Source organism: Amblyomma americanum, chromosome 1, assembly GCF_052857255.1.
Source record: "Amblyomma americanum isolate KBUSLIRL-KWMA chromosome 1, ASM5285725v1, whole genome shotgun sequence".
NCBI classification, from domain to species: Eukaryota; Metazoa; Arthropoda; class Arachnida; order Ixodida; family Ixodidae; genus Amblyomma; species Amblyomma americanum.
In genome coordinates this window covers 356,052,591-356,181,108 of record NC_135497.1, presented here as the reverse complement: position 1 = coordinate 356,181,108, position 128,518 = coordinate 356,052,591, and the positions used below count along the sequence as shown (strand labels likewise).

The window sequence follows — 128,518 nt, the reverse complement described above, 5'->3', positions numbered from 1 at the left end:
GGAAAAGGTATGATCCAAACTACCAAACTTTGAGAAATGTAACTGCTGAATGAGGTACAAAGACATTTATCGACAATTTCACTTCATAAAAAATCAATTCATAGCACAGAATCTGAACAAATCCATTTCTAGTGCTCGCAGAATTCAGCCCACGCTCGTGCTCTATTAAGCGGGGAAGTAACTTCGTAACGCATCTGGTCCGTCGACGGCAATGACGAAAGTAACCAAAATATTCTTGTCGTTTTTAGATGCTTCGCCTCTTTGCAAATAAATACTGCGGAGAAGCCACCGCGGCGGCTGATTGTTGTAGAGTTTCTAAGCGCATCACTGTAGTTAGTAGATGCTTCGTCCCCTTGCCCTTACGCAGCCGCGAAGAAACCTCGGCGTTCTCTTCATGTCACATCCCCGCAAGAACGGCTGTCTCGAATGGTAGCGCGCCGTTTTTATTTTTGTTGGTGGTGGCGGTGGTAGTGGTGGTGGTGGTTGTGCTTCGCCACCTTGCACTTAAGAATAGCAGGGAAGCCATTACTGCGGGTGACTGCCGCTGCATTTCAGCTTTTCATGTCGCATGCCCTCATGTTCGGCCCACTTGTATCTTTTTAACATGGGCATTTGGTCGATAAACGTATTATACGACCACAATTTGTCAAAATTTTAAACGCAGTAGCCGGAAAACTGTGTTATCCGGGAATGTATTAACCAGGAGAAATAGTCACTATATGGGACATTTTAAAGGTTTGTGATTTTGAGCGTGCGAACCGCGAAAACATGTGAACTGGGAAAGTATCAAGGAGGTTTTACTGTATTTCCTTTTCTTGATGAGTTTTTCAAGCCACTCTTCTAGTTATTTTTCTAGCCATTTTTTACAGTTCTAACCTTAACAAAAGTTATAAGCAGTATGCACGATTCATGTCAAAGTATTTTTCCAATTACTAGTTACAGTATTTGCTTCTTTTGTTGGATGAGGTTCAATAAAAAGTTGTGATAGCAACTCAAACTGATGAACTTCAATTATTTTGCGGGTGGACACCATTTTAAGTCATGCTTCAGCGCTGCCATGTTGTGCATGAAATTGTTTACAGTCGGCATTTTAGGATTAAAATTTTAAAAGCAGCGGGGCCTCTATCTTAACTTGCACTCATTTGCAAAACAATCCTTTCAGCTGATCAGGTGTAACCAAAAGGGACATTTTCAAATGGGATGCAAGTTGCTGTACAAGCTCTAACTTGTGTGCTTTATAAAGAGCTTCCAAGATGAAAACATACAGCAGAAACCATGAGTGTTGCCAATATGGGTAGTTGTCAGCTACTGGCCATTGTTATGGCCTTCAGGGTCAAATGAAAATGCGGGTCCTTGCCTAGAGTCAGCTACAGGATATATAGCCAGTGAGCATCTTTTGGCTTAGACTCGATGTCTAATAAAGGTTCACGAACATAGTCCATGGTATACAAGCCAGATTGCAGTTCTGGATGAGCTTTTGATAATCTATACTGCACATTGATACAGTGTCAGCCAGACATATCTGGCAATCCACTATAGTTATTAGTGCGTCTGGTGGTACAGAGCGCAAATGGATTCAACCGTTTTGTATTAAGTTTTGCTACCTGATTATGACGCCTAGTCCGCGGACCAATGGTGCGTCATGTAAAAGTGGCGTCACATCATGAGCATCTTTGTTTTGTTTTTGCTGCCTTTAAGCAAGTTATTAGTTTTTTTGGTGGTACAAAATGCCGATGGGGTCAACAGTCGTGTTGTGTCAAGTTTTGCTGCCTAATATAATGTTTTAAGTTTTATCCCCTGCAACAACTACGGTGGAACACGGGCATTTCCTTCAATACTTGACTGTAGTACGGTCTGTCCATACGTTTCTTTCAAAACAGATATGGTTCAGTTTCTAAAACGTACAAAGTGTATGTTTTAGGTACGGAAATTTTTTACAGTGTACGCTGGCCGATAGATGTGACTACGGGGAGATAAAAAAAGCGGATTATTCTTGATCGACCGTTTCGTAGTTGGACTACGAGACGCAAAGTTGCCCGAAGCTTATCGAATGGATGCGATGCTGGGACAGGCTGGTTGCTCACTGGTGCAGTCAGTTTATTTTTCCGAACTCGACGCGAACTCTGGTTTCAACCAAGTGAGGTTAGCAAGGAACTGTGAACTGCTCACAACATTCAATACTCTTTTTGGCCGTTATTGCTGTGAGAGGCTGCCATTTGGCGTAACTTTGGCTCCGGAGTATTTTCAAAGACAAATGTGTGATATTCTTGATGGAATTCCGGGGGTCATGAACTTAAAGGGCAAGTGAACAGGTTTAAGAATTCGATGAGTTTTAACCAGCCGAATGTTTGGAACTTGTAGGTAAAGCATGCGAAATCTTTTTCCGCCAGCATTTGAAACGGAGCGTAACCGCCGACTAAAGTGGCGTCAGTGTTCAGACTTCTCTGCCGTGCACAGCGACAGGCAGAGGCCGCAGTGGTCACGTCACGTATAGCGGCAATATGTTCCCAGCGAAGAAACGGTTGTTTCAAGGAAGAAAACGAATGCCGTCGAAGGTGAAGCTCACGAAGCGTTGTGCATCGGAAGACGCAGGGCATCATGCAGACAAATGCAGCGCACATCTGGTTTCTCCAGCAATGACGTCACCATGAGTTTCCCCGCGCGCCTTCATCGCACAAAGGAGAAGCCTGAGCACCATCTAGGTTAGAATGAACTAGATGATAGTTCACCGTAGTTGAGGCTTTAATTGGTCAGTACGTCACAATTTTAAATGCTAGCGCAAAACTACTTCGTATGCTTTACCACGGCCGGTCTCGAGGGGAGCGCGCGCTTCTCCTTACGGCCTTCGCAATGGGGTCTGTTTCCGCCTCCCGCCGCACCTCGGTGGGGTCGCCACTGCCCCACCGCTCCGCCACTGAGACTGCCGTTCACAAGGAAGGAGAATAACGCGCGCTCGCTCCCAGTTCGGCCTGCGTCAGTGGTAACCGTCAAGCCTTTATATTTTTACCTCTTTACGCAAAGGCCGCGTAGTCAGCCCCTTTGCCACGGGAGAAATTTGAAACAACGGATTAACGATTGCGCGCTCTCTCCTTTAGCCCGACTGTGTATGGTCGAACGCATTGCTTCGAGCACGGACGTCAACACGTTCTACCCTTATATTTGGCTAAAAAGCAAGGCTATCGGCTTACATAGTTCGTCTTCCTGCAGGTTCTTTATGAGCGTGTAGTATGATTTGCGGCATGTAATACTTGGATGGCAAGTTTCAAAGAGTAAAAGGTTCTGCAGCGTACTGATAGCTCCTGAAATTTCAAGTGCAGCTGCTTTAATTTTGCACAACAGCGGCGTTAGCAAGAATTCATGGTGCTCCCCAGGAAAGCGCATCATGCCATTTGCGAAAGGAACGGGTATAGACGGAACCCAACCCTGGGCCGCAGGAGCAGAGCACGTTGCACACACGCGATGTCCAAGACCTCCTCTTGGAACAGCATTTTGAAGTTTGGCGCAAAAATTAAGTCAGTAGTTGACAGTAACTGCAAGAATGAACTAACTGCCAGCAAAGCAAAATTAGTTCGGAACTGCGTTCTGTCAATAAAATCGGCCTTTACGAGTGAACAGACTTATCTGAGAGGCGATGATTATAAAAGATTTGCATATTCTCCGGCATTTTTGTAGCCTCGTCATCGCTTTCGATAAAACTCCCGAGTGCACGAACTTTCCTCACGTCATTCAGGAAACAAAGTAGCACCCCAAAAAGAAGTTTTCAGCAACCTAACGAAGCTCCACTAAAACTCACAGCAATGCGCTTTATACCAGGTTACTTAGCTTACAATGTAAGGAAATAAAAATTAACATTTGCGATGCTTACATCTTAATAAAAGTCCCCGAAAATAAGAGAATAAAGTGCACTGGGCATTCAACTGCATGATCTGAGATCTTTCGCAAAGATATTTAAACCAATTTTTTTGGCAGCTTAAGGACACGCCGCAGTTTGAATATACGTGGGCAACAAAAAATGGCGCTCTTTATGGTAAATGAAGTCAATCACTGGACATACATACTCTCTGAAATTGATATACTCAGTACGTGTCAATATCTGTGGCAGCATACGCAGCTTGTACTGGTTGCTTCTGCTACGTTCTGGTAGCGTTAGTCAGGCCAGAATGACGACAAGGAATCTTGCGTTCAAGTCGAAAATTGGTTATTGGGCGAACTCGTGTCCTCAAACAGGCGGCGCGGCGATAAAACAAAATTTAAAGGTGACAAGGAACTTGAAACATTAGACGCCTAATGCGCTTACAATTTTGAACATAAAGAGAGACTTGTGCGCAGCTACAGTCATTCCAAAGAAATCTTGTGGCCTCTCGTTTTACAACAAAAGCCAAAACGCCGCGTGCCATTGGCTTCGAGCACGGAACAGTGCAATACAGTTCTTCTTGAGACTTGCTCGCACATTAGTAATTAGCATTCTTTTGAGCTATCGATACAGGCCTCTCGTTCAAGGAAGTTGTGACGTATATGAGGGTGAAAATAAGTACATTCAGGACGTGCGAAAAGCGATATCGGCCAAATCGAGTACTATATACATCTCCCAGCAATCAGTTTATCTGACAGCTCAACGTTGGTGTACATGAGCCTGACTTTCAACCTCACAGGTATCGTCTCAAGCCACCAGCTACGGCGCTCTCGGATTTACGACTCACGCGTCGTAGAGAATATTTTCCTCGATATAGTACATTTTTATGGGACGAGCGCAACACTTCCCTTCTCCAAGATTTCATTCTTCTCCCCTTAGCATTAACTTGTAATTTAATCAGGGACCATGAGATATACACGAGGAAGTGATCAGAGTATTTCCTTCTGTATTTAAAACCACAAATGCCTGACATAGTTGTGGGAAATGTGAGAGTGATTCCTTATTTTAAATGTTTTCATCGAGCAAAGTTTGTGACGAAGAATCTGTGCACAAGTGGACTGTATTGAAGATACGCAGCTTAAGCACCTGCATTTTGCTTTCTTTTATTTCGGTGCTGCGCCCACCGTGAACCAACGGGCTGCAGCGCGAAACCAGGCAAAAACCATTCGCCGCCGCAGATGCAGGCGTGGAGCCAGCGGTAGGGCCGTCGCGCCTCTAGCGGAGGCGGGCGGCGTAACTCTCGGAGAAAAATTCGCATTGCTTCCGCGGCGAATGCGAAGGCCGTATGAAAGAGCGCGCGCGCCCCCCTCGAGACCGGCCGTGGCTTTACCTAGAAGCTTCATAATTCGAATTCTTGAATAGCCGGCAATTCTCAGAAAACCATTTTATCTTCCCTTTCACAAACGATGTCCTTACCCAAGTGAAAATTTTCTGCTGGTTTGCTGCTAAAATCCTACTGGTTCCAGTAGTACTGGTTTATTAGCACATTTCCAGCAGCTACTGGAACAAGCAGCTGATGGAACCAGTAGGCTATGGAATCAGTAGGTGTTGGAGACATTACCGTCCATATAGCATCGAAACATTACATTTAATTCAGTTTAGATAAATCATTCGTAGGATATATCTTTTAATTTTTGAACATCTCTGAACCATAATAAACAAATTTTAACTTCCTAAACACTAAGCACGCGAAAAAAACACTTGAAACCTGCAGTAAATTGGTAAACTCATCCTGCAGGACCATGCAAACCTGCCCGTAGTAGGAACTCAAGTACAGCTTCAAACCCCGTCTTGAAAAGCAGCAACTAGCAACACTAAAACCCTAAAATATACATACAACTTCCATGTGTGACTTGTGCTCACATTCTAATACCACATGGGTTCTTGCTTATATATACCGCCAAGATGGGTGTCCCACAGGTGTTAGTGGTGAATAGTTAATAGCAAAGTTATCTCATTAAATTTCTGACTTTTTATTCAATTTCTCACGCTCCTAGTCGAATAGGTTTATATTCTGATATTACTTAAGTCTGCAGTGAAGTGCCGCCCAAATTCACCACCGCCGCACAGATTTCCTCCACGACAAAAAAGTAGACCGTTGTTAAAACTTTTCTTGTTCCCTAAGCAACAAACTAATTGCAAGAAAAAAATTATTGGAGTTACAATTTTAATGCCTTGCTTGTTTAATATAGTCAAACATTAAAATGTTTATTTCGTTTACTATAGCGATGGGCCAGCGGAGTAATACAGTACGCTGCGGATCATGGCCCAGTGTTCGCACCTGCTGTTTTTTTTAAGTTGTATTCTACTATAGCTGTAAAGTTCTGTTATGTGAAGGATATATTATTAACAAAAAAAAACAAAAAAGTTCTCCGAACAGAACAACATAAAATCCTTATGCTGGAATCAGAACGACCAGCAGAAAACAAGTATAAGCACCGGGCTGAAACCGGAACAACAAACAGGAAACCAGGAGGTTTCCTGCTGGTTCCAGCAGAACCAGTACAAACCAGTCGGCTCCCATACACAAATTTTCAAATGGTAATCTTTGGCAGTACTCATAAGGAACACGACGAACGGTTGTTTCGCGTCTTGGAACGCTTGGCCTTAAGCGGCATGACCCTAAACGAAAAAAAAATATCAAGTTTAGTGTAAAAGAGCTTTGTGCTGGTGTGCCGCGTGAGCCAATATTGCATACGCCCGGATACAACGAAGTTTCGCGCAACTAAACATTTAAAGCCGCCATCGAACGTTTGCAGAAATGAGCAGATTTTTAGATCTTGTTAATCATTACTCACCATTCATTTCAGAGTTGGCTGAACAAACGACACCTTTGGGTCAACTGCAGCAAGAGGGCACTGAGTGGGTCTGCGCAGCGCTTCAGCCGAGTAAAAAAAAATCGGCCGGATGTTTTTATGTCAAGGTCAATGAGAGCAACTGAGATGCGCTATGCGCAAACTGAAAAGGTGACGTTAGCTATAACATGATCCGCAAAACGCCTCGAAAGCTATGTGCGTGGACTGCACATTACTCTAGAAGCGCATCACGAACCATTGGTTTCTTTGCTAGGAAAGACTCCACTTTATCTGGATCCACCTCTCATTCCAAGGTTCAGAATGCGGCTAATGGAGATTAGTTTCGAGGTGCAATATGTCCCGGGCAAAAATCTGTAAATAGCTGATGCACTCTCCAGACCAGACCTAAGCTCTCAACTTGCGGTATTCAATGCCAACTGCCACGCGTGTTCCCAATTTCGCCTCCAGCCTTGCGAGCCGATGATTCCGACCGAGACGCCTTTTCGGCAATGCTGAAGGGTTGCAGCGGATATCTAATAATAATAATAATTGGTTTTTGTGGAAAGGAAAATGGCGCAGTATCTGTCCCATATATCGTTGGACAACTGAACTGCGCCGTAAGGGAAGGGGTAAGGGAGGGAGTTAAGAAATGAAGAAGGAGGTGCCGTAGTGGAGGGCTCCGGAATAATTTCGACCACCTGGGGATCTTTAACGTGCACTGACATCGCACAGCACACGAACGCCTTAGTGTTTTTCCTCCATTAAAACGCAGCCGCTGCGGTCGGGTTCGAACCCGGGAACTCCGGATCAGTAGTCGAGCGCCCTAACCACTGAGCCACCGCGGCGGGTAGCGGATATCTGCCATGTGAAATTCTGTGACTACTTGCTCATGGTGGATTACTTTTCTTCATTTCCGGTATTGTGTCCGCTGACCTCCTAGCAGCACTGAAGGTATTTATCATATAAAAGCAGTGTTTTCTACGCACGGCATACCGGAAACGCTGGTATCAGATAACGTAGGTCTATTTGGGGGCCAGGAGTTCAAACAGTTCGCGCAGGTTGATGGATTCATAATAGTGACGTGTGGCCCTAGGTACCAGCAGGCAAACGGGTAGGTACAAAGAATGGTGAAAACCGTCAAAGAGCTGTTGCAAAATTCTGGTGACCTACATCTCGCTTTGCTAGAGTACAGGGACACGCCAGGACCCCTACGCAAAACGACAGCAGAGCTACTCAAGAGGCGGCGGCTCCGCACTACCTTGCCTCTACAACCAAAGGAGTAGACAGCCAAGACGCCCAATCTGAAAGAAGCGCAGGACAAAGACGCAGCTTTCAGGGAGTATAGCGGCAAAACTATGATCACAGGCATGCTGCCCGTCAGCTTTTTATGCCAGGTGATTCTGTTCGGGTCAAGTACTCAGAGTCTCTCTCTCTCTCTCTCTATATATATATATATATATATATATATATATATATATATATATATATATATATATATATATATATATATATATATACACTTTTTTGGCGCTTGGCGATGGCCTGGGTGGGGGGGGGGGGGGGGGGGGTGCGAGGCACGAGTCTTCATCGAGATGTCGTCCTACGCAGCATCACAATACTAGGCCGCAGAAGCCATACCTTTACCAACCAAAAAGCCTATTTTTGAAAATTTTTTAAACCCTCCCTGAAACATTTGGTGTATGAGGAGGGAGTCCCCTAAACAGCTTTGAAGCGTACTCCTTGGACTGTATATTTTTCACGGGGGCTGTACCGGGGGAGGGGGGGGGGGCGGATCTTCGATTAGCGCGTGCGTCCGATACATTATCTGTATCACATAACGGGAGGAAGGTGAGATAGAAATAGTAGAGGCGCAAGCCGTCTGCAACCGCCTGATTTAAATTTGAATATAACCAAGCGGCGAATTTGAATGAACTGATTGACAGGTCCCTGAAAGAATTATAAGAACGTGTATGTGAGATGCTGTAAATAGAACGTCGGCCAGCAGTCACACGTGAAAGTTGCATTTACGGCATCTGAAAGATTGCTGAGCTTGCATGTACAGTTTAGCATCAATAATGAAAGAATAATCGTATTTCTCTTTAGCCTCGTCTTCGGAGAGCGGTCCCGTCTGCTACAAGTAGACTGACCGATAGGCGCATCCACCAGTCCGGTTTACGCGCAAAGTGATTGCAGAAAAAATGTGCAAACTTGTTGAAAACACGTTTTTAATGATCGTTATTGCTCAGTTTGAAAAAAAATATAGTACAGCTGTTTATAAGCTTTAGTTATATTATTATGCCGCGAGGCGGCGTGAGCAGTAGACAAGTTCCAATACATGGGCATGCAGACGGATTCTTAGACGTCACACTAGACGTCTTGTTAGGTGTCCAGAGTATTGGAACGCAGCCACTGTGACGACAAAGCTTCGCCCTCACTCTCCCCTGAGCACGCCACACGGCTGATAAATGTCAAGTGCGGCGTTCGGCTGTTTCGCGGCTGACTGTCAGTATGAAGGGGCGCGTCTCCGCTTTGCGCCGTTTGCCAGACGCGTAATGAAGGGGATTGCGCGCGGTTCGCCGTTGCCACCTCGATACTGCTTCGCTCTCGTATGTCCCGCGCGCCCATGCGTGGTGAGCCTTGGAGCACGGGCATTACGGTGCTCAAGAAATAGGGCAGAACAAGATATTTTTGCGTCAGGACCCAGGTCTGTGAACTCGGTGAAGCCCTGTTTTGTTTCTGGTAGTTTGTTACTCGTAATTTCGTTGCAGCAGGAACGTGCTTTGATTTTTTTTAGCTTTAAATTAATGATTTTAAAGCAGCGAGCTCCAGCTAGTAATTAGGGTTAACTCGACCAAGCGCCGGGCACTGGAGCGCGGCGTATACGGACGCGAGGCGCGCGTAACTATGGAATGCGAACCGAACTCGGACGCTTCGCAGGCAGACGCACTTAGTCGAACTGCCGAACGCACGCCTGCCGTAGCCGATCTGTGCATAATGAAGACGAGATATTCGAGTAGGCGCTGAAAGTCACACGCAGCACGCATCGCAGACCCCTCTTTCGTACTGACCGTCAGCCGCGAAACGGCTGAACGCTGCACTTGACATTCATGAGCCGTGTGGCGTGCTGAGGGGAGAGTGAGGGCGAAGCTTTGTCGTCACTCTGTGGACCCTCGCTGCGAGCGCCCGACGCAGGTAGCAGCGCCGCGGTGCGGCCCCGCAGCCGCTCCTTGCGCCGTAGCCGTGGGCCACGTATTTTTGACCGCAGCTGTACTTTGTCGTTTACGTGAGTTTAACGTTCCAAAATGACTCAGGCTTTGAGGGACGCCGTAGTGAAGGGCTCCGGAAATTTCGACCACCTGGGGTCCTTTAACGTGCACTGACAATGCACAGTACACGGGCCTCGAAAAGTTTGCCTCCATCTAAAAACGACCGCCGCGGCCGGGATCGAACCCGCGTCTTTCGGGGCAGCAACCGAACACGATGACCACTAAGCCACCGCAACAGCTAGGGGACAGTGGGCTTAGGGGACGTACTGGGAAGCGGTACTTTGAACGTGTCGTTGCAACGTCTGTCCGTCCCTGCGCGCTCTTCCGTGGTTGATGGTTTCATTCTCGCTGCTCAGTAATGCTCGCGTAAACGAACAACCGTAACGTCCGTAGCGGGATGTGGACGCGCCAGTTTTGACATATAAATTGCTAGTTAAATTTATTGCGAAGGAATTACACAGTTAAAGCCAGATTTAATGATGTGTAGAGCAGCCACGAGTTATTTCGATAAAAATGGAAATTCGTAATATTGTTGTAAGACATTTTTCCACCCTTCGAAATCTGACATTGCATCGTGGTGTCAGCGCACGTTAAAGATCCCCAGCTGGTCGAAATTATTCCGATGTCCTCCACTACGGCAGCACTCTCTTCCTTCCCTTCTCTCAGTTCCTCCTTTATCCGTTCCCTTACGGCGCTGTTAAGGTGTCCGCCGATATGTGAGACACACTGCGCCATTCCCAGACTCTGTCGGGACTCCTGTACCGAATCCGCTTACCACATATGCAGGCATTACAACACATCTGCGCCTCAGTAGGCAGGCGTTCCCAGAGCCAGCCAGGGCATGGATAGAGCTGAGGAACGACACCGCAGATGGCTGCAAACGGGGTCGTTTCTAAGCCGTGCGATTCTAAAACACATAGCCCAACTTTTTCGGTGTACTGTAAATTTTGTGAGATGTGGGGAGACGCATATCATATGGTATGGGCCTGCCTGAAAAATCCGCAGATAAAGAGAGTAAATCAGCCAACGAGGCAGGTCTGGAAGGCGACCTTGTCCGGCTTCTTGGACCTGGAGTCTCAGAGGGCTCTGGTCGAAAGAGAGCGGGCAGCCGCTACCACCAATGTTGTCCCGGAATGAGGACTACCACTCAGGCAAGGGAGTGGTGAAACCCTCCACTCTCCTCTAAAACCCACCCCAGGGCATCCAATAAGATTTTACTACCACCATCACCACAAAAATCGAATTTTAAATTTTTCTGTACCCGCCGCGGTTGCTCAGTGGTTAGGGCGCTCGACTACTGATCCGGAGTACCCGGGTTCGAACCCGACCGCGGCGGCTGCGTTTTTATGGAGGAAAAACGCTAAGGCACCCGTATACTGTGCGATGTCAGTGCACGTTAAAGATCCCCAGGCGGTCGAAATTATTCCGGAGCCCTCCACTACGGCATCTCTTCCTTTCTTCTTTCACTCCCTTCTTTATCCCTTCTCTTACGGCGCGGTTCAGGTGTCCAACGATATATGAGACAGATACTGCGCCATTTCCTTTCCCCCAAAACCAATTATTATTATTTTCTGCGGCTGCATTTTTATGGAGGAAAAACGCTACGGCGCCCGTGTGCTTTGCGATGTCCCTGCACGTTAAAGATCCCAGGTGGTCGAATTTATTCCGGAGCCCTCCACTACGGCACCTCTTTCTTCTTTCACTCCCTCCTTTATGCCTTCCAGTATACGGCGTGGTTCAGGTATCCAACGGTATATGACAGATACTGCGCCATTTCCTTTCCCCCCAAAAAATTATTAGATTTTCGGCTTCAGGTGCCAATACAGGCGCATGCTGGCTGGTACCTATTCTAATATGTGCCCCGCTCCGTGATCTGCCTTTTCCTTCTTCTTCTAGCTGACTTTTTAAACATCCTTCTTTTGTTTCCCCCTTTTTCTGTACTTGCACGTGCTTACACATACACTTAGTTGTGTAGCAGCGCCAGCGTTGTCTGCCAGCATCTTTTTATCCCGTTGTTTTCGTACGCACCAAAGAGCCAGTTTCCGCTGCTTTGTCGCACTCTCCCGTTGCTTCCTTTGATGCATGGCTATACCCGCCTGCGTGCAATACTACGCGGGTTGGCTTGTGGAAATATCTGGGGGAACAGCCTTCCACCCCGCCCCGCACTCCCACTCCGCGGATGCAGCGTTCCCGCTCGCTAACCTCGGAGGGGTTCGTGCTCGAGGGAAACAAAAGGAGGGGACGACAACGCGTTAACACTCATATGCTATTTATTACAGTTGCAATTAATACTCAGAGCGGGCCAGCTAGCTACAAACCATCAACGAGGCATCCTCGGAAGTAGAAGGCAACGTAAGAAGGACTTCCGACTTACCGGCTGGGGCAGGGGCGCGACTTCGGAAGTATCGGCGGCGAACATTTGTATGCGCCGACAATGGCGGCCGGGTTTTCCCGTGCGCGCCGCATGCTTGAGGCAAAACAATTCCCTAGCATTTGCTGGGGAATGCGACCAGAGCGCGCGTTTGATGCACTCGCTTCGCTGCCTGGAACCAGAAGTCCAGCGGCAAGGCACAATGGATCCCCGTGTGCTTGCCGCGGAAGGTGACGAGAGCGTGCGGCTCCAACCGCTCGTAACGCTGGCCGGATCCCGAAGAGACTGTGTCCGGTCCCGCAGAATTCCGCGTAACCTACGAGGTGGCGCTCCCGTCGCCGTTCCCTTTCCCCCATGAGGGAAACTTCCCTCCTGGCCCAGCCGGTGCTGCCCGTCCCGACGGCCGACGATGAAGATGGGCCGCATCGAAATGGAGGGGGGAAACAGGTTTCCACAGGCTTGACCTTCATCAGCTAACCGTGCTGAGCGCATTAATGCAGTGACCTTTAGTAGCGCATGATCTTTGTCTGAACAGACGTGATGCGCCATAAAACTTACGAGATGAGCTACCTTGGCACGGTGACGAAAGCTAGAGTTCGACATGACGTAGAATATAGCGCAAATAAACACGAAAGACAGCTTGACGCAGACTAGCGCTTGTCTGCGTCGTCATTTCTGTCTGTCGTGTTTTCTTTGCGCTTCATTTTAATCATGAAAGTTCACCAACTCGGCTAACTTTCGGCTTAACTTAGACTTTACAATCGCTTACTTTCGAAGTATCGAGCTTGTTTATTCCTCGCTGAGGGCAACTGACTGTGCACTCTCGGTTGCACTCAGCTGTCAGTCCTCGAATCTCACCAAGTACTCACTTCAGTCCATTCTGAATTGTAATGTGTTGAAAGCAAATGCTGTAGTGATGAGGCATGCGCGTGCCACCCAACAGACAATGTATTTTCATTCCTAGTAAAAAACAAACAAAAAGAAAGCTACAAGTTTCTGCCGGCTGATGAGGGGGTTGTTCGCTGAAGTCGCCTTCTGTCTCGTCCACCGTAATGTCGTGCACCATCTACGGGTCTCCTAGCGCGAACTCTCCGATGTTCTCGCCAGATTCCAAGTCGTGCAGTGTCTGCAGCATCTTCATCATGGCGATGCTTCGGTCGCGGGGCGGTAGTCCCCTAAGGTGCGCCGCCAGGCAGAGGCAGAAGATCTCCTCGGGGTCCGAGGAGAGCTCCTGCGCCGCCGCGCCCCCCGCCGCCAGGCGATGCGGCATCACGGCAGCCGGCCGCATGGCCAGAGGTGGTGCTGCCGCCGCAGCCACCGCTGCCTCGCGCATTTCGGCGTCTTCGCCGGGCTGCTCCTGTTTGACTTCCACATCGGCCGGGGCCGCCGCGTTCAGCGTCGAGCGTCTCCTGCGAGGGAAAAGGGAAAGAGGCGTGACAGCTAGGGTGTATGAGACACTCAAACTCGAGCTGACAGAGTGCGGTGTTATAGTGGCTTTTACCCCGTAACCGCTAACTTCCGAGTTCGCCCGTTGGCCAATCTAATTTCCTTCTGCCAGCCGCCCACAGCTCATGCTCATTTACGGCGGTTCTGTGCACTGTGCTGAGACGCCTCGTGAAAAGCCTGAGACGCCTCGTGAATTATTATTATTAATTTTCCCAGACACAGACCCCCTGGGTCCGCGAAATGGACATGCCGTACGCAGTGGGTTGCGTGCCACCCAGCATCGCGGCGATCTAATGCGAGTCGCGCAGCTTTGTGCGGACGGTAAAGCATGGCAAAACCGGGCGCTCGCTTAAGTAGCCGCTGGGCCACGTCGCAGTCACGCGAGGTAGTGCTTGTGACGCGAAGGCGGGCAGGTGTCTTCCTGTATTAATAATAATGATAATAATTGGTTTTGGCAGAAAAGAAATGAATCAGTATCTGTCTCATATATCGCTGCACGCCTGAACCGCGCCGTAAGGGACGGGATAAAGGAGGGAGTGAAAGTCCGGCCCCAGTAGAGTATCTGTTACGGGTCCAATTGAACTTCTTTTTGGAAATGTGGCGGAGAGTTTGAAGGATGCTTCACTCCCGCCATCGGTTGGCCCGGTATTGCACTGCCTCCGGGATCGGCATTGTCTTTAGCGCGTCTTTACTATCCTGTCTTCCTATCCCATCTTTCAACTCCCCTACTATCTGCACGAGGTAGCGATTGTGGCTCGGCTAGAGTCAGTGAGCAGGCCTGTGCACTTTCCTTTTCTTTCTAACTGGCAACAACAGACAGACAGGGAGTGAAAGAAGAAAGGAAGAAAGAGGTGTCGTAGTGAAGGGCTCTGGAATAATTTCGACCGGAGCCCTCCACTACGGCACCTATTTCCTCCTTTCTTCTTTCACGCTCTGTACACAACACTCACGTTCGCGGCCTCAGGAAGTCATCGAGGAAGCCGAGATCACGCTCCAGCACGTTCCACTGCCCGTTGGCGCCGGCGCGCCGGCGCTTCTTGCGCTTGAGGTACGTGTCCCGGAGGGTGCGCCACCGGGTCTGGCACTCCTCCACTGCGCCAGGGAACGCGCGGTTTGCGGTCAAAACAACCATGCCTTTGTCGCGGTTAGGGGCACCCCACAATTAGTATACAGCTTTCGTGAAAACAAAAACCGCTCTTCCAGCGCCCTGTTGCTCTTGGTATAACTGACAGTGCCTCGTCGTGAGGGGTATGTACAGTCTCATCAAACTTCTCCGCAGTGAAGCTCCGCCCACATTTACGACCGGTGAAAAGAATTCCTCCACGACAAAACCGTAGTCCGTTAACACTTCTCACATAAACAAGAAGCTAATCGCAAAAAAAAAGTTATAAGCTCTAGAATTTTCATACCTGGCTTGTTTAATAAAGTCAAACATAAAAAACTGATTCATTTGTGGCTGGCAAGTGGTACTCCGAGATATGTGATACAGGCGTATTTTCCTTTCCTTGAAACCATTTTTTTTCATTTCATTTTCTTTCGCTTACGGGCGCCGTTCGGGTGTCCACCGAAATATGTGAGAAAATTATTAATAGTACTACTACTGCTAGTGATAATAATAATATTTAGATTTTGGGGAAAGTATATGGCGCAATATCTGGAAGAAAGAGGTGCCGTATTGGAGGGCTTCGGAATAATTTCGACCACCTGGGGATCTTTAATGTGCACTGACAACGCACAGCACACGGGCGTCTTAGCCTTCTGCCTCCATAAAAACGCAGCCGCCGCGGTCGGGTCCGAATTCGGGGACTCCGGATCAGGAGATGAGCGTTCTAACCACTGAGCCACTGCGGCGGGTGAGAAAATTGGGTAATTATTTTTTGGGAAAAGCAAATGATACAGTATCTCTCTCACATATTGGCGGACCCCTAAACCGCGCCGTAAGGGAAAGGATAAAGGAGGGACTAAGAGAATGAAGGAAAAAAGGTTCCGTAGTGGAGGGCTCGGGAATTTCTGCCATATTCAACGAAACGCGGCCGCCGCACCGAGGTTCGATCCTGCGTTCTGGTGTTAAGCACACTAACGCCGTAACCGGGTATTTGGTTATGGCATATTGGGAGGCCGACGGCGAAATCGGTGCCTTTTAAGAGGGTGCTGCCTCACATATCTATAGCTGTAAGAAAATCGAACGCAAATGAAAGAAAATAACGAACGTTACGTTATCCTGAGAGTAAGTAGCCTAGGCCCGGCACGTAGCCAGTAATTTTTTCGGGAGGGCCCAAGGGACTTCTTACAGGGCCCTGCCTCAAGAACGGAAAGGAGGGGGTGGAGGTGCTTGACATTGAGGAGTTGCTCGGGCCCCCCAACCCCCACGGACACGTGCCTGGCCTAGGCCTTTTAGTACCCCAGCCACCGTCGGCTGATTAATTGCGACGACGGGCAGTCGTGAGAGGAAAGGCTTCCGGCACAGTACTGGACGCGGCAGCAAAATACTAATATCGCTTCGAGAGAGCCAGCAGTCTTCGAGGTACAGACCTGACGTGGCAGCAGAAGGTTTAGACCAGATACAGCAGATCGTGGATCTAAGGCACCGTCAACTAGGACGCCTGTCGACAACGGACCAGAGACCATGCAATTCCACGCGGCAGCTTGTCGCGAAGACACTCCGGCTATGAGCCCGCAATCATCGGTACGACACTCGTTCCCGGCACAGCATTCTCATTGACGAGAACAGGTGAAACGCGCGCTCATCCAAAAGACACGTCCTTCTATAGGCACCATCAGCTGTGCCATCAGCACGCCAAAGGAGCCTAGGGAAGCTGAAAAAGGCTCACGGCAATACGTAAAAGGAGGCCGATTCCGCATCGTACGGTGCCAGCGACTCCGTATAAGACGCGGTCCACACCAAGTGTCTGCGACGAAGCCAGCTGCGAGGTTGCAGTGCACCTCCGCGGACACGTACGCGTTCGAGACCGGAGCGCGAGGCCGGCGGTGTGTGCGGGCAACGCAACGTGCAAAGAGGCCGCGTCTCACCGGTCACATCCAGTGCTGCGGCGATTTCCATCCAGGCGGCCTCCCGGTAGCCGGCCTCCTTGTGCAGCTTGGACTGCTGGTCCCAGAGCTGCGTGTGCTTCTTCACCTCCTGGACGAGCTTCTCGTTGAAGGAGGCCATTGCGCGGACCCGATGGAACGGAGCACTGATCGTCGTCGTCGGGATCGGGCTTCGGAGCCGCGTGCCACCGTCTTCCTCGTCTTTCCGGCGGTGACTGACAGAGCGCTCTGCCCACCACAGCGCCACCACGAGCTGCCGCGGGAACCGCACGTGCACAGGCACCGCCAGCATGCGCTCGCAGCGCCGCCATGCTGACTTCTTTCTCTGCGATGTTCGTTGCTGCGGGTCGTGCGGAAGGCCCAATCCAAGTTTGTTTTTTTTTTCTCTGTACTGCGGACATGTAAATTATCGTTTATAGGAGTTTAACTAGAGTTCCCGGGTTCGAGCCCGACCGCGGCGGCTGCGTTTTTATGGAGGCAAAAAGCTAAGGCGCCCATGTGCTGTGCGATGTCAGTGCACGTTAAAGATCCGCAGGTGGTCGAAATTATTCCGGAGCCCTCCACTGCTGCACCTCATTTTTCCTTACTTCGTTCACTCCCTCCTTTATCCCGTCACTTACGGCGTGGTTCAGGTGTCCAACGATTGATGACACTGCGCCCTTTCCTTTCCAAAAAACAATTTATTATTATTGCTCCTTGCTGAGGGAAACTGACTGTGCACGCTCGGTTGCACTCCACTATCAGTCCTGTAAGTCACCAAGTAGTAGTAGTAGTAGAAAACATTTATTCCAAAAAGGTAGGATAGACAGGCGAAAATACAGATTTTGGGTGGAGTCCTTATTTCAGGACCCCAATGTCCACCGCAGTTGCTCTTGCTTGGGATATCAGCTTTCGCTGCGTCGCCAAGTCAGAGCTGAGCAGGGCAGACTCCCACTGTTCCTCGGAGTGATGTTTGTCTAGTTCGGGGGCTTGGGATCGGAGCAGCCCCATGTTACATATGTTGTTGGAATTTCGCCACACCAGGGGCAGATGCTGTCATATCTGTCTGGAAAGATGATGTGGTACTTGTGTAGGTTAGGAAAGGTGTAGCACACTTCAGTCGTTACTGGCTTAGAGTGTGTTGAAAGCAAATGCTATATTGATGAGACATGCGCGTGCCACCCAACAGACAATGTATTTTCATTCCTAGTAAAAAAAACAAAAAGAAAGCTACAAGTTTCTGCCGGCTGATGATGGGGGTGCTCGCTGAAGCCACCTTCTTTCTTGTCCTCCGCAAAACAGTGCGCCGTCTACGGTTCTCCGAGCGCGGCCTCTCCGATGTTCTCGCCAAACTCCAAGTCGTGAAGTGTCTGCAGCATCTTCATCCTGGCCATGTGTCGTTCGCGGGGCAGGAGTCGCTTGAGGTCCGCCGCTAAGCTGAGGCAAAAGAGTTCCTCGGGGTCCGAAGAGCACTCCTGCGCCGCCGCGCCCCCCGCCGCCAGGTGGTGCGGCAGAACGGCAGCCGGCCGCATGGCCACAGGGCAGGGTTGAGCTGGTGCTGCTGGCGCCACCGCCACAGCCGCTGCCTCAGCCGCCGCAGCCTCACGCAATTCGTCGTCTTCGTCAGGCTGCTCGCGTTCGACTGCGACCTCGGCCGGAGAAACCGCCCGGGCCGCCCCGTTCAGCGCCCAGCGCCTCCTGCGAGGAAGAGACGTGGCAGCGAGGATGTAGCAGGCACTCAAACTCGGGCTGGCAGAGTGCGGTGTTAAAGCGGCTTTTACCCCTTAACTGCTACCTTCCGAGTTCGCCCGCTGGCCGATCTAACTTCTTCCGCTACTAGCTCGCCGCCCATGCGCATTTACGGCCGTTCTGCGCACTGTGCTAAGACGGCTCGTGAAAAGCAGTCCACGTTCAGAACCCGACCGCGGCGGCTGCGTTTTTATGGAGGAAAAACGCTAAGGCGCCCATGTGCTGTGCGATGTCAGTGCACGTTAAAGATCCCCAGGTGGTCGAAATTATTGCGGAGCCCTCCACTGCGGCACCTCTTCTTCCTTTCATCTTTCACTCCCTCCTTTATCCCTTCTCTTACGGCGCGGTTCAGGTGTCCAACGATATATGAGACAGATACTGCGCCATTTCCTTTCCCCCCCCAAAAAACCAATTATTATTATTATTATTCAGAATGGTTTGGAAAAAAGTGAACTCCCGAGATCACTTATGGCCTTCTGTATGCTCGTTGGCCGCATGGCGAGCGAATGTTTTTTTTCTTTAGTTATGGTTTTCGTTTTTCGATTTTACGCGCCGATGGTAATGACTCCTCCACTTCGTCGTCACCACCACCTTAATCGGCGCAGACCTGTCCACTGCAAGGTAAAGACGTCTTCCATTCATCTGCAATCAACCGTGCAGCCCCGCTATGTCCCCTACAGTTCCTGACCTCGTCTGCCCACCCGACTACTCCTCGCCGCCCCTTGTTTACTTCCTCCCGTAATCAACTCTGTTGTCTGTGCTCCCCGTTACATCGTGAACACGTCCAGTTCCCTTGCAAGAATGACGGAGGACTGCATTTATTCACACAGCGGTGGTGCGTGAGCGGGAGCTGACAGTTCGCGGCCTGATGTTAGCGGAATCTAAGAGGAAACCCTCTCACAGTGTCGTTTCCATAAAAAAGGCTCCCATTCGAATCCTATAGTACATCCAAGCTACCCCGAACATCAACCGCACAACAGGAAACATCCCCCCAGTATGATGCACAGGGACTTCGCTCTGCAACTCAAAGAAGAAAAGTCTCCAATTGCCGCCTGCCCACAGTGCAATAACATGACTCACAGCCTTAACCTCCTTCCTCCCCCACGCCTTTCACATCACAGCTTTCGTTCTTTTGATCTCCTCCCCTCCATTCATCCTTAAAGACGCCAGCTAGTGCCCCCAGCCACCCCCAATGAAGGAGCCGAGCCGGCTTCGAAATGTTGGGTTTCAAATTAGTTTTTGGTTGAAGATGTGCAGACTTTATTATAAGCCGTTTCCATTTAGCATGTGGCCCACTTAGCGTCAAAAGAAAGGATAAAAAATATTCCACCTCAAAATGTGCTGCCGTATACGATGGTCGCGAGAGACGCAAGACATTGCTGGTTGGAAATGAAAGGGAGCTAATGACGACGTGTACTATCGTGTACACAAGTGTCCACCGCACGCCAGCGCCGGCTCAAGTGGGCATTGGTACTGCGTCACCTCGAGACACTGGTGTCGACACCGCACATGATGCGTCCATTTGTGGTGCAAAGAATGGTTGCCCTTGATCCCGAAGCACGAAACGTTACTTATGTGATGGTATACGCTCTTTGTGAAGCCTTAGCAGAATAGACGGACGGTGTGGTGCAGGCTGGCTTGTCGACTACTCTTCGTCAGCATCGCTTTTCGGACCAGGCGAAAGGAAAACAGCGCGACTGCTCCCAGACGCAGACGCCCTCGGTCCGCAAAATGGACATGGCGTACGCAGTCGGTTGTGTGCCACCCAGCAACGCGGCGATCTAGTGCGAGTCTGAGCGAGTCGCGCTTCGTGCAGCTTTGTGCGGACAGTAAAGCCTGGTAAAACCGGGCGCTCGCTTAAATGGCCGCTGAGACACGTCGCAGTCGCGCGAGGTTGTGCTTGTGACGCGAAGGCGGGCAGGTGTCGTCCTGTCTTATTATTATTATTTAATAATAATATTGTCACGGTGTTGGTGACAAGAGAGGACCTGTTAGAAGGCAGGGCTCGGCAGCACGTCCTTCAGTTGGCGAGACGGCGAACTTCAACGTCTTTCAAAACGAGAGCACCACGAGCGTCGTCTTCTTTCCGAGCGCCACGAACGCCACCTGGCATTCCTCCCCTCTTAAAAAAAAACACGCGCAGAAGAGCGCACGAACACAAGCACACACACAAGCACACACAAGAGAGGCACGAAGATTCTGGGTGGGTCACCGTGCCAAATACGGCTTCAGGCGCAAAACATGGACGATCTCTGGACGGGGCTTTCGACGGGTTCTCTGCTGGGAAAGTTCAGCGTCCGGTTCTACCTCGTAATTAACGTCGCTGACGCGCCGCAAGACTTTGTAGGGACCGAAATAGCGGCAAATGAGTTTTTCGGACAAGCCGCGTCGTCGAACAGGTATCCATACCCAAACCTGGTCGCCGGGATGGTAGGAGACTTGTCTGTGCCGGAGGTTGTATCGCCGCGAGTCTTTGTCTTGTTGCTGGGTGATGTGAATACGGGCTAGCTGACGAGCCTGCTCGGCTTCGTGGGTAAACTCCTCAGCGTCAGCAGAAAGATGGTCATCGGTTGCGCAAGGGAGCATTGCGTCGAGCATCGTCTGAACCTCCCTGCCGTAGAGGAGGCGGAACGGTGTGAAACGGGTCGTCTCTTGAACTGCTGTGTTGTAGGCGAATGTCACGTACGGTATGATCGTATCCCAATTCCTGTGTTGTACATCGACGTACATCGCCAGCATGTCCGCCATAGTCTTATTAAGCCGCTCTGTCAGCCCATTTGCCTGCGGGTGGTAAGCAGTAGTTTTCCGGTGGGTCGTCCCGCTTAGCTGAAAAATTTCGGCCATCATCTGGGAAGTAAATGAGGTTCCTCGGTTGGTAATGACGTAGGTCGGGGCGCCGTGCCGAAGTACGATCTGATGCACGAAGAAATCCGCAACCTCGGACGCTGTGCCACGGGGTAAGGCTTTGGCCTCGGCGTATCGAGTGAGGTAGTCTGTGGCAATGATAATGTACCGGTTGCCACCCGAGGACAAAGGGAACGGACCGAGAAGGTCAATGCCGACCTGATCGAATGGGGCGCGTGGTGGTGCAATAGGTTGGAGGAGTCCCGGAGGCTTGGCGGTCGGGGCCTTACGGCGCTGACATTGCCGACAGCTCTGCACATAGCGTTTGACAACAGTGGCGAGTTTGGGCCAGTAGAACAGCTGGCGGATTCTGGAAAGCGTGCGAGAGTATCCTAAATGGCCAGAGGTTGGTTCGTCATGGCACGCAGAAAGTATTTCCTCCTGAAGTGTTGTCGGCACGACGAGGAGATACGCGCGCGAACTGGAACCAGGGTTCTTCTTATAGAGCACGCCTCGTTGCAGGGAAAACGACGACAGGTGTCGAGAAAAACATTTAGGAACGGTGGCTGGCTGGCCTTCCAAATAATCGATGAGGGGTCGTAGCACTGGATCGGCGCGTTGTTGGGTTGAGAAATCAGAAGAATTGATAGCCCCAAGGAAACTGATGTCGTCGTCCGTGTCGGGGGTTGCGAGTTCGACAGGCGCACGAGAGAGGGTGTCGGCGTCTTCATGCTTATGTCCGGACTTATAAACAATGGTGAGGTCAAACTCCTGCAGGCGAAGGCTCCATCGCGCCAGGCGTCCAGACGGGTCACGCAGGTTGGTCAACCAACACAAGGAGTGGTGGTCAGTGACCACTTTGAAAGGGCGTCCATAAAGATAGGGGCGAAATTTCGCAGCAGCCCAAATAATGGCGAGGCATTCTTTTTCTGTCGTCGAATAGTTCATCTCTGCGCGTGACAGAGCGCGGCTTGCATAAGCGATGACTCGTTCAACGCCATCCTGGCGTTGCACGAGAACCGCGCCGAGGCCGATGTTGCTGGCGTCGGTGTGTATCTCAGTGTCACCTCGCTCATCAAAATGGGCAAGAACGGGCGGCGTTTGAAGTCGCAGGCGGAGCTCGGCGAAAGCCATTTCTTGCTCGTGGGACCAAACAAAAGGTGTGGTGTCACGGGTGAGGCGAGTCAGCGGTTCTGCGAGGTCAGCGAAATTTTCGATAAAACGCCGATAGTAACTGCAGAGCCCTAGGAAGCGCCGAACAGCTTTCTTGTCACGTGGCAGTGGAAATTCCGCAACCGCGGCCAGCTTGTCGGGGTCGGGCTTCACGCCGGCGGCGCTGACGACATGGCCGAGAAATTTCAGCTCCTGGTAACCGAAGTGGCATTTTTGGGGCTTCAATGTCAGGTTAGCTGAACGAAGGGCTTCGAGGACCGTCCGCAGGCGATCAAGGTGTTGACTAAATGAGTCGGCGAAAACCACCACGTCGTCGAGATAGACTAGGCAACACTGCCATTTAAGACCAGAAAGGACAGTGTCCATCATCCGCTGAAATGTGGCAGGCGCAGAACAAAGACCGAAAGGTAGAACTTTAAATTCATAAAGGCCGTCGGGAGTGACAAAGGCCGTCTTCTCACGATCCCGCTCATCGACCTCAATTTGCCAGTAGCCACTTTTTAGGTCGATGGACGAAAAATAACGAGCGCGCCGAAGGCGGTCGAGAGAGTCGTCAATACGTGGCAATGGGTAAACGTCCTTCTTCGTGACTGCATTCAGCTTCCGGTAATCGACGCAGAAACGGAGGGTGCCGTCTTTCTTTTTAACGAGGACGACCGGCGAGGACCATGGGCTGTTGGAAGGCTGAATAACGTCATCTTCGAGCATCTCCTTAACTTGTGACTTAATGACTTCGCGCTCTGTAGACGATACCCGATAGGGGTGTTGACGGATCGGGTGTACGTCATCGTACGTCACGATGTGGTGCTTGGCTATGGTAGTTTGACGCACTTTCGACGAGGAGGCGAAACACTGTCTGAATTCGAGCAATAGTGCACACAGCTGCTCCCGTTGGCTGGTTGACAGCGCGGAGTTGACATCGAGGCTCTCGAGGGGAAAAGGAGGCTGCACTGGTTCTGAGGAGAAGCACTCGGAAACATCGGAGATGCGTTCGATAAAGGCTACGGAAGTGCCGCGAAAAAGATGCCGATGCTCGTGCGAAAAATTGGTAGCAAGTACCTGTGACTGGCCACTGTGAAGATGGATCAGACTGCGGGCCACGCACACGCCTTGCGTCAACAGTAATGACAGGTTGGTTTCGGCGATGGCGTCACCGTCTTGAAATGATTCGCACTCAACCGTAATGAAGGCGCTGGTTCGAGGCGGCAGGGTGACTGTGTCCGTAGAAACTCGAAGTGTCTGGCTTGGTCGCGGCGCGTTGGGGAGGGCGACAGCACTCTCAGTTGAAAACGTGACCTTGTTATCGCGTAGGTCAATAATCGCCCCATATTCACGCAGAAAGTCGACACCTAAGATGAGGTCGCGCGAACAGTTATTCAGAACAAGACAGCAGACGACAAATGTGGACTCCCGGATTTGAACTCGGGCGGTGCACATGCCGAGAGGTGCAATCAAATGACCGCCCGCAGTGCGAACGTGTGTGCCAGCCCATGGCGTGAGAACCTTTTTGAGGACGGCGGCGAGCTGGCTGCTTAAAATCGAATAATCAGCACCAGTATCTAATAACGCTCGAACGTGGCGACCATCCAGCATCACAGGTATGTCTAAGGAAAGCCGCTCACGAGATGCAGGCTCCGGAGAGGATGATCGGGCACAGGCGTCGTTGTCTGCAGGCTGTGCCACCGGTAGTTCGTCGGCGTGGCGTGTGCTTTCTAATGGGGTCAGTGCGTCGGAAGTATCGGAGAATGCGGGCGTCTGAATCGGTGAGGCGCCGTCATGTGTCAGTGTCGATGTGTCGAAGCGAACGGGTACTGCGGACCTCGGAACCGTCGAAGCGTCGTTATGTCGAGGGAGTGTCGCTGTGTCGGAGTGAATGGTGACCGCGGACTTCGGAACCCGCGAGGCGTCGGCATGTCGTGCCCGCGGCGATGGGGGGTCCCCCTCAGAACGACGTCCAGCGAGCCCACCCCCTAAGGTCGCTGGTTGCAGTTTTCCCGCCGTGGGCTGGGCGACCGGCCTTGCGCCGCCCGGGAAAAACTCGCGGTAGAAGGTGAAGGACGACTCCCGGGCGATGGGGATCGAGCCCGCTGGCGACGAGACTGTTGCCAACGTTGGTCTTCAAGAAAATCCGCGACGGCCCTGGGTCGTTCGCCATAGCGGGGTCGAGGAGAATCGGGGGGAAACCCTTCGAGGCCCAGACGGCGGTAGGGGCAGTGCCGATACATGTGACCTGGTTCCCCGCAGTGAAAGCATAGGGGGCGTCTGTCGGATGTGCGCCACACGTCGGCTTTGCGCGCGGACGGTCGGGGAGCTTCCACGGACTGCAGCACGGGTGCAGGCGGCCCCGGCACTTCAGCAGGAGCCCGAACGAAGGACGCCGGTGCAGGAGCAGGGGACTGCAGGGCTTCGGCGTAGGTGAGACGACGGTCAGGCGCGAAAGGAGGAGGGGATGGACGAGCCTCACCGGCAGGTAAGGACGGCCGGAGCACTTGCTGCACCTCCTCGCGGACAAAGGTCGCCATGGAGCTTTGAGCTGTGGTAGGGGCCCCGTACAGCTGCCGGATTTCTTCGTGCACAATCGACCGTATGAGATCGCGTATCCGGGAGGCATCGGTGCCGTGGAACGGTAACTCGCTGGAAACGGAGGCGGCGGATACGGGTCGATCGTACGCGGATGCTCTTTGCTGAAGAACCCTCTCGATCGTGGAAGACTCAGTGAGGAACTCGGCGACAGTCTTCGGAGGGCTGCGGACAAGGCCGGCAAAAAATTGCTCCTTGACGCCACGCATGAGATGGCGCAGTTTTTTGTCCTCGGGCATTGCAGGGTCCGCGCGTCTGAAAAGGCGCGTCATGTCCTCGACATATGCTGCAACATTTTCATTGGGCAGCTGAACGCGAGATTGCAGAGCGCGTTCTGCCCGTTCGCGACGATCCGAGCTGCCGTATGTGTCTAGGAGCCGACGCCGGAACTCACTCCAAGAGACCAGCTGATCTTCGCGGTTCTCGAACCAAATCCGAGCGCCGTCCTCCAGGCTAAAGTAGACGTTCCGGAGCTGGGCGGCGTCATCCCACTGGTTGAATGCGGCAACGCGCTCGTAGTGCTGCAACCAGTCTTCCACGTCTTCAAAGATGTCGCCGTGGAAGGACTTCGGGATGCGGGGGTTCTGGAGCGTGAAGTAGGGTGTCGACGCCCCAGGCATTGGGATGCTCAAGGCAGGTTGCTCCGTGGACATACCGGATGGAACAGGCTCGGGGGGTAAGCCTCGAATCCGGCGGCGAGTACGGTGAACAGGCGTCGTGACGGGAATTGGAGTGGAGCTCCGACTAACGGTTGGGGTACGGGACATGAGATCGATCCGACCTCCACCAGATTTGTCACGGTGTTGGTGACAAGAGAGGACCTGTTAGAAGGCAGGGCTCGGCAGCACGTCCTTCAGTTGGCGAGACGGCGAACTTCAACGTCTTTCAAAACGAGAGCACCACGAGCGTCGTCTTCTTTCCGAGCGCCACGAACGCCACCTGGCAATATTAATAGTAATAATAATAATAATTGGTTTTGGCGGAAAGGAAATGAATCAGTATCTGTCTCATATATCGCTGCACGCCTGAACCGCGCCGTAAGGCAAGGGATAAAGGAGGAAGTGAAAGAAGAAAGGAAGAGGTGCCGTAGTGAAGGGCTCCGTAATAATTTCGACCGGAGCCCTCCACTACGGCACCTATTTTCTCCTTTTTCTTTGACGCCCTGTACACAACACCCACGTTCGCGGCCTCAGGAAGTGATCGAGGAAGCCGAGCTCCCGGTCCAGTACGCTCCACTGCCCCTTGGGGTCGATGCGTCGGCGCTTCTTGCGCTTGAGGTAAGCGTCCCGGATGGTGCGCCACCGGGTCTGGCACTCCTCCACAGCGCCAGGGAACGCACGGTTTGCGGTCAAAACAACCGTGCCTTTGTCGCGGTTAGGGGCACCCCACGGTTAGTACATCCCTTTTGTGACAACAGAAACCGCTCTTCCAGCGCGTCGTCACTCTTGGTATAAGTATAAATGACAGTGCATCGTCGTGAGCGGTATGTATAGTCTCATCAAACTTCTCCGCAGTGAAGCTCCGCCCACATTTACAACCGGTGCACAGAATTCCTCCACGACAAAAACGTAGTCCGTTGTTAACACTTCTCTTGTCGCGTAAGCGAGAAGCTAATCACGCGAAAAAAAAGTTATAACCTTTAGAATTTTCCTACCTGGCTTTGATGAAGCCAAACATTAAAAATCTGTTTTCGTTTACTTTTGTGCCTGGCTTGTGGAGTAATACAGTACTCCGAGATACTGGCGTAATTTCCTTTCCTTGCATGGCCAGATTCTGGTTCATCCGCTCCTAGTTCACAACGCCGCCACCACGGGCCGTATGAAGTTGAGCTCCTCCTCCTTCTCTTACATTCTTCCTCCCGGTTTGAGAGAGAGACGCTAGTAAGCTTCGCCCATTGTCCGCTTTGTGTGTCCTCCCCTCAAGCCAAGCTCCTCGGGAGGGGGGCACCCTTCGCGTTTCTGTTTTTTTTTCCACCCAGCGTGTTCGAAACGGGCTGACTGTGCGGCTCCCCTAGTCTGTTCCTTTACTGCGGTGCAAGAAAAGAAAGAAGTCGGGTTGGCGTTGAAGCGGTGTACACGCCCCGTCTTTGTCCGACTTTGAGGGGCCATTTGTCAAAAACTACTGGCGGTATATATGCACATCACACAAGATATGGCTAAACGTTCCAGAATTGTGCCAAGGCCCAGCTATCACTCAGTGAGTCCAGAGCATAATGCGTGGAATAGAATTTTTTTAGCGCTGCACCCAACTTTTCCCCGTGGGACGGTCTGTGTCTTCATGGTAAATGGTGTTTTGCTGTACAGAAAATCTGATGACTGGTGACAGAACAGAACGAGCGGCCGTATAAGCGTCAGTAAGAACCTTGTGTTGCGCATTTGTTTACACGTCAGTGTTTTTATTTTTTCGAAAGAGGTTGCAGTTATAACCTGACTCACCATAATTGTCAAGGTTTTTCGCAACGGGGAAAAAAATTACGGACAACAATTAAGTCTACTGACGAGCTGTGAAGGAGAAAGCTTGCAGCGTGGTGTTCGGCTGCGGCGATGGCGTGCTGCTCTAATGCAATGGCCAGCCAAGCTGATCAGTTCACGCCGCCCGAATGGAAGTTGATGAAGGCGACGATACCCAAACCCAGCTCGAGCCCCTGTGCTTCCTTTTTTCGAGTTGAGTTGAGTTGTCGACAGAAGGACGAAAGGAAAAGCACGGGCTTGCTTACTGGCTCAACGCGGAGCCACGCCCAGCTGCCAGCGTGCTGATAGTAGGAGGTGAAAGATGGGAGCAAAGAGACAGAAGAAAAGCGCGCGCAATAGCCCGTAGGCCACGGGCCAATCCCGGAGGCAGTGCAATACCGGGCTGACCTGTGCCAGAGTGCGTTACGCCAAGCACTCCGCCATACTTTCAAAAATATGCGTAACACCCAAGCCTCAAGGGCCCATATGAGATATTAAGCCAGGTATGTGAATGGCATCCCCCTTCGAAAGCGGACCGGGGATTGAGCCACACCCGAATACTCGATCCTGTGCTTCCTTGCTATCGCTCCCCTTTATATTTCTCCTCGATATCATTTCCCTTTCTCCTCCGCCGGCTGCAGCTCGGGTGGTTAAGATATTAGATAGCAATTGCCACGGCCGGCAACATTATTTTCCTTCACTTTTGATGCGAAAGCTTTACTATGCTACCTCGTAACGATTTCGCGGTGCTTACGGTTTTGACCTTCAAGTGGGCCAGAGGTCAGTCCTCTCACGGCGTGGTTCGAGCGTCCACCGATATATGCGAGACAGTTGCTGCGCCATTTCCTTTCCTCAAAACCAATTTTAGAAACTAACCTTGAAAGTAAAAATTGAAATTTGGTTTTTTGAGAAAGGAAATGGCGCAATATCTGTCTTTCATATCGGCTGACACCTGAACCGCGCCGTAAAGGGAAAATGGAGGGAGTGAAAAAAAGAAGAAAAAGGTGCCGTAGTGGAGGGTTCTGGAATAATTTAGACCACTTGGGGATGTTTAGCGTGCACTGACATCGCGCCCTATCCACTGAGCCAATGCGGCGGGTTCCCTTCGTGGGTGCGGAACCCACTTCGGAAAGTATTTATTTACGAAACTTAATTTTTCTTTTTCTGATTACGTCACGTGGTTTTTCCAAACCTCTGGGGAGGACAACGCCTGATTTTCCTCCTTATGAGCTGCTATGCTTTCGCAAAAATGAAAATATGCTGCCTTCTACTTACGAACGGCGCTGATCATTTTACCTAGGCTGCTTGCACACAACATGTGTTTCCTGCATTTATACACAAGTATGGTGACAGGTCGCTCAGCGTACAAATTATTGAATAATACCATTTAAACGTGTAACCATTTTCGGGATGCGCTTGTATAGGAATTGTACCTGCATGCACGTGACTTTCTGGCGCCCTAGTTCACTGCCTTTTTCTGCATGTGTGTGTGTGTGTGTGTTGGGCTGAGTGTGTGGGTGTGCGCGCGCGCGCCACGGTAGAGTCCATTGCATGCAGTGGCGCAAAAACGCGGAGCTCCCACTTGGCTTGTCGCAAGTTTGGCTTGGTTAGGAGGGCGAGGGCCGGCTCAGGATGTGAAGCTTTTAAGTTCCATGGCTGATCACCGGCCTGTCTTATGACGTAGGGATAATGTAAACAGGAAATTCGAGAATGTAACATGCAACCAGATCCCTCGGATTTTTTTTTCATCACATTACTCCGCTTGAACATGTCCAGATATCGAGAACCACACGCTCGAGACAACACAGGCTTTTTGCGCGCGTGGTTTTCTTCCACCGGCCTTGAGGAAACGCGCGCGCCCATTTTCATACGACAGTAATTCATGTCCCCATAAAAAAAAGACATGCTATGCTTGATGAATCGTTTATCTTCAAGACAGTCACGTTTCCATGCCCGCCCCCCAAGTCGCCACGTGCTCGTCGGCCATGGCGGCCTCGTCGACGGCGACGTGCGCAAGCAGTCATATCGGAAAAGAGCGGGCTTTCTGCGCACCTATTCGCTCGCGTCAGCCGCCGCCTCATCAACCGTCGCCGGACGACGTGCGAAAATTATCTGGTAGGTCCACATTGGTGGCGGCGCTCACCATCGGGTGAAAATCGCCGGCCTCACGCCGTAAAAACGCCTCATGCATCCCGGCATTAAACGCTGTGGCTGAGCGGGGTTAAGATACTAGATTACGATACCTGGTGACATGACCAAGCGCCGTCACATGTCCGAGATGGGAGGTGCACTAGCGGGTGGCTGTTGGCTGGTTATACGGTCGAGTGCTCATTGCTCGCCGGGCTAAATGTTACGTCATGAGACCATGCGAAATAGCCTGAAATTTCGAATACAAAATATGCAGGACACCAAGCCGCAGAAAAGACCTGTTAATGCTATAGCATCATACCAACAAGGCGGAGCTAAGTGTTCCCCAAATTTCTTAATTTCAGCGCGATTTCTTTTCTTTGTTCAAAAGTACTGCTCATAGTGCTGCCACAATGAGGAGTTGTGTAGTCAAGTCATCAATGTTGTACTTTGCGATCGTTATGGAGCGCTTGGATTTTGATGTAGGCGAAATGCTAGTGGTCCGTGTACTGTTCGATTTCAGTGCATGTTAAAGAACCTCAGCTGGTCGAAATTATTCCGGAGCCCTCCCCTACGGCACCTCTTTCTTCCTTTCTTTTTTCACTCCCCCCTTTATCCCTTCCCTTACGGCGCGGTTCAGGTGTCCGCCGATATGCGAGACAGATACTGCGCCATTTCCTTTCCCCAAAACACCAAAGCGTGCTTGTGGCCTCGAGCGCGTTTGGTTCGCAACCTAGTGGTTGTGTCGAATTCTGCTAAGCCTCTTATCTTCTTTAATCGAAACGATGACCCCACACTGAATTTCCGTGACAATCCTTCCACACAAACCAAATTCACAGTGATTGCACACGCATGTAAGCTCTACGCTTGTCATGCTGTAGGAATTAAAAAAAAGTTACCAACAAGCTCTACAGACCGCCCTGAATTGTGTAATCAGGACATGCAAACAAACACAAAACGTAACATGGACCGAGGTGCTTAAAGAAATGGCTTGGGAAGGTTGTTACCGTTTTGGCAATGACTCTCTCGACCAGGTGGTACATCAAAACTTCAGCAGAAGAAAGTCAATGGACGCAGGGAACTGGCTAACCAGATGCAGCTGATGACAGACAGTAGCGAGACAGCCAGGTCCTGAGGAGCTTAAAGGATGCGGGAGACGAGGGCAAGGTGTATGGGGGGCGATGGCGGTTACATGGAACTGGCTAAGGGAAAATCTTCCTTCATTGGCACCGCCGAAGATGCAAGGGATCTAAATCTAGCTCAGAACGATCTCCCATGGCTCCGGACCCTGGTTTTAAAGACCTAGAAACCCGGCCCACCTCTTGCATCGCCCAATCAACAGCAAACTAACCCATCATTGGTTTACAAACTTCATGGCACGCCCTCCAATTTCGGCAAGGTTCAAACCCTCTCCTTGAAATACACAGCACATCTAAATTGCTATAAGAAAATGTAATTCCGGGAATGAACCCTCGAAATGCTTGGGCCAACAGGTTTACGTGCCACGCCCCATTCTTCCACAGTATTACTCAAACTCTCTCCCTTAAAAGGTAAAAAGAGAAACATATGAAAAACATCAAAACATTCCCATGCGGCTCCCAGCTTTACGCCAATTACCGATATTCAACCGATCGCTACCGCTGCGAGTAGTAGACTACTCGTCTTCGGGACGACTGTTGACAGGCGTCCCCGCAAAATCTGGAAAGAGGCGCCAGCCTGTCGTTGCTGCCTCTGAACACGCTTCAGCGTTTCGTTAAGCAGGCCCGCTTCTCGGGACCCGTTGGTATGCCCCATCCTCTGACTTCGACGCCATCGCGGCTTGGACGCGGGGTCTGCTTGCCGCGTCCGCGCTGACCATGCGCTATGCTACGCTATCACTGCGGTGGTTTCCTTAGACGGGCGAAGGGGGGCGGGCGGTTTCGGGAAAACGTCTTGGCTCCTTTCCTCTGGCTCGGTCTTTGCCTTCGCCGGTCTACGCCCGCTTGCCTCGCCATGCACGCTTCCTGCTGACGGGGATTAACAGGGAAATCGCCGCATCTCGGCGCCGGGTTGTCGACAAACCCTCGGATGGTTCGAACCTCGGCTTTTTAAGCCCTCGTGTTGAAGACATCCGGGTCAGTGGCTGCAAACCATGGATGTAAGAAGCGGGAAGTGTCCCCAGGGAGCGATTAACATTCTTACCTGTCTGTTGGATGTGCCATGACTCAAGTAGAAGCCTCCTGTGCGGGTTAGCTTCGGTTTCCAGTACATTAGTGCCGGCAACGTCCATTCGGTGGTCGCATGCCTCGCAGTGTTCGGCCGCAGCGCTGCGGTCACGGTTCATTTGTCGGACGTCCGCTTTGTGTTGCCTCATTATTTCGGCGAAGTTCTTCGTTTCCCCTATGTACGATTCCGGGAAGACCGAGCAGGACATTTGGTATACAACCTCTTGGGCCCTTTCTTTTGGGTGACGGCCGTTTGGGGGGGGGGGAGAGAAGGCGTCCGATGGTGGTAGTCGTAAAGCCACTCAATAGACTGTGCGTTGTTAGCACCCTTCTTTACCGAGAATGCGTGCCAGCGTCTCGCTCACGCCTTTCACGTATGGAATGCAAAACGTTTCCACTTCTGGCGTGTGTTTCTTCCATGCACATGCACATGTGTTCGCCCCGGCTAAACCATTCTTATTTTCTGAGAATTGAAAATTGTCCACCCACCCCTTCCACCAATGCAGACACCTTTGCTGCGCCTTCGAAGCTGATTTCCCGGACTTGGCCGAATCACCTTTGACTAGGGAACAGTAACACCGTTAGTGCGTGCCTTTCAGTGTCACTTTGTACAGCGCCCAGAAAAAAGCCTAAGCCTGTCCTAGCACAGAAATCCTTCAGTGGTTTTGAAAGCCGCAGTCGTGATAACGTTTGCCGTAAATGAGAGGTTTTTTTTTAGTTTTAAATGTCTTTCATTGTGCCGCAGCCAAATTTGCGTTGGTTTTTGTCTTTTGCTAACCGATAGTATGTCTGTGTATTTTCAAACAACTATATTGACGGGATCATAGCATGCAGCGTGCCCTTGCCATCCGCACTTTCGTACGCGCTGTTTTTGTGAAGATGTTTAGAATCACCAAATAATTCTACACATGCTGGAAATATATCTTCCAGTCCTACAGCATCGCCATCGTGGAGAGACATGCTGCAGCGAAGACTACACCACACACATGCAGCACCAACTTCCTTTTATTACAAGAGTGCCGTATAGACATTAGGCTTTTCCATAAAAATCATGGGAGTCATGGACGATTAACAGAAAATCAACAGCTCAGCAGATACAAATCAACATAAAGACAAACTTTCGGTTAAAGTTATGCACACATGAGAAGACCCGTAACCGTCACAGCTAAGTACACTTAGCCTGTGAATATGCAGCATTAATAAGACAAAAAGAAATAGTTACGAACAATAAACGACTCAAACAAAGCATGCTCCTAGCAAACGCCCGGGAAGATGCCCGGCGCGCCAAAGAAAAGCGCGGTGATAAAGTAGAAGCTTCAAGGCACAGCCGTGCCATAAGACTAAGAGAAACGCGCAATAACAAATACCAAGCCCAAATAATGCATAAAATAGAACCGAAGCGGAAAACGTAAGAACCAAAAAACGTTACTGGTTACATGTCTTTCTGGTCGGTGCTTACGGTTTAGTATACGCGTACATTCCTACTAAATCTGAAAGAAGCGAAAAACGCTTTCTTTTATTGGTTTCCTTCCCACTACCCACCTGTGATCAAAACGGTTACTATGAACTATTTCAATATATTTAAATGGCTTGCTTGCTGATGCTAACTGGAGATGTAATTCTTCCCCAAGGGCCTACCACCCGCTCCGAGTCTTCACTCTTACAGATGAAATCATTTCAACTGCAACAGGTAATTTTAGTCGGCTCTTGATCGAATAAAATTCACGTCGTGATAACATAGTTTTCCTTGACTCTCTTAGTCGAAACATTCCTGCAAGAAACTCAAATATACTTAAAGCTCTAATAATTTGTTTTTCCCTTTTTCCGCTGAACACATTCAGGTTGTCAGGGCTCAGATGCAACCACGTCCTAATGAACTACGCTCAGTAATAGGTAATTTATAGAACTTTAAAATAAGAAAAATGTCACCGCTACGTCAGCAGTTCATTTCGATAGCATCATACGTGACAACTCATCCGCGAATCGTTCAGCTCGAAAAGAAACTAACTTCGCTTGCTTCGTTTTCAGCCTCGTCAAAACTAGATTTACAACAAGCCTCGTTACACCTAGCCTCGTTACAACTAGGAATACAGCATATATATCTATCGTTCATAAGGATCAGGGAATTAAGGTACGTTGTTAGGAGAGCGTGAGGGGCGATGGCCGCTCAGACCATCCGCTTCTTTTTTTTTCACCACCGCCAGCAGCATGCTCTATCAATGCAGCTCTAATCATTCATGCTATAGATACGTTCTCACCTCAAGTCGTAGCCATGCCCGGTACGCGAATTTCTACAAATGCTTTCTTTGAGCTGTCCTTCGGGCTGTCTAAAATTATTCCATCGGCAGCTATAAGTGCGCAAGCACTAATCCGGAGGTTGAGAGCCTAGAAAAATTATCTCTTGCCTATGTATGTCCACTCCGTCCCGAGCATAGAAAAAAAGAGGCAGAAATGGCAATCACAAATATCCACGAATGGGAGTCGAACCCGCGGAGACGCGAACAAAGGCATTTTTTATTGCAGCACTGAGGCTTCAATTTTGGATTTCGACGTGGCCTCTTTGTATGTCTGAAATTTACTTGACCTGAAATAAAATAATCGAAAATGTTTTACGGCCGCGAGTGAGTTCCGAACCCGAGGCGGCGAGAACGCATACGTTTTGCTGGTTACTGCGTTAAGCGTGGCCCGCATGGAGCGTTTTTCCGGGCGATTCGCTGGCGTCGGCGGCAGCGGAGCGCTTTTTTGCCGCCGTCGACTGCCACACCGCCGCAGCCGAACATTCTGCGTCATAAAATACCAGTCTCTTGCGCTGTATTTTGGATATCGTCGTCTTCATCAGCTGCATCTATGCGCAACGGAACCGAACACTGAAACAGCACTGAAAACCGAAGTGCTAGCACTCCTAGTTGCAACTGGCGTAACCAGGCTAACTCGTCCGAAATTGATTTTGGTGGCACTGTCTACCTGTGCCATGCGCTGTGCTTTTAACCAGGCTGGTGGAATTCCTTAGTTTGGCGGAAGGCAGTAAAGAATCTTCTGCAGAAATTCTGATGTCTTTTTTGGGAAATTTTTGTCACCGAGAGGAGAAACCCTTTGCCATGACTGACACATTAGCGGTTGTAAGTTTTTTTTTGTGACAGCCTGGAGGCAAGAGTGCGTCCATGACCTTTCCGGGCCGTTTTCGCAGAGGCGCCGACTATGTCGTGCAGCTCGTGCTTCGCACCATAGGGAACAGAAACATAGCGCATCCAAAAAGCAACCATGGACTGCGCTCCACGATTCGAGGAAAAGTAAAAGGAGAAAAAACAAGAAAGGCAGGCAAAGGCACAGCAGGAGATCCCTCCCCACTGTCCTTTTCTTCCACCCTGTTACCACCCTGCTACCGGCTGCCCGTGTAGCTCTTGAAAAAGAATTTCTCCGTACCTATGCACCTGCTCAAATCATCCTTGGCCCTTTCCGTTACCGCCTCTCCACGTTCTTCATCCGTTTGATGCTGCGTGTTGTGCGTCTTGTTCCCGTAGCCTTTTTGGGAGGAACAGTGCTGAAAATTGTGCCCTAAGGGTAGGGTGGAATTCAAGCAAGTTTTGGTTAAGACGATTCCCAATTCTTGCATATTTGTTTTAAAATCAGCGACAATAGCAATGACACATCGCTTTGAGCATGCGGCTCGAGGACGGTGTGTGATTCGTTCCGCAGTGTCGCCGTGTACCCACTGATTTCCAATGGGTAGAAGTTTTCTCGAAGCCTAGCGCTTGGTTTCTTTGGGTTGAAGTGCTCGGAAAATGGTCTTCCACCTAACATTGTGTTGAAGAAAACACTTCAACCCATTGCGCTTGGTGCGAGGTTGCCTGTGCGCCATTAAAACTCATCATCAGCAAAAGAAAACATTTCTAGGCAATGGATACCCAAGATTCTTCACTCGATGTATCATCTAAAACTGAAAAGGATGCAACGAAAACAACTCGATATGCTTATGCTAAGGACACGCTGGTGGCAAAAACGCGTATGCAGTTAGTACGTAAAGGGTGTCTGCGAAACCTTGGCCAGTGTTCTCAGAAAGGAAGGGATGCAAACTACACACAAGCCGGACATCATTATCGGAGGCCTCCTGTGCCACTTCAAAGACAGTCATTCCACCCCAAAAAAGGCCTAGAGGCGCCAACTCGAATGGCCCTTCCTGGGCGTACGCGCTCAGCGTCCGCGCTCTTAGCGTAAGCCGAAACCGGTCTGCGCATGCGCACTGCAGGAGACGCCAGCAAGCCTAGGTGAGGCGTCCGTGCTAGATGTCGGCATCAGCGCGCGGGCGCTCGTGTACGCGTTGGAAGGGGGGTCCGGTTTATAACAATGGAAGGATCGCCGGGCTCTCGGTGGCTCTTTTCTTCATGGCTTGAAGCTATTTCAGGTTCCCCGAACTTTTCTTCGCGTTTAAGTTGTTCTTTCATCGCCCCCCAACCCCTTCTCTCCACGGCTTGAAATTCTCTCCGTCCGCTCGACAGGGGAAGGGAGCCAGCACCAGGAACATGGAGATGCATGGCACATTTAAAAGTCGCGGGATCGTTCCGTGGAAACGGCTCCCTCTTCTGACTCCCGCGGTTTGTGCGCTTAAAAAGCCGCGCTAACTCCCCGGGAGTCACACATCCAAGAAGTAGTAGTTTGCCAACAGCTTCAGAGGCAACAACAACTGACGAGAATACAAAAAGGAAGCTAAAAATGTTGCCGGCCCAGCGATTGCTATCTAATCCCTCAAGCACTGGAACTGCAACCGGTGGAATTAAAAGCAAAGAGAGAGGATAGCGAAAAGTAGATAGGAGAGCGGCAGAAACAAAAAACGAGGGTAGGTTGGAACTTATGCAAAAAAAAAATATATGTTCGCGCCACTCGTGCGAAAGTGCTTATGGGTATTGTTGCACATATTCGCAACACGGTAAATTCACTGCATATTCAGGGCCGCGAGCATGTAGCGTCCTGTCGCTAATGAATCGCGCTAGCGGCGCATTGCACAAACGGGTTGGGTGGAGCGCCGAGTCACCGTAATGGAGAAAACCAGTAATCTTTTAAACATCGTGTTATCCGACAATAACTTCTGCTCATTTCTTAGCAGATTTAAATTATAATCAAGAACATTTAACTAGAGTTTGACTCTTGATTGCTGCTCTGGGTAACGGCGTAGTTACTGGCTTGCCGAACTGATGGCACACTCTTCAGAATAGTTCCCAGCATACCACTCTATGAAGTCTTCGTTAGCGGTTCATCCTTCACGTACATCTTTGACAGAATTGCCGAAACTAGCATCGATTACAGCAATGGTAAACCCCTTCTCGACGGCGAACGATCGAATCGTGAGAAGCACTTTACCAACCTAGACAAAAATGTGAACTACCACACTACTAATTGTTACATTGGACAAATAACCTACTGGCATAAAACGCAGCATCAGGTTTGCCGCCTCTTATGTGCAACACATGCAACATTCACTTCAACGCATCCTTGCTACACTTGCACCACATCGACAAAAGATTGGAAGAGCTTTCTGCTATTGAGGCTAATAACATGAGTGTTGAAATGTAGACATTAAGACACGATTTTACAATTTTGAATGCACAGTGCAAGAACCATATACAAGTATCGGTGAGTGAGCTCTAAGTATGAGCGTCCGGGAATTACAAATTTCACTGCTTGAACGAAAGTACCTAGAAGCTTCATTGCTTTGCACTGTTATTGCGTACGCAATTCCACTATCACCTATGCCGGTGTGGTCACTGTACGCGCTTAATGAAAAATGTACCTGTCAAGCAAAAGAGTCTTCTTATAATTTCATCTATATACCTCATAGAAGGCACACGCTTTCTTGTAGCATTTTATGTAGCAGCCCATGGCCATAGCCTCCCTCCGATGGGGGCACTTTTGATAAAACTGCGCATTCGTACGGCAGGCTCAACCTCCCAAAGCAACCTACCAAAGCAGGGACACTGTAGCAGGGCACGGCCGGAATCGAGCCGCCTCCGCTACTCGAGCCCGGCCGCGAGCAGGGACGTGTGCCTTTCCAACGCACCGAGAGAGGGCGCCACACGTTTCATGAAAAAGCTGATGATGCATGATCAATAGTGAAATAGCGCAGGAAGACTTTTACGCCATTGAAATGTAAAATACCTTATACTTCCTTAAAGGTAGGACATTACCCTACGTGAACCTGCTAGAGCTTGTCGATATATTTTAAAATAGGGCTGTAGTGAGCGATAAATTGAAGTCAAGTGGGGTATTTTTCAGGACCTCGCCATAGGCTCCATGCTGTCATAGATCATTGCTCATGGCAAACGCAATATGTAAGCTACATCGATGAAACTCGACTAAATGAAACTTTAAGATGCATTTACCTTCTAGGCGAGAGAGCTAATTTCTAACTGTTATGCGCGACGAAATATCAATTTTTATTTTTCGTCGCCATTGAGTTACGCGCCGCCGCGCCGCCGGCTGTCGCGAGATGGCGCGACCGGTTTTTCGAGGCGCATGGTCCAGAATCCTGGGGATGTGAGCCCTTGTTTTATTTGCTCAGACTATTGTTGAAGCTCCAGTTTCACAGCACCAAAGGCGAATCTTCAAATTTCTTCATGTCGTGCAGAAACTGCCGGTTCTTTTTAACTCTTTACCGTCACATAACCAACTAATCTGTTCTGACTCATCTTTCCTTCTGCACTAGCCGCACAAATACTGTTGTGCCTCAGTTAGCTCATGCCACTGCATTTCAAGATTGATTTTTGTTTTTGCCAGTAAAGGCTGGAATGGCCTTCCACCTCACAAGGCTTACTAGCCTCTTGTCCTTTTAGCTGGTCACTGCAGAAATCCACCCAGTAAATGATGATGTTCTTCCACTGATCAAAGTGATTTCCCCAAGGTAGAGAATATTTGCAATAAGGGAGTAAATACTCATTAATGTCCACCCAAGTGCAGTCATAAGGTCACAAAGAAGAGGTACAAAGCTTTTCTTTGTAGCTGTATGGCTGTGCTTGGATGCTAATGGTTGATTACTTCTACACACAGCTGACCACTCATGTATTGTCATTTAGTACTATTTAGGTATAATAAATGCTAAAATAAATTGTTCTAATGAAGTGCTTAGTCGCTTGCTCAGCTTGGCAAGCCAATGCAATGTTCTCTTACGTGTAAGAATTTTCCTCACAATCTATTTCAAGTAATATTGGGGCACATTTACACAATACTTTTGTCGGATGGCATACAGTTGCATTTACGCTAACTTGCACACTGTGCACAAGCTATAGTTCTAGCCAACTGAACCTGTGCACTCAAAAGCTAAGCATGCATTATTGTGCCTATCTGTGTCAGATTTCTCTTGTTTTCTCTCTTATCGTCTCTTCAGCTAAGCAACACACCGCCTTCATAACATGGCTCAGTGAGAATGCTACGAATGCATGTTTATGCATGTGACTTTTATATATTCAGGATATTGTTAACAAGGCTGTTGGTTCATCTTGAACACAAAAGCCGTCAACTTCAATTTGCAGCAAGGAAACACCAGTAAAGACAGAAGTCATCACTGCTTTTCTGTTTTTTTTTCGGCTTTCTTCGGCCTAGCTTCAAATTGGTCTTTTCCAAGTTTCTGATGCCTATCCATGCCTCAATTAATTTTTTTCTTTGAAAACCAGACTGGCAGTGAAATAGGTATATTTTGCTGAAAATGTTGACAGTCGGCAACTAATAGCACACTCTTTTTAAAATTCAACACATGTTGAGTTGTATAAGCATCAGTTAACAGTAAGCAATGCTCACTTTTGCTAGCTAGATTGTGAACTGATCACCTTTACATTCAATCAGTCTACATTTTACTAATGAGTGAAAATTACTCTTAAACATTGCTTTAAAGTTGTATCAGAGAACATACGCATATATGCCTGTCACATACTTAAATGGCTCAATTTTTATTTCATTTTATTGTGCAACATCATAGACCTCATACTGGAAACCCAAGTTTACAAATTCTTCTTGAGATGTTGGTGTTTGCTCGAGATAAGCAGATTATAGGGTCATTGTATCCTGTTTCCCTGACTGTACAAAGTATTCTTTCCCAGCCTAAGCCAGGAGCCATTGCAATGTAACCCTCCAAATTGGTTCTTGCATTTCCTCTACCTGTAATCCACTTTACTGGCTCCCACATCTCATTATGTTTATAGTAATAGAAAGACATGTGTAGACTTTTATGCAATACAAAGGCACCGACATTGTTCTCCACTCACAGCGACATTTGAGAATGCTTTGGAGTTGAACAGAGTATATGCCAGCTTATTTTGTACATGGCAACAATGACATGGCCTTCAGCAGAACTTCCCATACTTGTTTTGAATGCTGTAGTCTGACTTGTGCAACGGCAATATCACCTCATGAAGGTATGCTAAAGGACTACCTGATGGCCCGCTGTCTCTGTGGAGAACAAAGCGCCTTGCACTACAACCAAGTGATGCATGTCTAAGCCCCTTTGCAGCCGCACAGTGCTATTCCTATTTTGGCTTTAATAATAGACTGATAAACAACAAAAATAAGTCACTATTGTTACATTGCCACTGTTCTGTAAAATGTAGAACTGCTTTAATTAGAACTGATTTTACCTGTTCCAAACAACTGGAAAAGTAATAATTTCTCATGTGCATTTGCATTTGTGTTTGACAGCTGTGTGCTAAAATGTGAATTTTTAATGCATACACAATTCAGACACACACACAACTTATATATTGAGTAGATAAGCATGTCTTTTGCATTAGCAGTCAGCTGGCTGTAGGTAGTTGGGGGTGGGGGTTACATATTAAAATGACAACAACTGTGCAAAAGACAGGCCAACAGTCGGCCGATTCGGTCTGCCAAAACCATGTCATCGTGATGTCTGGCTCTATGTCACACTGCGTCGACGAAAACAGTCGGCCGACTGCCGGCGTCGGCGCCACGTCTCCCACAAGGCGGCAGTTTCCGATGGTTCGCCAACCCCCTTGTCACACTAGCGAGACGTGTGAGACCTCCCGCCGACTTGGCCCTTTCTCGTCCTCACTCTTCTTTTGTCATTTCCTGCTATGCGAAATTCATGGGCCGGGTCGCTTCATTTTTAACTCTATTAAATAAATCCCACCATAGTAAAACAAACTATTAACACTCATGATTATATGAACCTATATTGAGTGCAGCCCAGTACTGAGCGGCACTTATTGCTGGGTCAGAAAGGCATGGCTCGAAAAATAAATCCAGTCGCTCGCGGGTAAACAAGACGGGAGAGTTTATTTAAAACTAAAATAAGAAAAAAGAAAAATTCGCTACCACGCGGATTCGAACTAGGAACCTCTGCAATGCGAAGCTACTGCTATACCCACGACACCATGGAGAACAGAGCACTTCGTTGTTTTCAGAGGTGCTGATAAGAAACACTGAGCAGTGTGACGCGACAGACGTAAAAAGCAGGCGACCCATGTGCGAAAACTCGGCCGGCGCGCTGCACCGGTCGCTGCTTGCGAATTGCAGCCCCACTGCAAGCAGGGACACACAGAGCAGCAACCATCGCTGCGCCGCTCGACTCAAGCACTCGAGCTCAAAGCGTACGCTTTGCCACTCACTCGCAGCGGTATGATTACTGCTTGGCTTGGTGTTTGAAGTTCTCACCATAAAAGACAAAATAGAAATATTATCAGAAAGACCGCCTGCTATATACGAGCAGCGACAAAGCATGCTTGCGCTAGTAGCGAGATTTCGGCAACGGCACCGCCTGCGGTCGCGCCAGGCGACGAACTGCGCTGCTGCCTGGCGCAGCACACGACGCTTCGCGAGTAGCTTGCGCTCTAATATCTCTTAATATCGCTTTGCTGTTAACAGTATAATCTTACCATAAACTAAAATTATGGTCAATTTCCGCGACACCTTCGACACAGCCGGCGGACCGCTGCGGGCGACAGGCGAGCCGGACCGCAACGGCGGGCCAGCGGCAGCTTGCGAGGTGATTCTGGCGAGAAATTTTGCTCGTATCAGAGTTGTTGCTTTTACCAGCAACTCGGTGTTGATCAACGATCCTCAGGAATGATACATTTGGCACATTTCTCTGTCTCAGCGTTTATTGCTTACGTCAAAAACAATCTTAAGTTGATTTTTATTACGGCGGCGGACGGGATCCACACTGTAAAAAAATTCCGTACCTATAACGTAGACTATGTACGTTTTAAATACAGAACCACTTCTGCTTTCAATGAAACGTAGGGAATGACCGTATATTCAGTCCAGTATTGAAGGAAACGTCCGTGTTCCTCTGTAGTCGTTGCAGGGAAAAATACTAAACATTCAATTTAAGTGATCAAAACTTAACACGACAGGACGGTTGACCCCATCGACTATGTGCTGCACCAACCGCACTAATAACTTGCTTAAAGGCAGCAAAAACAGAAGATGCTTATGATGTGACGCCACTTTTACACGATGAACTGCTGGCCCGCGGACTATAGGCATCACATGACGTCCGATTTTTTATTTGTCTGGTTTACTCTTAGCCAACAATGTCCGCAAACTAGCATGGCGAACGACCGTGAGCATGTCTAATGTGATTAACACAATGAAGAGCCGAGGAAGGGTGATAACGCATTACGTTGCTTCAAGGTTGAGTGATTGGTACAAATTGTGAGCAACGTTAAATAACAAAGGCCTTAATTTGCTATAATGTTAAAAGCTGACTTGATGAAAAAATTTTTCGCTACATTGCTAGCCACATGATAGAGTAAAATTTAATAAAAATGTTACTGCAACATTTGCTTTCTGTGAGAAATGCTGCGTAATGAGGTCAACTGTTAGAAAACATTTAGACACAGACAATGGTTGGACAACTTCTCCAAAGTGAAACTGAACACCAGCTGAAAGTACATTGCAAACATGATGAAAGTGCACAAGTTGAAAGCTGAATTTCCATCTGGCATTTGGTAAGGAAATAAAAAACTGAGTAAACCAAAAGCATGGGCAAACAAATCTGTGAATGCAGTGCAATGTAGCAGTTACATCTTTGCTACACAACCATTAATCAAAAACACCAACTCCTTCATGGATAACAAAAGCACCAACACAACAACATATTGTTCAATGCAATGTTTAATTTAGTAGGTACCTATTGCCGCCCATTCATGCCTGCTCTTCCTGCAGATAAATGAAACGCCACCGAAAAGCAGCGAGCAGCCATAATTGCTGCAGTGACAAGGAGGATGTGCACCATCGATGCTGTTCCCCCATCCTGAGTAGGAAATAATAGCAGTTTTTTCTGGAAATACTCTGAAAGCACGAATTTTCTATCCATCGTTTACTTAGCTTCCACTGACACGACCCATTGTGTACTCGGTACCTTTGACAAACAAGGGGCCAGCCGATAGGCACACAAGACTGTAGAACCTTGCTAACTTGCAAAAAATCAATGCACAGAAAGAAAAAGCTGACAAAAAAATGAGGAATTCCTTATTTGCACTTTTTATACAATACTAAGAATGTGGCTAAGATATGGCATGAACATTGTTTTTTTCTGTTCACTTACAAACTTTCCAGCCTGTGCTAGCATATTACTGTGATGTAAATAATGAAGCATGCCAGCACTGTACAATATGCTGTAACACTTATGAAATACTCCCCTTCAAGGCTACCGCATGCCTCTTACATGGGGTAAAGTTTAAATCTGCCAAACTAGCTAGTCTGCAAGATGAGACGCCAAGCCTCTGACATCTGGCGATGTGTACCTCCCATGTAATAGAGTGGTTGGAAATGCTCCTTTTTGATGGCATTTCAGTTGCTGGGTGTGGAAGGACCAGATATGAAGGGCAACAACTAGACACCAACTTTTTAAGCAACATCACAATAAGCAATGTGCCTTAGCTTTCCTTCTGTCCAAAAAAGAGTTTCATTTTCTATGTTCTGTGTTCACATAACTGCTTGCATTTGCACATTTTGGCTTGCTGAGAGGTGCTTTCCTCTGTTAAACTACAGTTTTAACTCTGGCCTCAGTCTTCTGCGCCTTCTTAATTTTTTGCTAGCGTTCACCTTAAGTCGCGTACAAACTCACGCAGATCTCCACTTTTCTACGTTTCCAGCTGTCACATCTTCTCTGCCTTCGTCATGTCCACCACTGCATCCAATGCCTTCAAGTCTGCTGTGTATAATCATTTTAATTAATCTGCCTACACATGTATTTATGTTAGTCGCTCTCCTCTCTTCGATGCCAATTGGCCCTGAGAGTAAATAAGTGAAATGGTAGTCTAATCTAGGAGTGAGCAATCACGCATTATGTTGAGTTTATTTTACCACGTTGGCCAGTAGAGAGTGGAAGGAAAAAAAGCTGCTAAGTGGAGCTCGACATGCCTCTCGACCCCTACACTGGAAAGCAGCAGACACCAAGGCATACGTAATCACTAACGACAACAGAACATGACAAGTGTGAAGTAATTCAGTAACGTTCATCGCATTTACCACAGTGCATACTCGCTGCTCAGTAATTTATTACCTCATTAGACATTCTTCAAAGAGAGTGTACAATTATGTGTTTTGTTTGAACATGGCACCACAGTACAATGACAATCATTAACCTTGTGCCAACACAACATAAAATAAACTTCTGCCCAGTAAATGCATTGCTTACAGTGCCACCACGGCACCTGTTTAGAAATAAGCTCAAAATATTAGTGACATTAAATTTCAGCAGACGGTAATTCCCCCACCCCCTCCCTAAAAGAAATGAAAAAGGGTGCTCTTCCAACGGCACGTTTGTACGCTGTAATATTTGCGAGTCCAACTACGTGTGAAATTCCGATATAAATAATTAACGCCAAAGCATTCGGTTGAATGCGAGGCGCCAGGGCGCAGGCAAACAGTAATCGTCTTCGGGTATCCACTGGTGCCACGCCCTGAGGACCACTGCTCGGCGAATACCATTCATGGCCACGTTCACATCCAACAAGCTTGTCACAAACATCACACAGGTGATGATGCAGCAGCAGTTCATTGCTGTTGGCCAGTGCTGAATTTTTTGGCGTGGTAAACGGAATCATCCACCGAAACGCGCGTCGACTGTTACTCGCCAGATTCTTGCAGTCCCACGAGAGAGAGCAGCTTTTCCGTTGACTTCAAGTCCCCTCTTTCGTGCAGGGCCACTGGCATTGTAACGCACATTCTGCATGATCGTTTTACTACGCACCGATGCCGCACGGGACAGCGAGCTGTTGTATGTACACTCCAATGCAGCGTTCCGGCCACACACATACACACACACATACTAAAGACACACAACGCGCAGGACGCACGCAGCGAACACGGAAGAACAAAAACCCATTCCAAAGCGCCTGTTCATTCAACTCCACACTGCGCTAACTGCGCACATGTTTCCGACTGCGGGCTCGGCTATAGCGCTTCGACTTCGCCATGGCTAGCCATGGCCAAGCTGCACTGCCCCAGGTGGTAATAACGTTCATGCAACGAATAGAAAAAACAATATATCAAACGATTCAGGTTGTCAGCTAAATAAGCTGCCCTAAAATTAAATACATCTTATATGTTTTTGCCGTTCTGCGCCTTTGCGACATCAGCGACGTGAGCTTGAGCGCGAATACGCGAATGGCGCTATGAATTTCCCGTGTAACTCCGTAAATTGCAAATGGCGTGGCTGCGCCGCTAACTTTTAGACATGCTTGCAGAGGTAGTCGGTGAGAACAGGTGGAAGTTCAATCGACTGGAATTGCTCAAGGAAAGTAAGCGGCACTGCATTTTTATTGTTTCTGTGCATTGCGAGTGACTTTGGCGGCAGCCACTCGGCAACGTCTCCGGTTTGGCGAACTTGTGAGAAGGTGAGCCTTTTGTTCTCAAATTTTGAAAGCGGTTTTTTGTTTGTATTGTAACCTTGCGTCTCGTCGCATGTTATGTTCACGATAACATCAGTACAACGTGCATGCGCTTTCTGTCTCTATTTAGAGTAACATTGGTCGATCACCGTAAACTTTTGGATTCGATTAAGCACGAACTGTCCATGTTGGTACTGCGTGTCGAATGTGCTTTGAGATGATTCTGAGCGGGAGATGGTGTTCTGATAATTTGTGTACTACCAGATATAGTCTAGAGATTTGAAACCATTTATCACACTGAAACAAAGTTGGAAAACTGTTTTGTGTTCATGCATCTGCTGTCCTTAAACTTGACTTTTCGGCAATCATTCGCATGGCTCCTTTGGATCTGGAAAATTGACTACTGTTGCTAGGGGTGCCTGGTAGCAGAGCTCCTGGGGACGCCCAGTGGGTCATTTGTTTGTCCAAGTGCCCAGTACCAAAGGTACCATTCCTGACATTTTTTCCCAGTCCGTTAACCTCATATTCCTTGCAAAGATTACAGTATGTAATCAGGTAGTAAAAAAATTGGTAACTTCTGCATATTTCAGAACAGTTCAGAGAAATGCACATGCAGCATCAGTATTCTCTCGGTAGAATTTCTGAGACCTGGATTAATTTCTTCTAGGACTGTGGCAAGCAGTAGGTCAACTGTACAAAAATTTATTTTCCTCTGGTGCAAAGTAAAGAGTGCAAACGTCATAAGACAAGTCTAGTCTGTTTCATCCTCACTGCATTTGGCCAAAGCATAATATGAAATGCTGTATGTTCTATGCCCTAGTTTCCTTTACTTTGAGCAGTAGATATTGACAGTGAATAGCAAGGCAACTCCACTCGCTGACGGTTTTGCCTTCGGCAGCAAAACAGGGAATACCTTACCCCATGTGTTATCTCGACAGACTCAAAACTGCGATGGACAGCTGCGTCCACAGCTGCTATCACCTCCCAAGTGCATGCGCTCGTAAGACACATAACTCTGGATTGCCATTAACATAGCCTTGCTCATTGCAGTTGCCGATAAACACCTCGTAAGTGGTACTATTATGCACTCTTTTCTTTGGCACTATGTATGAGCTTCTGTTCTCGCACTTTCTAGAAATAATGCATGCAGTTTTGAAGTGCGAAAAGGGAATTTACGTGTAACTATATTGTCATGTCAGTATGTTACAGCCAAATTGTACATTGATGTCAGTGCTGGTGGTTTCTTTTCATTATTTTAAGAGAATGTTATAATTTTACCTATATCAAATAATAGCCCTCACTAATTAGCTGATTTTGTCATGTCCAGTATTTTGATATGCTAAGCCACCAAAGCATAATTCAGAATGTTGTCAGAACTAAAGGCACTGAGTCTTTCGTGTCAGTAAAAAATGTGCTTTATACCCCTGTCACATGGCATTCCTCGAAGGCCTTTCCAGCAAAGGCACCATTTTTCACCAAAGAAGCGAAAGCTTAAAGGAGCAGCGATGCAGCTACACGGTGCAGCCCAAAGGTGAAAGTCGTTCAGGCTGAGCACCCGCTGCTATACTCGAGGTGGCTGAAGTGAGTGTTCTAAAATTAAAGTGGTGTATTCTGTTCATTCGTTGAGCTTTGAGAATTTTTTTATTCTGATTGCTTCCTTAAAAGTACTGCAACAGCTACTCTCATCAGCAGGAGCAGGTTTTGTACGTGTATTGCCTTGGCCACCATGGGCGCTCGGTGTTGCCGCAACACTTTCACTATCTTGAAATTTGAACATAAAACATAAACACCCGTACAAAAACCAAAGCCAGACACACCTTTCGTATTTGAAAAAAATGTTTTCAAACATTATTAGCTTATCTATTTTTTTTATTGCTTTTACTTTTTGACTTTGGATGGTACTGCGATCACAGCTTCTCCAATGCTGTGTCTTCGGGCTCCGAAGGTCTCGGTTGAGCGCCTTCGCCTCCAAGGCCCTCAGCGACAAAGGCGCAACATTTGTACCGGGTGGCTGCACTCCTTACGCCTTTGGATATGATTCTCCAAGGCCTTTGCGGTGCCCGTGTGACAGGGTATTAGTGTGGTATGGCTGCTTGAACACCTGTCCCTGGTATCTCACAAACTGAATAAGGAAGGGAAAAGCCTCAGGGTGCTTGCCGACGTTTCGACAAGAGTACTTGTCTTTGTCTGGCAAAGTGTTCATCATTGGTGGGGTTTAAATAAGGTTTTCACTTCGAGGCGAAAAGCCTGTTGTGTGGAACGAGGGTGCGATATGGGAAGGGCGTTACGATGGGTAGCGTGAACCTTGACCAGGCATGATAGCTGCTAAAGAAGATTAACCGGTTGACCTGCAAAACTGTGAAAACAAAAAAGCCCAATTCAGTAGAAACGAATCTCGGGGTATGGAGTGTGCAGAGTGGGCTTGAATGGCTTTATGTCCAGCCGCAACAGGTGGCTTGGTATGGCTGGATGCCTTTTCCTGAAAAACTAGGATAAAGAAATTAAGCAGCATGGCAGAATAAAATACCAGGGGGGGGGCAAAATAATTTGAAGGAAAAAGAGAAAATGAGGGCAAATTCGGAGAAAAGGCAAAAAGAAGGGGGAGGGGGAGGAGTATGGCAGCCAAGGTTCCGAGAAGTGATGTCAGGAGGTGCAGGGCGTAAGGTTAAAGTATAACGATAAATTAAAGAAAGCAGGAAAGGAGGTCGAAATTATGGGTTGGGACACCTCTGACCATGTGCAAGGCCTTTTCAAATAATTATGCCAATTCCGGAATGTACAGAGCTGGACACATTTATTGCAAACATGTGAGCGCATGGCCGCACTTTTTAGAGGTCCACTGTGTGCGGCGCAGCCACTCATCGCTGCAAAATGGCGCAAGAGGAGATGCACCTGGATGTGGTGCTTCGTGTCATGTTACACTTCGATGTGTGGCAATGTCAGACACAGTGGCCCAAAGAGCACAGCCATGTGCTCGCGTGTTCGCACTAAGAGTGGACAACCCTGTACTTGATTCTAAGTTTCCTCTGTATATGTTGACCCCAGACGAAAACAAGTTGTCGAAACGGCAAGCACCCTGAGATTTTTCCTTCCCTTGTTCACTTTTTGAGTGTCAAGAAACCATCTGCCTACTGTCTCTGTACCATGCACTCCACATCTTGTACGGTTATCTTTGTATGTATACACCAGTAATAAATCATGAAGGAAATCAAGGGATTTGTATTTGTATTGCTTAACACTTACTTTAAAGCTATATCATGAGGGTATAGTTGAAAATGTGCTACGGGGGCTTGGTTGTGTGTCGTGACTGGTTTCTCTTTATCAGGGCTACTTGACAGCCACCATGAAACGCAGGCTTTTGAAAAGTCGTTCCTCAAATAAAAGAGCGTTTCCACTGTTACAATGGAAATGTTATTTGCTAAAAACTTCAATCATTGCAGTTCAGGGATTGATATTTTTCAAATAACTAACCTGAAGTTCAAAACCTGCAGAAGGAACTATGTAACTTCTTTCCTGCCTTAAAAACCCAGTACTTATTTGCCAGTTTCAGCAAGCAGAGGTCTGTTTCATGGCACATACTTTCCACTACCTTGCATGAAAATTGTGCAGTACAGGCCCACCATAAAACTAGGGGCATAGTATACTGCTTGTATGGAACTACTTTGGCGTTATAGCATGCATAGCATGGTCTTAAAGTTATTCTTTTCATTTGCAACTGGTTCCTTAAAGGCCTATTCTGGCAAAAGGCATTTAGCAAAATTATCTTCCTCTGAATGCTTCTAAGGATAACTTTAGTTCATTCAGGAAAATATATATTGACAATATCTCTTAAAGGCACGATTGTCCATATTAGCTCTTGTTACAGTATTTAGTTTTGTGCCTCCAGCATCACTGACTTGCATCATATGTTAAATAGAGTAGTAAAAAGCTCGCTGTTAGTTTAAACCACAACTCATGATGGGGCTGTGCACTTTTTGTTGTGTTACATGAAATATACTTATGTATGAAACAATTTCTTTCAGCTGCACCTCACATGATTCAAATTCCACCAGAAGAAAGGCTGCAGCACAACATTGCTCACCATCTGTTGCTTTCCCAGCACATAACATGCCATAACAGCACATAGCAGGTAAGATGTGAACAAAAACAGTGCACTTATATGTTCCATACATGCATTTTGTGTACTACCAACACTATGATATGATTAACAATGTCATGCAAGAGAGAGCACACAAATCATTTTTTGTATATATTGCAGCATGGTTATTTCAAGTTTTAAACTGGCCATTGAAACGACCCATTGTATCACCGCTGGTTACCCGGTGGCACTAGGGATCGAACTCCGCACCTCCTGCTTGCGAGGCAGATGCTCGGACCACTAGGCCACTCCTGCGGTCCCCCCACTGATGTTGCTTACACCAGGTGCTGTTAAAGCCCCGGTATGTATGTTAAATGCATTTTAGAAAACCATTCACTTCCAAAGTACCATTTCATCTTTATAGCAAAACCACAGTTCGTCTAGCTAGACAAACCTGCTGCATACAAGCCAGCAGAAGGGTTGCACGTACATGCTTCGTTAGGAAAACATAAAAATCAAGCAGAGCCTGCCCTTCATGGTGCATTATACCCTGATTTTGAGCAATGATCAAGATAGGCACATGGTCATTTCATTGAACATTTGCATGATACATTCGTAGAATCGAAAAGACAAGTACTATTGCAAAATCTTCAAACAGTGTTTATTCTCTGAGAAAACATCATGAAAAATGTGTTGGATTAGTTATGGTGCACATTGTATGGGGAAAGGGGCTCCCACTTTGTGAAAGGCTTAAGGGCACAGGGTAAGCCCTATACTTCCCATGCATTTTAGGCCATGTTGAGGTACATGTTTCTCACTAACTAATAACAGTAGCCTAATAATGCATATATCATTGTTTGCCAAATTTTGTGCTCTTTTTACTGAAGTAGAATATTTGAAATGTGTTGAAAATTCGATTTTTAATAAAATTTTTTCCGGTAGTACACAAACCTGGCCTTTCTTTGCGCATTTCAAAATTCATAACAGAATAACTGCTCAGTGAAATTGCTTAATTCTAGTTCAGTAGTTGGCAACACTTATGTAGATGATTGCAAAAAAAATCAGCCGTCTGTCTTGAAAGGCATTGGAAATAATGGTACCTTTGTAAGAAAAAACACTGTTTTGAGATAATAGAGCGTAAAGAGAAAAAAGATGTGAAAAACCATTTTTTATTCGCAGAAACGCCTTCATAGTAATTGGTTTAATAGCCCCCTGCTTCGTAGTCACTGTCGCCGTCATTTTTTCGCTTTTCGGCTTGTCGTTCTGACTGTCGGGCCTCTTTTGTAAGCTGTCGTGTTGCTCGGCCCGCAAAGTACATGCGCTTATGGTCAGCTTCCCTCAGCCACTTGATGGTGTTGCTCCCTGGGTTCAATCCACACGCCTTCAAAACGTTGGCCCGTGCGATGCTACCATCATTAAATGAAAGAACAGCATCCATTGTTGCCATCCGTAGGGTCCGAAGCCTAACAAACACATTCTTTGGCGCGCGTTCCCAAACAACATGGTTGAACGACTCATTTGCATTTTGAGTTCGCCCATGCAGGCACTTCTCTAGGAGCTCAGCCTTCGATAGCTCCCTATAAATGGGTTTGATAGCCTCCAAGACAGATGCAGGCAGACTCTCCTTGTGGAAAAATGGCTTGCCCTCTGACTGACTTCTGTTGAAGGCACACCACGTATCAGGTCCCTTTGGGCAAAGTCCATGGCATGGGTCATCGTCTGTGGCCGATAAGTGGAAGAAGGTTGCCCAAACGGCCTTTCGCATTTCATCCAGGTTTCCTACATTTCTTCTGATGGCCAAACCATAGTACGTCTGGAGCTTGTCTATTACTGCATCAGTCAGTCGGCCTCGGCCCGAGAGGCTCTTTCCATCAGAGAGTTTTCCTGCTTTGTTTCCTTTTTTTAGCCTTCGTAACCTTGTGCCCATCCTTTTTTGCACGTGCCCTATGCACTCAACCTTGGATATTTCAACGGAATCACCATATGGCATTTGTGCCTTCACAGCCATAAAAGCCTTGCTGTCACCATCCCCAAGGTATTTGACGTATCGAACGCCGTGAAGCTCCTCACTCCTGCCGAAAATTTTCACTGCTCCTGCGACTTCCATTTCACCGCTGGTGCCTTGGTAGTTGCTTTGGCACACCTCTCTATGAAGGGGTTCACTGTTTATACCCTTGATGCTGCACTTTGGACAACGTTTAGACAAAACCTCCACATCCAGCACTTTCCCAGAGTCTACACTGGTCGCAGAGACTATGCCGTTATTGGAAGTATGGCCTCGCTTCTGCCAGCTTCCATCAAGAGCAACTGCGATGTCTTTATCCCCCTCATTCAGCTGCACAGCTTCGTCAGCTGCCCTTTTCATCGACTCCTGAGCAGCAGCTTCGATGTGACCTAGAAGCTCTTGATTGTATTTCGCAAACTTTGTCGGCGGCTTAGGAAGGTTTAGCATAGCACAGAGTATATTTCCTGCAGCCATTCCCTTACCAATGAACCTCAAGCCATACACTAACCTGAGGTTGGCTTCATAGAGGCCAGAAGTAGTTTTCTTCTGCGTCTCAAATCGTTGTGCGGCACTACACACTTCACAGTTCAAACTGTAAACGCTTGCAACGCCTACCCGTTTTGTCAATATTTCGATGAGCTCAACACTTCCACCGCACTCTCTGCACACACAAATTTGTGTAATTGCGGCACAAATGCCGTCCATGTCCATTAAGGCATATTGGCTGCTGCTCTGTAGCACATCCTCTTCCTGGAAGCACAGAGAAAATCTTGAAAGCTTCGATGTCGAGGAGCTGACGCGTTCAGCGTTCGGGATCTCATTCGGTCGTGGACATCCTTTTGCTTTTTCACGATGAGCGTAGCGGTTGCCGTGAAATTCACGCCTGACGAAGGCCTTCTTTGCCCTGGGCATCTCAACTTATCAGCAGCAACCAACACCGGCACAATTTACAATACTGATCGAAAGGGATAGCACTCGGACGCAGCTGCATGAAGGTTGCAGAAACGTGGAAAAAACGTGCAAAGCGTCTCAGGACTGTCTTGGCTAAAAAAGAGGAGCTGTACAATAGTTGCCAGACAATTTTTATATGTAGCTGATTTTAGACAAGTTTTGAAATCAGGTGGTGGACTTTTTGGTTGAAAAAATTGACGTTAATCCTGAAAGGGGGCGTGGCCGCTCACTACTTGGTTTCGGAAAAAGCGTTTTTCAGCCGTAAATATGGCTTTCTGAGGAAAGTGCGATCATGGAACATGTGTAGAAAGAATTGAACTTCTAAAATTCCAAAACAAAAAAAAACGATTTTTTTTCTAATTTTACCTTACCCTGTGCCCTTAATTTTGGAATAACGACAGCGTTTAGGCTAGTTGGGTTACCATGTTTAGATAGCGGATGTGCTCAAAAAGACACTGGAAGTAAGTGCACTGTGTGGAAATCTCTTTCTGTATCCTTGTCTTTTTGAGCGCTTTCACGATCTAAACTTAATTTTGCAAGAGAGCAAGGAAAATGAAATATTTAAATTCTGATAATTAAGGATAAAAGATCATGTTTCATTGTGTTGCTTAAAGTGTACATTGTATCGCTATTGCTGTATTGCAGCACTTCTGTAGTGGCCTTGCATTGCAGCCTCGACTTTTGTTTATATAATAGGCAGTCCTTTTTTTCATTCGATTGCATCACTTTAGGAGTTACTACAGAGTTGCGTGGTAGCGAACTCTAAGATTAACGGTTTGCATTATTACGCCAGCATAACTTGCTAAGTGTTTCACTGCAGTCTTGTTACTAGAACAGCCTCTTGAAAGTATTCAGCCTGGTGGTCATTGAGGGTTACTGTTCACATATCAAAATACCGGATCAGCTGTATACTCTTTACAGCTACCAGAACTATGGTGCATTTCATGACATGCGGGCTGAAGAGTGCTGGAGCACCAGACTGGGGATTTGGATGAAACAATTTTCAAATGTGTGCTCGGTATCACGCTGTTTTGTTCCAGTTGTGGAGAGGTTTTCTTTTCATATTTGTTCTGTCAAACATTTAAATTTTGGGCAATATGTTGTTGCCTTTATCTTGTGTTCTCTTTGTTGTTGAGGTTTAGTATTTTTGGCACAAGCACTCCACTCTATTACTTTTCAGTATAATTTAAATTTTGTAGGGCACGTCATGAAGAATAAAACTTCTACTTGAATAATCTGCATGTGTTTATGTTCTCATTGTTGATATAAAAACTTAGTTGAGACAGCTTGTATTTTAGCTATGGCTAGAATTTTTAAGAGAGCCTCAGTAACATAATCACATGACCAACACAAACTCGGTATTATTGTTTTTGCAATGAAAAACAGTTTTAAAATAGTTATTAACAGCTGTCAGTGTAGGACTGGCCTAAAATGTTTTGTGCTCTATGTAGCTCTTCTCTGAGGCAGGATTAATTCATCTGCACCTGCAGCCTGATACCGCCAAGATACCAATTCTTGGGTGAACTTATGATTTTTTTTCACTGAGCAAACTTGCATCATCTTGAAGCATGGAACTTGAGCTGATTCTTAACAGCTGTAGTGTAGCGAATTTCATTATCCTCATTGCTTAGTTTACATTCACCTCAGGACAATGGCCTTTTCCAGTTTAATTATCTGTGTCTTGCACCAGCTACATGCCACACTATCAGAAATCACCTAATCTTATCTAGTGAGCTTATAATCAGCTATCTCCTGCTATATTTTCCTTATCGTGAAATTCATTTTCTTGCAATGCACAAGCTGTTTCCTGGCGTGGTGCTCAGCTTATCTGGAATGAAATGCTTGGGAAATGGGTCTCTGATTTCACCTTGAGTAGACGAAATTAACTTGTTCTAAGGCACTTTTTGGCCACAGATGCCCTTGTGCCATTAAAATCCATCAAATTCATTCTGTTGCCCTAAGATACCATTGGTGATTCATTTTCTGCATTGTATGCCCTGGCCAGATCCATTTTCTCGAGTCCAGGATCCAGATTCCGAATGAGCCCGTCCGCAGTTACGTCGAGGAGATGAAGCGCCTATTTCGCCGCACCGATCCCGGGATGACCGAGGAAAAGAAAGTTCAGTTTTTAATGCGCGGCGTAAAAGAACAACTCTTTGCAAGCCTCGTCCGCCAGCCGCCAAAAACAGTCGAGGAGTTCATGCAAGAAGCCTGCACGATTGAGAAGACCCTCGACGTCCGAGCTCGGCAGTACAATCGTCCTTCCTCTGCCTGTGCAATCCGTTCGGACGCGCCGGCCACCACCAGCGACAGCTTGCGGGAAGTTATCCGCGAAATCGTCCGAGAGGAGCTACGCCGATTACTGCCATCTTCCCCACAGCCACAAGCAGCGACTCTGATGGATGTGGTACGGGAAGAAGTGCAACAGGCACTTGACACCACGACGGCCACAGAACCCCAGGCCATGACCTACGCCGCTGCAGTAAGGACTGCTCAGCCCCAGCGACAACCCCCACGTCCTCCCCGAGGTGAGCCAATTGTTCCACAACGCCGCCTCCCAGCCCCCGCCCGCCCAGCCTATGACCGACGCTCAAGCCCCAGGAAATGCGACGCCTGGAGGACTTCCGACAACCGGCCATTGTGCTTCCATTGCGGTGAGGCCGGCCATATTCTTCGTCACTGCCCGTACCGACGTATCGGTCTTCGAGGATTTTCCGTTAACGCCCCACGACCACGCTTCGGACAACGTCCGCAGGAAATCGACGAGTACCTGCGTCGAGAAGAGCCCACGCCGTACCGCTTTTCGCGCTCACCATCGCCGTCAACCTCGTGCTTTGCGTCGCCACGCCGCAGCTACGCAGCAGCGGTACGAGGAAGGTCTCCCAGCCCCCGTAGGGGAAACTAAAGGCAGCAACCTCTGGAGGTGAGGTTGCTCACGAGCTAAACGCCGAAGATCCTCCACCGACCACGCCCCACGAAGACGCTGCACCCGCGACGCCGCATGAAGAACTGACACTCGCTGCACCGACGCCGCACACAATGAGAACCTCGACCACGACGCAAGCTACCTTGAAATCGACGCCACCACCCAGAGGAGCTTCGACCACACGCCCAACCCGTGACTCGCATACGCGACGAAGCCGTGACCCGACGCCGAGAGCGACATGCAATGCAAGAGCCAGGACCTCCGACCTAGAAGTGACTATCGACGGCCGGAAAGTTACCGCTCTAGTCGACACAGGAGCCGATTACTCCGTGATGAATGGAACATTCGCTGCGCATCTGAAAAAAGTCACAACGGCTTGGGACGGCCCACAAATTCGCAACGCAGATGGCCACCTCATTACGCCATCAGGACGATGTACAGTGCAAGTGACTGTCAAAGGACATACCTATCCTGCGACCTTTGTTGTGCTACCGCAATGCTCCCGAGAAGTGATCTTGGGTATGGATTTCCTTGATGAGCATCAAGCGATCATCGACCTGCGATCCAAGCTGATCACGCTTTCGACGGAAGAAGCCATCGCTTCGATGAAAACTCGGGAAAATCTCGTTGCCCTAAGTGTCCTGGAGGAAGAAGTGAGCGTCCCACCCCGTTCAAGTGTTATCGTGACCATAGGCGCCACGAAAGCCATTAACGCTGAAGCCATCATCGAGGGGAACATGCAGTTGCTTCTAGACCGAGGAATCAGCATCGCAAGAGGCATCGCACATTTCCGCAATGGCCAGGCCGAAGTACTGCTGACTAACTTCAGCGAAGAATACCGGCATATTAACAGAGGAACGACGATTGCTTTCTTCGACGAAATATCTGACGTACGAGACTCCTTCGCCCTCTCCGACCCCTCCGCAGAAGATTCACCTGACCAGGAGAACTCGCCCACTTTCGACATCAACCCAGCCCTGCACCAGAACAGACAAGACCAGATACGCAATCTGCTTCAAAGCTACAGTGAGTGTTTTTCGACATCGCCGAAGGTGCGACAGACGCCAATTGCCAAGCATTGCATTATAACGGATCAACACGTCCGACCTCTCCGTCAAAGCCCCTACCGTGTGTCACCGCGAGAACGAAAAGCCATCCGGGACCAAGTCGAAGAAATGCTTCGCGACGACGTCATCCAGCCTTCAAACAGCCCATGGGCGGCACCGGTTGTTCTAGTGAGAAAGAAAGACGGCGCACTTCGATTCTGCGTGAATTACCGCCGCTTGAACAACATAACAAAGATGGACGTCTACCCCCTCCCCCGCATCGACGACACACTGGACCGCCTCTGCAACGCCAAATATTTCTCATCGATGGACCTCAAGAGTGGCTACTGGCAAATTGAAGTCGACGAAAGAGATCGCGAGAAGACAGCATTCATAACTCCGGATGGGCTGTTTGAGTTCAAGGTGATGCCATTAGGTCTCTGTTCTGCACCGGCGACGTTTCAGCGAGTAATGGATACAGTGCTGGCAGGCCTGAAGTGGCAAATTTGTCTGGTATATTTAGATGATGTCGTTGTCTTCGCCTCGAACTTTGAAGAGCACCTCAAAAGACTTCGAACAGTACTAGACGCCATCAAGTCGTCTGGCCTAACCTTGAAGGCAGAGAAGTGCCACTTTGCCTACGAAGAGCTACTGTTTCTAGGCCACATCGTTAGCAAGGAGGGAGTACGCCCGGACCCGCAGAAAACAGCTGCTATTGAACAGTTTCCACCGCCGGCCGATAAGAAAGCAGTGCGCAGATTTCTCGGACTGTGCGCATATTACCGACGATTTGTGAAAAACTTTTCGCGCATCGCCGAGCCCCTGACCCAACTGACGAAAACAGACGTGCCATTTAAATGGGAAGCGCCGCAGGCAGAAGCCTTCAAGGAACTTCAGCGTTGTTTACAGTCCCCACCGATCCTCACGCATTTTGATGAAAACGCCGATACTGAAGTTCATACCGACGCAAGCAGCGTGGGCCTAGGTGCCGTTCTCGTTCAAAAAAGTGACAGGCTGGAGGTCATTGCATACGCTAGCCGTTCCCTTTCCAAGGCCGAGGCTAACTATTCGACAACTGAGAAGGAGTGCCTTGCCATCATCCGGGCTACGTCGAAATTCCGCCCCTACCTCTATGGACGGCCGTTCGCTGACCACCACGTGCTCTGCTGGCTTGCCAATTTGAAGGATCCCTCTGGCCGACTCGCTCGATGGAGTCTGCGTCTCCAGTATTTTGACGTCACCGTCGTTTACAAGTCCGGACGCAAGCACTCTGACGCCGATTGCCTCTCACGAGCCCCTGTAGATGCAACGCCGCCGGACGACGATGAGGACGCCTTCCTGGGACCCTTCAGCGCAAGCTCTTTTGCTCAGCAGCAACGCTCGGACCCCAACCTAAAAGGCCTCATCGAGTACCTGGAAGGCAAAGTTTCTTCACCCCCCGCTTCATTCAAGCGAGGACCGTCTTCCTTCTGTGTGCAGAATGAGGTCCTTGTGAAGAAGAACTTTACAGCGAACAAAACAGCCTACCTCCTTGTTGTACCTACTTGTCTCCGCGAAGAAGTTCTACAGGCTTCACACGACGAGCTGACAGCTGGACATCTCGGGTTTACTCGCACCTTCCGCCGCATTCAAGACAAGTATTACTGGCCCCGACTGTCTGCCGATGTCGCACACTATGTGAAAACATGCCGAAATTGTCAGCGACGAAAGACTCCTCCCACACGACCAGCAGGATTTCTGAACCCCATTGAACCTCCCTCAAGGCCCTTTCAGCAGATTGGCATGGACTTGCTTGGCCCTTTTCCAACGTCAACATCTGGAAATAAGTGGATCATCATAGCGACCGACTACCTGACCCGCTACGCCGAGGCGAACGCCCTACCGAACGGAACAGCAGCAGAAGTCGCCAAATTTTTCGTGGAGTGCGTTCTTCTTCGACACGGTGCCCCCGATGTGCTCATCACGGACAGAGGAACAGCATTTACGGCGGAACTAACGCAAGCCATCCTGCGCTACAGCCAAACCAGCCACCGGAAGACAACTGCATACCATCCGCAGACCAACGGACTGAACGAGCGCCTGAACAAAACCATCGCCGATATGCTCGCTATGTATGTCGATGCCGAATATAAAACCTGGGATGTCATCCTGCCTTACGTCGTCTTCGCCTACAACACCGCAGTGCAGGAGACCACCCAGATGACGCCTTTTAGGCTCGTCCATGGCAGGGAGGCCACGACCACGCTAGACGCCATGCTGCCCAACGTTACAGAAGAAGAGAACGTCGACATTGCCGCCTACCTTCAACGCGCAGAAGAAGCTCGAAGGCTTGCCCGATTACGGATCAAAGATCAGCAGCGGACCGACGCCAGACGCTACAACCTACGAAGACGCAACGCGGAATACAAGCCAGGAGACCAAATCTGGGTGTGGATGCCCATTTGCCGCCGTGGATTGAGTGAAAAGCTTTTGCGCCGCTATTTCGGCCCGTACAAGGTTCTTCGTCGGCTGGGTGAACTGGATTATGAAGTCATCCCTGACGCAATGAATGCATCCCAGCGACGCCGCGTACGACCAGAAGTTGTCCATGTAGTCCGTCTGAAGCCGTATTATGAGCGCTAAAGGCCACTGCATTTCCATGGTCTATTTTCGCAAGATCCGTTTGTTTTCCTTACTAGTCGCATTATTTGTTTTAATGCATCCGGTCGATGCTTCTTTGAAAGAGGAGTAATGCCGCGAATATTTGCAGTGTGTTCGTTTTTCAAATCTGCCGCCACATCGCTTTATCGCTTCGTTTGCGACGCAAGACGCGACTAGATTTATCTCGATGGATCGCAGCCAGGCAGAGCTGATTCTACGTTGTTCCGGAATGTTCTAGTAACTTTGCACTCTTTATCTCGAAAGTTCGCTATCAGCTTTAAATTGAGCACGGCCGACAGCGGCGGGCATTCTGTTCGATGACCGCCGAGCACGCTTGTCGCTTCGCCACCGCCGAGTGATTCAGTCCATTTTGGGTGCAAGTCAGCCCAATAAACAGTTTTCTTTTAGAAGACCCTTTCGTCCGTCTTCATCGCTGCTTCGACTGCCATCACCACTACGTGACATCATACTACCAGAGTTTCCTATACTTTTACACAGGATTTTTACGGCCATAGTCTGTGTGTTCAATACAGGCGATAATTCGAAATAGTATGCAGGCTCGGTATATCTGGGCTCAAGTGAGTACTCTTCCCCGAGGAGGAACCATGAAAGCATTACACATTTGCAGCAATGACAAACCGAAGGTACCTGCATTCCTTGTCCCTGAAGAAGGCACCGTAAACCGTATATTTCCTACCATTCATTGGCATAAGAAGCCCTAAGCAGCAACATCATGCAGCCATTTCCTAATTCAAGCGCTCAAATAATTTGTATTAAGGTGTGTCAGGGTTAAACTATTCAATGTTCACAGTGTTTAGCCCACGGTAAGCGTTTGGCATTCGCACACAGCAAATAAGCCATCTGTACAAGCTTTCAGCAGTTAGGCACAGTCACACCTCTTTGTATGGAGCAGTTAGATGTGGAAATTGAAAAGTAAAGAAAAAAAGAAGAAAAGGCGTTGACTATCGATTTATTATCCCCTTTGTTTCATAACCAAGCATTGTTTCTTGAACTGCTCCCCAGCAAGAAATGCTAGCCCTAATCTTGTCCTGCAGCTTCCAGGTTGGCATCAGTGAAAATGCAGTGTGAACTTTCCCATTTCAATCCAACCAAATATCCAGTTACTACCATATTTCCTTGCATTACTAACCCACTTTTTTTCCAGAAAAGTTGACATCACTTTGGGGGGAGGGTTCAATACGTGAGGAAAAGAATTTGACAGATATTTTTGCAAGAGTAGAAATTTCACATCATACACCTGCCTGCCCGGCCACCCACCAGCTCACCCATCTGTCCATCCAGCAATCATGAACAAAGCACGCAGTAGGCCATGCTCATGTTGCCGGTGTTAAGCACTGTTCACTTAGAAAGCTGTTTGCTGCATCATGACGCGATGCAACGATTTTGTGATAGTCGGCGCAGTGAAATAAAAAGTGCACATACTGAACACTGGCCCTGAAGGTCAGATGTGCGTTTTTTACACAAGGTTAAAAAACTTGCGGGACGGTTACGAGAGTGTAATGCAAATGTATAAGTGTTAGCTGTAGTGTGAGAGGAGTTAGACATTTTCGCTCATGATTTCGAGCTTGCCAAATCGCTTCAGGGTCTGAAGGTTCTGCTTCCTCCATAGCATTTCAGTGTAGAGGATGTTTTATAGCATTATGGCTTAAACCGCTATGTTCCCTCTAATGCTCGAGCATTAGCCGACTTTCTAACCATACACCGGAGCAGCCAGGAGCACAATAGTGCGCCGAGCAAGCCACCACCACTGGCGCTCCTGACAAGAGCACACAGCGTCTTGGCGCTCTGCCATGTTATCCAAGTGGGTCATCTCCACAGGAGCTGTCATCAAAAGATAAACACGCTGTGATGTTATTGGCGCGCATCACCTGGAGCGCTGTCAAGGTCTGCACTACGGATGGCATGAAACCGTGGATTGCACTAGGAAAAGGTGACGCTTAAAGAAAAAAGAAAATTCTCAACGACAAAATTGGTGGGTGAGCTTATTATGCGAGTGGATTCATTACACAAGTAAATACGGTAACTGCACTATTATCTGGTTATGCCACTCACACCAGCTTACTAATCATAGCAACTAGTTCTTTCAACCTATCAATATGGCCCATGTCCAGAAAAAATAACAGGCTGCCGCAACATCTCATTTTAACAGCTTTCCGAGCACGCGTGTGCGCACCCACACGCACACACACAACTCTATGTGAAATTAAAGGGACTCTGAAATGATTTTGATGGCCATATTCTAAAGCAACAAATTTTACAGGTGGTCTTTGTGAACATTCAAGTCAAATTTAAAAGCTGCTCATAATTGATTAGGGCAACACCACACTGTGCTTGCTTAGCTGCCCCAACCCCAATGACGTGAATGGTCAATCTGGCCAAGCCTTCTCATAGGATGTGCCCAAATGGTGCTTGGCTGGGTGCAGTCCCGACCTGTTCTTTATCTTTTTTTTTCTGGCACATCATCATGTATGATTTCAGGGGGAGAGGAGGAGCCCCATTTCTAATCACCAATATCTTCGGTGTTAAAGAAGCTAGCTTAAAACTTTTTATGGTGCGCTGATGAGCGATGGAACACCAATTCCTCATGCGCTATTCCTAACTTAGTAAATACCATTTCATGGCCCCTTTGAAGAAAAAAAAAACGAACATTACGGAACTTCAGTACAAAAGCCATTCCGTACTAAGAACAAAAACTAAATTTAAAACCAAACAGAAAAAGGGTTGGCTAGAGCAGGATTATGAGTGTTTATTGCCAGTGCTTGTGTGCAACAAGTACAACAAACTTTCATGGCCCCTAGACAAGCAGCACATCACAGCTTTCTAAAAATTTGAAATACACCACCATTTACAAACCTGCTGCTGCTGCTGGGTATGATCCAGAAGTCGATGCACAGGGCTCTCAACCTCATTTCTTAGACTTGTGTACTTGGCTGTCCGTGATGAGTTGAACAGTTCCTGCAGGCACATAGCATACTATCAGTTAAACACTGCCACAGACATGCAAAATATTGTACCCTTGTCACACAGGAATCTTCAATTCACAATGAACTTCCCCTGCATCAAACTCTTCAAGTGCAAATGAAGCAAGCTGCCACCATACATGTTCAATTCTATGCTAACAGACGTGTTTACTACTTACCCAGCCATGTAGTGCAACCCGTATTCAAAGCAGTATGCCGCAGCTTACAGATATATTTTTGTACAGACAAGAAAGGAAGCAGAACTAGGGAGGGTCTGGGCGGGCCAGAGTTCTTTACATTTTCTTATGGTGGGTTCAAACCGTGTACATGGGCATGTACATTAAAAAAAGGTGCAAATGGGACAGGAAGTGGAGTGCATAAAGGTACTTAGTCGCTCAATGGGCCCAAGGCATCTAACAGCAGCCCTCAATCAGGCTTGAAAGTATAAATCGCAATCTGCCTTTCGCATATGCCTGTGCTCCCACCAGCTGGCATTCACGAGAAAGACAACAGATGGCAGTGTAGCTGATGACAAAGGGTGCATCATGCAAGACGTGATACCAGAGTCCAGGCAGAAAGAAAAAGCTAGGCAGAGAGAACGACTAAAGGTGCTCACTGGCAGCTGGATGTTTGATACGGGTACACGATGAAACTACCTTGGAAACAGAATGAAGACCCAAATACAAATAATGACTAACAATGAAAGTCAGGCGAGCAACATGAAAAGTTACCCATGTCCACAATGTGACTGCCTTGTCAGAACCCTAGACCTCTCAATGACAAGGAGATAGAAAAAGGGAGTAAATTGCTGCTAATATCACACTTTTCACTCTTTCTGAAATGAGAACATTTTAGGGCTCTCCCCTGGACATACAATACAGAGAAATCAAGGCACACTGACTTATAGTGCCTTCGTTCACTGATAACGCAGGCAGTATTTCACAGCCCACATTCTGTATCTGTACATTACAGGAAAACTAAGAAATACAACCAACATCCTGTTCACCAATGCTTATTGTACAGTGCATGGCTGCTCAATCCATAATATAATGCTGCATTTAAACAGTTGATGCAAAGTTGGTCACAGCATTAGCTTGCTCATTTATTAGTGACTCTATGTAGCAACTTCCATTATAAAAGGCTGTTCACTTTTTCAGAGCACTGAAGCGCTGAATGGCAACAATGAACAGTACACCTTGCTGTCGACCTGGTGTCATGTCTGCTACCCTAGTAGCATTGCCAACATGGAAGTGGCTCCCTCAGCAACAGGGATACTGCTCGCAACAGCATTTTCCTGCCATGTCACACCTCATCATATTGCTGTAATTGCTGCTCCCATGTTAGCCATTTTGAACTGCACATGAGTACGCACCGGCAACGACCCCACTTTCATGGCTTTCCACGCACTAACTATGCAAGCAGTGCAACACAGCACCACACAGACTGTTTCCATCAATTACTGCTAAGGTGTTCCACAGTTAAGAGTTGGTAAAATGTTTAGGGGAACCACCAAGGTGGAGTAGATTTGTAATAAGGGAGTGATTACTCACTGGCATCCACCCAAGCCAAATGTTGGGTGGCATCCACCCAATGTTTGACCAACACTGTTCCCGCTTCGAGTTTTTGATCGATTCGCTCTCCCCCTACCATAAGCTTGCCGTCCCGGCTAGCTCAGTTGGTAGAGCGACTGCTCTGGTAAAGCGCTGGTCCCGGGTTCAAACCCCGACCAGGACGAATTTTTCTTTAACTACAAAGTTTCTGAGGAAGCTGTAAAGCTTTCCTTGTAGCCGTATGGCTGTGCTTGGGTGTATGCCAATGAGTAATTAATCCCTTATTATAGATAAGAGCTGAGCATGCTAGAAAATGTCTTTGTAGCAATGCACACCACGCAATATCTGATCAACCTGCATCGCCTCAAGCAGAATTGAGAGCACCTGTGTGACAGATGTACTGGCAGGCCTATGCACAACATCAAGTTCTTAAATTTGTTGCCTGGCTGTTCTACTGCACTGTAAAATGAATTCCCATACCTGAATTTTTTAACAAATTAAGTCATTACTCACAGACCTTTGAGGAAGTTAACTTTGTTTCCTGCTCACTGCCGTGGCCCCTTCCCTGACAGTCACCCTTGCCCACACACTTTGCTTCTGCAGGCATTTGAGTGGTTTCAGGCTGTATTGAAGCACCATGTCATGGTAGCACCTCACTGTTTTTTTGTTCTACTTTGCAGCAAACCTACACTATCAGCAGCCAATGTTTTATTCCGTACGTACCATGTTTTCCGGTCTATAAATCGCACCATTCAGCAAGCACTATAAAAACCCGGTGAGGATCTCTATGTCAGATAGAAGACGAAAATACTCAGTTGTGGCAGCTGCTGAGCATAGATGACTCACAAGCTCTGACCACCATACCATCTTTCTGTGGCCTGCCTTTTTTGTTGGCTTCATCGACTGGAGTGCTTTTGTGGCTTTGCACAAGTTCCAGATAATTTTTTCACTCACATTGAACTGTCTACTTGCTGCCTGGTTCCCAATCTCCAGTACATATTCAATGGCATGCAATCTGAATTTTGAATCATAGCTCCTTCGCCTCGCAAGTGGTGTCACGTTGAGCAAGAACACACTATGTGCACTAAGCCAAACCATAGCCAAACGGATACGCAGCTGAAATCGTAACTGTCAATCAAGAATATGGCTGGACCAGCTAAACTTGATGCGATGGCGACAGCATGCAGAGTGCACCGCCACAATCAATTTGGTTGTGAGATTATGCAATTCTATTCACAAGACAACATTTAAAAAGTAACTTCATTTTTTTCTCTTTCACGCATTGATTTTCTTTAAAACATAGTTACTGGGCGCAGCAAAAGAAATTGCGCAGTGGTGCGTCATTTTTGTCATATATAAGCTGCAACACTGAATAAGACACACACGACGAAAAATTCAGAAAGAAAAGCACGACTTAAACACCAGAAAATACGGTACTCATAGGAATAAATAGCTTTCTCAGTCCCTCACAGCCAGTAACAGAGCACTTTCAAGAATTGTATCGCAGCAAATCCATGTTGTTACAGGCAGCAGAAAGGAAAATAAACACCAAATGAGCCCACAATATTTTACGAAAACAGTTCAATTTCCTGCAAAGCACAGAGCTGTAAAACTTCATTCCAATGAAAATGGTCATGTGCAGATCACAATTCGAACTTGTTCACTCATGGTGTCAAAGCTTCTTCACAACCCCTTTAATAAGGCTGTCGGCCATGCTGCACAAAATGCTGAGTGAATATCGAGAAAAAAAAAGGAAAAAGGAGGGGGAACGGCACAAACCAACCCCACAGAATATCTACTGCTTTTGCTCACTCATGGCGCTGGATACATCAAGCTGCTCCAAGCAACTCCTCCCCTAACTCTCCATATGTACAATAAGCAAAATGAGGTGAAAGAAAAAGTTATTACATGGCTTGTTAAGGCACACAACATCATAAAAGCCTTTGCAGGATGCAAACGCGAAGTGATAAGAAAGGTTTCTTACCATACTGGATGGTCTCATCCTCTTATTTTTTGCCTTGCTTTCAAGGATTGCTTCTTTCATACACTGCACAAATGAAAATAACAGGTGAGCTCCAATCTCAAATAATAAATTCTTAACTTAATTGCAATGCTTAATTTTTAGTTTAAGTTTTATTTCTGCATTACTTTTTAATGGCAAACGATGCACAAAGCAGGATACAAGCTTCATACACAGTCATCTGCGTACCACAATAAGCACAAGACTTGCTGTAACTTGCATGGTGAGGTCAGAACCATGAAAGCTAACAGCATCGTTTGGCCCCCAAAGCAGTAACTTCAGATATTTCAGCTGTAATTTCGGCATAGGTATTGTGTGGGGGCAGAGACTATATTCTTTGCAAGGCATGCTAAGTGGCTTACGCTTGGAGAAAGCATGGCACCACCCCCTAAAGCAAAAGCCAGCTGCTTGCAGCCAAAAACTGCCTCAGATTATAGAACTGTTAACTAATGCATCATTGAACAAATAATTCCAATGGAAGCTTTCACCTCATTCTCAAATAACCTGCCAAACAAATAGCTTCACGATTTTCTGCACATACGAGCTCAGCAAAAGATGCAACTCTCCTGATTTCAAGGCAACTGGTAGAACAAGTCCACAACACACAAGAGCCTGTGCCCAGGTTTAGTGTCGACAGGCTCAGTATTTAGTAACCTTTATTTGGCATCCCACAGTTTCCAGTTTGCATTATAAATATGCCAATATATTCCCTTGAAATCACAGTAAAATGCACTCTATGTAGCAGTCACTTCATATTGCCTACCTGACCACGCATAAAAGTATGTTAAGCTTGCCTTTCTAACGATGCATGTGGCTATCCCTCTCTTGCACATGCACGCAGACACAAAAAAGAAATGAGACTGAAGGAATAGAAAAGAATTTCCTTTGCAAACCAAATGAGGATCAAAGTGACAGCTCGGCTTGCTTCTGACCCTCTTCGCCCACCACAGAAGCGAAGAGTATGTGCATCTCAAAACCTGCAAGTGCTTTCATGAGACAGCGGAGCTGTGCAAGAAGCATCTGGCTAATGCCAAGACACACATGCATTAGCCACTGGCCCTGGCTACAATTCAAAACAAACTAGCAAGTCATACTGGTTCCACCAATGTTTGATTTGTCTGAACTTCACCGAGTTACCGTAAAAACCGGAATATAGGTTGACCCCCCAACTAACCAATTCTAAAAATGAACAAAAATCTTTTTCAATGAAAAAAGTACCGAAAGACACCCTTACCTTGAAACAAGTGCGACTCAACAGGTTGCACAATGGTGACAGTATTTATTAAATTATTTTCATTTAAATGCTGCCCGTATGTACAACCAACCAATTTTTTAACAGTATCGCACGCCCATCGACCCGCGTGTTTGTTTTTGGCACACAGAAGTACAGCGCCGTAGAGCAAAGCCCTTCCAATTCTGGATACGCTGCGGTCCGCATCTCTACCGCTTTCACGCGGATGCATTCAGCAGTCACAGGCAGCCATCTTGCATGCAGCACGACCTTTCCTTCCAATTCTGGACACGCTGCGGTCCGCCCACAAATTGATGTTTTTTTCTGGTTGCTGCAAGTTGTAATACGCAGCTTCTCCCTCCGCTAGTACTGAATGCTCTTTTCGGATACACCGAATTCGCGCTGTGCCGCCAGGTTGCCATGAGCTTCTGCATACTCAATCGCGTTTTTCTTGAAGGCGACGGTGAATTACCGTCAGCTTCCGCTCATTTTGAAACAAAATGTGAAAAAGCAGCCTTTAACCAAAACAGCTTTGCAACTAAGGAAACGCAAAATGGCGGCACTGCTGCTGATGGCGATGGTGATAGAGGCACACTGTTGACTTCAGCTGCCCATTGTTGCAAGACTTCCGTAGTTCTTCCGCAAATGACCAGTATATAAGACAGGGGTCAACTTTCCACCATGGTTTTTCGAAAAAAGTCCGACCTATATCCCGGTTTTTACGGTAGATACAAAGCGCTACGGAACAACACGTGCCAAAGCCTCAGATTAGTTACCATTGCTGCCTGAACAAAGGAAAAATTGAGCACACAACCATTAAAAAAAATAATTCACCAGAACTATCACAAGCCAAAAATGTGAACAGGGCCTTTATGATGTGATCAGATTAAACCTAAACCTGTCGCCCAACAAACCACCCACACAAAGATCATCGGAGATTTCAGAGCTGCACAAAAAGCCACAATACGATTACAAGGCACGAAAACTGCAGACTTGCACATACCACACTTAGGGACTGTCAAATGCATGCACAAGTTGGGCTCTTTAGGTTCAAGATATTTAAAATTTTGGGAGCAAAAATTTAGTGTTCTTTCTTTTGAGCTGCTGGCTAGAAAGAAATCAAGTTTTCGTTGCAACATTTCAACACTAAGGTATCTTTAATTTCACCAACCAAAGCAGTTAAAAAGAAACACTCACCCCTTCTAGAGCATCTATGTGCGTTTTTTTCTCAGTTCTTCCTGACATGTCGTATATTACCATCTGCATTCGAAGCACTGCCACATACATACTAAACCTGCCAGGCCTTTGCACAGTTAACTCAGAGAACATTCTTGCATTACAAATGCAACACGGAATGCACAACAGCAACAAGGCAGCCTCTGTCTAGTGCATAGTAGTGTGTGGCACAATTAAGCCAAGATAACATTGGGCCAATATCCCAGGTATTCCAGCTAACTTAAGCTAAGGTCTAGAAATATAACGCAGTGCAATAGGTGGACGCAACTTCAGCCATGTTGTTGACCATTATATATAATAATAAGTCAGAGTACATATATTTAAATTTTGTTGAATTGAGCAATTTAATAAATTGAAAAAAATTAACTTTTAAGATATTAAGATCCTGGGAGGCAAAATTTCTAATGCCAAATTGTAGAGGATCCCCAGAAAACCTCTAATTTATCAGTTTTTATTTTGATATGCGCTTCTTTAGATTAGTTTTTTTCCACGTCCAAGAGAAAGTCCTCGAAATATGAAGAAAAGAAAAAAAGCATGCGGCAATCTGCTTGCAAAGTGCCACCAGAGTGCTCTCAAACGTGGGACTCGTGAATGTAGCCGTGTGAGATGGTGCTGCAAATATGACAGGGCAAAAACTGACGTGAGCACTGGTGGCCAAATTGAAAGTAAAAGCCGCAACCTGGCCGTGTTCAGTGTGAAAAATAGCTGGCACGGTGGTTTACTTAGCGGTGCTTTACGTTAGCGGCCGAAGCACTAAGCCACATTCCTAGCCATCGGCCAGCATTTCGCATCTGGCATATTTACATCTTGAGGTCATGCTTTGCTAAAGAAGTTGGTGATTTCCATGCAATTCCAACAGGAGAGATGCCCGGCCAATGGCTAGGAACACTACCTAGTATATTGGCCCACATATTGGTACCACAAACCACTGCACCTGCTGTTTTCGGCACGAACACCGCCAGGTAGGTAGCAGGTGTCACTTTCAATTTTGCAAAGCACTGTCGTTGCTTTTGTTTTATTCGTAGCACCACTATGCGCAGCTAAGCTGATGGCTTCCACGTTTGAAAGCACTGGTATAATGGCACACAAGCCGAATGTCCCGTCGGTTTTTTTTCCTTATTTGATGGGCTTCCTTTTCAATGTAAAAAAAACTGATCTGAAGCATATATAAAAATAAAAGCTGATGAAATAGAGGTATTTCTAGGATACTCCACAATTCAGTACTGAAATTTTCGACTGAAAAGCAATAGCTAAAAAGTTAGTTTTGCCAATTTATTTCATTACTCATCTGAACAAAATATTAAAACACTCGCCATATACAGTAGTCAACAAAATGGTAGAAGTTGCATTCACCTATTGTGCCCTGGTATATTTTTAATCTTTGGCCAAAGTTACCTGCGACACTGGTATGTGCGCTAAGCTCACTACTAACATTTGCCGATCAAGCTTACAGAGATGAGAAGCCATGCTTAGAGTTCTGAATGTGAACAGAAGTTCGCAATCACAAGGGCGTCCTGAAATGGTTTTGGTACAGCATCAGATTTCCACTGACATTTGCAACTCTGGTACTTGATTACTGCATTTTCAGGAAGGTGACATTGCAGGGAGAGATTGGCTAATTTTCATAGAAATTCTTCTTTTCGATATGAAAAAAAAAAAATTACATTTTACCAAAAAAGGGTGAGGGGGGTCTCTTATACGTAACTTCACTCTGCCCCATTACAAGTGCACACTTTAGCAGAGTGCATTCCTCCAGTGCATTTAAAAATGCCCTTAACAAGTGCATTTCACGTGACTGCCTACAAAATGACTCACTTTCATAACTGTGCATTCAAAGAGTGCCATGCGCTTTGCTACACTGCTCAAGAGGGCAATATGAATCTAATCTCAAGCAGATTACAAAATGTCATGATAATGTAAGGCATTTACATGCAATCTGCAATTGATAACGACAGCAGGAATAAATGCATAAAGCAAAACTGAAACGCTGCATCAAAACTCCATGCCACCACACAGCTGTTAAAGGTATTATTTTCGGCATTTTCACTTGTCTATTGTCTATTGTGGAATGTGGAACTTCTAGGTTAACCTTCTCACAAAAGAAAGCAGGATTTCAGAAATGAACGTTCGTAAATACTATGTAATTTTCTTTACAGCTTGTTGGTTTACCCATGCATCATACCAAGCTGGGTTGCCAGATACCTGGAATCAACATGGATCCAACGTTGGATCCATCCAGATTCCTGGATCCGTGCATGCAGAAAAGGTGTCATGAACAATGAAACAAAACTGCACAACCAACCTTTACTTCATTCCTGGATTGCTCAATGAATGCTTTCCGGCTTTTGATTTCCTTTTCATCAATCTTGAACTTCTTTGGATTTTTTTCAACAATAGCTGGAAGCACAGCAGTTAAGGATGTATGGCAAAAGGTAGAAAAAAAAAGTGAGCACCCAGCTTCAAATCCTCACTGTTTTTTTATTGTGCAGCAGCTGCCAGCCCTGAATCTTCTTTTAACAGACTGACTGTAGCAGCAATGCTGAAGCAGCTGTGTGTCCATGCTACCTAACACAATATGCCTGAAGTACTGTGAAAAACTACAGGAAAATAAAAATAACCACATTTACACATACAGAAGTAACTGCCCCCACTGACGTCATGAGCAGAAAAACACTGCCCTACATTCCACCCACTAGCTGAAAAAGATTTGGTATCAAGAACCATATACAATCGTGCCCCAATAATACAGATGACCTGAAATTTTTCTGGACATGTAACTTTTTCAATACACTTGCGCCTTGTTGATATTGAAGCTTTTTTTACTGTATAGAAAATCGGCACGGTGAGAACGCACAGTGCATACAGAGGCCTATGTATTTTTGTAGTGCTAATACCGACGGCTATGTGAACAAGACCTCGACTTCTCAATCAGATATTTCTTTTTCTGTTTTTTTTGTTTTTTTTGCAATGAACAAGTGCCAAGACAGGTAAGAGCTGAAAAGCCTTAGTGATGACTTTTTTTTTGTGAGTTCATTCTTTACCCTTCAACTGCCCAGTCAAAAACCCTTTTCATTTGCTGTGAGGTATTGTATGAACGCCGGTGAAGAGAGGTCATTCATCACCTTCTGCTACTTCAATGCATCCAACACCTCCAGTCTGTCTGGGAAGAGATATGTGCTAGTCATTTGTAAGTAGTACACAGTCTTAGTAACAGAGACTCCGTCACATGTGTCATGGCCCGCAAGGTGCTTCAAAGTGCATTTTTTAAAAATAAAGGTAACCAGGATTATGGACTTCAAGTTCTCAGGATTTTGCCCAATTTTTAACTTCATTGCATACAGCTGTGCAAAGAAGCAGACTTAATGACAAATTTTTTTCCTAATAAATAATTCGTTCCTCTTCACTATTTGTTTTGTGGCCGACTTGTCTTACAGCGAATTTCAGTCGGACACCATGTCCATTTTAATGAGGCACCACTGTACTTCCATGTCATGATCTTGCTTTAGCAAATATTTAAATAATTATTGACACCTAGCTTATTAGTATGCCAACTGATGTGAAAATGGCATGCAGAATGCAGCTCTTTGGTAACGCATGACTCTTTCACACAGTGGGGTTGCACTAAGAAGTGCAGCTTACAATACAAAGTGAGCACAACACACCAATGCTCAGAATACTCAGTTGACGGAAGAACAGCAGATGCATCACGGTCATCGCCAACTAGCCCCAGCCACTTCGGAGTTCTCTACAGCCCTTCCAGTGAGCTCACACACTGCATGCATTGCAAAGGCATACAAAGCATCTAGTGCTCCCGAACACCTAAACCATGGGCTGCTTGCATGAAATCAAGAAGCAGGAAAATCTGCACATGAATGAAGGAAAGGAAAAAGCACAAGCAAGAAAGCAGGAGAAATCCAGAACCAGCACCATCCTGTGTGCTTTCTCTCATGTTCATCCTTCGCGATTCGGGCGAACTGTGCGCCTTGCACAAAAGCGACACATTTCAGTTCAATTTTGCAACTTTATTCCAAGAAAACTACTTTATTGTACCATATAGTCTGATACTATATCTGGCACCTAGCAGCAGATACCTTTAAGTTTCTTCTTTGTTATTGCTGTCTCCACTGCACAGACACAGCTCTTCAACCTTCATGTAAATGAAGTCATGGTCGGTTACATCAATTACATCCACTTATAACTTTTAACAACTATGTCCATGCACATCACACTCCATAAATTCATGCATTCAAAATCCATGTGCAGACGAGCTTAAGTGGTGCTTTTCTTAGAGACTCAGTCAGCATCACTTCATGGTTGACCGTTACCATCCACTCCTGAGTACAGGTGCCTGAATTTTGCTTTAAATAGCACAGACCTGCACGGCAGTGCATGCTAGAAGATGACAATAATGATATCAGTGGGCAGCTCTTGTCATTTAACACCTCTTTGGCTGCCACACAAGGAAATGTATACATGTGAAATGCAGCAGCTCTTTGCCATTCATATTTTCAAATTATTGGCTCCCAAGTTGGGGGAGCAGCCCACGCACGAGCGCAGCCCTTAGTCAAGTGTATATGGCAGTTGGTATTAGTATGTAGGGTTTAATGTCACGAAGTGACACATGTATGCTATGAGGGACACCGTACCGGAGGGCTCTGGACTCATTTCAGACCACATGGGGTTCTTTAATGTCCGCTGACATCACACAGCACATAGGCGTGTTGCATTTCGCCTCCATTAAAGTGCGACCACTGGGGCAGGGTTCAATCCAGAGACCTTGGGATCAGGATCTGAATGCCAAAGCAACTGAGTCATCACGGTGGGTAAATAACCGAGAATAAACGAGCAATCAACTTTCGCCTCCCCAACAGACAAATGACCGTACTCCGTCTGACTTAGACCATGAAGAGTTCAGAAAGGTAGAGCCTGTGGTAATTAATTATGGACAGAGCAAACAAAGCTAAATGACCAAAGAAACAACTTGTCATTGGCATTCACTTCTGAATATTGCACCACTGCCCAATAATAGACCAGTTCCCCCTGCACCAGTCATTCAACAGCTGTTCTAAACTGCAAGCGGCATCATATACCATGCTCCAAACTAGCCAATACCAGCATCAGCTTTCAGAATGCTGCAAGGTATTAGTGCACTTTTGCAAAGCAAAAAGTGCCACAAACAATTATTAGCATTCTTTCTTCGCATCATTCAGCCATAATCTTGTCATTAGAATCAAGTATGAAATCAACAAAACTACTTGAATACTCACAATTAATGCTACTGCTCACCTACTTAAACTTAATGAGCAGTTAACAGTGTTGCCACCAGTGGAAATTGCAAAAATAGAATTTGCCAGCATCAAGTGATCAATAACGATATTACATAGAAACACAGGGAACCATGGTACATATCAGGGCTGGAAGAGCATAGAAGACATGACAAAACAGAAGTGAAGACAACGGTGCCTATATGTTTCATCCTATTAGTTGCAATGGTAATTTCCAAGGGATCATGCATTAAAATTGAAAACTGAGAAACTTCTCACAATTTCATGCTATTATATTGGTGCCATATTTTAAAAGTTGACATCATATTCAGATGCTCAGAAATTGTTTTAAAACTAATTTAGCAACTTCTAACTTGCAGTAATTTTAAAACAAAAGTCAACACATTATATGACTTAAGAAGATAGCTAATCTGACTGCTCATAATAATGACTCCATGATTGGCATTATTACCTGTAAGTTTTGAAGAAGGCGAGATATTCAAACAGTTCATTTTGACAGATTTAACATCTCAAATAACATGTCACAGAAATGTGAACTTGCCACTCCCAGGAACTGCTCGGTCATGAATGTTGCAATGCTAATAAGTGGCTGAGACAAATACATGCAATGCATTGCACCCTTTCTGCACCTCTCACAAAGAGCTCATAACAAAAACCAAACTGGCACTATTGGTGCTGCATTGTCAAGAGCTATTTACTGTAAAGCCCTTCTTGCAAGCACATGTTAAAAAATTGGCAGTATTAGTAAATAATAAAATTAAGACACTGCAGCACTGAATTCTCCAGAATATGTAATTATTCATTGACAATTCCTACAATTTCCTACCAACTATGACAAGTTACAGGAAAATTTACATCAACATCACCATCACTAATAAAATAAGCATACCAAGCAATGCCATAAAAATCAGTGCTGAACAAGGCAGCCTATGTTTGGAGCTATGTTTCAGTTGTGGGAACAAAACCCATTTCGGCAACTAAGGTGCTCTAAAGCAAAGCTCTTATTACAGGTTTCATCCTGGCAATGGAAGCCATGCTACAATAAAAGCAGAACGCAAAGCCACCTGGTAACAAGATTTTGGTGCACCTTAAAGAGCCCCAGATAGCCAATATCAATTTAGATCCCAATGCTACATCATGCCTCACAATCCGGGTGTACCTTCTGGCCTGCAGAGATTACAAATTTTGTAACTAGCATAAATAAGTGCATCACAACAAATTTGCAAAACATGCCTGGCATGAGCCATGCAATCTATGACTAATATATGCAAACTCAGCCCACCTGACAATGCTTTTTCAGCTTTTAAGCATTACATTGAAATAAAAACACATGCCATAAACATACACAATACTTTAATACAGGCATGTGTACACAAAACATGAACAACACACAAATAAGGGAAGCCAACAGTAACCTAAATGACTACTTTGCTTTAGCACATCATGTGGAATGCCATAATAAAATAAAAGGATACCAACAGTCTCCTCAAGATCTTCTAGGTCCCATTCTATGCTGCGTAGTCCTTTCCGGAGCTCACTTGTGGTCCAGTCAATATCTTCTTTACTTGGTAAGCTCGATGGGTCTTGGTATTGGTTCCACCTCTCAAACACTGTTTTGTTGTTGGCTATGGCCTTGACGATTTCACTGAAGACAAGGTGTAACATGCATCAGAGCAAGTACCACAACCACACTTAAGATTTGCAATGCATTTTGCTGTTGCCTAAAAAAAAAAACTGAAAATATAGTCATACATACACTTCAGGAATCAAGCATGAAAGTGTAGTAAGGTGACACATGTATAGCTCCTACATCGATATACTTACAAAAGTCAATCAAAATAACAGTAAAACTATCCTCGGCATGAAAGCCACTTAAGTAACGCTAACAATACTAGTTCACCATACACAAGTGGCCAGCTGCAACAAATGTTTAGTTTCCTCTATTAGACAAACATTCAAACCTTCAAGTGGCATTTGTATTCGTCCAACAAGCAAAAGTCGGACAACGCCTGACGAAAGCAGGGCGCACGGTTACAGCAGTGGAAACAAGCGCTGCCTAATCTCACGCCCCATAGAATGCCTTTGTGGGCCTTTCCCAGTTATCGCACCTTCTTGAAACACAGGTGCTCGAAAACAAAAGCTGAACGATAACAGTATAGACTCCTCCTAGCTTATTTCCACGTTGAAACATGGCAGTGAACAGGCCTCCCTACCCGCAAAAATAGCGGCACTGAAAGTTCAGACCTGTAGCAGACAATTTTCAGTGCTGAAATCAAATGCTTCCTGCTTTTGATTTTTTGCTTTCTCGAGTCGATATCACGTACTGAGACATCCTTGCTCGCGGCACACAATGCGAATCACAGCAGCTGCAGCGCTCCGCGATGAATCAAGAATAAAGCATCGCTAGACGACAAGAAACATAAAACAGCCTGCGCAGCAGATGTACGGAACGGAATTCCTTTGCACCGAAAATTTGCTGTCGGATTACTTCCCAATCCTAACCGTCCGGTTCACACGCAAGGTGGCTAGAAATCAAAAATAAATGTGATCGAAATACAGCAGGCCGGCTAACCTCCCTTCATAATACATGAAACATGAAAGTCACATCAAATTCAATCGGCAAAATGTTAGAGGTAGTGAGCATACAGGGAACTTACTCTTTAACGACAAAAAATGGATCCTCAAGACTCATGGCCTTTGCGATCCACTCATAACAGTCGTGGCGTCCGTAGTGGCATGTGGGGCTCTTGTGACAAGCTCGGTGCTATCGAAAGAACAACAGATACCGCACCGTGGGAGCGGCGCACGCAGTTATCAACCTCCAGCTCAGATTCCTCGGCAATACGCGATGAACGCTATGACGTCCGCGCTGAAGCAAAAAAACAAATCATATGACGCGAATCGCAGTGTTGCCTACCGTCGCTAAGGCATTGTTGCTAGTTCAATCCTCTAAACGTTGCAAAAGCTCTAAAGCTCTGAAAATAAGAAATGGCGCAGTATCTGTCTCGCATTTTCGCGACATCTCAACCGCACCGCAAGGGAAGGGATAAACGATGGAGTGAAAGAAGAAAGGCAGAAAGAGATGCCGTTGTGAAGGAATCCGGAATAATTTCGACCACCAGGAGATCTTTAACGCGCACTGACATCACAAAGCCAACGGACGCCTTAGGGTTTCGCCTCCATCAAAACGCAGTCGCGCGGTCGGGTTCAAACACGGGAACTCCGGATCAGTAGCCAGCCGCCCTAACCATTGAGCCACCGCGGCGGGTCGCCAAAGCTCTGCCGCAGCCGATGGCAACCGCTCTGTTTTGTATTGAAGCGAAAAGCTTCACTACGCCAGCTTTTCGAGCCGTCAGCGGGCCGCAAGTTTGACTTTGAATGTAAGTAGAGGTCAGTGTGGCCGCAAGTTTCACCTTGAACGTAGGTAGAGGTCAAACCATGAGAAATGACGCCTGTCTAATAATAATAATAATAATTGGTTTTGGGGGAAAGGAAATGGCGCAGTATCTGTCTCATATATCGTTGGACACCTGAACCGCGCCGTAAGGGAAGGGATGAAGGAGGGAGTGAAAGGAGAAATGAAGAGGTGCCGTAGTGGAGGGCTCCGAAATAATTTCCACCACCTGGGGATCTTTAACGTGCACTGACATCGCACAGCACACGGGCGCCTTAGCGTTTCTCCTCCATAAAAACGCAGCCGCCGCGGTCGGGTTCGAACCCGGGAACTCCGGATCAGTAGTCGAGCGCCCTAACCACTGAGCCACCGCGGCGGGGGTGACGCCTGTCTCGCATATCTCTGTTAACACCCGAACCGCGCCCGTAAGGGAAGGAAAATGAAATGAAAATTGATTTTAAGGAAAGGAAATTAAGCCTGTCTCACACATCTCGGTGGAAAACCGAATCGCGCTGTCTGCGGCGGCGGCTGCGTTTTGATGGAGGCAAAACGCTAAGGCGCCCGTGTGCTGTGCGATGTCAATGCACTTTAAAGATCCCCACGTGGTCGAAATTATTCCGGAGCCCTCCACTACGGCACCTCTTTCTTCCTTTCTTCTTTCACTCCCTCCTTTATCCCTTCCCTTACGGCGCGGTTCAGGTGTCCAACGATATATGAGACAGATACTGCGCCATTTCCTTTCCCCAAAAACCAATTAAAAAGGGAAGGAAATTGAAATAAATTTGGTTTTAAGGAAAGGAAATGACGCCTGTCTCACAGGTGGTCGAAATTATTCCGGTGCCCTCCACCACGGCGCCTCTTTCTTCCTTTTTTCTTTCACTCCCTTCTTTATCCCTTCCTTTACGGAGTGGCTCAGGTGTCCGCCGAGGTGATCCGGAGTTGACGGGTTCGAACCCGACCGCGGAGGCTGCGTTTTTATGGAGGCAAAACGCTAAGGCGCCCGTGTGCTGTACGATGTCAGTGCACGTTAAAGATCCCCACGTGGTCGAAATTATTCCGGAGCCCTCCACTACGGCACCTCTCTGTTCCTTTCTTCTCTCACTCCCTCTATCTCTTTCCTTACGGCGCGGTTGAGGTGTCCAACAATATATGTCTTGTGTGAGCGCCTTTAATGTCGTTTCGAAGAAAGCAAGATGTTTAACAAATAAAAAAATCCCTACCAATGGGTGTGTGTCAGTATATCTATGGAAACCGCCAGTCGCTCGACCACAAACGTACCCAGGGAGATGCAGCTTTTCGCTTTCGACCAGGGTTAAACAGAGCTAAACCACCAGCAATTTTTGTTGTTTTTTTTCATATGAGAAAGCAGCTGGTGTTTGCTCCGATCGAGCTCTCTTCCCAACAGAACGCCTCGGCCTGCGTGCTACGCGCAGAACATAACCGTAATGTACTCATTACGGTCGAACTGATTAGCGGTACTTAGAAAAAGTAAGTAATTAACAGACGACCAATTGCAATGTGATTAATGCCAAGGGGCATTTGCATTGCGACTCCGATTGTGTGACCGATTTATGTTGACGAACTGAATTACCTCACACCAACGACAATTAAAGTTTTGATCTTACAATTCATTATTTAGTCGAGCCCGGATATATCGAACCCTGATTGTAGCGCAGTATCCGCGCTCCTGCAATGGCGCTTTTCCTTACGGCCCTCTTCGATCACTATACGCGCGCAGATCGAGACGGGTCGGCTGCGCGGCCTTGGTCATCTGCTGTCAGCGCTAGCGCTGTGACACCTTGTGTCGAGGTAACGTGGGGTGTGCATGAAGGGTGGTCGTCGATCTCTTGCACCCACGCCACAGAGCTGTCATGCGGTGTAGCCAACCTAACTATAAAGCCGGTATATAGCGGCGGCGTTTACCGGACGTGTTTCGCTGACGAGGAAGAAGTTGCAAAAACCAACTGCACCTTAATTCATGTGAATTATTATTGTAATTACGGCATACTGGTAGCAGGAGTAAACATTTTGTGATGGGCAGTGGCTATTGTTGCAAAGAACAGGCCGCTGCGGCTTCGATGCACTAGTGTGGGTGCAGAGTATTCTTGCTTCTAGGCTACAGAGTGGCTTATCTATTGCCATTTTTATGTACTGATGTATCATACTGTTTCGCGATCTTTTTCGAGCTAGATATATCCAGGTTCGATTGGAGCTCAGATCAGATATCCCTAGCCATTAATTTTCCTCCTCGGTGGTGGTTTTGAGCTTTTCACACTCTTACATCGGGTCTACAAACCACCAACGACACCGGGTTTTGACCATTATGAACCTAGTAATGCCAGCGCGTTAAAGCTCTACCCTCCTCTCCACGGCGCGCTTGATGTCTCCACCGAGAAATGAGATCACCATTGTTCCTTTCCTTTGCTAAAAACCGATTTTCATTTTCTCTTCCGTACGTCATTCCCACTTTTATCCCTTCCACTTTTAACGCTCACACAGTGTTGGGATTTTAAGGCGCGGGCTCCTTTCCCAAGCCATGCACCCTCCCTTCCCTAATGGCGCAGTTTAGGCGTACACCGAGAAGGGGGACAGTCACTGCTCCTTTCCTTTCCTTCTCACCACTCTGATCCCGAGGCTTCAAACTGACACCAATATCGACAGCCACTTTTTGCGAGGATGGCAATACTAATGCTATAATGCATTAAAAAAAATACAGGGCGAAACCTTGTTTAAGAAATTGCCTGCGAGCCACCGTGGGGTTCGGCTGTTGAGAACGAGTTCATGGGTTGGTCAGCTCGTCGGCTGTATTTCAGTGGAGGCAAACTGAAAACCGTACTTAGATCCCAGTGTACGTTAAATAACCCGAGGTGGTCGAAATTAATCTGGAGCTTATCATTACGTGCACGGCGCCCCCGAAGTTGTTTTAGTACATGGAAATGCACTGACGAAACTGCCTGCGATAAAAATGCGCCTTTTGCTTCCAAGCTGCGCAAGCTGGCCCCGCTTAGTGCAAGCTGCCATTGTCGGTGCTCCTTTCTTTCCGTCTTGTGTGCTTTCTGTCATTTTCTCACGCCTTTGTTTATTTCATTCTTGCAACCAGTAACAACGTATCAGGCACCAAAACATACTAGAGTGCCTTTCACGTACTTTCTCTCTCCCATAACCTCGCTTCTCGATTCTTCAACTTGCTAATCATTGAGTCCCTCCCGTTTACAACAACCTTGTATGGTATGGTATGGCATGATATGGTATGGTATGGCATGGGCCGGGAATTTAACGTTCCGATGATATATATGCTGTGAGGAACGCCTTAATGGACGGTTCAGGATTAATTTCTACCTCCTGGGGATTTTAATGCACCTGACGTCGAACAGCACACGGGCGTTTTTGCATTTCGCTTCCATCAAAGTGCGGCCGCCACGACCATGATTCGATCCCTCGGCCTTCGCCTTATCAGCCGAACTCTAAAGCCATCGAGCCACTGCAGCGGGTGGTTCATAACAGTCTCATATATCTCTCTCGAAATAGAGACTATTCCGATTTCGTTCGCTCATGGGATAACAGTTCAAAAAAATTTCTGCTTGAAAAAAAAATCTGTGCATTGGACGCGGCATGCTCGCCAGAACTGGTAGCAAGTGCCGTACAATATCGTTCGCCTGAAAATCTACTTCTTCCAAACGGATATGTCCACCTTAAAACAAAATGCAATAATTTAAACGTCTACTGCGGAGTGAAGAAGAGCTCTGCTTTGTTGTGTCGTCCTTTTGCCCCGTGGTCTTCCTAATAGCGCTACCTTCACTTTCGAAGACGTCACCAACCAGCTCAGCGCTAAGTTTTATCTACAGCGGTGGGAGTCGGAAATAGCAATGCTTATTTTCGCCAACTGCGTACGTCAGAAGCGGCGCAGGCAATGTGCCGCTGCGCGCTCCAGCAGGAACGCGGTTTTCACTTCCAAAACACATCTCTGTAGCTCAAGCATGCGGGACCGAACAAGGGGAGCGCAGAGAGGGCATATTTTCCGGTGACCCTAACATTTCCAATTCAGCTAGGGCCGTTTCGATGCTGTTGTAACGTAACACAGGCCAGTATTGTGCAGCCTGTCAGAAACACTGCCTTATAAAGACCGGCCTCTCACAAGTTCGAAGTGGAAACTTGGATTCCGTCATGAAGAAACGCAGCCAGCTTCTGCATTTTTTTTACTATCTTGCTATTTATTCGCCTACCCTAACGCCAATGGCGACATATACATACGTGGTGCAGGTTCTCCTTACACTGCTTTCTCCCCAGCGAGTCGCTTGCTGGTCAGTGCTGTTGAACACGTTTCTTACTGTTTAATGAACCGCAAAAAAATGAACAAAAAAATTCGTGGTGTCGCAGTAATTAAGAGGCCTTATTCAGGTTTTCCTGGTGCACTTGAGCAGCAATTCCTCTCCATATGCCAAGGTTCTGCGACGGCTTCCTGCTCTATAAAATAACTTTAATGTGCGGGAAGCCGCTCCTTTACTTGAATTCCTTTCGGGAGAGGCGCCACGCAGCTTCGACTTCAATCCTAGTCGATGCTAACGCCTCTCGTGGCTGGTTCTGTCCATATATAAAACTTGGAGTGAAATTTCGTGACCTGCAAAATAGTCTTTCAGTCATGCTTTCAGAGGACCTCGGTAGAGAGCTTATCAGAAATTATTTCAAACTGTAAGCTATTTTATTTTTCGCCAATGCGCGAAGCATGCTTCGCATGGAAACGCAGAGCAGGTCCCTCGGCCTTCGTGCATGATACTAAAGTGTCCGTAACAGTATCTCTAAGGACCCTGCACGTCTAGTCGCTGTAGACTGGAACACCGTGAAGCAGCAGCGCTACACTCTGAACACGAGCTCTAGTAGGCCTATATGTGGAAGTAAACAGGGAGTAAGCTGCCCTATAGCGCACTCACTTAAAAAAAAAGGTGTGCTGTAGAGGACAGTTTAGTCTCTTTTTACTCATTTATGTCTAGGTTTGTTTTAAGGGTGTCTGCCGCCCCAAAGCGACTCATGCTATGAGGGTGCCTGGGGAGGACTCCGGATAATTTCGACCAGCTGGTGTTCTCCAACGAGCACTAATATGGCACAGTACACGGACCTCTAGCATTTCGCCTCCATCAAAATGCGACCGCCGCGGCTGGGATCGAACCCGCGTCTTTCGGGTCAGCAGCCGAGCGCCATAACCGCTGAGCCAGTGCGGCGGCTACATTTATGTTTCGAGTGTACCCACAGATCTTCGGCGCCGCATCTGTGATCTCAGCCGCAGAGGAAGCGGGAAGCGTAAAGCCCACCAGTGGTGGTGGTGAAAAACATTTATTCATGATTGTTTACAAGAGAGAGTGGTAACTGGCCTTAAGGGCCAGCCACTTACAAATAATAGGAGGGGTCCCTAGTCCGGGACCACTGTGGCCTCTGCGGCAGCTCGGGCCCTAGCGACGAGAGCTCTTTGGTTGCATAACGTAGAGCTGCCGAGCAGGGCAGCCTCCCAGATCTCTCGAGTAGGTGAGGGTAAAGGGGGGTAAGCAGGGTTAGGGGGACATGCCCACACCATGCGGCACGTGTCCGATAACGCGCAAACACAATGCGGGCACTCCCCGTTAAAAACCGGATTAAAATATTGCAGCACTGCCGGGCACATTACCGTTTTGTTGTATACGCGAAGGAGAAAACGCTTCTTGCTTTTGATGCTTTTGCCCTTTCTCGGGGGGGATGAAAGCGGCTATGCTGTGTTCGATATCACTGAGTGGACAGAGCGCAAACAGAGAAAGCGAATTTATTTTTCGACAGCGCGGGTCACCAGCTCGGGGACAGCGTGAGACTGGATGGACCGCGCTGCGATTGTGATCGGTGCTCATGACCGCTTATGCACTATTAAATAGGCTTCGTCTGCATCAAACGCATGTGCATTAACATTCGTGAGCTTCAACAAACGGCTCGTGCTTCACATTTCCAAAGCGATGGCGCCGGCAGTATCATATCGCAAGGCTTGTCCACAGTGCAGTGCAGGCGCGTAAGATCAGATGCCTAAGTGGATCAACATTTTTGGGGGGCTAGGCTGTTTCTGTTGAACAGGTAAACGCGGCGCAGAAGAGACACTACGAAGCACACACACCTGAATATGGATATCAGACTGCGCTTTTACCTGGAAGAGAGTTAGAAAATAACAAGCATATACAATTAAGCAAAAGAAAAATAAGGATTCCAACAAAACTTAAAGCCAAGCAGCTTTGTTTGCGGATAAATGTTTGTAATCACCTTGTTTCACGCTGCCTACTTTTCTGATCAGTGGCTTGTTGTTTTATTTGATTATAATTGCTAGTTTCGCCTCGTATTTTTAACTTTTTTTCTGCTGTTGCAGGTGTAACAGCCGTTTATCTTTTTTTTCTCGACGTCGTCTCGGTATTAATGCTTGTTGCTGTGTTGTGTATACATTGTATTTTTTTCCCCTTTCACCGATCCATTTGTCTCAATAATCAGTGCGCTGTCCCTTACCATGGTCGCGATTCTGCACCCGTATAGTTGGCGTGTCAGTTTCGTCGCTCATTCAATGAAGGTTTAGCCAGAATTTCACCGCCTCTCCGCTCGCGTGTGTTTCGTGCCGCCTCCTTTTGCCCTGCGTTCACCTATACATCGTGTTCGTGAAACATCTTCCGAGAAGTTTTTCGTCGCTCCAAGTCCTGAACGTGACTATATTAACGTGATAACGCATAAGCAATGGTAGAAGCCTTACCTGCGCGTGGTAAAAACCGAATTCCATAGTGACCAGGACAGAAATAAATCCTTGTTCATAAAGGTCCCTGACTAACGTTAAAACTTTTGAATCCTTATTAGCAACATATGATCAGGGCTTAAAGGCAGGGGGTCTCGAGGGTATCGGACTCCCCCCCCACCCCCCCCCCCACCCACCCCACACCAGTATTGACAAGAGATCTGAAATCCCCGTGTTAGAATGTATAGGGACTGCATGAAACCGAAGCAGGCAAGCATTTTTTATTCTTTCAGTGATGGTCGGAAAATTTCTTCTCTATCGTTTCGAAAATTTTCCTGTGATTTTTAATAAGAACCAGTAACATGTTTTCTGAAACCTGAAACGGAGAAAAAGAAAAGGTGTGCAGCACTATACAAACCCTGGAATAGAAAGGAAACCCATGCCCTCACATCGCGACTCAGTCCAGAGCAAGCCACTCATCTCTAATGCTGTGCGCAACAACACACAACAACAACGAGCACGCTTTTAAACTACCTAGAAGAAATAGTAAATATTTAGTAATAAAAGTAGTAAAATGCTGTGAGAGTTAGTAACTGCTGCACTTGCTCCTTTTTACAACCATTGTTTTTTTAAGAGTGATGGCAGAGCGTGGGGATCGTTTGTTTCAGGTCTGTGTCATAAAATGAGGAAACAACAACCTTTAAAAATGATTTCTCCCCTTTGTATAAAGCTATATGTGTAAAACAGGCCGCAAGCCGCTTTCTCTCTCGCTCTTTCTGTCTCCATTTCCCTCTCCAACTGCGCTTGAATAACTAGAGACCACCTTTCGTGGAGTCAGACTTTAAGTACTGCATGTGGAGCAGTGCGCTTATTAGCTATTGTCGTTAGCGAAAACGGATGGGTTCCAGAACACCGCATTAGAGCGCATGTGCACATGGCCAGCTTTTGTGCTAATATAATATGCCACGCATCACTATCCGTGCAAAGGTGGCAGTCAATGTAGGTAGTGGGCACGCGCAGCATAAACTGAAAGCGGGACAAGTCAGCACTCTACCACCGCAGGGCAGTGCTCGAGGAAATTGTGCCGGCTCTTCAGCAGTTCCTGCTGCTCGTGGTGTTTGCCCACTTGCAGCGGCCAGTGAGGATACGCGCATTATGCGACGCAGGAAACAAAAAAAAAGAGAGGACATATGTTAAGTGGAAGCACACAAGGCCGATGGGACCCCCCCCCCCCGCACCTGTTACCAGGAGCGGTCATGCCCGAGGGGGAATCGAGGAATGTACGTCGAGGCGTGACGCCCGCGCTTAGGGTGAAAGGCGGCACTAATCCTTTCTGTCCCGACGCGTGGCAACCGGTGCATCGAATGCGCATGCAGCTAGCTGCGCATTCCACTGGGCTCGCGACAGCCCACGGGGACAATTCCCCCCCCCGCACCTGCTACCAGGAGCGATCATGCCTGGGGCGGGCCCTGGGCTCCGCCCACTAGTACATACGATGCAATTGCTTTGCTATTGGTCTAAATTGGGCGAGAGCTAGATTACTCAAACTCCGCCCATTTATCGAAGGGGTTAAAACCCGCGGAAAACGACGACTTGGACGAGCGCGCCGAGTCTCAAGCTCGGCCGTTTTTAACAGCCTTTTTTTAACAGCCTTTTTTTAAACTGCCCTTTTTTTAAACTGCCTTTTACTCACCTGTCTTTTTATGTCAGTGCCGTCTTTAATAAATAAGTTTTGCTTTGAGAAGCTGGAATTGCTGCCCCAACCGGCAACGTGTCGCCGGACGAAGACCTGAAGTACTCTTCGTACTGCTAACTGCCGTTCCCATCGGTAGGAGGGCAGAGGATAGTTTAACTGGTGCCGTGACCAGGATCGTCTGAGCGGCTTCCTGCAGAGCGGTTGGAGGCAGTACCTTCCTGAAGGTTGACGGGCACAAAATCTTGGTGAGAAGCCCCGGGGACCAAGGTCCAAGTGAGGCGATACCCTTGCGCGAGGCCTCGGAGTCAAGGCTCCATGTCAGCGCTGACAGCGAGGAAGCGGACCGACGGAGCGCCTGCGGCTGGCGACTTCTGCGGCACCCGCGGCTGGCGACTTTGAAGGCCGGGAGGACGTGAAGTGCCTGCTTCAAGCTACAGATTCCGGCCAGACTTCTGCGCCTCAGGACGTGACTTGCTGCTGCAACGAAACAAGTACCATGACCGACCGCCCGACAACGGAGTGAGTTTCCCCATTCTCACTTTACTTGCCTCGGGAGTGCTTGAGCCGCAGGGTTAGACTTAAACAAGGCATAATGGCTACAATAGGCTGGGTAGATGGGTATGAGTATGGCGCTCAGCGCGCAGAAATGTCAGAGGCTGAGCGAGCCAGAGAAAAGGAGCGGGGCGACGCTATTATTCAAGAACTCAAGCGCCAGTTGGCGGTAGCCGAAGAGAAGCTTCGGCAGGAGAGGAAGAAAATTGAGGAGGAGCAGCGCTCGCGGAGAGCGGCGCAAGTATCGTCGGAGCCGACACGGACAAAGCCATACTCGATTAGCGCGAATGACGCTGTTGAAGCGCTGGTCGAGGTAGGAAATAACGAGGATAACTGCGGAGGAACTCAGTCGGCTCCTATTGAAGACAGACAGCAGGAATCCCAGGTTCTTGCGAACGATACAGCTGTCGATAGCGCCGAGGAGCCGCGAGTTGTCGAGTCGACCAAGAATGTTGACACAGACCAGCAGTCCTTTATTCCCAACGTGGAGGCGAGTTCCACGGACATGGCTGTTCAAAATTCGAACAGTGATCATACCCTGATGGTCGAGTGTTGCGAGGCAGCCGAGCAAGTTATTGGCGGTGCTAATGGCACTGATGAGCGCAACGACATGAACTGCTCGGTCGGCCCGATTGCCCCGAATGACCAGTTGTTGTTCACTGAAGCACCAGCATGCCAGGCAGAGAAATGTGAAAGCGGCATGTGCGTTCAACCAGCATGCGCCGCACTCACAGCGGCGTCGAAGAAGCCAGCACCACAGATGGGTAGGCGAGGTTGTTCGGAGCCGGAAAACTCAGACTCGTTCAAAGCCGCAATAAGCTTGGCTCTAGATGAGGGGAATCAGAGCAGTGACGACGGGGGATTCACCCCATGTCCTGGAAGGAGCGAAGTTACACTACCGCTGATAGAAGCGAAGCGCGACCTATGCTGCGATTTCCTTGCGGGTCTGGGCGACAGGCGAATCGCAAACATAGAGGTCTCTGATGACAAATTCATTGAGCTGACCATGCCACGTTCTAAGAGGCTCTCTAGACACGAGCAGTTAAAGCCTTTCGCGGAGGCTTGCACCCCATATGCGCAGACGGTCGACGTCTCCTTCGAGGAAGACGAGAGACACAACCGGAGAGCAGGACGAATGCGAGAATGCTGCACGCTGCAGAACGTATTGTTCACTTTGATGCCACCGGGCAACGGGCTCGATCCTGGTGGATAGCGACAAATGCATAATGAACACACAGCCTTAACCCACTCTGCCACTGCCAGGTTGCGATAGTCATAAAAATTCCTTGTGGCTCGAGCACACGATGAGGCAGTGAGTGAGAGTGGGGAACGCAAAGAGTTCACAGCTAAGAGACTCTGAAAGTGATCGGACAGTCTCATGCCAGTGTGCTAATTATGTTCTGTGTGAACTGTTTTCCGTTGCGGCGTATATGCCACTTCATGAGAACTGGAGTTGTATGTTTTCTTCATTCGATATTTAGTTCCAGTGTTGTTGCATGTATACTTTTTCTGATTTTAGCAGAGGGTTTCATTTGTGCTTGTCATCCTACAAATGAAATGTGTAAACTATGCTTGCGTCTGCATGCCTGAAGGTATCTTCCCTAGCATGTTTTTTTTTCCTTGTTAGTAGGATGCAGAAGGCTATTTTTTTTTTGTGCTGGTACAGCGGCCAGTGGGGGCCCGGACCCTTTTGCTTTCGCGCATTTTGTATGTTGTTGAAGGCCGGATTTTTTTGTTGTGCTATTGTGGGCTTCGGTATGTTGTTTGTACAGCAAGTGTCCCTCCAACATTCTTGGTGGGGAGGTGTTAAGTGGAAGCCCACAAGGCCGATGGGACCCCCCCCCCCCCCGCACCTGTTACCAGGAGCGGTCATGCCCGAGGGGGAATCGAGGAATGTACGTCGAGGCGTGACGCCCGCGCTTAGGGTGAAAGGCGGCACTAATCCTTTCTGTCCCGACGCGTGGCAACCGGTGCATCGAATGCGCATGCAGCTAGCTGCGCATTCCACTGGGCTCGCGACAGCCCACGGGGACAATTCCCCCCCCCCGCACCTGCTACCAGGAGCGATCATGCCTGGGGCGGGCCCTGGGCTCCGCCCACTAGTACATACGATGCAATTGCTTTGCTATTGGTCTAAATTGGGCGAGAGCTAGATTACTCAAGCTCCGCCCATTTATCGAAGGGGTTAAAACCCGCGGAAAACGACGACTTGGACGAGCGCGCCGAGTCTCAAGCTCGGCCGTTTTTAACAGCCTTTTTTTTAACAGCCTTTTTTTAAACTGCCCTTTTTTTAAACTGCCTTTTACTCACCTGTCTTTTTATGTCAGTGCCGTCTTTAATAAATAAGTTTTGCTTTGAGAAGCTGGAATTGCTGCCCCAACCGGCAACGTGTCGCCGGACGAAGACCTGAAGTACTCTTCGTACTGCTAACTGCCGTTCCCATCGGTAGGAGGGCAGAGGATAGTTTAACTACATACATCAGGCTTTTTTTGCTATTGTAATCCGGATCACTCGAGTTTGTTCGCTGCGCTTGCGCTGGGCGCTTCGTGCTGCTACAGCAAGCGGGGGAAATAAAATCCAGTGGCGCTGTGTAAGACGCACAGGCGGTGATTTATCTTCTCTACAGCGCATCCGACGGGAGACAGAAATAAAACAACGAGATGAGAAATAAATAAACAAGAAATACTCGGAGAGATTGCGCATACAGCCGGGCGCGGAAGCAATACTCGTTGAAAGCAAACCTCGCCTCGAATCGGGCGCAGCGCGCCACCTCGCTCATTTCCTCCTCTCGGTGGGCGCTTCAGACATTCCAGTGCTATAAAGACTACGTCTACGTCGGGCTAAGGCTACGTCATGCACTGGAGACGGAAGTAATGTGCGCTTCTTTCTTTCTTTCTTTCTTTCTTTCTTTCTTTCTTTCTTTCTTTCTTTCTTTCTTTCTTTCTTTCTTTCTTTCTTTCTTTCTTTCTTTCTTTCTTTCTTTCTTTCTCTCTTTCTTTCTTTCTTTCAAATTGGAGTCGGGTTTCCTTTCGCAACTTATCTAACATCGACACGTAGTGGTGTGTGAATCAATCATCCGTTCACAATCCGCGACGAAACGGCTGCCGCCTTTGGAGGCCACGTTTCTGAGCGCGGGGTGGGATCGATGCATCCGTAGGTGTACTGTTTCGCTGCACCGAGAAAACAGCCTCGCGAGCAGCAGTCCACGCAGCCGCCTCGCGTCAGCCTGGGACGAATGCCTCAGAACCGCTGCTTCAGCCGGAACACCACCACGGCTTCATCGGCTGTCTTGACTCTGCGACAGGAAGACGGGCAAATAAGCGCACCTGCGGGCAGAGCGCACTTGAAGCTGCCGCGGGGTCGCAGAGGCTCCACGTGGTGTTTTTCTGCCTGCTTCAGTCTCCCTTTCCATCCGCTATTACTGAGCTTCAAATTTTACGAGCGTTTTAAATTAAAGCACTTAGTGGCAACTAACGGTGCTTTAACAAGTGGCATCACATACTGCCACATTGCACACATAAGAAGGAAAATAATGGTCTAAAGTAAACAGCATTTTTTTTTGCGGGATATGCAGCAAGATAATGGGCAACTGCTTCATCACGTACGTGTTCTGAAGTTTAAGAACCATCCTGGTGGACAATATTAATCTGGAGCTTTCAAGATTTGCTGCATTGCCCAGAACAATACTAGGATGCATACATGTGGATGTAGACCTTTCCAATGAGGGCTTCCTGGGCGTCGCCACATTGATCGCCGGGCTGTTGTGTGCACCCCGCGTTAGTGCGGTGGAAACGGCAGCGGAGCCGGTGTGCAACAGCCCGGAGAGGAGGCGTTTCGAGATCCTCTTCGCCCGATGAAAAGGTCTGTGAAACGCGCCAGCCGCCCCGTGTAAAATGAAAGCAAAAAAAAAAAATTCCCAAAACAAGATCGCGCTGAAATTTGTCTCGTTGGTAAAGCGAGCATTTAGCAAAGTCTCTTAATTGTTGACCACAGGGCTGACAGTCAAGGACAGGCTGATTTGCATGGAATGGCGTAAAGTGTTCGTTAAACTATTATTCGCATTACCGTCGCAGCATCCTTCATTCTACCGGCTGCTACGCCACCACACGTTCCAAGGTAGCCTGCAATGGAACTGCGGTATTTCAATGGCCGAAATAGTGCAGGGATTCCATTGCAATTCCGTTCTAATGCTTCCGGTCTTCTTTGCTTCCCACAGAGACGCCACGCCACGCCTCCGCTATGTGCCAGTTACCGCGGCGGTCGACAAGAGTGGAAAATGGAATCAAAGAAGAAAAACATTGACAAGACGACCATGGAACCTGACGCGAGAAAGCTGCAGTTGGAATTACACTCGATGATTAATTTGATGCTTTTACTCTAATGAATGCTTTTACTGGATAGGGATGTGGATCGGGGGTGGGAGGGGAGTGGCTGGTGGGGATGCTTCTCGAGGGTGGAAGCTTCACGCTCGAGCCAACGACACTCGCCGGCATTTTTTGGAAGCGACACTACCGCTGCTATCGCACTAAGACAATATTTTTACTGTATTGGCTCTGGCCACACAAGCAAGGTGCACTAAGTCTGCTGGGAATATCCAGATTATGCCTGGACCTGCTCAACTCGGAAATGTGTAGGCTTCGAGGAGCAATGAAAGCCGCCGTCTCTGGTGCGACTACGCACAATAGAACGAGGCCCCTTAATTTAAAATTTGTAATGTGTTGTGGCCCCTCTACATTGTCTTGAACTGAAACGAAACACAATTTGCGCACTTACCTCTTCAGCCGTTTGGCAAAACCTTTAGCCATGTGCGCTTCAAGGTTAAGAAGCACTGAAAGCAGCGAGAATCCAAGCCAGATTCCTACGTATCCTCCGAAGTAGCCGAATGCTTCCACTATCTACAAATAGAAACAGATGAAAATGTCATTGGTTAGCCCACAGTATGTACAAAACATTCCCGTTTTTCAGTAAAACCTAGAATGGAAACTGAGCCGCTTTTGTCATCCGTTAGCAAGAAAAAAGGGTCGTTTCATGTCGCTAATGGCGTATAAACCAGCATAGTTTCTCTGTCTCCGTATGGCTGTATCTGCGTATAGTACGTATACAATGGACGTTCGTCTTCTTTCGTTCGAGTAACTGATTCAACATTACATTTAAGTTATGTTCAGTCATGCATAAATAAATGGAAGCGTTATATTAGAGCTTTCTTTTTACGTTGGAAACGTTTGTCTAGATTTGGTTGTTTATATAGTTAAGTGCTATGATTTTTATTGTGTCCTTTATTTGTGTTCTGGTAACATTTATTCTAACCGTGACAATGCGCCTGTCTTTCTCATATTGCCCCTCCTGTTTGAGCCATGGTAATGGCCTGCAGTACGTGCAATTAAATAATAAAAGTCCCAGAGGGTGGCGATGCATGGTGATGTGTGGTGATGCATTGTATCCGCAGTCATGCATGGTGCGTGTGGCAATGCATGACATGTGTGCTTTGTATGGTACGTGTGCTCGTGCATGACAGCTCACAACGAGGTTCTTATGCTAGCGCAAAGCTGTCACAGCTAATTGCAATGAGGTGTCCTCCAACTTTTGTTTTCTCTCTCTCTCTGTAGGGCCGAGGGGAGGGGGTGGGCGGCTGCTGGTGAAAATTAAGGTGCACACCTGGGAACAGCGTCGTCGAAATCTTGATCGATCGCTGGTTTCGGCATTAGTGCTGTATTTCCACCTGTTATTTCTGATGGCCAAAAAACGAACAGGCGAGTTTCCTCCTCCCAATAAGAAACCAGAGTTATACCGAGACGAAAAGCACAGACTGCGACGAAGCAAAGCAGGTAAAGAGGCAAATGCGCTCAGTGCATAGACTCGCATGCAGCGAGCTTCGGAGGAGGCTTACTTCGGCCGTATACTTAAGGCATTTTAAGTTGTTCTTACCGAAAGATTAGGTTGATACTGCAGAACACGTTGCGTGTCGGACGAAAACTTTATTATGAATGAGAACTTGTTCCTGCGATGAGAGGAGTAAAAGTCTATGTAAGCTAACCGCAAGACTGTAAAGGGCATGACAGATACCACAAATCGGTAAAAGGTGGGAATCAACGGAGTCTCCGAAGGCATTGTTCAAGTTCTCGCCTATACGATAAATGCAGCTTGCAGTTTCTCTAAAAGGACCGCACAGGATTCACCGTTGCATGTCCTTTCATTCGCATCCGTAATGCAAAATGGCTTTCGGAGTACTGAACATAGTTCCGGCCCCCTCTGTAAGTAAGGTGAAGTTTTGCCGCCTCCATCTCAAGGCACGCTAGCAGAGGGACATGAACTTGCGCAAGGTCAGATCGTCCGCATATTTCGTGCTTAGGACTTTGCAAGGAACCCGGTACAGGGGGAGGGGGGGAGACGATTCCCCCCCCCCCGTCTCTAATTGCTTGCACTTGGATCAGATTTCTGACAATTGAAACACTTACGTTCTAGTTAAGTTCTAGTACTCTTTTAATGCAAAGTACAGTGAGGCTGAGCTACTTGGCTTCGTAGCCAGTTGTAAAGCATTTCGTATATGAGTAACCTAAACCAGTATTGTCCCAACAGAACTAGACTGACTCGTACACATGATCATGATTAGCAGAATTTAAACAAACTGCCAAACGTTTTAAATGCAATTGATCACTCCTCGTGCATAAAGCTTCCCTTTTAAATTCGTTTTATATTTCCGCGAATCTTTGTGCCGTTTGTTCGTTTGCACTCAAAACCGCCGGCACGCATCTTTATTATTTTGTTTTGTAATGCGAGGTGTGACCAGACTTATCTCCATTGATCGTGGCCGCATGCAAAGGCTTCCACATTGTTCCAGATTGTAGTAGTTGCTTTTGGTTCTTTATCTCGAATGTTCCTCGTCAGCTTTAAATTGAGCGCGGCCAAGAACTGCATGCATTCAGTTCGATGACCACTGAACACACTTGTGGCCAACGCCGCCACCGGGCCATTCAATTCTTAGTGGGCGGCGCGAGTCAGCCCCTTAAACAGATTCTTTTGGAAGCCTTTTCGTTGTCTTCCTGAATGCTAGAGTGTCGTCACCCGAACGTGACAGTTTAGACCAACCTTTGAACATTGAAAAAATAAAAAATATATAGATAATGAAAATTATTACGTATATGAGCCTTAAATAAATAACAAAATAAGTATGAAGTCTTGGTCCCACATCTTTACCGCCTCCCCCACTAAAAAAAAAGTTCCGGAGTCCTTGGAACTTTGCTTAAACAGAGCCGTGTCGGCGCTGCGTGCATAGCTACTTTTGCGGAGAGCCCCGATCACGTGCATGCATAAGCGAATGGCGCATGTCACATTAACTCCCGCTTTGTTGCGATTTTCTTATAAGACACTGCAGTCTAAATTAACAAATATATTAGCCAGACGGTCTGCCTTCGCTCTTGACTGGTGAAGTCAGTGGGAGTCATGCACACAGAGAGTGTTTCACGTGTACGACGATGAGCATGACATTTCTTAGAACGCTTGGCTCACATTACCTGGAGGTTACCTTGTGAAAAAAGTGGGTGTGAGTAGTTGAGCACTGAAAGACAAATTATTCGCTGTAACCGGTGCACTTTTTAGATTTTGTGACCGCGCCAGGCGTATAGAAAGCATCTGAAAGCACGGATACTTCCAAGCGCTCTGGGATGCCCTGTAGATGCCGTCAGAGAAGAACGTTGGAAAGGCTTAACGCCCGTCGAAAGTCTAACTTGCTGCTTAACGTTGCAAGTCAGAGCAATAGCTCACAGCCACAGAGAATTAATTATCACAGAAAATAATAGGAATTGACTCATACTTACATGTCTTTTCCAAAGTCAGACTGGGAGTGAAAGTATGAAGTAACACACGATTATATTTGTGCCGAGCTCGTACTAATCATTGTTTTATTCAAATGAGGCAAAGCGTATGGACTGTTTTCGAGTTTCTTTTTTATCTTTCTTATATTCAAATCAGAATAGCAATATGCGGACCTTGATTTGGCGCATTCCTTATTGCAGTTTTCAATTTTCTAACGTGCAAAAAAAAAAGAATCATCTCGTTTTCTCTTTTCCTCGGGGCATACAGCTGGCACGAACATTTGCACCACATCCCCCCCGTCGCTCCGATGAGTGCGTCTTCATCCAGGACGACCAGTATCAAGCGACCACAGAGGACACTTTCTCAAGAGCGACCACTGCACGTTGCGCGTATAAGCTATAAATTCATTGGAGGGCCTCCTTTTTTAGCCAAGTTGAGCTAATTTGCTTAGCACACTTTGCCGTATCGTACTCAGTCCTCTTCATTTTTTGTGTGTTTTTAAATGCGGTTTTAGGCGCCCCTGTATTGTGCCAATGCCCCCTACGCTGCTAACAAAAAAAAGAAACGCCCAAATGAGAGTAAATGGCTTCTCCTCTAGAGCACATTAAAAGGAGGTTTTATTTACTCTATATAAAAGGAGTATTTTTTATACTCACCTAAACAAGGGAGGTATTTAGGAGTACAAGGGAGTAAAATTTTACTACCCACAGAAACGGAACCCAAAAATGGCATCATGTTCATTTTTCCTCATTCAAACTCATTCTTACAGAATTGCCAGCGCCACAAACGGACAGGTAACTGCGGAGGCCACCGGCAACCCTGCTTGGGAAACTGTTCTGCCCTAATGTGACCCCGCGTCACGCGTTCTTTTCGCCTTCTGCAAGCCCAGCGGCGGCGTAGACGGAGGCACCAGGAGTCGTCTGCTTGTCGTCCACTTTTGCTTTACGAGCTCGTTTGGTTGCCTATGATCGTAGATTAAGCGATGTAACATTAGAATCACTGTTTCAACGCTGAAAAGGCGTCTTAGAGTAGTTTTCACGACGATTCACCACGATATAGTTGACTAAAAACCAGAGCAGAAAAAGTTTAAAATCAGAACACCCCCGAAGGTATTATGGTATGGCAGTGTTCTCTTTCATCTTCACTTCTTTAAACCTTGGTTTCTTAATATGACTGACGAAAAATGTAGCCGCATCAGCTCAACCAAGAGCTCGGAGTTGAAACTATGTTCTAGCACAGTTCCTTGCTGATGCAACACACTATAGCCTGCTGCAACGCACCCGCGAGAACCACACTGAAAAAAGCTGTGGGAACGAGGCCTAAGCGGGGGCTCTAACGGGGTGGCGACACTAACAAAGGAAGGTCAGGTATGCTCAGAGCGCTGGAGACTTCACAGGAGCAGTTCACTTATGTAGCGGAAAACGGCGACAAGCCGATATTGTGTACCGCGGCAGGCACCCGTGAAGGAGCAGAAGTGAGCAGAGGTCCAGCGACGATGGCAGCCAAGGGGTCGGCACTCACCGCCATTATCGCACGACTGACCAGAAGCAGACGAGACGCTATGTGGCAGTGCGGACGGCGCAAAGTGGCTTTTTTTTTTACTCCATTGGGGACTTGTGGAGCATTGAGACCAAGAAACTACATTTCAAAATGGAAGTTACAAGGAGGAGAATCCTTCTTTATGCTGCATTATTCAGTGCAGGAAGTAAAATAGGTCACTTTACACATTTTACTCCATATTGATAGAGTAAATGTTTTCACATATAAAGTTTAAAGGGCGACACCAACCATTTAAACTTCCAATTGGGAACAGCCTCCGGGGAGACAACGAGACGTATATACGTGAATTGAAAGTGGAGGCTAAGGGAACCTTGCGCAATGTGAGAGTATTTTAATATTGCTGTTCCAGCGCCGGCTATACTGTGCGAGCACGGGCACGGGTGAGAATTCGTGTGTGCGACGAGTGAAGCAGCAAAGCCACAAAAAAAGTGGCCTCGTGGGTCGCCGCGCAAGGCAAACTTCGGGTGTCCCTTCAGCAAGTGCCGCTGTAGAAACCACGCAAAGGGTGCAGTGGCTTCTCACTCATAAAACAAAGTAACCTACTTGTCAGGGACCGATTCGTAGCTTCACGAAAAACACTGTAGGCGCGTTAGTGTAAACAACAAACCCCTAAGGGTTGGTTTTGCAAGCAGTGGCGCCGTATTTGTACCTACCTTGTCTACCGCGAGGCTGCTCAACCTCACGTCGTACTTCGTTTCTCTCCAATTAAAATGACGACCGCAGAGTCCGTAGCCAGACATTAAGCGTGAAAAAGAAAAGAAGCGTATTATTGAGCAAATCTGATGCATTCAACAGAGAATATGTCCTTGTTCTCGACTGATTTATGTCGAAGGAAATAAAGATAGAGAAAAAACTGACGGGACGATAATGAAGCCTGATGCAAGAAATCTGCGATGCAGTTCGTTTGACTCTCAATGGTTGCTGTGATACTTTTACTCTAATTATATTTTTATACGGAGGGTGCAGGTGAGGTGGGGATATGGCCGAGGGTGGCGGTGGGTGTTAGGTGCTTCTTGAGGGTGAAGGCTTCACTCACTAGGCTTCACACGCAGAACATCAGAATTTTCATCAAGAGCCACTTTTACTGAAAAGATTGCGCCGAAACAAAGCAAAGGATAACACGCGAACATAAGAATTACCACCAAACCACAAGTTTTGCGCATAGAAAAAAGAAAACATGCGAGCCCTCAGCGCACATCCTCCTCTAACTTTTTTGCTCGTGTGCTGAAGGCGTGCGTGCTGAGAGTGCTTCGTACTCACTGGCAGGCTACGCGGCATTGGCTCAGGCAAAACTGGTAGGTCCCCAAGCTTTCAACTTTTCTCGTGCATATGTCTGAAACACGAAGAAGGCAGACATCCTCACTTGTGCGAGCTTCGCTTCTCAAATGGTGCAGTGATTATTATTATTGCTACTGTTAGTGCGATACCACTCAGAGTGGCCGTTCCCCGCATTTAGCCGTTGTGTGTTTGTGTGAATCTTTCTTTGTGGCAGGCTGGCCACTTGCCCACCGGTTTGTGGGCAACTTGCCTAGAGGTATGTGCGTATATATCGGGTGTTTTTTTTAGCTGTTTACAGATCATTTTTTTAAACCTTGAGAGAGATACGTCGGTGTGGTCTTTGCAGGTGAATTGTACAGCAAGGCGGATATTATGTACGTGATAGAGTTCAGTGATTAAACGAGTAGTTAACTAAAATTAACTAATCAGCTTTTTTTACTTTTGATTTCAGGGACCAACATTATACTAAGAAATTGAAGGCTGTCAACATCGAAGCTGCGTCCAGTTTTTAAATTTCTTTATAGGCAATGCATTTCGAAATATTTTAAGACAAAAATGCACAATTTTTAGCTCGTAAAGTTGGCTTCCCGCAATGCACATTTTTAAAATGGCGTCGCTGGGCGTAGTATTGTTGCGGAAATCCAGTTAACTGCTTCCACGGCATAAAATAGACAAACATCTTCCGTATTTGCTGTATTAAAAACGCGACAGACGCCATATTAAAAATTTCGTTGCGAAAAGCCAACTTTACGATCTAAAAAATGCATATTTTCCGCGTTAAATACTTCGAACTGTATGGCCGATAAAGAATATTTAGGAACAGGACATAGCTTTTATGTCCAAGGCCTTCAATTTCGTAATATAATGTTGGCCTCTAAAATAAAAAGTAATAAAGTTGAGTACTTAATTTTAATTAATCGTTTAATCACTAAGCTCTATCACGTACATGTCCGCCTTGCTGTGCAACCCAGCTATCCAGCTGCACAGACCACACCGACGTACATCTCGCAGGGTTTAAATTAACGATTTGTAAACAGTTCTCTCTCTCTCTCACACACACACACACACACACACACACACACACACACACACACACACACACACACACACACACACACACACACACACACACACACACACACACACACACACACACACACACACACACACACACACACACACACACACACACACACACACACACACACACACACACACACACACACACACACACACACACACACACACACACACACACACACACACACACACACACACACACACACACACACACACACACACACACACACACACACACACACACACACACACACACACACACACACACACACACACACACACACACACACACACACACACACACACACACACACACACACACACACACACACACACACACACACACACACACACACACACACACACACACACACACACACACACACACACACACACACACACACACACACACACACACACACACACACACACACACACACACACACACACACACACACACACACACACACACACACACACACACACACACACACACACACACACACACACACACACACACACACACACACACACACACACACACACACACACACACACACACACACACACACACACACACACACACACACACACACACACACACACACACACACACACACACACACACACACACACACACACACACACACACACACACACACACACACACACACACACACACACACACACACACACACACACACACACACACACACACACACACACACACACACACACACACACACACACACACACACACACACACACACACACACACACACACACACACACACACACACACACACACACACACACACACACACACACACACACACACACACACACACACACACACACACACACACACACACACACACACACACACACACACGCGCGCGCGCGCGCGCGCACGCGCGCACACGCGCGCACACAAACACACGCACGCACGCACACACGCACGCATGCACGCGCGCACACGCGCACACACACACACACACACACACACCGAACATCGGAACCAAAGCGAAAACCGAAGTGATAGCGCACCTAAATCGCATCTAGCCTAACTACCAAACTCGACCGTCGTTTTTTGTTTTATTATTGCGCTAAATAAGCACTGATTTATTGTTTAAAAGCGCAAAAGGCGCAAACAGCGGCAAGAACCCCAGGCTAGTAAGTTCTTCCGAAAGAGACGCCTCACCCGTCTGCTTGACGCGCGAAAGCATAGGGCGTATCACGTAACGTCTAGCGCATATTTTTGTTCAAAAGGCGACACGGTGCAGGCGCCGTTGTCCTAACAACCACTGGAGAGCCCGTCTGTATACATGCGCGCAGCAGTAGTGTCTGGGCACACAGCAAGCACGCCATAGCCTCTCGCAGCGCATTCTCGCTGTCATTCAAGCGCGCTCTCGGGGATTTTGGGTTGTAGAGAGACTGTCTGGACGTTTTCGATTTTCTTCCTTTTTGTTGGAGAGCGGCTACCGCAGCCAACGACACCACTGCTCACAATGTTTTCGGGAAACGTTTTCGTAGCGACATGGCGTTCTCTGCGAGAGGCAGTCCCTGCACATCGCTGAAACAAAGAGCAACGAAATTGCACTGCCGACGTAAATGCTACAACTAGCGGTCAATCCTCACGTCTGTCAAGATAAAGAAAAAAAGAAATAAAATGTATCGTGTGCTCCACTGCATAATTTCCGACCACCTATGGAAATTAGTCAGCAAGTGAAGCTGGCACGGCGAACCAAGCTCTCGAAATTCCAGCCCCAACGCATTGTGAATTGGCTGGTCAGAGCTTGGAAGAAAATATTTTCTGGCTTTGTACTGAATTTGCCGCATCTTCAAAGGGCACTCGACGCTCATCAGTGCTTGTGGAACTGTTTTGATCCGATAGCATTAGGGAGCCATGAGGGCGAAAACTGTCCGGCGGCGTCTGTGTGAAGCTTCCACCTACCAGGTGGTGTTTAGGGGAATTTGCCCCTCTCTACCTGCCACCTGTCAACCATTTCCTTCTCCCCTGCCCCTCTCCAATTGTCAGGGAGAGGAAGAAGACATCGAACAAAGAATGACTCAGCAAAGATGAAAATAGCTAAGGATAAAATGACTCGGGCAAAAGCAAGCCTACACGAAGAATAAAGCAAGCGTGAGGCTTGCAGGAGCTACAGTCCTTGTCGCATTGCTCGGGAAGAGCCACCTCAGCCTCACAATCCCCAACGGTGGCTATGTTTGAAACAGCCACCTGCCAGTGCAGTAGCGCATCCCTTAACCGCTGCGCCACTGCGTCGGTAGTGATATGAGGAATGTAAGTGATCTATGAATGTGGTGCATTTTTCGTTACGCAGTCGGAATTTAAATAGAAGCAGAATTGGAATAGATTGGGGAGTGAAAGACTATAGACTCAGAATCGGAATAGAATCAGAACTGGAATAGAATCAGAACTGGAATAGATAGGGGAGTGAAAGGAGAATGGCATCGCATTTCCTCCGCGTCAATCCAATTGATCGCCCCTATTTTTTTTCTTTCATCGACGCACAAGGCTCCTGGTCGCCGACCACTTCCACCGCACCATTCACATTGACATAGGTATAAGACAACCTGGCAATGAGTTCAAATGGCCTCTAGCATTGCGGATGTAGCGCATGAGCGGTCATGCATCGTCTACTGTGTACAAAAAGAAGTTTCGGCACATTTTAAGCCGTGTGCTTAGACGGTGCGAGGCGTCAACACTCTTTCGACTGCTTTCTACACAGGTTCCTCATTCTTCGCGGGGTCGTCCATGACATTCAAAAATGGAGCCGTTATCCAGCGGATAGCCGGTTACCCAACAGAGGCCGCGTTGCCAGCGTGCGCTGCCGAGGCTAGCATAAAGATAAAATGTGCCTTTTTTAGAACGAAAACTTAAGAGCTCGTCAGTTCTGAAGGGCACACTGCAGTTTTTCTCTTCTTTGACGCAGGGGACAACCGCCCCTGGCAACACACACCTTCACTGCTATGCATGACAGATAGTTCAAACGTCTAGCACGCCAACTCTTATGACCAGGTCACTTCAATTAAAAACAGCAGCAGAGAGAAACGAAGACCAAAAAGTAGCACACACACGACGAGCACGATTCTGCACGGGCAACTGAAGACTAATGAGAAAAGCCGCATATTCATACTGAGGAACTGCCAGCATTTTGAATGATTTATGATCAGCATCGGCATGCGTCGCCACGCAGGAAATTCCTTTCTTTCTTCGTTGGCCAACCGATGGAGAACTGACGCATTGCTCTCCAGAATTACGAATGGCCCCGGCTTCCAAGATTTTTCGAGTCAGCTTGTCTGTGTTCTTTTCAGTTCCTGCACGTGGTGAAGGTAGGCAGAACTTGATTGATTTTCGCATATCCCACATTCCCTGAAGGCATCGCAAGGTTGATGCCGGACTTCCGGCCATAGCCGTTGCGTGCTCTCTGATTCTGTCGTTTAAACATCTCCCCGTCTGCCTTAAGTAATGCTTTCCACAGAATAAAGAGATCCGATAAACAATGCCTTGAATGCACTCAGAGTACTTCGTACGGTGTCCGATTTGACACAGGGATTTGTTATCCGGTCCATTAAGCTGCGCACACATGTTTTTCGCCTTGCTGGGTGCTGTAGAAATGATCTGGATGCCATGCCTCTTCCCGATATTCTTGAGGTTATGGATCAGCCCATGGGCATAGGGAACCACGAAAAACTTCTTTGCGTGGTTTCCTCTGGTGCTCTCTCCCCCTCTCTGCCACGCTTGTTCAGCAGCACGAGGCTTTCTGCTATGCTGCACAGCATTGTCATAGGGAACCCCGCTTCCTGAAGCCGTGATTTGCCGCTGAAGGTGCTGGCCCACCTGATGTGGACATTACTTGTTTAGAGCAGACTGCAACGCCGCCGTCGCGTTTCCTCTTTTCAACGTATTGGAGTGACTTGACTTGAAAGGGAGAAACTGCTTATTTGCTCGAGGCTCGAGCATAGGTGCCCCGGGGAGAATACAAGGCGTAGGTCAAGGAAGCGCAAGGAGCTGTGCTTTGGAAGCTCCCATGTGAATTTGAGCCCTGGGTAGCTACGTTGAAAGGTGGTCAGTGCGATGTCTTTTAGCGTTTCCGTTTCATTTTCCTTCTCCACTGCGCATAGTACCATGTAGTCGTCGACGTGCAGGACAATCCTCACGGTACGTCTGTCTTTCATAGAAAGGATGAGAGGGTGACAGACGCATCGTGAGGACACAGAAGAATTCAGAAAGTCTTCCCTTAAACACCTGGTATAGTAGTCCTTCACTTTTCCTCTTTTCCCCCTCAATAGCGGCATATCGCTGCATATCAGGTCTAGCGCAGAACACTGAACGTATATTGCGCAACGTGACAAGTGCAAACAAAGTACATGTTTCAATCGGACTCTTTCCAAATGGTGAGGCAAACATATCACAGAGCCAGAGATGTGAACATGCGCAATCATGTTGTATTAAGAGCGCAAGTACTCATTAGAATCCACCCAAGGGCAGCGGTACGGCTGCAAAGTAAAGCTATACAGCTTTCACAGAAGCTTCGCAGCTGAATAAAAATTTGTGCTTATCTGGAGTTCAAACCCGGGTTCACACTTCCTCCCGGGGTAGTCACTTTATCAACTGAGCTAACTAGGAGGGCTAGCAGATAGCACGATAAGGCCGAATAGATCAACAACGCAAAGTAGGAACGGTGTTAGTCCCTTAAACACCATGGACGTAATATTTTTCTTGTTTATGCTCTCCTTCTCCGTCCTGTGTCTCTTTTTTTTCGCCCTTGCGACAAATACTCTAAAACTATCGGGTACGTGCCTCCATCACCAGGAGCCACTGTGCCCTTTGAATCTACGGGCTGATTCCATGTTATCTCATCCTGGAAAAAGTGCTTTGCCCCGCAAAGACTACAAATGCAGAAAAACCAGCTTTACTCGTTAAGCTGTCTGTTAAAGGGCAACTGCACTACTTTATAAAAATTCTGCAACATTCATGGATTCGAATCTATATAGGCTGCAGGCAAATCATGCTAAGCTTTTTTTGCTCTAGCCTTTAAGATAATCACGTAATCGACAATTAACTTTCGGGTTTCTCCTCACTGCACCGGAGGAGTGCATAGAAATTCGTTCTGACTTCACGGACGGTAAGATTTCAATTTTTAGCTGTCGGCAACCGCACCTTGCAATGCGTCGTTGGTTACTACGAAACAACGATCGGTGGGCTTTGCCTTCGGTGGCGTTGATTTTCGTCATTCAAAGCAAGCGTTGATGCGTTGGAAATGTACCGATACCGTAGACCGCGTCATCATGTACCTCCCAGTTGGCGCTGCGATGAATCTTCAAGGCCATAGCGATTTCAAACGGATTTTAAGTCACCACATCAAATGCTAGCCCAAAAGAACTTCGCATGCTTAACCTGCAAGTTTCACACATTCGACCCCTTTAAGCTCGATGAATTTAAAACCTGTGCAGTTGCCCTTTAAAGGAGTGGAGACACCAAATTTTGAGGAATGTTTTTTTGCTCTGGAATGATGCGTACGACATTAGTAAACATGCATCACCACATGGAATTCGTCAGGGCTTAACAAATAATTCTTAATATGATTTTTTTTCCTCTGTAGTTTCAGTTTCGTTTTCAGTTGTCAGATAGTGGTTGCGACGCCACAAGTGAGTATGAGATCACGTGAGGCGTAAAAAACTGCAATATTAACGCTGCTTTGTGGCTTCAAAACTCTTATGCCAAACTGCTCCAGAAGCCGGAATGACAGCAAGTGATTAAATAGCTATTATACTGTAGCTTTTGTATGCTTCACGTGATCTGGTACTCACTTGTGGCATCGCAATTGTCTTCCAACTGCTGAAACTGAAACAAAAAAAAAACATTCTGAGCGTAGGCGGATTTCACGCCGTGATTCATGTTTACGATTGTATTACGCATGATTCCAGAGCAAAAATGCACAACAAAAATGTTGGTGCCTCTATCCCTTTAAACGTACACCAGAAGTCACGCTAAATTGAGCAATTACGGTCACTAGATTCCAAGTATGTCATTTTTATCGCGAGCAGCGCTTGCATAAGCCAGAAAACTACATAAAACCGAAAGACGAGCGACACCGCTCTGCGATTCTGGTAACGACGCCCCGTCAAGTGGATTCGCACCCTGAGATCGCCCCCAAACAATGTGAATCACAATGGCCCTTATAATACGGCGACTCTCTTTGTTCAGCCCAAATTAATACAATTTTATTACCCAATGAGCTGACGGGTTCGGTGGACGATATCAACCAACCATAAGAGGGAGGTGTTCCTTGCAGCCAATGACGATTAGCGAAAGGAATGCAAATACATCGAATGCAATCCTCATATGTTATTTCGGCCCAACATGCAAATCCGGCAGAAATGTAGAGCACTCCATACCGTCCCTGATGATGTCGCAGACCTGGCCTCCAAATGTTGCAGCAAACTCGTGGTGCGTGCGAACGCACTGACAGTGCTTCATCTCCAGCGACATCTCGCAGTTTTGGACACATATCTGGACGGAAAAATGCATAAAACATTGATAAAGGTCACAACCACTGAGACGATGTGAAGAATGCATAAAAATTCAGAAGCAGCGCGCGCATGCGACATGCATGATGAGATGCGCAATCGGGCTGTGCGAAATATGCACGCCGGGAAACGAATGCGGGTCAGACACCGGCCAAAACGAACTCATAAGCGTGGTTTGTCTCATGGCCTTTCTCATGTCTAATGAAACGCCGATAGCTTACTTGTTCAGCACTGCACAACCCTATACAGACGTGTAGCAGTTTCGGCCTGCATTTGGTCACTTTACTGCAACCGCTAAGTTTCATGGCTGGTCAAGTTCATGATCGGGCAGTAACTGCGAATGTCTACTCGGCCAAATGCGTAAGGCGTCCGCTGTTACGGTATCATGGTAAAAAGTGCGCCTCGGTACACCGTCGTCGCCTCTGGTGAATATCGAAAACGCGCAGTTGTGGCCTCGGTTTTCTGTTAACGGTAAGGGTTGCTATATTAAAGGTTTTTTTATAGACGGTATGACGCTGGAGCTAGCGAAGAATCAGCTCTGCACTGGTGATGTCAGCTGCGCCGCAACGCAGTGGAATATCTCACGCCATCGGAATCATGTGATAGCCGTTCGGTGAATAACGTTACCAGAGTATCAGGGAAAACAGTCGCACAACTCATCTCCCTGCGGGAGAATAAGCGAGGACACTCAACTGAATGTCTTCGAAGCGACCCCTTTGCTGTGGAACTACGAACGTGTAGCGTGGTGAAAGTTAAAGCAAGCGCTTTTATCCTACAGTGCTGCATACAGCTAGAAGCGCTGCACAATTTACGTAAGACAGAATATATAGTGTCGTCAGAGAGCTAAATGCGCTCTGTTGGTCACAGCTCTCGCTACTGCCGCTCAGATATGGCATAATTGCAGCACTTGCTTGTGCTGCAATGCTGCCACATGGGTATACGAACACATTTGCGTGCTCATGTACAACAGAGACCCCCAATTGCACAATATGGAAAACTTCGATATGCATCTTTGATTGTTCCCTTTTACACATTTTTTTGAGCAAGAACATAATGCGACGGTAACTGCTGCACCAACGTAAGACACTCAGAAGATAGTAATAATCAGAATCAGTCCTTGTTTGATAATATTTAACATACGTACAGTATATCATACAGAAGGAGGTCCCGAAGTCAAAGACTGTAATGGGACCTCCTAATCAAATATACCGTGTAAAACATTTAACTGCTGCGACAGATCAGACGAATATGAGAAATTGAATATATACATATGGGGTACAACATAAAGGAGATACATAGGAGATAAATAAACACTATTAAAAAGCTATTAAAAAAGACCAGCGAAACATACTAAATTATATATCATACTGAATTATAACAAGGGTTAGGAAGCAGTGGAAAATACATGTAAGAAGAAAAGGAATCGAATTCATCGCAATGAGGGCTCTTAGCCAAGAATTGCTCGCTTAAAGTGTGCTTTAAAGTTGAAGATTGAATTACCATTCTTTAGTTTTAATGGTATAGTGTTCCCGACAGCAACTAACGAGAAATGAATTGCCTGTTTCCCGTAATTGGTGCGTACTTTAGGCAGGACAATATTGTTATTGAGTGCAAACCGGGTTATGTTGTCGTTTACAAGTTAACACTGTGGTATGAGAGGAAGAGAAATTATATTGTTGACAAGTTTGTACATGAGAATGCCAAGAGAGTATCTAACCATTTTAAAGCGTTTCGAATAGTACTCGGTGACAGTCTGTCAAACTGAGCGACTTGCAGAATACCAGTTCGCCGGCGAGAAGTCAGAATTTTTGTGGCCAACGTAAGCAGTGGTATTCAACTTGTGTGTTGAACACCGCTGCTCACCTCACCCCCCTTAAGAAAAAAAAAGGAAACTACACGAGTGGTCTTACGTCCTGAGTGTAGTATCCGAAATATTTCTTCTGATTTCCTCTGGAGATGTAGTCTATGCAGTTCGACTTGTAAGGGGCCGGCAAACGCTCCACTTTTTCCTGGGTGTGGCAAAATGCAGAGAGCGGCAACGGATGACTGAGTGAACCGTCCCTCGCCTCATGCACATATCACTGCCGAACCACACGCCGCTCAGTGTAGAAACCGAGGATGCCACGAAGGTATATGTGGCGGCCTGCGCTGAAATTAAGTTCAGTTTAATGATCTGCGTTAGAAATGTTGATTTCATATAGCTCCCAATGTTTTAATGACATGAACATATGAGGAAGAGGTTGGTGCTCGAAAGTGGCGCTGGCTTCTGCTTTCCAGAGAAAACAATAAAATCGCTGGAAGACTGGCGCAGTAAACATACGGAAGACGCACAGTTAAATACCACATGACGCAATGCAATACAATTTGATGCACAGCACAGGACGCCAGCAATATTAACAAAAAATTTTAGACGCGGGACCCTAAACGCCAGAGCGCAGACCGGCAAGGGGTGACAAAAAAAAGGGGGGGGGGGGGTCAACGCTATTTTACAAAACAGCTATGCAACACGTATACTGATGGGCGAAAACATCTACCTCTTCCGAAGCAGAAATTGACGAATAAAAACGGTGAGATGAATGAAAAATGAGCACGTACGCTTGGCGCCTCTCGCAACGCACGACAGTCAGAAGCGCCGAAACCGCTCCATTCGTGCTGAGGGCAAACACATTTGAACCCTGATTAGCTTAAGTTGCCCGCTTTTCGTCCATTGTAAGTCTTACGAGAAATGACAAAAGGCACCTCACGCGTACAGCTTGTCTGGACCGGCGTGTGTAATAAAACAGCAGCATGCGCGCACGCACAAGTTGCAAAAGTTCGTTCGGCTTCTGTTCGGATGGTGAAGAAAGTTGTCTCTCATGCCACGCTCGAAGGCCGCTCAGCTGAAGGGACTATAAAGAGCTAGCTATACCTGCAACTGTTTCATGAAAGCTCACCAACACCACAACGGCCTGAAATAGCGTTCCCGCATCGCTGCATCTCGTTTAGGTCGACAGCTATCGGGGTGGAAATTTGCGACCAACAACACGGCCTTTCGCGTTGGTACTTTTAAACTAATCTGTGACGAAACAACTTAAATGGAACTCTGAGGAGAAACTGAAGGTGGCCTGAAACAATGAATTACCGCATCCTAATGAGAAACGAGGACCTGTTCACAGAAAACGGAGCTTTTGTAAGCCAGAATAGGCCAAAAAACTAAATTCAGGTGTCGCCATAATCGGCCGATTTCGCAAGTTAACTGCGATGCGTCGACGCAGTTTTTTTTTTTTGAGGGATTGGGGGGGGGGGGGGGGGCGTGGATCCAAGAGACTAGACCACGCCTCTAAGACCGACATTCTTTTCAAAACGGAGTCATTTCCGGTGTACACGTGATGAGTTTGAATTGAGTGGCGGGCAAATTTTCATATGCAGTTTTCTCAGCAACAGACGCGTCTTTTGCTGCCGTTAAAACATCGCAGAGGGAGATGGCGTTGTCCTCCCATGCCTCATTCAGTACTGTACCTGCGAGACGGCTATGGTGTACGTCATGCCCGGCTGTATCATGACCGAGGAGAGCTTGTCGGGCGGGCACGAGTACGGGCTGTGCACCACCAGCGGCAGCGCGTCGGGCTCGTGCAGCGCCACCGTCGCGTTGCGCTCCCAGAAGGCGCGCAGCACCAGCTCTGCGACGTCAAGGCGCACAGCGGAACGACCGTCGGATCATGCGGCATTCGACAAGCAGTGCTTGCCCGCTTTATACAGCCTTCCTGCCCTAGCTCTTAATGAGGCTTCCGAAGTAGGCATGGATACTGCAGCGTAGCGAAGGGGTGAGGAGTAGTTTAGACACTAGAGCAACATAGATGGTAGAAACGAGATAGTAAGAAAAGTCGTTACCCGACTGTGCCATACAAAACGGTGCTTTCCTGCGAGCAGGCATGCAGACGCTTCGAAAGGCGTAAAGCAAGGTGCTGACCGTAGTTCCATGGAGATTCACACCGCTGCACCGGGTGCTGAGAGTTGGTCCACTGGTAGGCGTCGATGGTGTAGCACATTTCATTCGGGTGCCTGTAGTAAGTCAGCCGAATGCTGGCGGCCCCGGAGGTTTGAAGGGAGAGAGAAAAAAAATTAAATATGGTCCAGATCTTTCATTCGTTCCCGCCCGGAGCTGCTTCGCGAGAGCAGAGGCTGACATTTCCCTTTAGCTCGAGCGAACTATGTGGCCGTGCGCTGTTCCAAGAAGAAAGGAGACACCTTGGAACGTGAATACACAGCTCTTTAGCTCATGCACCATCAATCACACGCTCTTAACACTCACTTAACGAGAACTCTACACGCTTCTCAAGTTTCAGTGAACCGGTGACGCTAAGATACGGGATAGCGCGCTGATGGTGCGTTAACAAGCAAGAAAAGAAGCCCTCGCTCTCACTTAATTTTCCACAAAGTATGCTGTACAACTCGCGCTCCCTGTTCTTGGCACGCATTTTACTGCGTTAACATGTATGGTTCTCGTTCACTAAAAATCCGTCCAGGGTTGTGTGGGTGGAGGGCGGAGCGAAGCGCTGTGAGAGGGAAAAGCGAGAAAAGCGGAGAAATGAAACTCCTATTTGCCTCCTATCGCCTTTGTCAATTGTCTACCAGGCTACTATAGGTGCATACCTTGTATGTTCAAGTAGAGTCCCTGGGCAGGTGCGGGATCAGGAGGAGGAGGAGGGGAGGAAAGAGTACAAGAGTCCCGTGAAAAAAAAGTGCTTCCTTCGCTACGGCTCGTTGCTGACCTGCCGAGACCGAAGCACTCCAGGAGGGAGGCACAGAAAATAGGGGAGGTAATGACAGGCTTACCAGTGCATATGATGTGTTCATGGCATGCAGAAATGCGAACAATGAGCGCACAGACATTCTGCGTGACCCGGTAAAAAGCCAGGCTCAAAACGAGGATCCCTGTTCTATGAATTGATCTAGTTTTGACTGTCGCCCTGTGTGTAATTGTCGCCCGCGGGTTGCGCAGTGCGTGTGCAAAGATAGACGTACTCTTCTGTTCGCATTCCACTTCATAAGAATCGACAGTTGGGCAAGTTGGTGCATCGCAGCGTTTCCCAACGGTGTCACTCGGAGGAGCGTATACTCACGCGGCGTTGCACGCGAAAGAAGCGCATTCGGTGACCTTTGACCGCATGTGGCACAGGAACAGCTCATCCGGAAGGTGGGCCACCTTCAGTCGAGCCTCCACCTCCTTTCGCAGGAAGTGCCACCGCTCGGGATCCAGCAGCGTCTGCGGCATTCATATCGGTGCGAAAGCACTGTTCCGATGGGTAAACGCGGAGCAAGGTCTTGCTTTGTTGTGGGTTTGAGCCATTACTGCCGACGGTGCCGCCATCGCACAACATCATTTACAACACAGAGGCGTTATTTTACTGTCAGATTAGATGACGTTCTACCTGCAGCTACTATCTGCTTCGAAGTTCATTTATGCAGGGGGAAAATCGTGCGGACTTGTGTTGCGCATGTATCCGTCAGCATTCACGCGATTGGAGAGCGTGCATTGGACGCTCAACTATAAGCTTCGTATTTAGATTTGCCGAGTTGCTTTGCAGGGGATTACCTGCTATAGGTGAATTCAGTTACTGGAAAAGTGTGCGATCGCGGCGAGTATACCGGCCACGTCATCGCCTGATTTGCTGGTGCGTCAGCAAATCAGGGGCCAAATGTAAAACCACCTCAAATCATAATTAAGCGTGAGATATCTCGCGTTATCATCGTGGTATAACATAGCGTAAGCTAAGCCAATTACACAGCGTTGCAACGTGCCAACAGCTTTCAGTATTCAGTTGTGTACCAACAAATGATGAAGCCGGGTATAGCTTTCCCAGGCCTGCGGGCCACAAGCCCAATCACGCTCCTCCATTCACAGCTTCGTCCACGTCGGTTTGCTTGCTCCTTTCTGTATTCTCTTCTTAACCTTTCTGCTGCAACTACCATGATGTATGAATTAACTACCTCAGTTCAGCACTATTTTACCGCTCCGTTGACTTGTGGCCGGAAACCATGCACATATATGAGAGGGCGATATATATGCAAGGCTCCACAATGCAGCATCCACACTTTTAGGTGGTATATATAGTGAGTCTCGGAATTTTCTCAGTCATGTGTTCAAGACTGCGCACCGTTTCTTCCTCGACACCTATCTCTTTATAGCAAGTATTTTCATTTCACAGCCCTTCCTTCCAAAACCTTGCGTACAGTCCGCGTTAATCTACAAAAATTGCCTCCGACAACAGCGGCAGCGCCGTGACGACACTAATCCCTGTGGAATGCTACATTGATATTAGGATAGGCTACCTTTACCAGGTGAGAAGTTTCATTTTCAGCTAACACTTTGACGCATGTACATGGCGAAAATTCGGTTAGCTGTGCTAGCGCTCGCGTGTAGTAATGCGCATGACTTCAGTCACACTCACCTCTTCTTCGCCAGCACACTGACTGACGTAATGGCGACAGAGCTTGGAAATGTCGATCCTGCAAATAAGTATACAGTTACTCAGTCGCATCATGAAAATTTCGCATGCTAAAAAACCTCACGCTCTTTTTATCTGTGGCGTCAGTTGTCACCCGACTTAGCAGAAATGCAACAGCTGTTGTGTTTTCATTTACGCTCGATTACAAAAGGTCAGGGCGCTCTCGTTCCAAGGATAAAAATCCGACTCGAAAGTCTAGTAACCTTTTCGCGCTATAACTGGAACAGAATGCGCCATTTATTTCCTTGCCAAGCTCAGACAATGCGTTGCACAGAGAAAGTCGTGTAATGCAGTGTAAGGCTGCTAACACACTTCTATCCCTCCGACTCCATTCTTGTCTACCGAAAAATGTAAAGCCTCCGTCCGCTTATGCTCACAGTGCCTTTTTGTGACGCACTTGCTTGCGGATTAGACATGCCAAGAACAACAAAAATGGAAGTTCCTAGGGAAAGGCCAATTGAACGCACGACCGCTCAATGGATCTGCAGAGATCCCAAGAATCACGGCAATGGTACTCCGAACATTCCGCCCTAGGGCCATTCACTATCGCGCATTCTAAATCGCGGCTCAAATGTATCCATCCAACCCTGAGCGCATCTTTTCGCAAAGGACAGCTCCGTGGGGTCAGGCACGCATGCGCACCTTGGCGCGCATGGGTGTCCTCCTGGGGAAGCCTCCAGAAGGATAGAGAAAAGCCGAATGTTTTAGCACTCTGTTACGGCCCGTGTCTGGAGCTTTCCACATGTGTACCATCGGGGAGAAAAGTATCCTGGGCGATCGAATAGCAATCTGGGAATGCTGCAGCGATGCGTGCGAACGATCGCCTGGGTTTACTCCAGTGCAAGTAAAAGAAGCCAAGTCCAGCGTTCGCCTCCTCAAGCAGAGTTTCCAAGCACACCTGCCAATAACAAAGTTTATACTAACTGGTTGCCTCTAGCGCGAATTGGAGACTTTTGTCTCCGATAGTACGTGCACATCTAGAACCGGCTAGGAAAGCTACGCAAAAACATCCTAATGACGTTATAGTGTCCCTTTGGGGAAGTTGCCAAGCCGGGTACATCGTACGCACGGACCATCGATGCAGACACACAGTGGCAGCCGGGAAGAGTAGATTCTTGCGGACGTCTTCGACCAGTGTCACTGAGAATGGATACTCGAAGAAGAGAGACAGCATGGAGCTGGTCTGATAGAGGAAGCCGACCAGGCAGCCGGTCCATATGAACACGCGCAGGCAGATGGACGCCGACATCATCGCATCGAAACTAAAGCTAGGAAGGGCGCATCCCGCGCCGCTTATATGCATGCTCGGGAGCTATTGATTGGCGACGCTTCTGCGCCGATTTCCAGGAGACGAAAACATCCGTTGAACGGTCCTCCCAAAATGAACATGGGGTCTGTGCTGTCCAAGGACGAGATCTCGTTAGCATAGCGCCTCAGCCATGTGGAGAGCGAGCAGTGCCACTCTCGAATCGCGGGACTGTGTTGGTCGATACTGGCGTTCGAGCAACACTTGGCCACGATAGCGTAGCAATGTTCGACAGAAACAGAGATTTGTCAATTGCCCCCAACGTGAAATTTCGTCGGGCCTCCGCCGACATGCTGATTCGAAATTAGATGCAAATGAGAAAATATGATGGCTTCATGACCAACGTGTGGCGTTTAACCGGCACACGTGCGTGCACGCAAGCGCTCCTCGCATCCCCGCATTGTTCCTAAAAATGCGACCGCAATGTATGCCCACCAGAACAAGCACTTGCAGTGGGTGATTCGTGCTAAAATAACGAACAGGGAAGCTACCTTAAAGATTCGCTGTTGCAATTGGCCAAACATAAATGTCTGCCGAGCGGTCAATCAAAGCTCTCGCTTCGGTTCGATACCCCTGCAGAGTGCATGCGTGGATGCGAGCTACACACGCGTGCGCCAGGCGCCAGGTATTTCACGTTAAGGTAGCGCTGCGATCGCATTCACTGCACGACCGCAGCAGAAGCTCACTTCGGGACGATTCGGTGCGGTGTGTACCACCTGGCATTGGATACTTCCGGCGAAGAGGCAGACGCCGTATCTGTGATGGCGATTGGCGGAGGTCAACAACTCGTAATATTTATATACCTCATGAAATGCAGCCGAATAGAACTGACGTACAACGGAGGCCTTAATTTTTTCGGCTTGCCACACTAACTCCCTCGAAAGCTCGCTCGAAATTTTCTAGCATCTGAGGTGACAGCACGCAAATAAAGAACATGCGTCCAAATAGCATGGAGGCTAACTGCGCAGCGACGTTCGGCTCCACACGACGAGGGGGAAATTGCACGCCGAGAAAACACTGCATGAAACGCCCGCCACAACTGTACGTTGAAAAGACCAGCGCGTTGACAAAACAGCACGGTATAACACTAACACGGTGAAAAAAAAAACCGTACAGTAAAGATCTTTAGTAATGATTTAAGTTATTTTTGCGAGTAAAAAATACGGTCTCTTTGAGATAGAGTGCAGCAGTAGCGGATGTAGTTGGCCTGTGGCCTGTATCGACTGGGTACGACGTTCTAATCATAAATAGACCAATGTCACCGAAAACGCAGCTTTTTCAAGCTACGAACGACCAAGGAAGGATATACAGGTGTCGCCACCACCGGACGATTCCGCAAATGAAATGCGTTCCTCAGAACCCCTAGCTGATCTCAGAGGCTACGCTACACTGCCGTTCACTTCAAAACGGTGGCCTCCCGACCTTTTCGGTAAGTTCGTCACGATTTTTAATCGATTGACGCGAGATTTTTTAAATGCAATTTTTTCGCCTTACGCGCGCATTTTGCTGACGGACAAGCGTCAACGCAGCCACAAAGAGCCATATATATTTCAACTTCCACTGACTGAGAACCGCAACTGGATTCTGTTGTCAAATTAAAATATTTGACAGCTTAATATCACAGTTCTCGTTTTAGTTTATGATTTGACGCTGCGGGAGCAATAAATATCTGCAATCAGCTTTAAATATTCACTAACGCGATTCTCATTGGGGCTGCAGTGCTAGTAATTCTAACTCCCCATCTGCTTAAGAGAGAAACCGTAACGAGCGATAAGCGCACTTAGCAACGCCCCCAAAGATCCGCCCTTCCAGCAACGCCTCACTGCGGCCACCCCTCTTCGTTGCTGGGGTGTGACGCAGAGTCGAGGGCGTGATGTCATTTCTTGTAAACAAAGAAATTAGGATTACCGGGAAGCAAAAAGGCTGAAAACCAGATGGAGATAGGGCGTTCAGGAAAATTCCTTCCGCCACCCCATTTCCTATCTACCACACCGATCTAATCTTCAAACCCTTCTGTCCACTGTCAGACGCACTGTAGAAATAGCTGGCATGGACTCGAAAGGTTGTGCTTAATTAAAGCAGATTTCAGTAGGAAACTATATGTGCCTATTTAAATATTTTGCTCAGTCGGTCCGCCTTCCCCTTTTACAGCTGCTTCCAAACGGGTTGGATGCAGCAGCAACACGTTAAGCATGGTCTGATACGAGTAACTTTACGTCACCGCCCCAAAGGCGCCACAAGTGCCAGCTTACATAAAGTAGACATATAGGGACAGAAACAATGCCCGCAAATAAGAAGAAATAAAAACAATATTGCCAGGCCCGCACCGCCTTCGGCACGACCGGCCAGTGACAACTTACAGTGTAGTCTTCGCACATCAGCCAGGGTTGCCTATTTCGGTCACCCTCTAAAACGAACACACTCAGGCAGCTACCGACTGGTTCTTAGCCGCAGTCCCGCGGCACTTTAAATAAAATGAAAGATGCTGCTTTCGAGAGCATGCCTATATCGCCACATTCATCAGGTACTTCCGCCCCTATTTTTCCTGCCGTCTGTTGGAAGACCAGCTTAGAAGCAAGATGGATGTGCAGCCCATTCTGAGAAATATGCACTCCGAAATTCATAAGAAGAAACGTTAGCGTGAACGCCCCCAGGAGAACATGAGGGGGGATGGAAGCGACAACTTAAATGGATGTAAAAGTACCGGTCAACAGGATAGGAACCACAGCATGCACGGGCGCGCAACGGAAATTAGTTAATGGGGCATCAATTCGGTGCCAGGGAGTCGCCCCAGGCGGCAGCGGCGGCAACTGCTTTGGCGATGGCTTCCCGAAAGGTGTCGTGTGTAGTTGCGGACTCCTAGATTACATGTCGCAACTATACCAGAGGAAGGATTGGTAAATACGCAAGTAGAATACTCAGAACTAAAGAAGACACAAACTTTAAAACCATAGTCATTTGGACTCCAGTACACTGCGGATGTTGGAAACGAGGGTGCTCACGCCACTGACCACGCGCTATTACTCCGGGTCCCCCAAAATTCGCAGGAACATAACTATTCAGAACAGCTATTAAGCTATAGTGTTTTAATCCAACATTTAAGATTAACGAGCAAAGTATACGCCGAACCGCACAGAAATGTAAACAGGAAGCAAGGGGCCATTCTAACGAAATTGAAGTCGAACACTCAAATAAAGCTTGTCAAACACCGCGATATGATTCTAAACTAATACGATCCGTATTGCGCCTTCCGCGCCGAAGCGGCTAACTTATGCCATAAGGTATAGCCATGCCAGAAAAACCCACCTATACGAGAATCAATAACCAAATAACTCAGGACTGGGAGGAGGGCGACCCTGTCCAGCTCACATTCGGAACCAGATTTTGCTGGACAACCGGGCAAGAGCGGTGGCAAAATCCTATTATAGGCTCCAGGAATGAGGGCCCACAAAACTATTATATGCATTTACCCCTTATTGCATGCATCAATATTTATTTTCACGCGCAAAAATTTCAGTGGCCTAGTGATGTAACAGAAACAGCCAAACCAAATTTAGTTTTCAGTGAAACCACGCGGTTTCGACTTGCGACAGCATTTTCTTCGCGTGTCATATATGATACACAATGCAGTTACAGCTAGCCCATCTTTGTTGACAAGAATAAAAACATTGGATATGGAGAAAAACAAGACGCAGGCTGGAAAAATGAACAGGAAGGAACTGCGATAACACAATTTAATGCACAAATATGAGGTAGCTTCCAGAAATTGATCCCTGGGGCTCTTGCAATGAGATGACGTCTCTCATTAGCTTGACAAGGACTTGTAGCCCTCCTAGTGAAACAATCCAAAGAAGTTTCGGTCTCTGTTGATACAAAGGGCAGTGTTACAGTCTCATTTTCACTCAGTCGTTTCACGTGGCGCCACCCAGAGGCAGTGCCATATATCTTATGTGAATAAAAATCACGGCGCGAGCAATGCATGTGTTGTTTTGCTAAGTGGAACGCGGTATACTACCTGCCTCTATCTTCTTCAGGGTATAGCCGTCGACGGCGACCTCCTAGCCGGTACGCTTCTCAGCAAAGCCTGAAAATGCTCGTAGCAGGCAGCAGTGTACTTTTCTCAAGATAGATTTCTGAGGCGGTTGCAAGAGCGCTGTCTCCAGTGCCCACGCTTGCCAAGCCAATAAGGCAAGTGGTTCATTTTGTCCAGGCGAACATGAGTAGTTGGCAGCGGCGCCAGCGGTGCCCTCTTCTTTGCTTGGTTGAGTGACTCTATTTCAGAACTAGGCGCCCTGCGCGCTTCCTCTCGTGTGGTTTTGTCTTTCTCATCGTCTGACAGCTCCCTGTCGCTGCTTCGGTCACCATCGCCTCGAATTGGCCGGATTCCACAGAACGTGCGACATCCATTGCCTGAAAAAAAAAAAGGATACTTCATGTTTCAGCACTGACAAAGCAATCAGAATTATTGCGCCACAACGCATTCTTGTTTCTGTCACGAAGCCGCCGACGCGTTTCCGAACCACAAAACTTGTCCCTAACTGTATGGTGTAAAAGTGGTCCTAACGGCGCATTGCAAAGATTCTGCATCCTCAAAATCCCTCAAGAGGAATATAACGAGCTAATCTATACACTAGTCATTGTTTTAAAGGCAATACAGCATTTACTTACCGAATTTCTGCGTGGAACGCACGACGCTAACTCCTGGTGCAGTGCTCCTGGTGTTGTCGAACGTACATGGGGTTCAAAATAGCTTCAAAAGATGGAGCCACTATGGGTGTCGTAGCTAGACAGGATAAACATTCACGCTAAGCACGAATAATAATAATAATAATTGGTTTTTGCTGAAAGGAAATGGCGCAGTATCTGTCTCATATATCGTTGGACACCTGAACCGCGCCGTAAGGGAAGGGATAAAGGAGGGAGCGAAAGAAGAAAGGAAGGAAGAGGTGCCGTAGTGGAGGGCTCCGGAATAATTTCGACCACCTGGGGATCTTTAACGTGCACTGACATCGCACAGCACACGGGCGCCTTAGCGTTTTTCCTCCATAAAAACGCAGCCGCCGCGGTCGGGTTCGAACCCGGGAACTCCGGATCAGTAGTCGAGCGCCCTAACCACTGAGCCACCGCGGCGGGGCTAAGCACGAAAGAATTCGTTTTTTTTTCGCCAGCTCTACAAGAAAAGTAGTAGTCTGGTGCATATCATAAATCATAAGAAACGTTTTTGTTTATTTCTCTTTCTCTCACTTTTATATTGTACCAAATCAAAGATAATGCAGGTTATACCACACTAACATTCTGGAAGTCTTGGTACAATAAAAAAATTTAAAATAAAAAAACGCGTAAAATAAAATTATTTTGCACGGAGAATGAAGGTAATAAAAAAAAACGTGCTTGCACGCATTCACAGCACGGAAATCTAATGAACGATGATAAGAAGCAGAGTTTATGATGATGATGATGATGATGGCCTCTGGATGAATGGCACGTACCCACGATGGGGGATAGGCCGGGGTACATTGTTGATACAAAAGCACACATGTGTAAGGAGTGGAGTAATTAAATAATTTTGTGAAGAAGATGCAAATGTGGAGAAAAAAGGTGAAAAAGAAGGAAATGAAAAAGCCGTGAATTCAAATTTTAGCATAAGAATCTACCTGATGCATTTATATACCCGTGAATAAAATCGCACACAGGTTGCAAGGCATATCCCTTGGCGCTTGCCTCTATGGAGAGTAGGATCGGAATAGATAGAGGGAGCCCCAGTTGAGCGCAGAGTTGCACGAGCCGAGTGGCGCGAGGTCACGCAGCGCGTGCTCTCCCTGACCTGACTGTGTGTCGGTGCATGTTCCTTGCGACTCGAGCGCTGAGGCCGTCATTCTGGAAACAACATTGACTGAGAAAAGACTCTCCAGTGAGTGCGACGAGACAGCTGTAAAAGGTGAGCACCGTTTCTCGATTCTCCGCTGTCCTCAGCGTTCGTGCCAACATAGCACAATGAAAATTGAAAATTAGTTATTGGGGAAAGGAAGTGGCGCAGTATCTGTTTCACATCTCGGCGAACACCTGAACCGCGCCGTAAGGGAAGGGATAAAGGAGGGACTGAAATAAAAGATGAAGAGATGTCGTAGTGGCGGTCTCCGGAATAATTTCGACCACCTGGGAGATCTTTAACGTGCACTGACGTGGCACAGCACACGGGCACCTTCGCGTTTCGCCTCCATCGAAACGCTGCCGTCGCGGTCGGGTTCGTACCCGGGTACTCCGGATTAGTAGTCGAACGCGCTAACTACTGAGCCACCGGGGCGGTTTAGCACAATTCCCCGTAGGCATATTTTAGTACCGTCTTTGCTTTCTCGCACAGTGAGTTCGATCACAACCCTCACCATCTCATTGTGACGTAGTGCCACGTTTCACTACGCATGAAAGTCTGCTTGAGCCTTTAGCATTGAGCGCGTTGTGCCTCAGTTGTCAAAAGCTGAATGTTTTTTTCAGAGGTGCGAAGGAAAAGAACTCCGAGCACTACAGAGCGCTTTGAAAAGGGACCTCGGTTTCCGCTGGTCGATACCGGGCGCTCTTTTTACATGCGTCTGATACGTTCGCATGCAGCGTCGCCCTCTAGCATGCAGCGAGATTCACTGAAAGAAATCCAGTCTATCTCGTCGCCTAGAATAGATGTAAGCACGAAATGCGCTGAAGTAAAGACATATCACTTGGTAAAACTGCTGATAGACGGTGGTAGCCGAAACGGAGTTCTTGAAGAGCTTCTGTCATTAACAACCTTTGTATTCCTAGCACTACTTTTGGGAGCCCAAGCGTGCTCGCCGCCTTCCTCCTCCACTTTTTGTGTATGGCGACGCGCGTGACCAGCGCTCGCCACGGGCCGAAGAAGTGGCGGTGGCGCCAGCACGTGCTACGCAGAACGCCGGGACGTTCGCCTCGGTTGGACGCCGCCGTCGCTTCGTCGATGAACCCGTGAACGGAACAGTGGTCGCGGTTATGCAGTAAACCTCAATTGATTCAAATTAAACATGAATCCTGCATTACGGCACTCAATTTCTCTTTTTCTTCTTTCACTCCTTTCTTGATCCTATTCCCCACGCCGCGATTGAGGCGTACACTGAGCAGTGAGACAGATGCCGCGTCTGTCCTTTCCTTTCCTCAAAACCACGGTTTCGCTCAGCTGTCTTCGAAAAAATTCGGGGCGCAGAATGAAATGAAAATGAAAATTGGTTTGTGGGGAAAGGAAATGGCGCAGTATCTGCCTCACATATCGGCTGACATCTGAACCGCGCCGTAAGAGAAGGGATAAATGAGGGACTGAAATAAGAGATGAAGAAAGAGATGCCGGAGTGGAGGGCTCCGCAATAATTTAGACCACCTGTGTGTCTTTAACGTTCACCGACATCGCACAGCACACGGGCGCCTTGGCGTTCCGCCTCAATCGAAACGCAGCCGACGCGGTCGGGTTCGAACCCGGGAACTCTGGATCAGTAGCCGAGCGCCCTAACCACTGAGCCACCGCGGCGGGTCATATTCTCGGCCGACGTAGCAGCGTTTCAATGGAGGTGGTGGTGGTAAACGTTTCGAGGGAGGCGAAACGCGAAGGGCGCCTGTGTGCTGCGCAATGTCAGCGCTTGTTAATGAACCTCAGGTAGATTCCCGACACCTCCACTATACGGCGTCTCTCACTGACCCTACGTCGCTTCAGGATGAAGACGGCGATATGCAATGAACCACGTTGAAAGGCTGCGGTCATGGCAGTGTGATGTAATGCAGCGGAAAACGGAGTTGCTGCTCTATTCCCGAAGCGGGCGGTTAGAATGGCAGGTTTTTAGAGCAATAGCTCTATTCGACGCAAAACGATTTCTGATTACGTGTCCACGGATGGCCTTTAAATAACCTTGTGATGCCTGACATAGCAACAGCGATCACTGGCGAACAGAGTTTTTATATCTCACCACGCGGTTCTGAGGTTTGCAGACCTGCCTATCGGGCAGTTTCCATTTTTGCAGCATAGGGGGGACGGCAGGAAGTAAGCTTTGTCAAGTGTGCCATCGTCCGAGCGTCGAAGTGCCGACCCTATGTGGCAGTATGTGCGGCATTTATTTTGGATCGGTTATCGTGAGCAAAGATGGCTTCTTTTTTATTACTGTATTTTATGTCCGTGATGGTTTATCAAAAGGAACTTGCGGGAACAATAGATGATGCCACTGCTTTTAGCCAGTATTCTACAAGCTCGAAAAACCGATAGTTTATTTTTCTGATGCAACTAATTCGCACAAATCACTTTATTGGGAAAGTGTAGTAACAATATTAACAGGAGCACTATACCCTCAATTCAGGAAAAGAAGTAAGGAGGATAGCCAGCTCGCTGTCGTGATGCGAGAGCAAACACGTCATTGCACTAATGGTGTGCATATGCCCCATTGACCCTCACAATGCTTTGAAGGCGCTCAGGGAAGGAGTCAAACAGGCTGCTTGCAAGGTCAGGAAGAGCCTGGAGCCTGCTCGATTCCTCTTGAACTGCCGCCCAAAAGATATCTGGCGATGACTCGAGCAGCTGCCTTTTAGCTAGTATTTCATTAACCCCCGTATATTTTCAATTATATTAAAATGTGCTCCCTTGGGAGGCCATGGCAGCTCCTGGATGCAGAGCTGTTCAAGCAGTTGCCAAGTGCAGCGCGGCTGAAGCTGCTCACAAAAATAACTGCCAAACAAGCAAAAAAAACACCTATCCTATTCTTCATCAGTTGCCTGCGGGAGCAAGGCTGCGTTAAAGAAAGAGAGAGGGCGAGACAGAAAAAATAAATTTTGCTTGGCCGTGACAGTCCTCTGAACCCCCTAATGCTGTAGAATGGGGACGTCCCAGCACTCTAGTTATCAGCCCCTTCGTCACCCGCAGCGCCACGCGTTGTCATTCCGGCGCTCCGGTGTTCCGTCATGTGTGCTAATCTTTTTTACTCGCGAATGTACACAACGAATATTTTATTTGGTGTTCAAGTTCAGTGAAAGAGAGGAAGGTACCAATATGTTTTCTTTCTGGCACCAGAGTGTTGACTAGGACATCTTTCACCAGTGCTTGTGCAGAGCCAGCAGCCTACAATACGCTCAACGTACGGCATGGTCGCTATGCCTATAGTCATGTACAACATCTCTTCTTGAGGGTGGAACACACCGTGTGTGGCACTGTTTGTGTGATAAAATCTCATTGTTCTTTGCCTCATGGCCTTTGGTTGCCTCTGTGCTTGCTTTCGGCTGATTCTTTCACATGCTGCATGTAGTTACACTACATGTACTACACCAAAGGACTGTTTTACTTAAGAACTATTACTCTAAAGAAATATTTTCTTGTGGGAAAAGCCAAACAGTTGTTTCATGGTTAATAATTTCCAGATAAAAATGCAAGGCTTGGGCACAGTTTTGACAGGCTACCCATTCCAGCTTTTCTAGTTGAAGTGGATAAGCCTGTCAAAAAACCGACAAGTTCTGCAATAATTCAGCTGGAGCTTACTGGGAGTATAAATTATCGGGCTAGATATATTTCCTGTGTCAATAATTAAGAAGCAATAGATATTTTGCAGTTGGAAATGTGTGGTTTCTAGCTGGAAGGGTATGATTCTCACCTCAGCAATCCCTTGAAATGGGATATTTTTTTTTTCATCTGGGCTGTCAACCTTGTACGCATGCAACACAAGATCACTGCCCGCCTATGTGCTTAGTGGCACTGTGTTTGATCCCAGTTTCACTGAGTCAGCATTTGAAATTTGCTCCGTGGAAGTTGGCAATGCTGTTCGGTGATTTTAAGGAGAATTGCGGACAACCTGCTTACCCTGTGCACACTTAATGTGACTGCGCCAACAATGATGAACATGTTGCCATTTTCCAGTTTAACAAATGTGACTGTTGGCTTCTCAACTTTGACATTGATTGGAGGCAGCTCTCTTGAAAAAATTTGTCCTTGTGTGTGAGCCATACTGGTAAATATTTGATGTTCCAGTAGGTAATGAACTGCAGTGTGGCTGCATAATGTATTCCAGCATGCATGAAGGACAGTGGCGAAATTAAATCATTACAAAAATATTTCACTCCACAAAGTGTAGACTGTGGGCGAAAAGCACATCTCACTAATCTCAGGCATAGCAACTTGTCTTGCTCCCCCCCCAAAAACTTTCCGTTACTGTGATGTGCGCAGGCTTTCTATACCGTTTTTCTACAGTTGCACATCTGGCCAAGTTGATTCTTAGAAGGTGCTCTGAAATACATCACTGCATTGGGTGCTTGCACCCGCCTCCGTCGCTTGCACCTGGGTATATAAGTTGAGAGATGGCTATTGGTTAAATTTTTTGGACATCTACCAGCTACAATAGCCACGACCAATAAGCCGTGTAGATCCGGCGGGTCAGGAAGCTCTGCCCTTGGAGGTGGGGCCGGCAGAGGAGCACCAGGCTTCCAGCGTGCAGAAAGTGACTAAAGGAGAGGGAAACGCGTAGATGCGGAAATTGAAATTTTGACTGCAGATCGTTCAGCATCTACAAAGCGCACTAAAAAAAATTTTCTTGGACAATATTCGCAAAGCGGCGTGCTTTAACATCCCAGGTAAGGTTATTATAGCCGCTTTCAAAGCCCCTTTAAGGTATTGCCGATGCCACATGCCATACAGCGCTGCTGATATTATCTGGTAGTATGACAATAAAAATTTATTCTGACAGTACAACGAAAGAACCCTGTCCTGCTTTGCTTTGATGCTCGGGTTTAGGCCAAAAATAAAATTGCCAACACAGGAGTAGAAAAAGCTAATTTTTCAAAGGGCCTTAAATTTATATATTTTGCAAATATATTTTGCAACCTTTTCTACCATTATATTAGAGATTAATTGTTTGTTTGATTTATAAACTTTAACACTTGGAAATTCAGCGTCATACTTGGTCCCTGTGTTTCGCACTGCCTTAATGATGCTTTAAAGGCACTCTACCTTTCATGTGTACACACCACTATGCATCTTATTTTTTTTTTGTTCCTACAGCCAGGGACTGCAATTGCCTTTTTGCCGATGCAGTTCAACCTTTATAATCATGTGCACTTAAAACATTGACTGAAAAAATCTATGGCGCAGTATTCGTGCTTGCACCCTCCTGTGTCGCTTGCACCTGCGTATATAAGTTGAGAGATGGCTATTGGTTAAATTCATTGGACGTCTACCAGCTACCGTAGCCACGGCCAATAAGCCGCATAGCACAAATACCCACCCTTTCCGTAATACTGCTATGCTTATGTTGTCTAAAATTCTCTGTCTGCTGTCTGTGCTTTTTGCATTCTGTTGATGTTATTTTCCTCTTGTCCAGTTTCCAGTACTTAAGTACCCCAGCAAGGACAATTTGAGGCATCATTAAACGAATCAATAAATAAATGAATTGAAATGGCCTGAGTGACTGCAAATATGGATGAACATGGAGAGATTCCTTTTTGATGGTTGGGCTTTGGAATCAAGGAAAGCATTATGGATGCATGTAAGCTTGAGTAATTGGTAGTAAGGGCTTTATGCCATCATCGGTACCTCAGTAGACACAGTAATATCTTTTACCTGCTGGAAACAAAGGAAAAGATAAACATGCAATACACTGTCATGTCTAGGGCATGGTATGTCTAAATGGGAGCACTTGGACATGTTGGCTAACAGCCAAGAGGCAAAAATTCCATGTGTTCATTTCTGCCTTACTTATATACTGGTGTACGGTGATAATGTATATACATTTGCCGCATTACCATGGTTGCACACAACCATGCGCACACAGATCGGAGGGACACCACATGCCCAAAGCTGCCGCTCTTTAAAAGCGACAGGTGAAGACTACACAAGGAAACAATTTTTACGATTTTTTTGCTTTTCACGCTCGATGCTCAGTGTTATTTGAGGGCTCTAATACAAAGTTGTGATGGGTTCTTGTCTCATGCACTCTGCTGACATTGTAAATTATTTGGCTTTTGAAGAACGCCTTCAATTTGTTTCTTGATAAATTTCTCTGAAGAGGTTACCAAGCATTCATGATATGTATTGTCGATCTGCTTGAAGTGTTCTGTGGTTGCAGGTGTCTATGTTATTTATGAAGGGCCGCATGCTGTGCATTTTGTCATACAGCTGTGTATAGTCTGGGCGGAATGACTCAGGAACATGCATATGGCGTACTTTTCTACTTTGCAATGAGCTATCCATTAAGAAGGAGTTTATAAATGTGTACTTCGGTTGATCCTTTACTCGGAAACATGAGTCAGGCTTGTTTAATACTACAGGTGAAAGCATGCAGATAAAATATTTTTGTTCGTAGGTGTGGTTCGTATTTCATTCTAGCTTGACTGTACATATGAGCCCTGCTGTATTTTATAAATACTTGTTTTCATCTGAAATGCAGCTGGACATATTTTATACATTGTAATCTTTTGTATGCACTACACTTATTGTTCGCAACTGCATTTTGTCTCGCTTGTCATTTAGATGATCTGGTGGACACTTCTTTCTGGCCTTTCACAGATGCCCTTAGCACTTTATTTTGTATTGTTAATTCCTGGACTGTTTTTATTTTGCTCACCAAAACCATGGTCACAAAAACACAACTCTTCTTGAACGCTTCTGGCAGACATGAAAAGTTTCTTTGAGCAGGAAAAAGTTAAAGCCATTATAATATGTCTTCACCTTCCATCTTCACTCTCTGCCTCTACGTTCCTTCCCTTCCGCAATGTTGAGTAGCTAATGTGAATACATTTTTTCTAGCCGACTTCACCCTTCCGGACATTGAACCTTTCTATTTTACGAGGATTCTTGCTTCATTGGAAAAAGCTGCCTGGCGCTGCTGTAGATTTTATTTATTTAGTAATACTGCAGGCAGGCCAATACGTTGGCCCAATCAGGAGGCATTTCACAAACAAGAAGAAAGCATGGACAAGCATATATCCTGTGACATGAAATGAACATAATGCACAAAAAGGAGCACGAATCTTGCGTCAACATCGCTAAATTTCATAAGGATGATTTTTCAATGTAGCCATGAAATCGTTCGACTGAAATACACCACTGGGAACTGAATTCCACTCGTTTAACATATGAGGGAGTAAACTGTACTTGTGGGTGTTCGTTTTTGCGAATATTGGCACAAGCAAGTTCTCATGACTGTGTCATGTTCTCCTGGTAGTAGGCCAACATACGGAAGCTGTTAGCCTGATACTTTCTCCAAAAAGAGTATTGTGTAGTAGTACAGCACTATTAATTTTTCTGTGTTTCTAGTGTCTATATTCTGTTTTGTAACATTAATGGGAACGGCTCATCCTTCGTGGAATATTTTCCGTATATGAATATCGTGGTTTTTCTCTGGACTCGCTCGAGTTTCATGGGGTCCTTTTTAAAAAAAGTATGTGGGTCTTAGAGTTCACTATCATATTTTAACTTTGATAGCACCATTGCATTCTGGGCTAACATTTAGGTTCTTACAGGTTCGTGCTTAAGCTTCCTCTTTATGAACCACAATTTCTTTAGCGCAGCTGAGCAAACTACTTATATATGTGTTGGCCATGTAAGCTTATTGTTAAGAGTAACACCAAGGTAGTTATATTTTCGACTTGAGGGCAGCTCTGTTTCCAAGCTGATATGAAAATCTAGGAGATTTTTCTTGTTTTGTGTAAAAAACGTTTTTCCGCATTGAGCTCCATTCTCCATTTGGAACACCAGTCAGTAATTTCTGCAAGGTATCTCTGCAACACATTGTGATCATCAAAGGACACAATTTCCTTAAGATGACAAAATCATCAGCATATGACCAAATGGGCACTTTACCAGGAATAAGATCAATCAAGTCATTAACATAAATTAAAAGTAACAATAGCTCTAGCACACTGCCTTGAGGGACTCCTGAGGTGACCTGATGAGTACTGGAAGTACAATATCAAACTTCAACAAACTGTCCTGTGTTTTTGAGAAGCTGGTATCCACTGTATGCTACGAAAAGGAGGTTCAATTCTTTCTAATTTATATAGTTGCTTTACATGGGGAACCTAATCAAAAGCTTTGCTAATGTCCAGAAAAAGCACATCTATTTGTCCAGATAAATAAAGTATCTGAAATAGCTCTTGTATGATTGTTACGAGTTGATTCACAGTGGAGAGTTCTTTCCTGAAACTGTGCTGAAAAGGTGACAGTATGCTATGACCTTTCATGAACTCTTGTTTGAAACCAGTGACAATGTGTTGCAATAGCTTGCAACAAGTGCTAGTAATATATACTGTATGGCAATTTGAAACAGTTTGGCGGTCTCCTTTCTTGTGTACCGGCACAGCACGCGCTTTTCGCCAGTGCGATGGTATTGCTCTTAACTTTAAACATAACTAAAAACAAATAGAAATGAATTGAGATATTTGTTCAGAATATCGCCGCAAGAAAGCATTGGGACTGCTATGTGGCCCAGCAGGCTTTTTAATATTTATATTTCGAAGCAATTCCAGAACACCTTCGCGAGCAATTAAAATACGATCTACCGACGGGCTACTTGTACTGGGAAGTTCAGTCTGATCAAGCTCTGCAAACACACTTCGAAAATAAACATTGAAGTAGTCTGCAATGTTGTGCGCATCCTGTGTTTCAATTTCCATTGATTTTAATGCTTTCTATCTGTTGGTTTCTTGGGCGTATAGGTGTAGCGAAAACTTTTTAGGATCGCTAGAAATAAATTTTTAAGATTCGAACTATAGAACTTATCTCTGGCCAAATTTACCTTTTGTCAGTAATACTTGCTTCAGCTCCGCAATTTGTGGGTTCGTCATCTTGTCCGTCTTCCTCAGTTTTTATTTTGCGCTGGGCCTAAATAATATCTTGATTTAAGCAAGGACTCAAGTCTTGTTTTCGAACTGCTTTTATAGGGACAGAGTGCTCTGTGCCGTACCTTACAGTCTCCTGAAAACGTTGCCATGAAAGTACAACATTATTTTGAATTATTTGAAGGTGTGTATTTAAATAATCTGTGATCGCAACATCATCTACCTTAGTGAAATCTGTAATTTTTTTTCGGCTCTACGATTTTGCTGGTTCTCCGCAGGCACTTTCCCGGAAAAGGTATAAGCTTGTGGTCCGATATACCACCATCGACCATTGTCGTTCGGCCATAAAATACTTCGCTCAGGAATAGATGAAAAATATTTCCCCGGGTGTCATTAAAGGGGCTGCAAAACACTGCTTGAACGGATGTCGGTTACCCTTCAGCTGGATTCTTTGTCACATAGATACTGACTCAAAAAGAATTACGAGAATCGATGCATAGGAACAGGAGTTATTCATTGAAGAAATTTTAAAATAGAAGCGCACAAAATGCTGCCCTCAACTTGATTTTCGCGCAGCTTCCCATTCCCATTTCACTCTCCGAATGACGACACTTAGTGCGACCAATAAAAACAGCCTATCTGAGCAGGTGGCGGAAGTTTGCACTCCATGGTTGCCTGTTCTCTGTAACTCGTTCATGCCAAGGCTGGCAGCGCCGTTTGCATGGTTACAACATGTGAACACCCAGCTGACCCAGCGATGCGTCATCGTCACGTCGACGGCGCATATGGGAACACTGATCAGTGACGTTCCCTTACTTATGGATCCGAACTCGAGCGCGAGATACTGCGACGATGTGACCGCCTGCGCAATATATCAGACACATTCAGCATAGCACGTGCCGCTACTGCTTACCGCCTACCATCGCCCGTCGCTCCTAGCGCGCTGGTTGGTCGCGACGGGAACGTGGCGCCATCTGGCGCCGCCGCCCGGTTATCCTCCACAAGCTGACGATGCGCACTGCCTGCTAAATGTGAAATGAACGCATCTTTTGGGACCGAAACGAACGCTTATAGAGTGCAATGGCCCTATCATTGTGTTCATTACCGTTAGCGTTGACAACGTTCTAGACTCCGATGATTTTTTAGGAAAGGATGGCGCGTGACTGGCTCTCTGGGACAGTACGGACGCCTCAATCGCGCTTTGAGGTACGTGATGGTGTTGAGAGAGAGAGATGTGGGCGGACAACTTTTGCGGCAGACACACGGCACTGCAGCAATAGGCCACAGCGTTCATTGGGTGAGCAACCTCTCGCGATCAGCGATTAATTTAACTGCCACCTGCCAGGGTGGCAGGGTGGGCGCACTCCCTATGCTGTGTGCGGAACACAACGTTACAGACGCCAAGCCGCGTCTAGTTGCCCGATCCACCTCAGCTTTCGCTCTCTAACCAGGTTTAGCAGTAGTTGAACCGCAGCTCATTTTTTTCCGTGACGACCGGCTTGTAATGTCTTCGCATGCGTTCAGCACCATCACCGATCA

General features: G+C 47.2%; 2 protein-coding genes and 1 long non-coding RNA gene across 3 annotated transcripts; 1 reads left to right on the top strand and 2 right to left on the bottom strand.

Moving 5' to 3' along the window:
• Positions 1 to 13,273: 13,273 nt before the first annotated feature.
• Positions 13,274 to 76,636, bottom strand: LOC144121759 (uncharacterized). The gene is made up of 8 exons (XM_077655134.1): positions 76,393 to 76,636; positions 75,211 to 75,380; positions 70,753 to 70,847; positions 65,948 to 66,010; positions 62,307 to 62,408; positions 16,822 to 17,179; positions 14,742 to 14,883; positions 13,274 to 13,754 (listed from the first exon to the last, which is right to left on the bottom strand). Exons 1-8 carry the CDS (start codon positions 76,425 to 76,427, stop codon positions 13,412 to 13,414), a joined length of 1,308 nt encoding a protein of 435 aa, XP_077511260.1. The 5' UTR covers positions 76,428 to 76,636; the 3' UTR covers positions 13,274 to 13,411.
• Positions 44,717 to 51,760, top strand: LOC144100617 (uncharacterized). Its single transcript, XR_013307762.1, has 3 exons — positions 44,717 to 46,270; positions 49,809 to 49,915; positions 50,045 to 51,760. It is a non-coding gene; the product is annotated as an uncharacterized LOC144100617 (long non-coding RNA).
• Positions 76,637 to 89,284: 12,648 nt separating the features above from the next.
• On the bottom strand, positions 89,285 to 112,123 carry LOC144121750 (degenerin mec-4-like). The gene is made up of 12 exons (XM_077655121.1): positions 111,965 to 112,123; positions 109,489 to 109,631; positions 108,336 to 108,448; positions 107,885 to 108,045; positions 106,297 to 106,395; positions 104,255 to 104,369; positions 96,734 to 96,806; positions 96,127 to 96,172; positions 93,916 to 93,935; positions 92,027 to 92,099; positions 90,875 to 90,996; positions 89,285 to 89,396 (listed from the first exon to the last, which is right to left on the bottom strand). Exons 1-12 carry the CDS (start codon positions 112,121 to 112,123, stop codon positions 89,342 to 89,344), a joined length of 1,179 nt encoding a protein of 392 aa, XP_077511247.1. The 3' UTR covers positions 89,285 to 89,341.
• Between the last annotated feature and the right edge of the window lie 16,395 nt (positions 112,124 to 128,518).

What these genes read in the sequence shown, in the direction of transcription:
- LOC144121759 (XM_077655134.1), bottom strand. Translation starts at nt 76,427, where the DNA reads ATGAGTCTTGAGGATCCATTTTTTGTCGTTAAAGA. An exon ending in CCATTTTTTGTCGTTAAAGA is followed by an intron (nt 75,381 to 76,392) that starts GTAAGTTCCCTG and finishes CCTTGTCTTCAG; the next exon opens with TGAAATCGTCAAGGCCATAG. An exon ending in ATACCCAGCAGCAGCAGCAG is followed by an intron (nt 17,180 to 62,306) that starts GTTTGTAAATGG and finishes CACGACCCGCAG; the next exon opens with CAACGAACATCGCAGAGAAA.
- LOC144121750 (XM_077655121.1), bottom strand. Translation starts at nt 112,123, where the DNA reads ATGTCGGCGTCCATCTGCCTGCGCGTGTTCATATGGACCGGCTGCCTG. An exon ending in CTGCGACATCATCAGGGACG is followed by an intron (nt 96,807 to 104,254) that starts GTATGGAGTGCT and finishes TTCGTGTTTCAG; the next exon opens with ACATATGCACGAGAAAAGTT. An exon ending in TCTGACTTTGGAAAAGACAT is followed by an intron (nt 92,100 to 93,915) that starts GTAAGTATGAGT and finishes CTCTCATCGCAG; the next exon opens with GAACAAGTTCTCATTCATAA.